The 137,827-nt window shown below is 49.7% G+C and overlaps 10 protein-coding genes across 17 annotated transcripts; 5 read left to right on the plus strand and 5 right to left on the minus strand.

The window, feature by feature from the left end:
* The first annotated feature begins 546 nt into the window (after positions 1-546).
* Positions 547-16,897, plus strand: STX1B (syntaxin 1B). Its single transcript, XM_053919691.2, has 10 exons — positions 547-840; positions 9,325-9,399; positions 9,584-9,683; positions 9,773-9,847; positions 12,511-12,584; positions 12,938-13,046; positions 13,236-13,309; positions 15,650-15,787; positions 15,886-15,996; positions 16,292-16,897. The coding sequence occupies exons 1-10, from the start codon at positions 811-813 to the stop codon at positions 16,370-16,372; spliced, it is 867 nt and encodes a 288-aa protein (XP_053775666.1). The 5' UTR covers positions 547-810; the 3' UTR covers positions 16,373-16,897.
* Positions 16,898-19,811: 2,914 nt separating this feature from the next.
* Positions 19,812-23,139, minus strand: HSD3B7 (hydroxy-delta-5-steroid dehydrogenase, 3 beta- and steroid delta-isomerase 7). 2 transcript variants are annotated; one of them, XM_024560573.2, is made up of 7 exons: positions 23,011-23,139; positions 22,449-22,620; positions 22,085-22,240; positions 21,717-21,825; positions 21,540-21,639; positions 21,225-21,387; positions 19,812-20,846 (listed from the first exon to the last, which is right to left on the minus strand). In XM_024560573.2, exons 1-7 carry the CDS (start codon positions 23,125-23,127, stop codon positions 20,431-20,433), a joined length of 1,233 nt encoding a protein of 410 aa, XP_024416341.2. In that variant the 5' UTR covers positions 23,128-23,139; the 3' UTR covers positions 19,812-20,430. The 2 variants fall into 2 exon arrangements, with proteins under 2 accessions (XP_024416341.2, XP_024416342.3); XM_024560574.3 differs by having other exon boundaries at positions 22,449-22,617; positions 23,011-23,111.
* Positions 23,140-23,636: 497 nt separating this feature from the next.
* On the minus strand, positions 23,637-46,440 carry SETD1A (SET domain containing 1A, histone lysine methyltransferase). Of its 5 annotated transcripts, none has more exons than XM_024560491.3 (20): positions 46,355-46,440; positions 45,784-46,249; positions 44,877-45,041; positions 44,561-44,656; positions 42,570-42,840; positions 41,161-41,282; positions 40,700-40,929; positions 39,567-40,416; positions 38,629-39,414; positions 37,652-37,828; positions 37,432-37,519; positions 36,525-36,682; positions 36,286-36,373; positions 33,908-34,240; positions 27,213-28,250; positions 26,632-26,804; positions 26,431-26,541; positions 26,136-26,255; positions 24,535-24,672; positions 23,637-24,456 (listed from the first exon to the last, which is right to left on the minus strand). In XM_024560491.3, the coding sequence occupies exons 3-20, from the start codon at positions 45,024-45,026 to the stop codon at positions 24,283-24,285; spliced, it is 5,103 nt and encodes a 1,700-aa protein (XP_024416259.2). In that variant the 5' UTR covers positions 45,027-45,041; positions 45,784-46,249; positions 46,355-46,440; the 3' UTR covers positions 23,637-24,282. The 5 variants fall into 5 exon arrangements, with proteins under 5 accessions (XP_024416259.2, XP_053782547.1, XP_053782556.1 ...); XM_053926572.2 differs by having other exon boundaries at positions 45,784-46,245; positions 46,355-46,430; XM_053926581.2 differs by lacking the exons at positions 45,784-46,249; positions 46,355-46,440 and adding an exon at positions 45,615-45,775 and having other exon boundaries at positions 33,908-34,186.
* A 2,058-nt stretch (positions 46,441-48,498) lies between these two features.
* ORAI3 (ORAI calcium release-activated calcium modulator 3) lies at positions 48,499-53,517 on the minus strand. The gene is made up of 2 exons (XM_024560458.3): positions 52,772-53,517; positions 48,499-49,951 (listed from the first exon to the last, which is right to left on the minus strand). The coding sequence occupies exons 1-2, from the start codon at positions 52,997-52,999 to the stop codon at positions 49,289-49,291; spliced, it is 891 nt and encodes a 296-aa protein (XP_024416226.1). The 5' UTR covers positions 53,000-53,517; the 3' UTR covers positions 48,499-49,288.
* Positions 53,518-53,664: 147 nt separating this feature from the next.
* On the minus strand, positions 53,665-75,307 carry FBXL19 (F-box and leucine rich repeat protein 19). 3 transcript variants are annotated; one of them, XM_053926592.1, is made up of 13 exons: positions 75,103-75,307; positions 74,519-74,568; positions 72,707-74,040; positions 71,238-71,438; positions 69,464-69,607; positions 69,261-69,347; positions 68,949-69,167; positions 68,282-68,443; positions 66,654-67,165; positions 60,019-60,182; positions 59,767-59,928; positions 55,474-55,692; positions 53,665-55,376 (listed from the first exon to the last, which is right to left on the minus strand). In XM_053926592.1, exons 4-13 carry the CDS (start codon positions 71,412-71,414, stop codon positions 55,198-55,200), a joined length of 2,025 nt encoding a protein of 674 aa, XP_053782567.1. In that variant the 5' UTR covers positions 71,415-71,438; positions 72,707-74,040; positions 74,519-74,568; positions 75,103-75,307; the 3' UTR covers positions 53,665-55,197. The 3 variants fall into 3 exon arrangements, with proteins under 3 accessions (XP_053782567.1, XP_053782572.1, XP_053782559.1); XM_053926597.1 differs by having other exon boundaries at positions 68,411-68,443; positions 72,707-74,568; XM_053926584.2 differs by lacking the exon at positions 75,103-75,307 and adding an exon at positions 74,680-74,764 and having other exon boundaries at positions 72,707-74,568.
* Positions 75,308-83,230: 7,923 nt separating this feature from the next.
* Positions 83,231-83,389, plus strand: LOC112304732 (small ribosomal subunit protein eS27-like). The gene has a single exon (XM_071221956.1). The coding sequence runs from the start codon at positions 83,231-83,233 to the stop codon at positions 83,387-83,389; it is 159 nt and encodes a 52-aa protein (XP_071078057.1).
* Positions 83,390-96,125: 12,736 nt separating this feature from the next.
* TRMT112 (tRNA methyltransferase activator subunit 11-2) lies at positions 96,126-96,410 on the plus strand. The gene has a single exon (XM_053919713.1). It carries the CDS (start codon positions 96,126-96,128, stop codon positions 96,408-96,410), a length of 285 nt encoding a protein of 94 aa, XP_053775688.1.
* A 3,648-nt stretch (positions 96,411-100,058) lies between these two features.
* On the plus strand, positions 100,059-104,076 carry LOC112304733 (cardiotrophin-2). The gene is made up of 3 exons (XM_024560358.1): positions 100,059-100,074; positions 101,937-102,073; positions 103,618-104,076. The coding sequence occupies exons 1-3, from the start codon at positions 100,059-100,061 to the stop codon at positions 104,074-104,076; spliced, it is 612 nt and encodes a 203-aa protein (XP_024416126.1).
* A 795-nt stretch (positions 104,077-104,871) lies between these two features.
* LOC112304858 (cardiotrophin-1) lies at positions 104,872-108,816 on the minus strand. Its single transcript, XM_045195457.2, has 3 exons — positions 108,740-108,816; positions 107,435-107,553; positions 104,872-105,945 (listed from the first exon to the last, which is right to left on the minus strand). Exons 1-3 carry the CDS (start codon positions 108,762-108,764, stop codon positions 105,487-105,489), a joined length of 603 nt encoding a protein of 200 aa, XP_045051392.1. The 5' UTR covers positions 108,765-108,816; the 3' UTR covers positions 104,872-105,486.
* Positions 108,817-110,943: 2,127 nt separating this feature from the next.
* BCL7C (BAF chromatin remodeling complex subunit BCL7C) lies at positions 110,944-114,924 on the plus strand. The gene is made up of 6 exons (XM_024560499.3): positions 110,944-111,354; positions 111,897-111,975; positions 112,288-112,396; positions 112,494-112,655; positions 114,101-114,186; positions 114,729-114,924. Exons 1-6 carry the CDS (start codon positions 111,263-111,265, stop codon positions 114,852-114,854), a joined length of 654 nt encoding a protein of 217 aa, XP_024416267.1. The 5' UTR covers positions 110,944-111,262; the 3' UTR covers positions 114,855-114,924.
* Positions 114,925-137,827: the final 22,903 nt, after the last annotated feature.

Consider the following 137,827-nt stretch of genomic DNA (forward strand, 5'->3'; position numbering starts at 1 on the left):
TGGGAAGGCTGTTGGAAAAACATGCCCCTTGTCCTTCTCAGCTAAGCGTGGCTGATTCCTCTCATCACAAAAGCCACCTAGAGGGTCAGTCTTGCTATTTCTAGTGTCCAAAGAACCTCCTGCAGGGACACACACACACACACACACACACAGAGGTGGTCGTGCACAGGCTCACACAGAGACTCCTAGAGACAAAACAAAATTTATCTGTATCTCCTGGTGTCAAAGGATTCACAGCACCTCTCCCAGGATATTCATTCTCTTACCCGCTCTTGCTGCTATTCCACCTCCCCACTCCCCACCCCCAGCATCTCTGTGCCTCCCCGACGCATCTCCTCTGTCTCTCTCCACGTCTCTCCCCGTCTCTGGCTCGGCCCTTACCCACCCCCTCTAGGACTCTCCAGTTCTCCTCTGCCTGGGTCCCCATCCCCCGGACTACAACCCCCAGGCGCCCCCAGACCCGGGTGCTGCGCATGCCCCCTGCTCCCCGCCCCCTCCCGGTTCCCCCCTCCCTCCCTTCCTCCTTACCTCCCTCCACCCCCCTCCCCCGCGCCTCGGCTCCCGCATCCCTCCATCCAAGCCTGTGCCGCAGCCGCATCGCCACCGCAGCCCCAGCAGAGCCGAGCCTGGTCCAGGCCGGTGCCCCTGCTCGGCTCTCTGCCCGCAGCCCCCGGCCCCGCCCCCGACCGCGGCGCCTCCCTCAGCGGCTCTGCCCCCCAGCGCCCCCAGACCCCGGCCTCCAGCACCGAGGCAGGAGGTAGGAGCAGCAGCAGGGACAGTAGGACGAGGCGGAGGAGGAGCCGTCGCAGGATGAAGGATCGGACTCAGGAGCTGCGGAGTGTAAGCTTGGGGGTGGGAAAATGGGGGGAGGGACCCCATTATTTCGGGAGCGCGTGGGGGTGGAGTGGGGCAGGTGCTGGGATGTGGGGGCAGATGATGATGACTGGAGGTTGCTGGCTGCAGGGGCACCACAGTATCTGGAGGCACATAATGTGCTCCAATGAACCTGCAATTTGGGGACAGTGGCTGCAAGGGGTTGGAAGCTGGTAAGAGATAAGGGGCAGGAGAGGTCTCAGGGGTCTTGGACACCCCACATTCCCAGGAGGCCCTTGGGATCTAATCTGGGGATGGGAAAGAGTAAATGTCAGGAAGGAATTGGAGGGTGCTGTCAGCCCTGGGCTGAGTCCAGCGGGACCAGAAATGGGGGATGATACGGGAAGGACACAGGTTGGCACTGAGATGCCAGCACCTGGCAGTGAATGAGGTGTGTGTGCGCACATGCCTGTGTTGCTCTCCATGGGAAGGGGGCACTTCAGACTCAAGGATGGAAGGGGTTGCCTCAGGAGACAGCCAGAGGACCAGGGCCTGAGATGGGGTGACCCCAGAGGTTGGAGGTGGGGTTGCAGAGAAGAGGGGGAGGTTCCGGGCACAGGGCCATGGAATTGGGTTGTGTGACGTGGATTGTGCTTTGCGAGGGGAACTGGGGTATCCTGAGCAGTCAGGGCTGGCGGACGTGGGCCCTCGGTCTGCAGGCCTGAAGAGGCCAGGCTCCAGGAGTCTGGCCAGGCAGTAAGTTGTGTTTGGGTGACAGGAAGGAGGGCGGCACTGGTGCCTGCAGTGAAGGCTGCCCTTTGGAGGGGCCGGGGAGTGGGACCTTGATGAGAACGTTACTTTGGTGGGGAGGATGCTGGGGCATTTGGAGAAATGACCTGGGGCTCCAAGGAGGCAGAGCTGACAACCTGCTGTGCGCTCAGGTCTTGTGGTGTTATGTTAATAAAGCGCTAGCCCAGCCAATTTACTCCATTTGACAGATCAGGAAACTGGGGTTCAGAGATGGGCAGGAACTTGCCCAAGGTCACCAAGCAAGTGGGTAGGAGAATCAGACTGGAACTTGGGTTTTGTGTTTGCCAAGTTGACATATGTCTTTGCTTTTTTGGCCTTTGAAACAGAAGTCTCAACACGGGGTGGGGGGGTGGCGTGGGGGTAAACGATTCCGTCTTTGGAGAGCTCACTGGATTGTGGAGTGGGCAACGAGGCTACTACTGAAAGACAAGAAGAAGGGGCTTGGAGGCGAGCGATTGCTGTCTCTGGGGAAGATGGGTTGGCAAGTGGGAAGGAAGGAAGGAGGAATTGGTGGTTGAGGGAGGGAATTTTGAAGGTTTATTTCTTTATTAAACTTACTGAATAGGTATCAGGAAAATGGCAATAATAAAAATAGCCAACACTCATGTGCCAGACACTGTTCTGAGTGTTTTATACACATTCACTTATTTTGATTGTCAGAGCAACCCTAGGAGGCTGCAACTAGTCTCACTCCATTTTATAGATAAGGAAACTGAGGTCCAGGGAGGTTAAGTAACTTAACCAAATTCATGTGGCTAATAAAAGGCAGCCAGGCAGACTGGCTCCATCACTGCCCTAACCACCCATCTCTCAAGATGCAGTCTTCATCCAAAGCAGGTTGCCATCTATAATCTTTTAGACCCTCACCCACCTCATGGAAAGGTAGGTAGACTGAGCTACTACCTCTTTTTATAGTTGAGGAAACTAAAGCCCAGTGGTTAAATAACTCACCCAAGGTCACATAGCGAGCAAGTGAGGAATCCAGATTTGAACCCAGATTCCCTGCTGCCAAGACTATCCATGACTCTCAAATCCAGAAACATGGAAAGCGGGTTGGGGTGAGGTGGTGGAATTAGAGAGAGAGGGAAGAAGGGAAAAGGGATGGAGGAGGCAGGGGAAGGGCGTCCTCATCTGAGTGGGTCAGGGGACCCTGCCCAGAGGTGAGGAATCCTGTCTGCTGGGGCTTTGCGGGAGCAGCCAGGCAGAAGAAGTGGGAAGTGGCGTGGAGGGTAGAGGGGGCTGGGTGAATGCTGGTGGCTCTGGTGCTAGTCACAGCGCTGGAGAACTGGAGGTTTGGGAAGGGTGGGTGGGGAGGAAAGAAGCTGCCGGATGCGGGGAGTGCTGAGGGTCTCCCAGCAAGAGTGAAGATCAGAGAGACTGGGAAGCAGGTGGGGGGGACACTGGGTAGGGTGTGGGAGACCTGGGAAAGGGCTGACAGGGATGAGGTGGGGGGCAGTGGTGGGAGGCGATGTCAGCGCAGGGGGCCTGATTGTCTTTCCAACAGTACTTTAGAGTTCCCAAGGGTTTCTCAGATATGTTTATCACATAGCAGGTGAGGGTACAGATTTGGGAGTCAGACTGTCTGGGTTCAAATCTTAGCTTTGCTACTTCCTGTGTGGCCTGGGTAAGTTGCTTAACCTCTCTGATCCTCAGTTTCTTCATGTGTGAATTTAGGATAACACTTTGCCAAGTTATCCCAAGGGCTGAAATGAGTTACTATCTTCCAGGCAAAAGTACCCGGAAGAAGGACTGGTGCCCAGCAATACTATATGCGTGTGTGTCATTCTATAGCGGACCTACTGCTCTTGAACCCCTGAGATGAGCAGGATGTGACCCTAATTTATTTTAGAGTAAATTGAGGGCCACAGAGGTAACCCGACTTGCTCAAGGTCACACATCTGTTACGGCAGACTCAGGGTCAATCCAGGGTTTTCTGTTTCCAGTTCACAAAACACTTTTGGTTGGGAACTGGGAGGTGCTGGGCTGAAGTAGAGCCTGAGTTTGGGGTTAGTCGGCTGGATTGGCATCCCAGGGTCCAAGGAATGGGCCAGGGATGGGGCTCAAGAGGAGAGGAGGGGGAGCAACTGAGGGAGAGAAGGTTGGTGGGAAAGAGAAACACAAGGAGACATGTGTCGGGCTGGAGCCTGTGGGGCAGCTGTGGAGTGGGGAAGCAGGAGACAAAGGACATGGGGAGACTGGGAAGTGGGGAAAGGCGAGGCCTGCGGTGAGAGGGGCTTGACTCGGGCCTGATGGGAAGTGGGGACTGTCACAGGACAACCGGCACCCTGAGGGCAGTCAGATGTGTGGCACACAGGTGTGGCCCGGCACCGTAGGGGCTTTAGAAAGGCAGACTTGAAATAACAAGGAAAGAGTGGCCCAGTTTGCACAAGAGTGGGCAGGGACCAGAGAGCCCTGGATGACAGGTTGGTACCAGCCAGCTGCACTGGGCTTGTGTCTGCTGTCCAAACACAGCAAGTTCACCCCTGCTTTTGAGGACTTTCGCACTTGTTCCCTCTGCCCAGAATGCTGGTCCCTCTGTTTCAAATATTGTCCCCTCTGCCTGGAACACGCTTCCCTCTGTCTTGAATTCTGCGTTCCCCAGACTGTGGCACAGTTGACTCCTTCAGGACTTAACTCAAGTGTCAAGCCCCAGAGAGGGCGTCCCTGGCCATCCTGTGTAAAGCGGCTCCTGTTGCTCGTTTCTATCACTTCTCCTGGTTTATCTCCCTCCTGCTATTTAGCATGATCTGAAATTGTTCATTTTTCACTGTCTGTCTCCCTCCACTGGAATGTCCACTCTGTGGAAGCAGGACCTTCTTCCTGTATTGTTCGCCACTCTCCTCAGCAGCACCTGCAAGGGAACTTGGCACAGATGATACATACTTGTTAGCTGAATGAATGACTCAGTGGGGCAGAGGGAGGATGAGGAAGGGAATAAGTAGTAAGGCAGGGAAGGCAGAGGAGTGAGGTAATGCTGGCTGCTGGAGGAGGAGAGGCCCAGGTCAGGGAGCGGATGGATGGAAGGGGGTTCCAGTGGAGACCAGCTGCTGCCTCTAGGTCAAGCGATGCTCGCACCCCTGAGGAGCACATGTGAGCACATGTGTGTACATGGGCCTGTGTACACACACACACACACACACACACACTCTGTGACTCTTCTGTCACCAAATTCCAGTCTCTTTACGCCTCTGTTTTAGTCACCCTCTCACCATCTGTGTCTTTGATCGCTGACTGGCTGGCGCACACTGTCCCTCTTCTGCTTTCACGGATGTGCCCGTCTGTGTAATCTCCTGCCACCAACACACAGAGGGCCCTTGGTGTCTCAGGTGGGGAAGGAGGCTTGGATGTTATTTCCCCTATTCCTGAGGCAGTTCCAGAAGGTGCCTGGGACCTCCTCTCTTTCATTTAATCCTTGCAAGCACTTGAGGGAGTGTGAGCAGTAAAGAGCAGAGTGCCCGGGTTCGAATCCAGACACCACTCTCTCAGCACCCATCAGCTGTATAATCTTGGGCAAGTTATTTAATCTCACTTTGCCTCAGTTTCCTCATCTGTCAAATGGGAATAAGGACAGTATCTACTTCATGGAATGGCTATAATAAGGATTAAAAAAGAAATTCACAGCACTTAACAGGGCCCAACTCATGGTACTTAGTACGTATGTGTTAGATGTATATAATTCTTATCTTCTCCATTTTGCACGTGAGGAAACAGGCTTGAATTGTTCATAGAGGGGATCAGGCACATTTGATCATCTTCTCCTGGGTCATCTCGTTTGCCCTCAGTTGGCTTTCTTTTCGGCCAACTTCTTCCAGAAATAGAGGCTGTGCTCACTATTAAACACGTATGCCTGAGAGCAGTGAGGACCCTTGATGAGCACATGTACCAGCCCACCCATTTCCTAGCCGTTCTGGGGCCCAGAAGGGGCTGAGAATCCCCTAGACTCACACAGCGAGCCGAGTGGAGGCTGGAATGCCTGCCTTCTGGTGTGAGCACTCCCGGGAGCCAGGTATCTCTTGCTGCGTTTCTGTCCTGGCCACAGGAGTTCAGCAGTAGTGAGGACAGAGCAGAATGGACTCTTTGAGGCCAGGAATAGAAGGATGGAGGGGAAAGAACCTGGGACTTAGCACTGGACAGTTTAAGTCCCACCTCTGTCCTTATTTGCTGTGAAACCTTAGGCCGACAACTTCTCCGAGCCTGTGTCCTCATCTGTGACAGGCGAGGGGCGGGGACAACAGCCAGCCCTCACTGAGTGTTAATTCTCACTCCAGCACCATCAAGCACTTTTCTTCCCCGGGCTCGTTGGCCTCCTGCCCACCATTGGGGGTCAATGTTATTGCCATTCAGTGGGCCGAGACTCAGAGGGGAGAAGGCATATGTGGCTTTCTGGCTGATGACTTGGGCAAGTTCTTTAGCTTCTCTGTGCCTCAGTTTCCCCATCTATAAAAGGGAGCTATAATAATGTCTACCTCGGGGGGTCATGTGTAAGAATTAAATGGATAAAAGCGCATAGAATGGTATCCCTAACTCACTATGTAAATGTTTGCCATAATTATAATTATGTTGGTCAATAGTCCTGATAGAGGTTTTTTTTAAAATTTTATTTATTTATTTTTAGAGAGAGGGAAAGGGAGGGGAAAAGAGAGGGAGAGAAACATCCATGTGCGGGAGCAACATTGATCGGTTGCCTCTCTCGCACGCCCCCAGCTGGGGCCCTGGCCCACCACCCAGGCGTGTGCCCTGGCTGGACGTCAAACCAGTGACTTTTTGGTCTGTGGGACGATGCCCACTAAGCCACACCAGTCAGGGCCCTCACAGAGTTTTAATGAAGATTAAATGAGATAACAAGAAGGTAAGGTCTGTGTGCTATTAAATGATAAAACTTGGCCAGGATTTCAGGCACAGAGCCTCGCCTAGACTGGGCCTTAGCAGGAGCTAACTGAGAGGGAAAACAGCTGGCAGCAGACTTGTTGGAAGGAGGTGGCCTGGTCTCCAGCCTTAGGAGGGGCTGTGGGGAGGTGTGTCTCTGATGCTGTGATCTCCCTGCTCCTTTCAGCCTGAGTGCCCTCTGGAAAGTCACTTTTCTTTTTTTCTTCTGACCTCCTGTTCCCTCATCTGTGAAATGGGACGATGATAATTTGTTTTGCTCCGCCTTTCTCATGAGGGTTATGGTGGTAAGGATCCAAAGGGATTATAGATGCCCTGGCCAGTTGGCTCAGTAGGTTGGAGCATTGTTCCGTGCACCAAAATGGTTGCGGGTTTGATCACTGGTCAGGACACATACCTAGGTTGCAGGTTCAATACCTCGTCGGGGCACATACGGTCAGGGCGCATATGGGAGGCAATAGATAGATGTCTGTCTATCTCTATCTATCTCTATCTCTGTCTCCTTTCCTCTCTCTCTCTCTCAAATCAATGGGCATGTCCTTGGGTGAGGATTGAAAAAAAAGGGCGGTATTATAGATGCAAAAGTGTTTGTGAACTGTAGAGGACTGTTAACACTAAGCTCTGTAATTATTACACCAGATAGGCCTTACTTGGGTCCTCTACCTTTCTTCCTGTCTCAAGGACAGGTGCCTCAGGGCAGAATCTAAGCAACTGGCTCTGGGAACAACAGGAGAGACAGATATTAGACTTCAGGAAGCCTAAAGTCAGAATGGGGAGGGGAAAGACACAGAACAGGAAAGTGAGAGGCTCGTGACCTGTGGGCGAGTCGAGTACTTGAGGCAGAGAAGGCGCAGAGGACTGGCTTTTGGAGCCAGGAGAAGGAGTCCTTATGGGGCAGCATCAGGATAGGCCGCCAGTTCCTGAGAGATGAGTAGAGCATCCCAGAGTCTTTAAAGGCCAAGGTCTATCAGGGTGGTCAGGTGGAGGCTTGAGAAGTCCCATCAGAGTCCCCAAGCCTTACCTGGTGCCACCCTTACTTCTGGGGCAGCTGTGGGGAGAGAGAGAGGAACCTCCCTCTCCCCGTGGATATTTGGGATTGTCTGGAAATTAAATGTAAGTGCCGAACACACTTTCTGATGTGGTGTGGGGCCTGGCGTCCGTGGAGAGAGTTCCTGGAGTTTGGGGGCAGGGCTTGGGCGGGAAGCTAGGGTGGCTTTAAGAGTGTCCTGCTGTGTCTTCTCTGGGCTTTCAGGTTCTTTCCAGTGCTGCCAGGGCTCTGCTGATTCCAAGTCCACTTGGCTGTCTATGTTGCATCTGGGTCCCATCTGGCTCTGTCTAGGTTCGATCTGAGCTGTCTGGGATCTGTTTATGCCGAGTCTGGTTTGGTCTGAGCCTGTCTGGTTTCTGCCAGGTCCTGCCTGCGGTCTGCTTGGACCCTGTTGAGGTTCCATGTGAGCTCTTCTCTTTAGATCCCAGCTGGCCGTACCCTGGGTAGACACTTTTCGAATCCTGTCTTGACTTCATTCAGGTTATGGTACTTAGATTTTCTGAGTTTTAGGTAGGTTCTCTCTGGAAATCAGGGTGAACTGTGTTTAAATTTCCATTGGAGCTGATTGGGCTCCAGATGTAATTAAGCTTGAAGGGCTCAGCTTCTGTCCTCAGACTTCTGTCCCGACCAGGGAAATCTAGAGTCAGGAGTGTGTAGGATTGGGGGGCCCTCCTGCCCCCCTCTCCTTTTTCCCAGCTACAAACGAATGTGCAGAGCTGAGGCTCTGAGAGGCTGGGAGAACTGGCTCAGAGGGCCCTCCTGAATGTCCCTGGGGGACAGGTGACCAGCTGTGTCCACACGCGTCAGCGTGCAGCGTTGCTGGGGTCTGCGTGCAGCGGCATGTCGGCACGTCGGCGTATCTCCGTGTGGGTGTCGGTGGGGCTGTCTCTCTGTGTGCCTTGTGTGCCAGCCCTTCTGTCTGTGTCACTGGTGTGTGTCTTGGTGGAGGTGTGGGTGGGTAAAGCCCTTTGTGTCTCTGAGCCCTGGGGGTGGAGGGCTGAGCCGCTGCAAGTTGCAACTAGGAAATCCAAGAAAGTGAGAGTAGGTGGGTGTGAAGTTGGAAGAGGCTGGATGAAAGCAAGTGAATACACTGAGGAGAGTCAGAGTCAGCGGGGGCAGCGAGGGGCAGAGCAAGCTGAGGGGGTGCAGGTGGGCGGGAGGAGAAAGACATAAGGAGTGAGCAAGATCGGGGTGCTGTTTGTGTTTCCTCCAGCCCTTACTGGGCCTGACTATGCTTGCTCAACCTGACGCAGACCAGAGCTGGCAGTGAATTGACCTTGCATAGGGGACGTGGCTGGAGGGGAAAAGGAGGGGAGCAAAGTGAGGCCTAGGCTGGTGGGGCCAGGGGATGGTGGAGAGGGTCAGGCTCCTGGGACTCCATTCCAGACCTCTTCTCAGAACCCAGGGACAGCTACTGCAAGGCTGACATTTAGCTGGTAGTTACACTATTGAAAGACTCTCATACTAGTTGGTTAATAGCAGCTGTCTCGAGCGCCACCTGCCTCCAGGGTGACTGCATTCACAAGGCCACATCCACGCCCAAAAGGGTGACTTCTGCTAATTCCCTCCACGGTGTCTTTGGGCTGTCAGCTCCCTGGCCTCTGGTACTCTGCTCCACAAGATACCCAGTGTTCATGCTGACTCCCTGGGGTCCTTGCCATGCACCCTACATGCGACCCCTCCCAAGACCCCCGCTCTGAACCTAGAGCTGGGAGCAGCAGGACCAGGGTGGGAGCTGCTTGTGACCTACACCTTTCTTTTCCTCCCAGGCAAAAGACAGCGATGATGAGGAGGAGGTGGTCCATGTGGATCGGGATCACTTCATGGATGAGTTCTTTGAACAGGTAACTGAGACTCCAATACCCAGCCAACAACTCCTCCTCCACCCCCTGCTCTCTATTCCTACACCCCTTGGCCTTTTACCTGTCCCTCTGGGTCTAGCCCACTTCCCTGAACCCTGACTGAGCCCTGTGGATGCCCTTGTCTGGCCTGAGGACTTGGCTGGGTAGAGCCAATTTGCTGCCCCAGGTGGAAGAGATCCGGGGCTGCATTGAGAAGCTGTCAGAGGACGTGGAGCAAGTGAAAAAACAGCATAGCGCCATCCTGGCCGCCCCCAACCCAGACGAGAGTGAGTGCTGCTGTGGGGTAGCTGTGGGCTGGGGGAGAGGAGGTCTGGGGTCTGCCCAGACTTATTACCCACCCTGGCCCTCTCCTCAGAGACCAAACAAGAGCTGGAGGACCTCACTGCAGACATCAAGAAGACGGCCAACAAGGTTCGGTCCAAATTGAAAGGTGAGGACTGCAGTCCCCTGACTAAGGAGAAGAAGAGCTGGGCCTTCCAGTGGACCAAATGAGCCTTTCTATCAGGAATGTCCACAGACTTTTCTAGGAGCCGGATTCTTACACAGTGAGAAAGCCCAAAGCCCCAGTGTTCCTTCTTGCTCCAGATTCTCTGGAGGAAGATACAAGACAGGGACGCGAGGAAGAGGAGGCTGTCTGTCCAGATTACATTTGAGCTCTGCTGGTTCCACCAGTGTGAAGGTCTGTCAGAAAAATATAGTCTCCCAAGTGGCTTCAGTTTCATTAAGGCCTCATTTCTTCAGAATAGGTACCAGGCATAGTGCTAAGCACCCAGTAGGTGGGTTAAGCAAATGCTTCTGAATTGGTGTCCCCAGCTCAGGACAGATTGGACTGTGTGGCTGACATCAGGGGCTGGCAAGCTTTCAGGAGGCACTTGCCAAATGCTCATGTATTCTCTCTAATTTGGGGACTTGGGTGCTGGTTATAACCACCTTCCCCCAAAGCACTGTGGGTTGGGAACCTCTTTCTCTGCTGGTGCCAGGGGAATAGTAGTGTTATCGTGACGCTAATTTTTATGCTCATGGTAATTCAGCAGCAGAAAACATTTACCAAACACCCACTCTGTCGGAGCCACGTTACTGGGCTTTGGGGAAAAGGAAGCAGGCCAGATGCCAGGGCCTGTGTGCTCTGACCTTGGTCCAGGGACATGAGGACAGAGACTCGATGCCCTCCTGGACTCTACAGGAGGCCATGTGTCAGATTCTAGTGCTGATCTGTAAAAATAAACCTTTTGCACTCAGGAGAGTGTGCTGGAAAGGAAATGACCTAACTGGGAGCACATTAAGTGCAAATCCAGGCAGAGGGAGTCCAACTTACATCGCCAGCGCACTCTGGACAAGTACCCTACCCTCAGCTTCCTCATCAGTACAGTAAGAAAAATAGAAGCAATTTCAAAGCTGGGTTTTGGGGCGGGGCGGGGGGGTTGGAGGGTAACAAAATCCTTTTTTTCTCTAGTGAAATCCTACATAGAACTCCACTATACGTAGCACATAAAAGTCAGGCTATTCTGGCTGAACTGAGACTGGGAGGCCCAGGGCCTCCCCTTTGCTCCTGTCAGCAGTTCCTTCTCAGAAGCAGGGTTGCATGGAACACAGTTGTGAAATCCCTGGGCTGTTACTTCTTTGGGCCCATCAAGCTCTGACCTTAGTAGTCTCTCTACTAGACCATGAGGTGGGCTCTGGCAGGGTTGTCCGACCTTTCGGCGTCTCTGGGCCACACTGGACGAACAACAGTTGTCTTAGGCCACATATTAAATAAATTGTGACTTGTAATCACACAAAAAATCTCATGATGTTTTAAGTAAATTTACGATTTTGTATGGGCTCCATTCATAGCCATCCTGGGCTGCATGTGGCCCAAGGGCCGCAGGTTGGACACGCTGAGGGGTTCAGGAATAGATCGAGAAAGAAACTAGGAAAAGTGACAGTGGCTTAGAGAAGCTGACTTCCAGAGCTCGAGAAAGAGGGAAAATTCTCTTCCTCCAGCTCTGTGGTGGTACGAGCTCAGGTTTTTGTGGACTTTGAATTGTTTTACCCGTGTGAAGCTCAGTTTTTAGTCTGAAACATGGACTAATATCGCCAAACTCCCAGGACTGTTGTAAGAAGTCAGTGAGACCATGCAAAGGACGCCTTCCTCCAGGGCTCGGCCCCAGTCACGGGTCTGACAATAAGATCCCAGTCTGGGCCAGAGACTCTGCCATCCCTGGGTGTATGTTCCTGTGCTTTTCCTGCAGCAACTGGGCCAAAGCTGCCACTCAGTCACTGCCCTGCATTGCTGGCAGGGAGCATCGGGTGCCATCCAGCCCCATATCTCCTCTGCTGCCAGCAGAACAGGGAAGTGATGTTCTCAGGAATGGCTGGAGGCCCTTCCAGGTCTGAGAGGACTCGGTGGTGATTCATCCCTGCTGCATTTTCTGCGCACAGTAAATCTTACCACAAGGTCTTTTTTAGAAAACCTGAGTAAGTGTCAGGAGTGCATGATCCAGAAGCAGACACCCCAGTTAATCTGTGCGCTTTCCCAAAACATCCTTTAGAAGTGGGAATTCCCGGGAACAGGGCTCTTCTTGTCGGGCAGGGGCAAGCTATTTTTTCTGTTGGAACGTCCATCCATTCACCTTAGAATTTTCCAAGGAAAGGGCGGTCACTAGAACCTGACCCACCTGGAAGTGCTTGCCTTGCACCAGAAGAAACCCAGGATGGGATCCTGCCCCTTTCCAGAGGATATAGAAAGTGGAGTTCCCTGCATACGAGGGACCATCACAGTGGACTGAGCCCACACTCCCTCGAGGGATTGGGCCGCAGTTACAGCTATGGGACTTTCCAAGACCCAAGCTTCCGAAAGAACAAATAGCCCCCTTCCGTCTGGTTACTCACCGACCCTCAATCTCCTTCCTACCTGCTTCTCTGACCCCCTCAAACGTCTTTCCCTTTACTCTCCGGCCTCCTTCCCCTCACCCTGGATCCTTTACTGTCTGCCCTCGCCACGGGTGCGACAGGCCCGGGGCCTGCCCCGGGGTGTCAGCCCTTCACACCTCCTGGACCCCCGCCCCACACTCCCCGGGTCTCCCTCCGGTCAATGCATCCTCTCTTCCGCAGCGATCGAGCAAAGCATTGAACAGGAGGAGGGGCTAAATCGTTCCTCCGCGGACCTGCGAATCCGAAAGACCCAGGTAGGAGGCAGGACCTGGATGGAGCCGGGGAGGAATATTCCACCGGGTTTGTGATGGGCGGGGAGGAATCCTGCGGGTTTGTGATGGGCGGGCCAGAGCGGAGCTGGAGTGCGGGGCGTGGCCAAGGGGCGGGGTTATAGCGGAGGGCGTGTACGGATCACAACGGTGGTGTCTTCGCCCCCGCCGCTGCAGGTTTGGCAGTAGGGCAGAGATACAGGCGATAGGAGACTGTGCACTCGTGAAGGGGTGGGATCGGGGCGCGATCACCCCTTCTCTCCACTCCATCCCTGCACTAACGACTCACCTGTTTGGTCTCTGCTCCCTCCCTCCTGATGTGTGTACCCCCACCCCAGCACTCCACACTTTCCCGGAAGTTCGTGGAAGTAATGACCGAATATAACGCGACCCAGTCCAAGTACCGGGACCGCTGCAAGGACCGGATCCAGCGGCAGCTGGAGATCAGTGCGTGTGCCTCCCCTCCAAACTTCCCAGGCCTACCCAAGTCCCCTTCCGGGCCCTTCCACTCTGTGGAGGGGGCATCTGGCCTAAGGCTCGGTGGAAGGGTGGTCTTCCGGGGTCCCTGTCCCATCCCACCACCTCAGGCCCCTAGGCTGGCCCAATCCCTGAGAACCGAGTCCTTCCTTCCCACAGCCGGAAGGACCACAACCAACGAAGAACTGGAAGACATGCTGGAGAGTGGGAAGTTGGCCATCTTCACGGATGATGTGAGCCGTGGGTGGGGATGGGCCCTGTTTTTGGAAAGCATTTGCCTCTCCACCCCAAGCTTAGGTTAAACCCAAGGTCCTAAATCCACCCTGGAATAACTGGCATTGGAAAGCCTGGATCTGGAACTGGGGAATTCCATGAGGGCAGAGCAGGAAGCCACCCCCATAAAAATGGCAAAGTCGTGTGCCAGGCACTGTTTTAAGCACTCTACATATTAATATTTACCTGCTAACTTTATTTAATCGTCACCACAACCCTCTGAGGGACCCACTTTCACGGATGAGGTAATTTTGCCCAAAGAGGTTAAATAACGTGCTGAGGTCATACAGCTGGGCCAGAGCTTGAATCTGAATCCACAGTCTAGGTTCAGAGTTAGAACTTTTCAGTACTCAGATAACCTTACTGAAGCAGGTTATTTCACCCAATGACTAATTTCCCTATCTTTTGAAGATTTTTTAGAAAACCTTTTTTAAAAAAAGATTTTATTTACTTGTAGAGAGGGGGGAAGGGAGAGAGAGAGGGAGAAAAACATCAGTGTGCAAGAGATACATCAACCATCAGTTTCCTCTGGCATGCCCCCAGCCACCCCCAACCTGGGACCTGGCCCACAACCAAGGCACGTGCCCTGACCAGGAATTGAACCAGCAACTTTTTGGTTCACAGGCTGGCACTCCATCCACTGAGCCACTCCAGCCAGGGCAAAAAAGCCCCTGTTTTAATTTTGCACTGTGTTCCGCTCTTGTCATTTTACTTGTGAATGGACGGGCTTCCCCTAGCTGTAGTTCTTCTTTCTCTTTGTTCAGTTTTACCCTAGCCTGCCCAGTGCTGCCTCTCTGTTTATGCTTCTGGTGCTGGAATGGCTCTGGTTTAGGTTTCTGGACCAGGATTCAAGTATGTTCAGTGACTGTCTGGCATATTGTTACTTAGATCATTGGTATTTGTTAAACTGGCTTTGAGCAAATTGATTGTGGGCAGTCAGCCTGGAACTATCTAAAATAGCTTTGCCCAGGCTGGCTGTCTGTCTGTCTGAGAATGGAGGGAACCTGGTGAATGGTTCTAAGGAGGCGGAGCTGATCCCTGCCAATTAACCCACCATCACAGTGCAGAGTGGTTGGTACAGTGCTTGAGGGCTGTGCAAGATGCCAACAAACCCTGAGGTAGTGGTTAAAATTAACTTCTAGAGCCCGGGAAGGCTTCCTGGGAAGTAGCATTGAGTTGTGCCTGAAGAGACAAGGAGCATTATTTGACTTGGGGAGATGAGCAAAGGACACTGTAGACCAGGGGTGTCAAACTCATTTTCATGGGGGGCCACATCAGCCTCGAGGTTGCCTTCAAAGGGCCAAATGTAATTTCAACTCCTTAACAGTTAAGGAGTAGTTACATTTGTACAGTCCTAAAAGTATTTTGGCCCTTTGAAGGCAACTACGAGGCTGATGTGGTCCCCAGTGAAAATCAGTTTGACGCCCCTGGTCTAGACAAAGGGAACAGACGGGACAGAGACAAGGAAAGTGGACCAAACAGCCCCTGGATGATTTTGGCGCCTGTGTAGGAGATGAGGGCAAAAAGGGAACCTGGGTCGTGACCGCTAAGGTAAAGGTGTGTGGCCTGTGGGCAGTGGGGAGCCTTGGCCGGTTTTAGAGCAGAGAAGTGGCTTAACGTGGTCTAAACAGTGAGTGCTCTGGGAAGTGAGTGGCCTGGCTCAGGCCAGGCATTTGTGGGGAGCAGCTGCATCTAACTGTGGGCTGAGGTCTCTCTCCCACCGACTCTAAAGGCTGCGGTGCACTCCTTCATTATTTCTCTCCCATTTCGTGTCATGGGGGCTCCAGGGGACTTGTGGGCACCCTGCCTTCTCATCCAGGCCCTTTCTCTGCTTGCTATTCACTCTCTGCTGTGTCTTCCATTTCCCTATCTGCCTTTGACCAGACAGGAGCCCCCATACTAGTGGGGGCCCTGGACCCCTGTCTCCCTTCCCAGGGCTTCCCTGGTATGTGTGATAGAGGCAGCCCTGGGCTGAGGTGGTGAGCTAAGGACAAATTTTACTTCTTGTAATTTAACAAACTTGTCTTTAATGCTTCCTGTGTGCCAGGTACTACTCTGGTCAGTGGATACACATGAACTCATTTAATCTTCACAGCAACCATGGGGTGGACACCATTACTATCCATGTTTTTTAGGTGGGGAGACTAGGACCCAGAGAAGTCAAAAAATTTGCCCACCCTTATAGCCAGTGAATGACAGCCAGATTTGAACCCAGATGCTCTGGCTGCAAACTCTGACCTCTTATGGGAGTGAAGGGTGGTCTTCAGTTCCCCTCACCGCCCCCCCCCCCATCGCCCTAGATCAAAATGGACTCACAGATGACGAAGCAGGCCCTGAATGAGATTGAGACGAGGCACAACGAGATCATCAAACTGGAAACCAGCATCCGCGAGCTGCATGACATGTTTGTGGACATGGCCATGCTCGTGGAAAGCCAGGTACTGCCTCTGCCCTCAGCCACACCTTGTGGAAGCCTCCTCCCCCAGCCCCTCTTCCAGCCCAGCCCCACCCCTGCCCGTGCACTTCCCCTCCACAGGGTGAGATGATTGACCGAATTGAGTACAACGTGGAACATTCCGTGGACTATGTGGAGCGAGCTGTGTCAGACACGAAGAAAGCTGTGAGATATCAGAGCAAGGCCCGGAGGGTGAGCCAGGGGGGGCCGGGGAGGGGGGCGGGATGAGGGGGGGTTGTTGAGGGGGGGCGGGAGGGCTGGAGCTGGGTGGGCGGGGCTGGGTTCAGGCCAGAGCTGAGACAAGTGATAAAACCCCCTGGAAGGCCTTATCTCTGGCTCTGACCTCTTCCTTTCTCTGTTTTCTCTCCCCTTTTCTTTTTCCTCATACCCTCCTCCCCCATCTTCCTGTCTGTTTCTCTCACTCTCTGTCTTAATCTCTGTCTGTCTCCTTCTCCTTCTCCTGTCCCATTGCCCTTTCTGCCTACAGAAGAAAATCATGATCATCATTTGCTGTGTGGTGCTGGGGGTGGTCTTGGCGTCATCCATTGGGGGGACGCTGGGCTTGTAGGCCCCCCCACCCCTGTCTCCCCCAGACCCTTCCCCCACCACATCGGGAGCAATACCCCCACTGCCCCTTTCACTCCATCCCCTGCTCCAGGCCCACCCCCAAGACAGACCCAGGTAGCCCTCCCTTTTACCCCCCCTCCCATCGGACCCTGGAGTCCCTGGACCTCACTGCGCCATGGACCAGCCCCGCCCCCGCACATAAACAGCAGCAGGCGTGATACACATGCACACCAACATGCATGCCGCCGGCACACGCTCGAGACGAGTGGACACCCCAGCGTGTGTGTGTACGTTCATAGACGTGTGTAGAAGCTCCTCGTCACCCTTCCTGTCCCCACTTCGAGTCTGTGTTGTCTGAGCTTGGCCTCCTCACTCGGTTGTTGTGTAGACTGTGGCTGGGTGTAGCACAACAGCCCACCAAGCCCCGCTCTGTCTTCTGTGAATAAGTGTGTGTGTGTCCACATCCCATCTGTGGGCACATAATTTGTGTACATGGAGTTTTGTGTTTGAATCTAATGCAATAGCACTTCTTCCACTGACGCCCCCTCCCCCGTGTCTGCTACAAGTGGGGCAGGTTGTGAGTGTGTGGTTGCTCATTCCCGGAGGCTTCAGGCAGGCCCAAGTGCACAGGCACGGCAGACAGCCAGCGTGGACAGCCAGCGTGATGTAGAGCAAGTCTTCCTGGCATAGTCACCCCAGGCATGTGTCCCGGGGACTGTGACCCTTGGAGGTCGGCCCACATGAGTGGGAGCGTACACATGTATATAACCTAGTTTGGCTTTTATATACATGTACATTTCCCCCAGCAGGCAATGTGAGAAACGTGTGTGTGTGTGTGTCAGGGTTTGCCGGAAGTGCTGGTGGGTCTCCTCCGAAAGCCCTTCGTGTCGTGCACTGGACGCCTGTTCTGGGGGGCACAGCAATCCGCATTCCTGTGCTGTCTGGAATATGTCTGAGAATGGGTGTGTACATGGACAGAGGCTTTCTACATAGTGGTTCTGGTCCCCTGTATACTATATGTGCACCTGTTTCTCTTTAAGGACTCATGCCCCATTCAGGTTTGTTTACGCCGATGGATTTGCCCCTCCCTTTCTCCCCAGAGCCGCTGCCCAGTACCTGGCGCGGCCGCACACTGCTGCATCAACATTGTGCAACTGGCGCTTCCTGCCCTGTCGGGTCTCAGAGCCCCTGAGCACACACGGCTAGATGCTTTTCTTCCTCTGTGTCTCTGCCAGAGGACAGGCCCGCACCCACGAGAGCTGGCCCACACATGCCAAGGCTCAGGAGGCCTCGTGTAGGTGGCCACACCCAGTCGTACACACATGAGCACACGTGTGTGCTGATGTGGACAAGGTGCCCACGCAGGCCCACTCCCATTTGCACATGAATGCCTGCTGGAATGGCTGTGGGAATGTTACCATGTCGAGGGCTATCCCAGACCAAAAACGAGAGCATTCCTGCCTTCCAACACGTACCTCAGAACGGGAGAGGCCAGAATTGGTCCCCACTGGCCCACTGGATGCTCTGGGCTCTGCCTCAGGAACTTTGGGCTTGGGGAACTGTTTATTGCAAGTACCCTGGAATGGCCAGTGTGGCAGCAGCCACTCAGGGTGGGCTAAGTCCCAGAATTCACCCCCAGACCCATTTGCTGAAATGTCCGGAATAGCTGCCTCCCCAGCCAGGGCGAGATTGATGGTGGGACACAGGCCCGGGTTCCTGACGGTGAGGAAGGGGCCAGCTCCTCCCTTATGTAGGCAACATATGCACAGGTGGCTTTGTGCATTTGGTGGCAGACGGGAGGTACATGAGCAAAGGACAACGTTAGAAGGTACCTGCACTCCATGGCTGAGAAACATGGACCCACATACGGAGGACTGAACACACAAACAAGTACAGGCCTGTGTCCTGCCCTGGGGGTGGGTCTACATGTGCACAGGGGCAAGGACTCAGGGTAGTGTGCAGATCGTTTCCCGGGGTCCCAGTGCATGTGAAACGTGTGTGTGTGTGTGTGTGTGTGTGTGTGTGTGAGAGAGAGAGAGAGAGAGAGAGAGAGAGAGAGAGAGAAAGAGAAAGAGAAAGAGAGAGTGCAGAGGTGACCTGGAACACGATAACCCTCCCCATCCTCACCCCAGCCCAGGTAGTCAACCTCTTCCCTTCCTGGCTATTTGGGCCCAACCTGTGTGTCCTGTTTGTGGCCAGTATGTGTAAACCCCAGGGTGGGCTGTCCTGAAGAGGGGCATCTGACTGTTTATTCCCAGAATGTCTTTGTCAAGGACAGAAAGTTTGCCCTCACTGCAGCCTTCCTGCTCCGTCCTCAGACCTCTCCGGGGGTGTCAGAGCAGGCCCAGCACCACCCACCCTTCCCTTTTCCCTTCCTGCTGCCCAGCCAAGACACCCTTTCAGCCCAGGTGTTTCTGGAATTCTCACAGCCTTGGGGGCTGCAGGAGAAGGGTGGAGCCACGGTTCGAGTGATGCTGCTGCCTCCTTCCTTGAGTGGTATTAGGCCCGTAGCTGCCCATCTCTGGGCCTCAGTTAGACCAGAGACCCTAACCAAGGGTCTGCTGTCCCCAAGCTTGCACAGGTCTCACATGTGATACGATGTGTTTGCTTGTTGGCTGCTGTGTCTATGTGTCCTGGAGTGTTGTCTGGGGCTCGTGTCTTTGCACGGTCTTGGAGGAGTGTGTGCTGCCCACCCTTCCTCCCCTCCAACTGTGTGTGCCCATGGGTGGTGCCAGGCCTGGCCAGGGCTCACTGCTTCCCCTTCCCCTTTAACCCTAGCTCTGCCTCTCATGAAGCACACTGCGAGTGTCCATCCCATGTGCCTGTGGGTCAGCGCACGCTCTTGCCATGTCTGGAGCGTGTGTACACGATGTGTTCTATGCATTCACCCTGCCCCCCCCCCCCCCCCCGCCTGCCCTGCAAAGGACAAGATGGTGGCCCCTGGCTCCCTTCTACCTGACCTGCCCCTGCCCGCTGTGCAGCTGTGTGCGTTGGCGTGTTTCTGTGTCGCTGGCGTGTCACGTGATATAGCTGTGTTTGCTGACATGAGTCCCTGCCCCTTCTGTTTCTCCATTGGTTTCTAGAGCTCTTTCCCTCTTGACAGGACTCTCGGGGCCTGGCTGGGGGCCCAGAGCCAGGCCACCCTCTCCTGTTAGCCCTCAGAGACCCATTTTTCTCTATTGGTGACTGAGTTGCAAATGGATAAAACACAGGAAAATTCTGCCCTCTCTCCTCAGCCCTGCATGTCCTGTCCCCAGAGCCCCCACCCCTACCCTGGGCCGGGTTGGGCCCCGTGGGACGGGAGAAATAGCAACCAATCCAACAGCGGGCGTGCTGCGTGCTCACTTCCTTCTGTCCCCGCCTGGGACTGGCGCCGCAGGGAGGGAAGACACGTGGGGGGAGGCGGGCCAGGGAGCTGGGCAGGTGGCTGGACACAGACGTAGATAAGGAGTTTTAATCCAGGGCTTGGGCAGGTACAGAATTACTGGGAATCCTCAGGCAGAGATCTCACAATATTGCAGGAACTAAATTTGGGTACAGGGTGGGAAGAAGTGAAAATATACAGATTTCCTCAGTTTTCATTGAGGAGACTTAAAAGATACAGCATCTAAAGGTGATAAATGTTTTAAAATGATGGGAGTATGGCCCCAAGGAGAGACAAAGGTGGTAGGAAGAGTCAGAAAGCCTCTTCACTCAGAATCCAGGCCTGAGGCTCATGCCTGGACATCAGAAGGCAAACGTGAGGCCTGTGGAACTTGTATCCACTTCCGGCTTGAAAAGCCAATAATGGGATGGCATTTGAGAACATCAGGGAAATCAGACCCTTGCCAACCAGCTATCGGGCCTGGCTTGAGAGTGAAGAAGTTCTTTCCCTAGAACGCAGAGGCGTCGGGACACAGACTTAAGGCCCATAAATTTAACATGTGGAGACCTCTAGGACAGCCAGTCTGGCACCAGACACTGTAGTTCTAGAATGCAGCCTTTCTTCCTTTGCCAGGGTTTGTGGGCTCTGGACCTGGATGGATGTGCTGTGCTGGGCTCCAGGTCCCAGCTCCACCATCACTGGGCCGAACTGTCCTTGGCCTGCATCCAGCGGATGGTGCGGGTCCGGCTCTCCTCCCATGAGAAGAGGGGCTCGTAGCCAAAATGGCGCTGAGCCTTGTTGGTGCTGACAGTGAAGGTGGTGTTGGCCACAGCCAGCGTGTAGGGGTTGAGCAAAGGCGCATAGAGCAGCAGTGGTCGCAGCAGCCACTGCAGCAGGGCATTGAGCACAGCCAGAAGCATCAGTAGCCAGTAGGGCAACAGTGGGCGGGTGCCCACCAACCGCAGTCCACAGGGGCGCAGGAACTCCATGTTGAAGTCCTCATAGCTCTTATAGGGTGACTTGTCATAGCAGAAGTATACCTGGCCACCCATTAGAGCTGCTCGCTGCTCCAGCTCCCGGGCCACCAGCACATGCATCCAGGCCACGTTACCTGCCGGTGAGGGAAGTGGGGTGCATGTGCCCCTGAGTATCCTTGTGACCATGTAGATGCTGCTGTCTCCCAGGCCAGCCCACACACAAGCCACCTCCTCTTTGGGCCTATGTAGATGCTGCCCCCTCCTCTCCTGGGGGTGCTACTTCTGTAAGCGCAATCCCGTCTTCAGCCTGTGACATGTCTTTTATGTCAGCCTTCCCAACTTGCAATGGACACTGTTTCCTCCGTGGCCTTTGTGGACAGTGCCCACATGTAGTCTACCCTGGGCCACATAGAGACTGTGCTTTTCTCTCCAGGGTACACACTGCACACCTCCCAGAACCAGGTAGGTCCTGCCCCATTCTTACGCTCCCCCATGCCTAGCCCAGGCCTCACCTACATAGACCCGTCCATGCTCCACAGAGGCTGGGATAGCCCGGAAGAGCCGGCCTCCTAGGCGCAGGCCCTGGTGGTAGATGTCCCTCATGATCTGGTGGCCTTCACCATAGATGCCGGTGGGACGCAGAGCACATGTCACCAAGGGCAGCCCCCCACGGACCTGGAGACAAAAGGTAGGCACTGCTAAGACCTAAGATCCAGTGCCTGCCCTCTACCCTGGCCTCTTCAAGCTGGAAATGGAAGGGAGACTCCCAGGTCAGGCTGCAAAGAAGCCCAGCTGGCTGTGGCTCTGTGTCGTATCTCTAGTCTCACCTCTCTTCCATTGGCTTCCAGGACCAGCTGCTCAGCTAGGGCCTTGCTGCAAGGATAGGGGTGTCTGTGTACTGCTTCATATGGGGTGTCCTCATTGCCCCTAGTGGGGGAGAGGGAAGATTCTTAATGCTGAGGGAAGATGGAGCTCTTAAAATTTTGGGGGGAAACTCAGCTCACCTGTAGAAGGGGTGGCCTTTGATGTTGGGCCCCACAACTTCCATGCTGCTCGTATAGACCAGAAACCGTGTTCCAGTCTGCACACAAGCCTCAATCACATTCTGCGTGCCTGGGGAGGTGGGGTGTGTGTTCAAACTGAAGCTTCCTCCCTCTATCCCCACCCCCCAATCCCAAATCTGGATGAAGGCACATGGCTTCCCCCCCCAGGTCCAGGGAAAACCACTGCAGGCTGGCACACAGGACAGACTGACACAAGAGAATCACAGAGGTCAGGGTCCAAGGGAGGGGGGCAGGACACAAACAGTCAAGGTCAGGCCGTGTGCCAGAAGCGTTAAGTGCGTTATTAGAACAGTTGGGGAGTATCTCACCCTGCACGTTGACCTCATGGATGGTCTTGGGACTGGCCCTCCCAAACACGTCTACCAGCCCCGCTGTGTGGATCACCACATGAGCTCCAGCCGTAGCCGCTGCCACCTCGTGAGCCTGGGTCACATCCCCCTGGATGGCAGTCACTTGCACTGTCCCTGGTATGGGGTAGGGGCAGCCAGAAGCAATGTCAGAGCTGGGGTCACCAGTCAGCTGCTTGGTTCAGCCTACACCCTTGGGAACCACATGTTCCCAGTGTGACTCATTCACCCCACCCATGTGCAATAGACAACAAAAAGAAGCCTCATCTTTTCCACCACCGTGAAGGGAGTCCACATCCTCCCCCCAACTCCCCACCACAATCACCTGTCTTCAGCTCCTCCAGCCAGGAACCCAGGTGCAGGTCAAAGATCCGCAGCTCATGGAGCCGGGGTTCCCGCTGCAGCAGCATTCGAACCACATGCTCCCCCAGGAAGCCACAGCCACCTGTGACCAGGTATACCAGCTTCTGGGCCTGCACAGAGTCTGCCATGTCCTGCTAGGGAGAGACACTGGTTCACCTGAGTTGCCTGCTGCTACCTGCCTCAGTACCGGGAGCCACCTGTTATTGGGCCTTTAAGCTAGTGGACTGAAGCAGTGACCACTGCTGGGGAGAGAACTGTTCCTGGTGGGTACAACAGCCAGGCTACCTGTCCTCTGACCCTGCCAACTACAGTTACTAAGGTGAGGGCTTGCAGAAAGGCCTGTGTTTGAGGTGGAGGGGGAGGTTCTGGGAGACACACACACACACACACACACACACACACACACACACACACACACACACACACACACACACACACACACGGTGGCGGGGAGCTGGGGAGGAAGGGGAGAGGAAGGTGGGCTGGAGCTGGGGCAAGGGACCGCTGGTATCACCTCTGCCTACCTGCAACCACAGTCCCAGGGTGCCCAAACTAGCCACCAGAGGAGCTGGTCTTTCTGTCTCTATTTCCGGCCAGCGACACACTGTTGTCCCCTTCCGCTTGCTCCTCCTCCTGCCCATTCCAGGAACAGACCAGCCCAACCCCTACCCCTCCTCTCCCACTCTTGCCACAGGGCTCCCCCTGGTGGCCAGTGTGCTCCACTGACATCTGGTTCCAGCAAAGAACTTGGGGGAACAGGGCGGGGGGGGGGGGGGGGGGGGGGGGGACCAAAATCTTCAGGGTGGGCACTGAGGGGCTTGGGTGGGATAGAGATGGAGCAGGCAGGGTGACATCACTCCTACTGCATGATGTCAGTCTTTTCCTCTTGCTGGATTTCCCAGGCGGCCAGCTGTGGTTCTGGGAAGGTAGGCCTGAACTTGGCCAGGTCTGGCTGGGCTCACCGGGGGATTCTAGGTGGCTGTTCCAGCCTGTCAGGTGGCCCAGAGCAATGGTGGCCGAGTCTGTGGGCCTGGGCTCTCACCCCAAAGCCTCTGTACCCACCCAAAACTCCAATCCCCCTCTCCATTTGCCTTACCCTGTGTCCTCAACCCTCATCCCATCCTATTTCCCAAAGATACTGACCAAGCACTTTTGTACAATAAAGTTTAATCACAATTATAAAAATGTGGCATTGGGTTTGTGCTATTAACATATATACAGTCCAGCCCAACAGGAAGGGCCCGCTCCCCCCACCATCCTGGCCTGGCCCAGCTGGAGCTTCCAGACACCAGGGTAGGAGGGTGACCCACAGGGTCTGGCAGGAACAGAAGATGAGGCAGGGTTCCAGGCACAGAGTCCCCAGGAGGGAGGCACAGGGGCCCCCTCCCCAGGGGGAGAACATGGCCACTGCCCCTAGAGACCCCTAAACTGGGGAGGGGTGCACGCAGGGCACAAAAGGGAAGTCCCCATTAACACAAAGCAAGGGGGGTGTGCAGTCCCCAAGAACAGGATCTGTACAGGCTGGCACCCCAGGTTTCCACAGGAAACAGCTGCTGGCAGCTACAAAACATTTACAGCTTCTTCTCCGCAAAGAAAAAAATTAGAGGGTGGGCGGCAGGGGTGACGGGAGGCAGACAATGCCTCAAGGACTGAGGCTCCCTTGCAGGACTCAGGGCCCAACTCCATATTTAGAGATGGGGCATGTGGGCCCTCCTGAGCCCACTAAGGCCGGGGGCACTGGGAGCTCAGGGCACCAAGGGGAATAAATAGGGGTGTGAGCGCCAGTCCTGCCCACCTCAGTTGAGGGAGCCGCGGCAACTCTCAGTGCCGCACAGACATGGGATCTTGTTGTCCTCTAGCGGGAACTTGTAGTCATAGGTGATCTCCTCATCAACGCCAATGGGCTGCTTGGAGTAAATCACAATCTTCTTCTGGGACTCAATGGTGATCACCTTGGCGTAGCAGTTGGGCTGTAGGAGGCAAGGGCAGAGTGAGCTGGGTGGCCACCCGCTCAGACCCCACCCTCCCTGGCCAGGACCCCAGCACACCGTGCAGCAGTGGTTGATGAACCTCGCCAGGTTGCCACACTTGGTAGCATCAATGATGGTGTCGTGGTCCACACGGAACAGGTAGCTGCTGCCAATGCCCTCCTGCACATAGCGCTTCTCCCTCATGTCGGCCACCATCTGGTAGGATGAGGTGCGATTGTCAGGGGGCTGCCCCTCAGTCTCACAGCTACTGGTCCTGGGAGCCACGATGACCTGTCCTATCTGTAGCCCTCTTTCTGGCTCCCACTAACCCAAAGCATGGACACTGGCTTCTAGGAGGCCTCCCTTCATGGCCAGCCCCCTGTGCCTTCACCTGCCCTTCTAAGTCACCCAAAGAAGACCCCACAGAAGTGTGCACTTGGTCACTGGGCCGAAGCAGCCCCTGGCTGCACCTGCAGTGCCTGCCTAGCCCACAGTGGAGCCCCCAGTCTGCTCTGGGGCTGTGGCAGTTCCCAAGATGACAGTGGCCATTTATGGCCTGAACCCTATCTACTCATCACTAAGTCCTCTGCACTCTTCTTCCCTTGGGTGTGCTCTCTTCCAGGGCTCCAGCTGCCAGCTAAGTGTGGGGGAGTCCTTCCAAACTTCCACCGCCAGCCCAAATCCACCTCAGTGGAGCTGCTGGGTGTCACCTTCTAAGTGACCCCTGGGTACTACAACTTCCCGTGTCCTGATTGGAACTCATCTTAATCACCCACCTGCTCCTCCTCCTCCTCACTCCCATCTCCCTGGCAGCCCTACTACTCCCAGCTGCTGAAGGCAGTGCCCTAAGGAATTACCACGCCTACCCCCTTGCCCTCACTCTCCAAAGCTGACTTATTGCCTCTCCGGCCAGCTGCCTTGGACCCACAGACTCCTGTTACCTTGGCTGCCACTGCCTAGTCCAGGCACCCACCTTTGGCCAGGATCTCTGTAACAGCCCCCATCTCACCCTGCTGGTCTGTCTCTCTTCACACTGCAGCCAGAGGGAGTTTATAATCTCCAAAGTCCTCTCTTATTTAACACTTCCCAGCAACTTTCCTCCTCTTACCATCCGTCGCAACTTATTAACGTGGCTCCTAACTTCTGGGGAGTCTGGCCTCCACCTGTCCCTCCATTTATATGTCGCTGCCGCTAGCCCAAGTTTTTCCAAGTAGCCACAGTGCCCTCCTGCCCTCCTGAGACTGTCCTGCCTCCAGGCCTTTGCACATGCTGTCCCACAACCAGGAGCACCTCCCTGCCCCTGAGCCCGGAATTCATCACCCTTCAGCTCCTGGGGGGAAACATCACTGTTTGAACCAGCCCTTCTTCCCTTTTGTAACAACCGAACATCGTCCTTTATTACAGTTGCTTGTTCAAGGCCTGTCTTCCCCACTAAACTGAGGTCCTTAAAGGGACAGATAATATTAATCTTGTTTCCTGCTGAGTCACTAACATCCAGTTTACTACTTTACTAGTACCCATTACTAGGTAGAGAGAAAGGGAGGGAGGAAAGGGATGGTTTCACTGATTGAGCCTTGGAGCCAGGAGGGTTTTTGGGGCTTTATCCACAGGGTTGGATGGGGATCACGTCAGTATCCCGTCCTGACATCAGACAGGGAGCCGGGTACGGGCCTCCTCACCTGGCGGATGTTCTGACCCACATATTCAATGACCATCTCGTCAGCTGCGATGGGTTCCATAGCAAATAGACCCCATTCGTGGATCCGGCTCCGGCCAAATCGAAGTTTCTTCTTCCGGAACTAGAGAGAAGGTAGACTGTGCTGCTAGGTGCCTCAAACTATCTCCTGGCTTTTCCTGCAGAACTCCAGGGCAGGAAAGTATTCTGGCCACTCACCCCTGCCCCCATCCGCACCCCTAGGGGACTCCGCAATGCTGCCCTTCCACTGAGTCTCTCTTCAAGTTCTCACTCCTCACCTTGAGCTGGTTTAGCTTTAGCAGATCACTATCCATGATGGCCGAGGTGCCAATGGCACTCAGCAGCCGCCGCTGCTCAGACCGGCGCTCCGAAAGTATACGGTTAGTCCCCTGGGAGAAGCAGGACAGAGAGGAGGTTAAGTTCCAGAGAAACAATGGGAAGAGGATGCCAGAGACCCGTGTGTCAGGGCAGAGCCTCACCTGAGTGTCCGTCCCTTCCAGCTGTCTGGCTGAGACAGGGCACACATCCAGGTACCTGTCCTTTTCCTTCTTGCTGATGGGGTAATAGCCTTCGCTGCGGGCCGAGCCTGTCTGGTGCTCCCGGGGCCCGTCCTGGGGCCGCCGCTTGCGTTTTGGAGTGCTCAGGTTGGTGAGTGCAGGGTGTGTTAAGGAAGAGAATGGGTTCCTCACTGGCCAGATCCTTGGGGTCCCCCTCTCCTATGTCCCTCCAGTCCCAGCCCAAGGAAAGGGTGACTGACCTTCATTGGAGGTCCTGACCATACTTGGTGTGAGGAGCACAGAAAGAGAGCAGTCAGTCTTAGGCCCCCTTTTCTGCCAGAAAATCTTAGGCAAGAGGCAAAGAGAAAAGGGTAATCTGGTAGCCAGAGGAGAAATACCCAGGTTGAACATGGGTGGGAAAGAGAAATGGCCAGGGAGAGAAACGCAGGCAGTAGCAGTTATCGGGAAAGAACACTGCCCGGCTATGCGACCTCAGGGAAGTCTGCCCCACTCCCTGAGCCTGTCTTTCTATCCTGAGAAGGCCAGCCTTGGGCTCAGGATATTGGTATGATGGACCCAGTGGGTGTCGTTAAGCCAGTCGGCCCCGCTTGTCTGCTGCAGCAGTTGCTCATATGTGAGCCGTAGGTAGCCCATGTCTTCCAAGTCCAGGCCTGAGTTCCAAATGTCATACAGGATGGTCATCTGCTCAAACTCACTGCGGGGTTCAAAGGTGGGAGGCGGTGGGGGTGGGGGTGGGGGTGGTGGCCTCCGTCGCCGGGTGTGGGACCGGAGGCTGCGCCTCCGGATAGCCCCCTCCCCGTTACTGCTGCTGCTGCTGCTGCTCTCAGATGATTCAGACTCCTCCTCTTCCTCTTCCTCCTCACCCTCCTCTTGCTGCTGCTGCTGCTGCTTTGGCTCTTCTGCCTCAGCCACCACCACCTCAGGGGCCTCCAGAACCTCATCCGCAGGGGAGCTGAAGAGGGCTGCAGGGGCAGGAACTGGCTCCAGGGGGCGAGGGGACGGTGTGAAGGGTGGGGGCTTGATGGCCAGGGCATAGTTGTGCTCCAGTAGGATGTGGCTGAGCAGGGGGCCCAGGCGGTCTGCCTCATTCGATGTCTCTGTGGCCTCTGGGTCATCGCCAGCAGGCAAGGCAGCCAACCCGTGCCGGGATGGGGTCAGGGCCAGATTGGCCAGCACTGCCAGGTCCACTTCTGTCCCTGGCTCAGCCTCCTCTTCCTCGGTGGAGCGGCCTCGGCTTACAACCCGGCTCCGACCTCCTCGAGACACTTCCTCCGGCCAACTCTTGACCAGAGATGCATGGTCCAGGGGCAAATTGCGAATGGTCCGCTCCACGCCCCGAGGGACTTTGCGGGAGATGGGGCCAGGAGACTTGACCTGCTGTGGGGCTGCTGGGGAAGGGTCTGGGGTTGGCACCTCCTCCACAGCAGAGAAGGAGACGGTTTTCCGGCGTTTCTTGGGTGGGGGCAGGAGGGGGATAGGAGAGGAGGGTCGCTCACTGGGGCAGGGGGCCGGGGCTGGGGCCCCAGCCGGTGGCTCTGGGGAAGGCTGGGGAACACTGGGAGCTGGCTCCTCAATGGAACCTGGGGAAGAAGCACACAGGAAAGGGAGAGGGTCAGCTTCTTGGCCTAATATCACCAGATTTAGATTCGTTATGGACAGGAGACTGGCCAGCCTCACCAGGAAGTCCACACACCAGCTGCACTCATTGTCTCCTCAGCTTCCAACAGACACTCCTGCTCGCTCAGTAAACACACTGCCTGCCTCTCACGCCTGCAACGTCGGCACTATGGGCCCCCTTGACAGGATAGGGTTTTACACCTGTTCATTCATACATTCCACATTCCTTGAACACCAATTGTGTGTCAGGTATGAAAAAAAACCACGTTGAGCAGACTCTTTCCAAGCCCTCAGAGTTTACAGTCCAACGGAGACAATTACATGAAACGAATGCACAGCCCAGACTGTGAAGAGTGAGGGTAGGGGCACTGAGGAAACACACACTCTGACTCTAGCCCTTTTACCAAGACGTGGTGGTGACAGAACCACATCCAAGAACTGGGCACACAGACCAAGATAATTCTTGCCAGCCACATTTATGAGGATACAGTGAGCCAGACCTGAATTAAAGTACCCATTATTTCGACCACAAACAATATTCTGTTTAGTAAGTGAAGATGATACAATGTAAGAAGCTGAATCTTTGCAGTAAAATATTTTGTAAAATTTGCCTTCTTCCCCGATACCCCCCTAATAGCACTGGAGATTTGCCCAAGTGAGGAGAGTCAAGAAGTCTCCCTTAAAGAAGGTGAAGGTCAGGCTGAGAGCCCAAGGATGCGGGGTGAGTTGGGGAGGGGAAAATACTACCTTTGGGCAGGTCATGCTGCCTCTCCCCAGCTAACCAACCACAGGACAGGTAGCACACCCCTCCCTCTGTTGGGACTCCCGAGCCTGCCGCAGAGTGCAGGAGTCACACGTTGCTCAGCACACGAACAGCCCTTCCCTGGAGCAGACCCCTTCCTGCAAGTCTGACCCATCAAACAATCCCTGCCAGGCCAGTCCACACTCCACCCTCTCATCCTAGGTTTCAGCCACCCAAACAGGCATGGCCTTTCAGACATCTGGCCCTTTGCTGACATGGTTCACTTTGTTTGGAATGCCTCTCCCCCTTGCCCGTCAGGGAAAGCAGACACGCAGTATCTCTCTCTCAGAACCAGCTGGAGGGGTGGGCTTCTCAATCGCTAGCCTTCAGGTGGCTGCAGCAAATTAATAGCTACTATTTTATGTCAAGCACTAATCTAAGCCCTTTATATGTATTAACTTCTCATTTAATTCTCACGACCACCCTAGGAGATGGGTACTGTTATTAACCTCAGCCGACAGATGAGGACACCGAGGCAGAGAGAGGTTAGGAACGTGATGAAGGTCACAGAGCTAGCAAATGACAGAACAAGATATGCACACAGGGTAGCCTGAGTTGAGTTCACAGTTTTCCCTACTGCCCTGCGCTGCTCCAGATGCCCTGCCCTGGCACTCACTCGTTTCCTATCCAGCTCTCCCACGCACAGAGCTGAAGGGCCGCCAGCACCACGCCTGGCCCGAGCAGGCAGTTACCACATGCATCCAATGCGTTCTCCAATCTGGCACCCTGAGCAAGGCCCTCAGCCTGCATTTCCCGAGGCTATGGACACCATCTGGGGGCCACTTTGAAGCTAGCAAGGCCCTGGAACATTTGTCTCAGGTTCTCCAGTTTGAGTCCTCTCACTTCTCTCCAGTATTTTGGGACAGCTTCCGCCTCAGACCCATCCTCCCAACCTGGCCCACTTTGCCCTCTGGAAGCCTGGATCTTGCAGAGAACAAGTTCCCTTCCTGGCTCAGCTTCTTCACACAAATTTCTCTGTCCGAAAGGAAACCTGGTCATGCCTTTCATTTAGGAAGACAACTTTTGGGGTACCTTCCCAGTTTTGCAACTCCCAGAAGCCACCGTTTCTACTGCATGACTGACTCTCATTAACTGATGGCTACCTGATGCAGGCCAGCCCAACCAGAAACCTCCCAGAGAATAAGGATCTAGGGCAGATGGGTCCGTTTTTAGGGGCAAACACTTTCTACTGGAATGGAGAAGCAGAGGAAGCCCATCTGCAGAAGGAGAGAATGAACCAGATCAGAAGGCAGAAGAAAAGCAAGTCCAAAAGGCTTCCAGGTCCCTGTCTTTGGGTTCTACCAGAAAGTTCCGTCCCAGGCTCCTACCATCCGGCCACATCGCTCTCTATCCAGTTGCAACCTTGGTAACTTGGACTTCCCTGTCATTCTCTAAACCAAGGGACCTGCCTTAATTGTCATCTGCTCTTTCACCTCTGCCATCTATCTCAGGGCCTCTGACATCTCCCATCTGTTTACCCAGTTTTACAGCTCCAGTGACCTTCTTCATCTTCTGCTGCCCCCCACAGTCGCACACCTGAGCGCGTCACCGTGTGTTCCACCTTGAACTCTCACACTCTACCCCCACCCTCTGACCACAACTGCCCAGGTCCTTTCAGTTCATCCCCCCACACCTTTTCAACTTACCATCCTTCTCCCTCCCTCCAGTGCCCCCCACCCCCCGCTCCTAAATTAACTTCTTTCTTCCTCGTGTCTAGATGGCAGGGGCCCTCACTTTGTCCCCTGCTTTCACAGAACTTTCCACTTTCTCCTATCACCTCCACCCTGTAGACCCCCCAATCTTGAATCTACCCAACCATCTGCCTCTTGTCCTCCTTGACACCCAGCCCTCAGCATCAGCAGAGCTTCTGAGTTACTGGCAAACTCAAGTCAGCTTTCATCCTCCCCATTCTTTTCTCTTTCCAAGGCTCCTACTCCACCCATCACCCTCAGGCTTAGAAAGTGTCCTACTTTCCTACTGCAAAGTGAAAAAAGGGGCCTTCAGGTATGAACCCCATATCTCCCTACTGCTCCATTCACAGATAGGTCTGCATCAGATCTAGAGTCTACCCCTTCCCCCAGCTAACCCAGCAAGTGCTCCCCCCTCTCCTGGTGTGTTTCCTCTTCCCTTCAGCGTGTGAACATGCTGAAGGCTCACCTACTTTGAAAAGCTAACCCTCCATCAACCCTCCTTCTTGCTGTCTCTCCAGTCCCAGCCGGGTAATCTTGAGTATCTCACTAAATCTTAAAGTCTTCATCTGTAAAATGGAACTAAGTTTGTTGAGAGGACTGAATGAGAAAATAAAATTACAATGAGTTAGGCCCAGAGCCTGGCACACAGGTACTCAATAAATGCTAACATTATTAATTACAACCCCTCAATTCTCCTCTCTTTACAAGAGCAGTCTATCCTTCCACAAGATGGGCTATCTCTACTGCCTGTCCTCACTTTTCAAAACCCTGTAACTTGGCTACAGTCTGATCCACTCTACTGAATTGATAAGGTCACCAGTGACCCAACTGCCAAATCCAACAGACACTTTTCCTATCTTGCAGTATCTCTAGTGGCCTGCTGATACAAACCACTCCCTCCTTTGGAAACTCCAAGATGCTCGCCCTGACTGGTGTGGCTCAGTGGGTTGGGCGTTGTCCTGCAAACTGAAAAGGTCTCCAGTTTGATTCCCGGTCAGGGCACATGCCTGGGTTGTGGGACAGGTGTCCAGCTGGGGGCGTGCAAGAGGCAGCCGATCAATGTTTCTCTCCCTCTCCTTCTCCCTCCCATTCCCTCTCTCTAAAAATAAATAAATAAAATCAAGGAAGGAAGGAAAGAAAAGAAAAAATAAACGAAACTCCAAGCTCCCTGCTCTCTTTGCCACCCATTTGCTCACTCCTTTCAGCCTCAGCCGGCTCCCCTCTGCCCACCATCTTATAAAAGACTGTGAGGCTCTGGCCCCTTCTTTCCTTCCAAATGCCTTTCTAGGGTACACAAATATACCAAACCCATACTGCCACTACTCTGAAATATCTACCTCATTTCCAGCCTGTTGCTCTTTCCAGAGCTTCAGATCTGTTTATCAAACCAGCTGCTGAATATTTCTACCTGGAGATGCCAGCAACACGGCAAACTCAACCCCAACTACACACGTGAACATTCTTCCTAATTCTGGTTCCCCTTGAGTTTCCTTTCCTGGTCAGTAGTTTAACCAAGGGGTTGTACTCTTCTAAGTCTCTCTCAAATCTTCGCCACCACTTCTACTCCCTGCACCTCACTGCAACCACCCCACTTCAGTTCACACCCTTCACTTACAGGCATCTCTTCAAACCTCCTCAGGGGTCCCCCTACAGCTTTCCTCACCTCTTCCAAATCCCTCTCCCTCCTGCCAGAATCATCTTTCTGAAATGCAAATCTAACCATGTCCCACACTTTCCTCCCACCCTGCTGAGAAGGAAAGAGTTCTAGATTCCCTCTGACCGCACTGGCTCTTCTGCTACCAGCAGGCTAAGAAGAGCGTGTACGAGGCACCTGAGGATTAATGATAGCCTCAACTCCTCTCATGGGGTCTGAACTGGAACAAAGGGCACCAGTGTGAGGATGACTTCGTGGGGTCTCTACTTATCTCAGACCACGGAATCTCAATGATGTTCAAGAGAGACCTCTGGAAGGTCACGGGCATCTCTGAAGCACATCTGGAAAACTGAGTTACTAATTCCATCAGAAGAACACTGTACTCCAAAGTTACCAGCATTGCTGCCTTACTCACTTACAACAGTTTCAATCTTCCTGCATAAACTCTGGCCCCTTTCCATGTTTTCTCTGCACTACATCTTTTTAAAACACAAATACAATCATGTCATTCCTCTAATGGCATTCCACTGCCCTGAAGATAAAGAGCGAATTCCTAACATGGCCTATTCACTTTGCATGACCCAGCCCTTGCCCACCTCTCCAGTGTCAACCTTCCAGGTCAGCTTTCTTTTATGTCTTCCAACAGGCTGTTTCCTTCTCCTCAGGGCCTTTGCACATGCTAACCACTCCCTGCAGCCTGCTGTGCTCACTTTTCACAGCCCAAAGATGCTTCAGCAGGAGCTTCTCCACAGATGCGCTCAGGTTCACAGCATTGCCTGCACTTTTGTTTCACAGCGCTTATCACAGCTGGTCATCAGATTCCTGCGTATTTGTCACTCAACTGAACTGTCTCCCTATAGACCATAAGCTTCATGAGGGCGAGAACAGCGCCTCTTGTGCAGATACCATCGTACCCTTTGCACCTACGTAAGTATTCAATAAATAAACATCGATGACCTGCACAAATAATTCATTCAGCACAATAAATTATGTGTATGTGCTATAAAATAACAAATGAATGTACAAATCCACAAAGAAAGGCAAAAAAAAGAACTAAGTTCTGAGTTAATGTTTTTAATGGTTGTTGGCTACCTATTTGTCTACTTAATCACATGCAAGTATACATTACACGTTGAGAAGTCAGCTTAAGAAACACTCTATGAGGAATTTGTTAAATTCGGAATTTTCTTAACTAACTTGGGAAGAGACCACCCTGTTTCACTTTAGCAGCCACGCCCCTAGGCCAGCTTGGTGCACCGCTCTGGGCAGTGCACCTTGAGAAGATTAAGCCAGGAACAGCTTCAGGAAGAGTGACAGACAATAGTGACTTTTGTCCCACCTTGTATGTTTTCTAACAAAGTCACACACTGTACACACCAAATACATGACAACCTCACTGTCATCATGGGAAACACACACACACACACACACACACACACACGAGGACCAGATCAACAGTTCCACAGCACCTACCTGCGGGTCTCACTGGAGACTTCTCCTCTTCAGGGAGCGGCGTGACCGGCGAGCCTGCATTCCTCTCTGGCTTGGGCTCCTCCACAGGTGCTGGCAGGGGCACAGGGACATCTCTGGGGGGTGGTGATACCGAGGGAATGGTTGCTGGCTGCTCTTCTTCCTCTTCTTCTTCAGAGGACTCAGATGATGATGACGACGATGAGGAGGAGGAAGATGAGGAAGATGAGGAGCTGGATGAGCTGCCACTCTCGGAGTCCGAAGTGCTATCATTTTCACCATCTGAGTCAGCATACAGAGAACATTTGGAGGACGAATCGCTTCCCTCGTCCTCGCCTGGAAATCCAGAAGGGGCAATCAGGCGAGGTGCGAGGTGGGAAGATCCCTCACTTGGTCAAGCTGTGGGTTCATTCACTGACTCACTACTGAGGACATGCAAGGCTCTGTGCTAGGTGCTGGGAAGCCCCAGCCTCAAGGAGTTGGGTACGCGCACAATTTGTTCACAGTGTGAACCTCAGTGTGAAGGGCTGGGGGAACATGGCAAAGGGAAGCCTGGAGGGTGAAGTCAAGGATGGCATTCCTGTGAAGGAGATGTTGAAGTCGAAAAAGACACAGAGAAGTTTACCAAGCAGACACAGGGCTAAGTGAGGGTACCAATGGTTAAGAGAAGATGGGGCATGCAGAGCCTGCAAAGCAGTCCTCTCTAACTACCAAAGCTTTCCCCATGATGGGTGTTCAGGACACTGGCTGAACAAGACTCTGAAAATGGATTCCAGGCTAAAAGAAGCTTAGGAAATGTTACATGCTCTGTGCCTCTAGAACACAGGTGGCAACACAAGGCCCACGGGCCCCTCCGCCTTGTTTTATCCGGCCTAGGACCTTGTTTCTACCTGGCAGCAGCACCAAGCTCTCGCTTAACTGTTAAGGAGTAGTTACATTTATACCGTCCTAAAATTACATTCAGCCTTTTGAAGGCAACCGCAAGGCTGATGTGGCCCCCGGTAAAAATGAGCTTGACACCCCTGCTCTAGAAGATGATAAAATATAGAAAGGGCTCTAAGAAATTAAGAATTTTGCGGTTTTTCAAGAACCTGATTGGGTACACCTGACTAGAAGGCAGTGGTGGCAAGGGAGGGTCTCGAAAATGACAAGATGAACCAGCACAGGTACACAAGAGCTGGATTATAAGTGGCCTAATGTATCAGGCTGAGGGGTCACCTTATGGAAAACAGGGAGCCAGGAAAAGACTTTCCAGGGGGTTCTAGTGTACATTCTAGGAAAGCTAATTCCATCAGCAGGCTGGAAAATGGATGGAAATGGAGAGGGAGAATGGAAGCAGAGAAAAGAAAATCAGCCCAAACTGCTGCAGCTTCTAAGCGAGAAAGGCAAGACAGCAGGACCAAAGGTGACAGTTCCAGCACCACGGAGGCAGGGAAACAGAGGAGTTGGTGACCAAGTGGAGGTGTAGGGTCTGCACACACCCATCCTCAGCAGATGGCTCTGGCCTCTTACTCTCCACCTCATTAACCTATTTTATCTTCTTCAAAGCACATATCCGTATTTCAAGTGCTACTGTTTGTTCACCTGTTCGTCAAGACGACCTCCTCCCCACCAACCGGCCACAGCCTCTGCAAAGGCAGGAAGCACATCTGTCTTGGTCACTGATGTGCCCCCATACTTGGAATAGTGCTGGGCGGAGGTTGGGGTTCAATGTACAGGGTGGGGCAAATGTAGGTTTACAGTTGTGAGTATGCGAAAGTTTATTCTTGCATTATTTGTTATTAAATAATTATTATTTATTGCTTACTTATTATTTTTGTATTGTCTTCCATATGAACTGGAAACCTACTTTTGCCCTACCGTGCATATTTCTGAACAAAGGAACGAAAAGAAAGACTCAACTGGAGCCTCAGTGAACACGGAGGAACAAGCAGGTATTCAGCTGAAGAACAGAAGTGTGTCTGGTAATGGCAGCTACAGGGAGGGGAGCGGGCAGGCACAGCTCAGCGGCCGGGCCTCAAAGGGAAGGGCAGCGCTCAAAGATGGAGGCACAGCCTGACAGCATCAAGAGGCAAAGAGAATGCAACCCCTTATCTCAAGGGCCTGGGAAAATAAACAGACTCTTTTGGGGTGTCTTCAGGGGACAGCTGTGTTTCAGCAGAAGTAAGCAGGAGGGAACATCCTGGGTATTGGGGTTATTGTTTACAATGGGCCAAGGACTCCAAACGACAGGACTAAAAAAGTCACTTCTGGGGAGGGCAAAGGTGGCAGAAATGTCCACAAACCCAGCAAATCCAGCAGAAATGTTCAGGAAAGGGCTAGACAAGTGGCCAAATCCCTTCTTCCCCAAGCCAGAGCTCTACTGTACTGTCTGTGCTTACCATCTGATGCCTCTGTCTCCTTCTTTGCAGTATCCATGGCTTCCTCACGATCCTCATCTTCCTCATCTTCCTCATCCTCCTCCTCATCCTTAAGGAAAAGGACAAAAGGACAAATAAGGACTAATAGGACAAGGACCACTGGTCCTCTAGAAGGGTCTAGCCCAAAGGGAAGTTGGCCACAGGGACAGAAACTCGGAAAGGTAGGCTCCTGATGGGGACCTGGTACTCTGGCTCCTCACCTTCTCTGAGGAAGACTCCTGGGATGCCTCCTCCCCCTCACTGTCCAGAGCAAAGGACTTCCGGTGCTTGCCCTGGGTCTTGCTTCGCTCTTCATCTCGCTTTGGGGGCTTGGTCCCCGGACGTCCTGACTCTCCAGCCTCCTTCTCTCGCTCAGGATCTAGGCCCGGGTGAGTGGTAGTTAGGACAATTTACCATCAGCAGTAAGTTACCATTTCTCAACTCTGTGAAAGGAGCTGTGCATACACTGTCGCTGATCCTCCCCACAGTCTCATAAGACAGACCTCGTTTTATAGACAAGAAGATGAAGCTCAGCAGAGAAACACAAAAACCTCAATATCTAACACAGTTACAGTTTTAAACATATCTTGCTCAATTTTATCTTTCATTTTCTGGGCTGAGTGAAAGAAACAGTTGACTTGTTATGCCTTGTTGACTTGTTAGGCCCCAAAAAACACTTCCAAGGCCAATGGGTTTCACTTCCACGGAAGATGATCAGACTCAATGAGGAAGCTTCCCAGACACAAACTGCCAACCAATAGCTTAGATGTAGACAAACTGATAAGAAGGTATAAGTGAGCTTAAGCACGGGATGGTTAACTGGATGGATGACCTATTTAACCTTAAAATTCTGTGACTTTTACATGTGGAAGTTATTATTTCTATTCTATAGGAGAAAACTGAAATACAGAAAACTTAAGTCAGCATGCTGAAGTAAGCACTGTACTTCGGGGCAACCCTATCTGAAGCTTCTCATATCTCAGAACTGCTTTATTTTAACCCTGTAAAAATCTCCACCTGACTCCTTGCCTTTAAGACACCTTCATCCCTTTGTCCCTGCCTCTTACTTTCCTATCAGAATCTAAGCAGCCTTTCCCCTTTTTCCTTCTACCTGACCTTCCCACTCACCATCTTCATCTTCCTCAGCTGGAGTAGAAGGCCGGGGCCTCTTTTCCTCACTGGCCTCTGAAATTTCTGAGGGCTCTTTTCGTTTTACCTGGGTGATGGGAAAAGCCAGAGCCTATTTAGAACTCAAACACTCAAAGTTCCCAACCACTGCTACCCCATGTAAGGGGTGGGGGTCCCTTCACCCCTTACCCTATTAGGCAAGACCACAGGTTCTGGGTACCTTGAAAGAAGGCAGCCTCAGGGCCCCTCGCAGCCCTGACCCAAAGGCGAAGGCCTCGATGCCTGTGGTACCGCCACTCTTCGCCCAGTCTACAAGGGACAGCAGGCCTGGCTCCTTGAGCTTTGTCTTCTCTTTATCTTCCTCCTTGGCTTGCTGTTTGGCTGCATTCTGGAACGGCTGCAGACAGTAGGGGGACTGAGCCACAGAAGCCAGGTGCTCCCTCTTGCCTGGGAACCACTCCCAGGCCCCAGGAACATAGAATTGCATCTACTCACTCCTCCATTTGATGCACATCATAAAAAATAAATAAAAATTAAAAAAAAGAAGAAATAATCAACCAATGGCCTTGGCTAGTGTGGCTCAGTGGATTGACTGCCGGTCCACAAACTGAAAGGTTGCTGGTTCTATTCCTGGTCAGGGCACATGCCTTGGTTGTGGGCTAGGTCCCAAGTCAGGGGCATGTGAGAGGCAACCAACTGATGTTTCTCTCCCTTTCTCCCTTCCTTCCCCTCTCTAAAAATAAATAAATAAAATCTTTTAAAAAAAAATCAACCAATGAGTGAAACAACAAATCGATGGTTTCTTTCTCTCCTTGTCTCTAAAACCAATAAATAATTGTTTAACAAAAGGGCTGCTCATTTATAGTCCCACCAACCTTAATATGCAGCTACTATTCTTCCCACTCTACAAATGAAAACTTTTGAAGACTGAAGCCTGGAGACAGTTAAGGGCCTTATCCACTGCAAGCAAGCAGAGGGGCCAGGACAAAGCCTTCAGACTCTCAGGCTCATACTTCTTTACTGTTCCATGTGCCCCAACTCCCCTGCCCAACCAGTGTCCCTTTAAGTGCCCAGTCTCTCTCCACTTGCCTTGATTATCCCTCCTCTGTATTTTGAGCTGTGTAGCCTGGAGAAACAAGAGGTCTATTTCCTCCAATGGAGCCCCAGGTTTCCCCAGTCCCAGACATTGGCCCTCACCTTGGCCTTCTCTTCTTTGCTCTCCCACCACTGGTCAAAGGCTCCAAAGGCCACATTTTCCACCATCTTGCGGTTGAGGTCTCGCTGCATGATGCTCTTCATCTCTTGGACGAGGGTGGCCAGCACACGGCCCACAGTGCCTGCTGACGGTAGGGCCTTGCCCTCTGCCAGCTCTGCTTCCTCCCTTGGAGGCAGCCGGGCCTCGTCTCCTGAGACTGAAGAGGAGGGCAGGGGCTCGGCCGCCAGGGGCAAAGGCAGGTGGTAAGCCTCACGGGAGTATGCCCCTCGGCCTTCTTGCCCTTGTGTGTACAGAGCATAGGGTAAGCCATAGGCTGCCTCTTGCGGGGGTGGGAATGGGAGGAAGGCCTCCCCAAAGGCCCCACCATGGGGACCAGCGGAGGCAGCAGTCAATCCCTTGCCTTGCCGCAGCTGGTGGAGCCGAGTTAACATCTGGGTCTGCATCTGGAAGGACATGGGCATTCCTCCCCACTGAGCCCCAAGTCGATCCATGAGCTCTAGCGAATTCACAAAGTCATAGATGTGGGGGGGAGGTGGAGGAGGTGGGGGGTACTCAGGGGGCGGTGGCCCATCAGGTCGGGGTGGGAGGAGGTAGGCAGGCTGGTGGGGAGGATAAGCAAGGGGAAGGGAAGCCAGGTAGGGAGGTGGAGGAGGGGGTGGAGGAGGAGGGGGTGGAGGCTGTTGGGGGGGCGTTGGGGCCGGAGGGGGTGAGCCGCCCCTGTCGTCGTCGGAGATCTCCATGTCCTCTCCAGAAGAGCATGGAGAAGCCTGTAGGAATGCAGAGGAGGATCACGAAAGGCCTCTGCTTGTTCCCTGGGCTTTTCCTCAAATCTCTGTTGTCTCATTCCCTTCCCTCTCCCCGTGAGCCCAACCCTGCCTCTCTGACCCCAAGTACCTCCATTGGTTGACCCCAACCTCACCTGGTTCTGTCCGTTGGCCTTGGGAGACTCCCGGGTAGCCCCTGGTTCCCCACTCCCTGTAGGTGCCACATCCTCAAAATTAGCTGGGGCTGGAGGGGGTGTGCAGGGCCCATGACCTGAACCAGAAGGCACGTCAATCCCTGTGTCTCTAGCCCCAGGGCCTGTGGTGCTATTGTCTTCCTCCTCCTCTGTGTCAGAGGCCAGGAAAGAAAACTTGGAGCGCTGCTCTTTCAGCAGCATCTCAATGCGGGAATCCAGGCTGCTGTGTTGAGCAAAGGGCACACTCTCATTGGTGGTCTCTGGGGCTGGGGAACCTGAACGAGCAGGTGAGGCTGGGCGGGGGGAGGTCTGAGCTTCTTCTCTCTCAGGGCTGGGTCCCCCAGCACCACCACCTCCACCAGGTTCTGGGGGCTCCGGGGGTGGAGCCTCTGAGGCAGGAGGCCGGTAGTCCTGGTCAGTGGGCCGGCTGGGCTCAGGGGGCAAGTAGGAGGTGTAGGAAGGTGGGAAGCGCTCAGTTGTATTTTCAGCAAATGGAGCCCCGGGGGGATCCTCCCGAGTTGCCCGGTGAGGTGGGTAGGAAGAATGGCGTTGATAGCGATTCCAGCTTTCATAATATGGTGGGTAGTTTGAGTCCGAACCACGAAAATGAGAAGATGAAGAAGAAGAGGAGGACGAGGAAGACGAAGACAATGAGGAGGAAGAGGTGGAAGATGTGGCGGTGGCTGCAGTGGTGGCAGAGATGGCTGCAGAGGTGGTTGTGGGGGCCGAAGATGCAGAGAAATGGCGACGGGAAAAGGAATCTTGGAAGCTGTTCTCTGACCGCCGGGGCTTGAAGGAGGTTGAAGTGGTGCTGGAGAAAAAATACAGGAGTTAGCTGGGTTCAGCTCTTTATCTCCAAACCCTAGGGTCCCAGTTCTCAGCCCCCAAAGTCCCTTTATGCTACCCCCAAAGGAAGATCTAAATGCAGCTGGGTTCTAGCTAGAGAGAGTTCCCTAAGAATAGGGATTTGTTGGCTGAATCCACAGAGAAACTAGGACAAATTATTATAACTTCCTCTTAGAGAGACTTGGGGTTTCTTCTTCCCAGGGGTACCTCCCACAATCTGAGGGTCCCAAAGGGCATTCACTCTGTACCTGCTAGAGTAGGCAGAGTCCTGAGAGTAGGGGGTGCTGCCCCGAGATGTGTAGGGGGTTCCTTGGGAGGACTGAGGGGTGAATTGGCCAAAGGAAGATGGGGTGTCTTGTCGGTTGCTGGAGAAGCTTGTGTCCTGGGAGCAGGGGGTGCCATTGCCAGGAGTGCCCACCACAGCAGTGCCTGGTGGGTAGGCAGCCGTGTCAGAGGAGGGGCGGCGGCGGGATTCAGTCTGGAGGGAGAGAGTGGAGCAGGGAGAAAGGAAAAAAGATCAAGTACCATTTAACAACTTGCCCTTCCCCAAATGAAGAATCCTAGTTCCCTATCTTTTGAAAGTATCTAAGGACCTTTTCTTGGTTCTTCCTATACTTAACAGTGAAGTTCAGAACCTCCCAAAGACTGGCCCTGTCACTCAAGGACCATGCCCACATGGCTAGGGCTATGGCAACCACAAGCTTCTCACCGTCTCAGTGGCTGCACCAGAGCCCTGGAACTTCTCACTCAGGGCCTTGCCCCCAGTGGGCACCGTCTGAGGGGTATAGGAGCCATTGACTATCAGTTCATAGTACTTCATTCGTTGCTGTCCTGGAGAGAGAAAAACGAGAACCAACAGAGTCAGGTTGAGAAACCAACTCCTTCCTAATACGCTATTCCCACTTATGCCTCAGGCCTCAAGTTGAGTCTTGGATTTGGGGATTTCAACTCTTCTACCATATTTCTATCTTGAGGACCTTCCACTTCATCTCCACCTAACTCCACCAATATAGAGTACAACACTTGAGTTCCTTCTACGTGTGTTAATACATTGAATGACCAACAGAAGGGAAAAGCATCAGTACCCCCTACTTTATAAGCTTAAAGAAAGTTGACCTACACATAGTCACAAAGTTGGTTAGTGGCAGAACTGGAATTCAAACCCAAGTCGTCTGATGCTAGATCCCATCCTGCTCTTCATCCTATAAACTTAGGGTTGCAAAATGGTAGTCTGAGGACTATATTCAACCTAAGATTGTGTTTTATTTGCCTTAAACAATCACTTAAAACAATTTTTTTGGGGGGGAGGAGAGAATGCAACATTTTAAAACCATGAGATTTGACACTAAAACCTAGTTTTCTGGCTTAAAAAAACATGTTTTGGCAATTTTAGTCTTCATTTCCACTTGCAAAATGGCTAATGCCAACTAACAGTTGCCTCATTTAGATGGCACCATATCACAGTATGCCACAATCCCCACCCCTCCCTAATACTCCTAACGCTGAAGCCCACCCAGCCTGCTTCCTTTACTCACCTATATAGGCCTCTAATCCCTATTTATTTATTTATTTTTAGAGAAAGGAGGGAGAAAGAGGACAGAAACATTCATGTGTGGTTGCCTCTCACACGCCCCCTACTGGAAACCAGTCCCACAACCCAGGCATGGAACCGGTGACCCTCTGGTTCACAGGCTGGTACTCAATCCACTGAGCCACACCAGCCATGGCAGGTCTCTAATTCTTGATCCAAAATTTCAAACCCCCCAAACACTCAAAACCCAGTGTTTTGGGGGATTCAATGTCAAAAGCTAACCTAAGCTGAGGCTATTTACTACAATTTTTATTCATCCAACCTAGCATGACCCTTCACATACTTTCTTACAAAAATAGTCATATGCTAGACTATAGGGTGATGCCCTAACCCTGCTGAAGATAACACACAAAAAACCACATATGTACCATAATCCCTCTGTAAAACAGTGATTTCAGAAAGCCCTCCGGCTCCAAGAATTTCAGATAAGGAATCCCGAACCCAATCACATGCCTGGCTCCAGCAGGCATTTGCATGTATAATCCCTGCTGGAGCCCAACTTCGGCGGCAGGCATGGCAACCCTCACCTTTGATGTCGAGCTGGGCATGGATGATGTTGCCCATGACAGAGGTAAGGTGGAGGTTTTTTACTGTTTCCTTGGCTCCTCGAGTGCTGGTGAAGAGCACACGGGCCAGGCCCAGGTGCTTGCGAGTACGGGGGTGAAGAAGGATCTCTACCTCCTCCACCTCGCCATACTTTCGGCACATATCCTTCAGGAAGGTCTCCCGCACGTTGTCATTTAGTCTTGCAAAAGTCACTTCCTTCAGTGGGATCTGTCCAATATAGAACTCATCCAGCTGCAGAGAGGACAAAAGTTCAGTCTGGGGTCTTAATACTTTTTCCTTTGGGAAACTTTAGAGAGATCCATGAGATCAAGAGAGACAGGACTGGGAAACTGAGGGGCAAGGGAAGGGAGCCCCAACAAGAGATATACCAGTCTTGACCCTTTTCTTCCCTGAATTCTTCCCACCACAGAGTAATGGCAAGAACCAGGAAAAGGTGCAAAATGAGAAGTACACACACGGAAGGAACTAGCTATAGAGAAATAACTCACTAACTCAGCTTTTATTAAGTGATTACCGTGGACTGGGTACTAGGAATACAAACTTTTTTTTTTTAAAAAAGGAGATTCCTGTTCAGCAAAGTAGACAACACAGGACACATACATGACAACGTGACACAGTAAGTGTCAGCAGAGGTGTAGAGAGGGTGTTTGGAGGCCCACAGAAAGAAACCTTTGTTCACAGTGGAGGCAAGGAAGCATGCATACAGATTGTGTTATTTGTTCTGGGCTTTTTGGATAAACAAGAGTTCACCAAAATGACAAGGACTTGAAAGGCATAAAACTATGTAACAGCTTAGCATTTCCTAGAAATAGCAAATTGTATAGCAGAATGGAACACAGGTGTGCAGTATGAAGGCAGGAGGTAAGGCTCGTTCAGATCAATAATCGCGCACGTCAACGCACAAAAACATGGACTTGGCAACAAAAGTAAAATCAGAGAACAGTGAAATCAAAAAGACAATGACAGCAAGATGGAACATGAAATGGAGAAGAAATGGAAGCAAGGCAACCAGGTGAAATGATTACAAGAGTCTGCATTAAAGAAATGGCAATGAAAACAGAATAATTAAGACAAAAAGGGCCAGCAAAACTTTGTGGCAGACTATGGCAAAGAAGAAGAGAATCATAGGATGACTCCTGGTTTCCAGCTTATGCAGCTGAGCAGATGGAAGGGAGAGCAGGATAAAGGGTTAGTTTGTTTTAGATCTCTGGAGTCTGAGATGTCCGTGGGGCCTCCAGATGGAGCTGTCCCACTATCAGGCATATAAGTTTGGAGTTCGAGATTGATCTTGGCCAGAAACAGGTATTCGGAAGTCATGAACATTTTGGTAATAGTCAAAATTATGCCTGTGAAAGAAATTGTCCAAGGAAAGTGTACAAAATGAAAAAAGGGGTGGGGGAACCCCACAAGTGATTTATTTAAAAACAAAGAATAAAGAATTAGTAAGGGAAACTAAGAACCACCAGTTTTCTTGGCCCAGCCCAAGTCCTAATGAGTATCCTGCCTCGATAGGAAAATGGGAACCCTCCAAGGAAACAAGATGGAGGATCAAATGGCCAAAAGAGAGGTAAGGAGCACAGGACTCCAGGGACAGAGTCCCTGGCCTTGTCACTCCCCTTAATTGTTGAGAAATTGGAATATCACACCAGGGAACTGTCAAGCTATGCACTGTCTAGGAATGTATAGTGATAGATATAACAGCTAAACCTGTCTTTATGTTATCCTTCAAAAAGTCAACCCTTCTGCTTGGGGCATCTCACCTGTACCTTTCAAGAAGATAAACATACCTCCTGTCCAGAACAACTCAGTCTCACAGCCTCAGAAACTGTTAAATCTGGCTGTGATCCTCTCATTGGAAAACTTTTACTGAGCTAAATTAAGACTAGACTGCCAGGATGGATCCTCCACACCCTCCAAGGGCCACCACACCAGGAGACTAGTAGACACATACCTTAAACTTAGGGACTGGGAGGGAAAAGTCTCTGTTTTTGGACCTGACATGGCAACGGGGGTCTTGGAGGTCTTCGACTGGTATATACTTTGAGTCCTAGGAAGGAATGCAGGAAAATAAAGATAGCTCAAGGTGAAACCACATTGTTGATCTCTGAGAAGCCCATTTGGACCCATATGCAAAAGAGTTAGGTTCTGGTTAGCCATTTTTTAAAAAGGCAGGCCATGGGTATGGATGTTCTAGATGCTGAACAGAGCCAACAGGAGAACGGGGCCCAGAGCTTCCTAGATGGCAAGCAGAGGCCTGGGACACTCACGTTGACACTGAAGTGGACTCCATCGTAGCGATACACCTTTTGAGAAGGCCTGCGCAAGGCAGGGTCCAGGGCAGGATCCACGATGAGCTTGTAGTTCCGCCACTGGAAGCTCGGGGCCTTCTGCCCATCTCCCCCACCTTCCTGATCCATCTTTGCTCATTTACACTGTTATGAGAAAGAAATACGCAAGGGGGTTCAGGTCTTAGGCCTCACTGACTCTCCTGCTTGCCCCCACCGACTAGCCCAGACTCTAGGTTCTCTCATCACCCCAGTTTCCACACCTGACCAAGACCCGTGGCTCCCCCAGATTTTCCCCCAAGTACACTCTTTCACCGTAACAACCCATTCTCTCTCCACCTCCCAACTCTTCGCTCAGACCACCAGGCCCATCTCGTGCCCTGGCTCTACCTACTGCGCGCCCCACTTGCCTTCGGAGCAAGACCCCTCCCCCGCCCCCTGGCAGGCCCCGCCCCCTCCCGCCTCCTCACCGGCCAGCGGCCCGGGCCAAGCCCGGCTCCCGCTCCCACACACCCGCTCGCGTCCCCGCGCCCCGATCCTCCGGCCAAGAGGTAGCACCTATTCGGGGCGTTGGAAACACCGCGAGACCGAGCCCGAGACCCGGCTTCGGCCCCGAATCCGGGCGGGGGAGTAGGGGGAACGCGCGCCGCTGCCCTCTCCTCCCGCCCCGGCGCGTTCTGCCCCCCCATCTCCGCGCACGCGCGGCGCGACCCCACTCACCCGCTCTGGTCGAGCGGCTCCCCCTCCCCCCACCCCGCGCGGCACCTTAGTGGCGCGAGGCGGCGGCGGCGGCGGCGGCGGCAGCGCGAGACCCGGCCCCGCAGCGGTGGCGGCGGCGGCGCCCCCCCACCACCACCTCCCCGGCGCGCGCACCAAACACCACCGCCACCTGCGCGAGGCCCAGCAGGCACAGCGTCGACATTCGCACTTTCGCCACGGGCGCCACCGGGAGACCAACGGGGCCGAGGATAGCGGTTTCGCCTCGGCCGGCGCCCTATATGGCTCGAGAGTTGCGGCGTAGAGAGCCTGGAGATTGGCCGCATCCCCCGGAGAGTGGGCTTCACCACGATTATCCAGCTGCTCTGGGCTGGGGTCGTTGACGAATCGACGGCGACGAAAGCAGCGACTAATTCCTGAGGAAAAAGGGGCGGGGCGGAGGGGAGGAGGCCAGCCAGAACTAGGGAGATTTGAGTGGCGCGTAGAACTGGCGCAGATTCGTCAGGCGGGCGGGGCGAATGGGTGGACGGGACGCGCGCTCCTTTGCTCCTCTTTCCTGCCCCTTGCGCGGCCGAACGCCCAAGAGGTTGCAGATTCGTCACAGGTCCTGGTCCCAGCTGTTGCTTCCCTTTACCTGCCTTGGTGAAGACAAGAAAATAATGCCTGGTTATCCCTGTTGGCAGAGTCGACCACTTTTCTGGATTTTCCTATTAGTACAACTCAGGGGACTGCTCAATTCTAACCCGGGAAAAATGGCTGTGGCTCAACGCTCCTCTCAGAGTCCGATGAGAATTTTCGGCGGAGCACTGAGGCCTGGGTAATTCTAAAGGCTCAGCATAGCGAATCTGCGAATTCTTTTATGGGCGGAGCCAAGGCGCCGTGCGCAGAGGGCGTGGTCAGAGCGTGCGGAGTCTGGCGTAGTGGGGGCGCTTCCTGTAGGACCCACCGAAACCGGGGCGGGCTGGGAGGGGCGCCTGTGAGATGGAAAAATACAACCAACAATGGTGACTCAGGGCGTTTGCTTGGCGCCGCACATTACGCAGGGAGCATTTAACTTCCGTTATCCTCCTTGGGCCTTTAGCTGCTAAAGATGCCCACTTGACAGATGGGGAGACTGAGGCCCGCAGAGGGTTCGCATTTTGCTCGTAGTTGGCCACCATTAGTGATTAAATCTGAAGACTATCTTAAAGTTTTGAGATAAGCGTGGTTTAAAGACCCTTGATTGGGTCTTGTAAAAAGATAAACTAGGTTTTACAGGAACCAGGGTGGGATGGTCGATTGTCCAGGCATCGTGGTGCCAGTGCCCGCGTATTTCACAGGGGGGGGGCGTAGAAGGCGGGGGCGGTTGTTATACCTTCGCAGTCCCGCTGGAGGGCAGCACCAGCCCAGGCCTACACCTGGAACTCTGGGACTAGGGTTGCCTGATGCTGGGCTCCTTTTATCTCCGTCTTGGACACAGGGTACTCTGGTCTCTAGGTAATGACAGTCCAGGGAGGCCGCTCTGCCTGAGCTGAGAATGTCCTAGGTTCCAGACGTCTCTATCTACATCTCTTGCTGTGTGACCTTGGGCAAGTAATTGACCTCTCAAAGCTTCAGAGTCTTACTCTAAAATGGATATTATTAATTCCTGTCATGCAAGATATCATTGTAGGCTTCAGAAAAGCATGGGGAAAGGCCCTTGAAGCCTGGTTCATGCAAATTTAGTATTTTAAATAATAGGAAGAGAGAAAAGGGGGACATTTCCAAAATCTCATACCGTAAGAATAGAAGAGAGAGAACTGAGATCCTTTAAATTTAAGGAAAATGAGGATGAAAAAAATGAATTTACCCAAAAGCATGGGTGATGAGATCATATTCCCTTCTCTTGTCCCATTTGAAAGGTATTGGCTCCTGCCCTGGCTGGGTAGGCCCATTAGAGCATCCTCCCAATATACCAAGGTTGCAGGTTTGATCCCCAGTCAGGGAACATACAAGAATCAACCAACAAATGCATAAATAAATGGAACAACAAATCGATGGTTCTTTCTCCTCCTTCCTCTCTCTCTAAAAGTCAATAAATAAAAAATTTCAAAAAGCACAAGAATACCAAGAAAACAAATAATCCAAGAGGTTTTTTTTTTTTTTTTTTTTTTTTAATGATATTGGCTCCTTTTCTCAAGTCAAACAGAAGAATTCCCCAAGTGATGGTAAAGGTAGTCCAAGTTTTGCCTGACTAGCTGTGTGGCTCTATGCAAGATCCTCAGCTTTCTTCAGCCTCAGGTCCCTTACCTCTGAAATGGAAATGAAGACCTGTCTCCTGGAGGTGGTCTGAGGGTTAAATGAAAAGCCCAGAGTATGTAGTAGTCACTCAAAAACAGCATAAAAGAAACTTATGCTAAATCCTCAATGGAAGAGATAGAGACCCTGGGCTCAGAACAAGGGTGCAAAAGTCTTCTGCCTTGAATAACTTAGTGTCTACATTCAGAAACTACTGGCTCCTGTCAGGACCAGAAGGGGGTCACACCTGGAACCTACTCTTGCACCCGCTTGCCCAGGACCCAGGTACACTTGCCTCTACTGGTCTGCTGGTCTCTTAGGAACAAGTCACCTGATCCCAAGGAGGCCCTCCCCTTCACCCCATTTACAGCCACAGGGGCATCTGTGAAACACAATTTATTATACAAAACAAGGTGCATCAAAAATTCAGTGGCAGAATAGCTCTGTATTCCAAGGGTTAGGGACTGGACCTTTTCCCTTAAAACCTCCTGACCCCAACCCTTGCTAGGTAGTCAAGCTGGGCACACAGGCCCTCAGTCTCCAAAGACCCCCAAACCCTGGCACAGAACAGTAAGAATCATATATAGAAGTATTAAGTGTGGGTCTAGGGAAATTGGACTGGCACTTGAACCTCCAAAAATAGGGAGGTTCCTTCTAGGAAAGGCTGGACCTATGCCTGGGGCAGAAACACCCAAATTTCTATAGCAACTAAAGCAAGCGTGTGAAACCCATTGAAATCTTGGGATGGGGAAAAGCTTCCCAACAAATGCCAACCATAAAATAAATTCTACAAGCCCTGGCTGGGTGGCTCATTTGGTTGGAGTGTTGTCCGTACAGCAAAGGGCTGCAGGTCAGGGTTCAATCCCTAGTCAGGGCACATACCTAGGTTGTGAGTTTTATCCCCATTCGTGGCATGTACAGGAGGGAGGCGGCTGATCGATATTTCTCTCTCACATTGATATATCTTTCTCTCCCTCTCTCAAGTCAATTTTTAAAAATTCTACAAAAATAAAGCAAGGGTTGGCTGCCTTCTGGAGCAATTGGGTGGGTGTATAACCTGACCTCCACATCCTGTATAGGGGGAAGTGGCTAAGGGGCAGCACCAAAGGTCTGACCAGGGTCTCCCTGCCTCCCTTCCACCAACTGTATGAACCTTGGACTAAGAATCTTCCACTTCCTCCCTTGCTCCTCCCAGCCCAGGTGTAGAGTAGAATTTATAAAACCTTTAGGAAAGGCTGACAGGGAAAATCCCTGGGAACATGGGAACTGCCCTAAGGCCCAGCCCAAAGGACCCTGAGGCCAGGAATCTGGTCTCTACCTAAGTACCACCAGGCAGGGTCAGGGAGCAGTGTCCAGTAGACCTGGGGTCTCTGGCTGACCCCTGAGGAAGGCAGTGCTTTTGAGGGTGGCTAACACCAACCTCACACAGCCTGCAGCTCCCCCTGCAGGCGACTCAGCTCCTCTAGCTCCTGCTTGTGGCGGTCTGTCTTGTGTGCCACCAAGGAACGGTAGAAATGCAGGGCAAACGCCACAAACACAAGCCCTACAGGTACCATGATTGCTGTGGAGGCCATGGCCGCTTGCCAGCCTGGTCCATGGATCCCACCACCACCACCACATGCTTGCTGTGGTGGGCAGGCCTCAGATGGCTCAGTCTCTGGTGGGGCTACAGAAGCAGAGGGTGGCTTAGAAGCTGGACTAAGTGAGGTGGCCACTGATGGCAGAGTCCCAGATACCTGGGAGGCAGGTACCACAGGGGCTGCCGTGCCCAAGGGAGCCCCAATGGGTACAAACTTGACCCAGCCAACCAGAACAACTTCAGCGAGGAAGAGGAAGGTACCCAAGGCAGTTGAGAAGCCCCAGGCCAGCTCCACATAGCGGTGGAGTCGTTGGTGTGGAGACTGGTGGACAGAGTTGAGGTTGTGGATGTTGCTAACTGCTTCAATGTGGGGTAGCAGACACGTGGAGACCATGAGTGCAAAGAGGTGTACAGCTACTAGTACGGTGGTGCAGGCACTAAAGGCCACCAGCAGGCCTGGCGGGTATTCATGGTTGCTCTCCAGTTGTACCTCCACCATGGCCACCTGTGGGGACAAGAGGGGGTGGATTGAGTGCCCATAACCTCCTGAACAGTAGCAGAGTGTCTGCCTGTTGGCATACATCAGTGATGTATCCTTAGTACCTATTGTTTGCCTGGCAGAAGATAGACCCTCAGTCTTTGCTGAGTGCATGAATGGGCAGCCTTGGGAAAGCTCTTGCCTGTTCTGGTCCTTAGTTTTCCCACCTAGCTATCAAAATGGCTGGATGACATGTTTCTGACAATCTTACCTTCTAATATAACGGTTAAAAAGAACAGATTCTGGAGCTGGTCTGCCTGGGTTCATTCTCAGGTCTATAAGCTGTATGGTCTTGAGTGAGTGCCTTAGTCTTTCTGTGCCTCAATTTCCTCAAGCTGGAAAATGGGGATTGATAATAACACCTACCTGTCTTATAAAGTTATTGTGAAAATTGAATGCGATAATATACATGAAGTATTAAGAATAATGCAAGACACATAGTAAGTACGAGTGTTTGCTGTTATTAGTTAACATCAAATTCCAAGGCCAGAGTTTGCAAATTGGCACACTATGAACCGAAGCCAGCTTGCAAACATGTTTTGCTTGGCTCAAACAGTGTATTTCTTAAAGAATGGAATTACAAACTTTTAAAATTCAAGAGATTTCATATAAATATATCAATTTCCAGATGCTGTTGAAAATTCAGAAGATCTGGTTATTCCAGGTCCACATTCTTGCATGGCAACTATCAGCTAGAGTTGAAGGCAGCTGCTGCCTTTGAACAGCTCCTGGGATCTCTTTATAGCCACAGTCCCCACAAAACAACTTGGCTTCCGTATTACCTGCTTGCCTTTGCAAACATTTGAGTTGATGATCCTGTTCTAGGCTTGTATAAATTTGAACTCTAGAACCAGACTGGCTAAGTTCAAAGCCTGCCACTTACTGTGGGACCCTGGGAAGGTGTCTCAACATCTCTGATCCTCAGTTTTCTCAGCTGTAAAGTGGCCATACCAGTGGTACCTACTTCATAGGGTAATAGGTGATGCACATAAAAGCCCTAAGCAGAGTGACAATTCAATACAATTTGTATGTTATTCTAACCTAGGCCACTAGAATTCAAAAATCTCTCTCTCTCCCCAGTAGTTCTTGCAGGACCCATTAGATTGCTCTGGGGCTGAGGGAAGGGAGAAGGTGCGGAGTCTGGAAAGAGGAGGCGGAAAAACAAAGATGAATATTTTGGGAAACTGGACAATGAAGGGTGTTAGCAAGTGTTTTCCACAACAGGTATCTGGGCTGGGCCTACTCCTGGTTTCTGCTACAGGATGACCCAGCCTTGCTCTCCCTGGCAAGACTGGAGCCAGTCCTGCTCCCAGAACCTACTCATCTGGCCTCTTGATCCTGCAGAGAAGATCCTGGCCCTTAGCTCTCACCCCAGCAACATGCAAGCCCAGAAGCAGACCAGATTGGACCATGGGGTGGGGAACCTCCCTCAGATAGGTCCATGGGACTGCCTCCTTCCCTCTGCAGTCTGTACAGTTGAAGGAGAGCCAACTCCCTGTCCCTACATAACTCCCATCAGGAAGGGTGGGCTGGCCTGTGGATCTTGAACCTTCATATAAAAAAACTATAGACCTGGGATGAACTTTAGAGATACCTTTCCTCTCCGCATCTCAAATACAGAGGCTGTGGCACTGAGAAAGGTAGGGACTAATCCAAAACACCTAGTGCTCTGACCCTTTCATTCCCATTTCAATTTGCTGTCAACAGAAACAGGTCCTACAAAGATTCCCACCCCACCCCTTCTGCCAGATGTGTTTCCCTTCCTGTCATGATGGTGGGGAAACCATGGACTAACAGGCCAGTGACTCTGCACCCTAGTCTTTTCTATATCCTCCATCTGCTGAATGCTCTTGGCAGAGCCACTGCCCCATTCTGGGCCCTGGTTTCCCAGACTGACTGTAACAGGTAGTCTGAGCCATCTTTGATGTGTGTCTTGCTCTAACATGCTTGGATCTAGGGTTTGAGGACAAGAATCAGCTCATTCTTGGGCAAATACTTGGCAGGCTACAGAGGACGCACCCTCCATGACCTCACAATTTCCCACTGACCTGCAAAGTGGTGGGTGCCTGCCCAGGGTCACACAACTGGCCACAAGCAGGAAAGAGTCAGGAATTGTGTCTGCTGACTCCTTACTCTCCGACCTCCCTGGGTCCCACTTCCTGTGAGGCTTCAGCTGGCACCGTTAGTTGATATCATCTTTCCACACCCCCAGTGTATCAGCTCAGGAATCATGAATCAGCTTCCTAATCAGCTTCTTCCCCACCCCTCCCCCAGGCTTTCTCACCAGCATCCTGTCTTCTCAAAGCTTCCTGGGCTAAACTAAGTACCCTTTGACCTGCTGGGTGCTAGCCATCTCCTTGGGATGGGCCCACCTTCAGTTGGTGAGGGCTCCATCCAGTTTCTTTTCTTTGATCCTGCCCCCCACTCCCCCGGTCTGATTTGCCCTTGGCTAATAATCACTCCTGCCTGGAGTTGCTTTTGGACCTCTTTGCCTCATCTTTGCATATGTATTCCCCTTGGTGATTTGTCTATTCCCTTAACATCCTTTGTGTCCCCCCATGACATTTTTAGCACTTATCCTTCCTGTGGCCCAGTTTATGCCAGGGGTCTGTTTACAGACACACCCATTAAAGGGATTCGTGTCCTCTCTTGGGACCTTGTTTGTTGTTCCCCTTTTACCCTTTAAAACCCAGCCTTTCCCTTTCCTTTCACCCTGCCTCCCTTGGGTTTACTTTGCCCACGACCCCGTACCTCCCCCCATCCTGTGCACCCCCACCCTCCCCTCACCATGGCGAAGCCCGAGAGCAGGGCAGACGTGCGGCTGGAGGCTTTGAGCTTGGCCCGGCTGAGGTAGAGGCGGCGCCAGCTGAGTGCCCGCAGCGAGTGCTCACTGGCCCCCATGAGGTCCAAGTAGCCGCGGTGCACGAATTCTCGGTATGTGGCTGAGCCCGCGGGGCACTCGGCCTCCGGGTTCAGTGGGGCCTGTTCGCCAGCGTCCCCCTGGCCACCCTTCATCCTGAGGGGGCTGCAGCACCAGGTGGATTGGGCAGTCAAGGTGGGACCAAGTAGCCGCGGGGAGTCCAGGAAGACCAGCTCAGTCGAGGGGGAGACCCCATCCCCCTGCGGGGTGAGCAGAGATGTAGGCGGCAGGCGCCCAGGAAGAGGCAGTCCAAACCGAGAAGGAAGAGCTGGAGTCTGCGGGGAACCCTAGGGGCCGAAGCGGGACACCAGAAGCTGAAACAGGAACTGGGGCAGAGGCGGAGCCGAGGTGGCCACATGATGGGGTGGAGCCCGAGGGCGTCTGATAAAGTTCTCAAGGGACTCAGTGACACTAGTCCACCTAAAATGTCATGCAGGTGCCCTAGCTCCGCTGAGGATAGCAACCAGCCGCAGCCTGTGACTGGGAGTTCCAGGGCCCTGGACCATTCCAAGTACACACGGACACATCCAGATGTTCAGACCTCTAACCCTCTACCTAAATTGCAATCTCGGTAAAGGCGAGCCCATCAGTCTGTAGGGACTACAGGGGTCCTGTAAAATCAGTTCCGGAAAAACAGAGGAGGTCCAAGATTCCCAGATCCATCCAAACACCCGGCCTACGAGAGCCCCAAAGGGCAGGCACTCAAGGCCGCCCCCACCCCCTCTCCCAACACCGCAGACACACACATGAACTCTGTGACCCCAGCTGGAAGATTTTGAGTTTTTATAGCAAACCGTATTGTACAGACCCGGGGCCCAGCCCGGCTGGGTCCCCAACTCGTCCCCCGCCGGGCTGCCTCCTCCTCCCCCCTCCCCCCAAGCGGCCCCAACCTCAAGCTTTTCACAATCCCCTCGACCCCCTCCCGTCGACCTTTGGTCTGCCCATTCCCTCCCCCCACCCGTGCACCGCCCTGATACCTGAGGTATGTGGATAAATTCTCCCCTCCCCTACTCGATACAACCCAGCTCCCCAGGAGGCCCGGGCTGAAGGGCGTGCACTGGCTCCCCTAACCCCGCCCTGCCACTGGAGGAAGGGGCAAGGGCGGGCCAAGTGTTACTAAGTTCCCATGGCAACCAAGAGGGGCTATTACCAGCCTTAGCCCTGGCTTTGGGACATGTCCATTGGCTATTTCCATGGCAACCAGGAGTGGCAGTTCCCTAGGCAAATGGGATACAAGCTTCCATGACGAAGGGGGGGGGAAAGAGTCAAACTGGAGGAGTTCCATCTTCCCCATCGTTGGGCTGGCACCCCACCCCACTTCAGGTCGGCAGGGGTGGAGCTGCTCAATACAGTAAAGCAAGAGAGAGCCTGCTGGTGGCGCAGTCCAAATTGGGTGCCCACCGGTCCAGTCTCAGTCCAAGCGGTCACGGGCCCCTCACACTCCGGCTCCCCTAGGTCCGAGGTTCCCCAGGTTCAAGTAACACTTAAGTACAGATGAATGTTCAAGTATTGAGTGGGAAGGCAGGTAGGGGCTGGGGTACCCCTCACCACTCCCCTGGGCCACGGTGAACAGCAGGTAGGCCAGCTGGCCCCCACTCCTCGCAATAGCTGCCATTGTCAGTGACTTTCAAAGAGTCAGGGTTGGGGGAAGAACTGAAACTGGGGAGGGAGTAAGGGGAGGAGTGACCCCCTGAGGGAGTACTTACGACCCCCACACCTGCTGGACTAAGTACCCAACCCCTGGACTCCTCTTAGTCCTGGCTTTCCCTGGTTGCCCGAGTCCCCCCTCCCCCAACACCTAATTGCTCCTCTGGTTTCCCTTTTTGCCCCTCCCCCCAACTCCAAGTGTCTGGTCTGTTCCCTGCACCCTTGGTGGTCTGCTTTCTGTGCCCCCCCACCCCAGCCCATCCTCCACCTCCCCCAGCCCCTGGCTCCCAGTATCTTGTGTGCAGATACATTTCCCCCATTCTCCCCCCCTCAAACTTGCATCTTACCCCCCTCCCACCATCCCTTTGGCTCAGCAACCCCCAGTACCTCTGACCCACTCCCCCCAGGGGATGGACAATGAAGCAGGTGGAAAGGGGAGGAGATGGAAGGGAGAGACCCCCAGAAATATCAGTGCAGGGGGTAAAGAGTAGGGAGGCTGGCTCAAGTCCCTGGGCAGGAATCCCAAGTCAGAAAACTCAGGAATCCCAAGTTATGAGGTGGGTAACCTGGCCTCCTGGCAGGAGTGAAATGAAGGCCTGAGGTCCAGGCTCCTGATGAGTCCTGGGGGAGAGTGGGGGGCACCCAACTAGCTGTCCTTGAGAAGCAGCTTTTCTTCTGGGCAGCGGAAGGGGCCAGGGGGCCCAGCAGCTGCCAGCCGGGCACAAGCTTCTGGCGAGAGCTGGCGGCAGGAGCGCAGGTCTAGACGGCGTAGACGAGGGCAGCGGCGGAACAGCGGAAGGCAATGGTCAGTGAGGCGGTGGCAACCTGGGGACGGGGTAATGGTAGCCAACACCAAGAAAGTAAGTAGAGGTAGGCACTGGCCATGGGGACCAATAGCCTAGCAAGATGGGACCATGCTTACCAGCAAGATTGAGGTGTACCAGGGTCTCTCGGAGTGGGGAGGTGGGGGCTGTGAGGAGATGGACGCTGGGGTCCCCGACATGGGCGCAGTGGCTCAGGTCCAGGGCACTCAGCTGGGGTGCATGGCGCAGCAGGAGCCGCAGGGAGGCATCTGTCAGCTCCAGGCCTGCCAAGCGGAGCTCTGCTACCCCCTGCAGCCGCCCACGGCTCTCCGTTTGCCCTGGGGAGGCAGATAAGAGGTCAGTACTTCCCTGCTTCCATACCTACAACTAGGCAACCAGACCAGCTATGTTTCCACACTCATATTCCTCACCGCCCCCTAAATCTGCTCCAACCATATGTGAGCCTCACTGGCATTCTGCATGGCTTGCTCTTCTCTCCCGAACACCCACAAGCCTGACCTCATCTCATCTGTTCATCGCTCATACTGCCTCCTCAGTGATGCCTGTCATAACTACTCCATTTGAAAATACCATATTCCACAAAGTCCTATCCCTTCCCTGTATTATTTTTGTCTGTCTGGTTCTTGCTTTATCCCCAAAATTGGCACATAGATACTCAATCTATAGTCACTCATGCAACAAATAACACCCCAATAGGACTGACATTCCAGGCTCCTCTTCCACTTCCCTCTGCTTCTATGATTAGTGAAGTCACCAACCGGATTCCTTTCTCTCCTCTCCCCATTTCACCATTCTGAGTCAACGCCATTCTTGCCTCAATTTCTGCCCCAACCTCCTTACTCACTCTAGTCTCTCCTATTCTTCCTGGAATCCAAAGAGAGCTATTCTCAAACACTAGTTTGGACAATATCACTTCTCTGAGAGCACCTGTAAGAGCTAAAACTCTTAAAAACTTGTTAAGAGCTAAAAAACTCTGAGAGCACCTCAAAGAAGTCTAATCTCCTTGGTGAAACATTCCAGTTCCTATAAGGTCTTATCCCTTTCTCAGCTCTTAACTCCTCTCCCTTGCCCCCAAATACCTGGGACAAAACCCACAGCTGATCCTGCCCTGAGACACTCTCCCTTTGGCCACCTGTGCTCAGTCCTCTGCCTGGCCAGTGTAGTGTCTCCGGCTCTCAGGTCTGGGCTCAGGGTCCTCCTCTTCATCTGTCTCTGGGGTTAAAAGAGCTTACACTGCTCATCTCTGAACCAAAAGCACAGGGTCTGCTTCCCTTTTATTGTGTTTACCAGTCCTGGCATTACAGTGTCTGGTACACCTACGGTGCACCAGCAGTCACTAACTGAGCATTCACTGTGCGCCAAACACAGGCTAAGTGGCTATCTGCTCCTAGGCCAGTGGCTCTCAAACTATGTCTCCTGGTAGCATGGTTAAAATGGATTGCTGGTCCTGACCCCAGAGTTCAGGCACTCTAAGTTAGGGCCTCAGCGTTTCTTTTTCTAGCAAGTTCTCCAGTGATGTTGAAGCTACAGGTCTGAAGACCAAGGTATAAGAACCACAGCCTCAGGAGGCAAGTCCTCTGATTATCATTCCTGTTAACACATGAGAAAATGGGAGGCTCAAATTCTTAAGCAATCGGTCCAGGGTCACATGACTATGAAGTAACAAAGCCAAGTACAGCAGGCCAGGTGACTCCAAGTCCAAACTCTTATCACAACACTATTTACCTCCCAGGCACCAGCCTAGCCTTTAGATAAACTAGATCAGACACACAAATGTTATGGAATCTGCATAATGCTAAAAATTTTCTAAGTAATTAAGCCTACAAAAAGGACATTTTTATAAAGAAGTTTAGATATTGACCTTTTCTTTAAGAATCGTAACATCTGGCACCCTGGGTTGCTAGGTGTTCCTTCTTAATGTCCTGCACCAAACCCACCACTTGTTACCTGTCACGCCCCTCTGTGGGTACTTGACTTTGCAAGCTGACTTCCACTCCCTCGTTTTTTTCATTTGAGGAGCTGAGAGCCTGGAGAGGGAATACATCTACAGATGCCCTCAACCTTGGGCCATAGCCAAAGCCATTAGAGGGAAGCAGAGGAAAGAGGGCACTCTGGCTTGGATGGGGAAAAGGGGGCATCAGCGAGGGTTTCACTGAGGTGGTAGCATTTAAGCGGGGCCTTCAAGGACTGACCCTGTGGAGAGATGGGAGAAGAGTACACAGGGCAGAAAATAGCAGGGGGTGAAAGCAAGAAGCAGAATTTTAAGTTGTGCTCTAGGAACGCTGTTAGAACCAGGGAGCCAAGATCAGAAAGGTAAGTATAGAGTTCCAACAGGCACAATAGGTCTCAAAGGCCCAGAAAACTCATCTTTGCAAACTCCTGATAAAGGGGCTTAAACTGAAGTGAATTCAGGAAGAAGAAGGGGGTCAGCCTGCCAGCCAACCAGCACTTCCTCACCTCATGGAATGTACTCTTCCCAATGCCCACCCTTACCCGTGCTCAAATCTGCCTGGCTCAGTCCATTTCCAGTAGAGGGGGCAATGGGTGAGCTCTGGTTTGGCTTGGCCTGTGTGACTTGCAGCAGTCACTCAACCCCTCCGGGCCTCTGGAGCCTTGTACAGAAAATGCAAAGAATCCTAGCTGCTTCTCTACTCCTCTTTCAAGGCTGCTGTGAAGGGGTAGGGTAGGGGAGGGTGGGAGAAAGGGAGCCTTGAGAGAGTTGTGAATGCAAGGTGCTGGGGCAAGCAGATAGTGTTTGCCCTCACAGAGCTTAAGAACCTAGTGAGAGGAAACAATCAAACCATTTCATAACTACACTGATCTGCTAGGAAGGGACTGCTCTCAAAGCTGAAGAGGAGCTCTGATCTCAAGGGGGGACAGAATCATCAAGGGCTTCTGGGAGTAAGTGGCATTTACACTGCAGCCTGAGGGGTGATTAGGTGTTAATTACATGAAGGAAGATAGAGCATCCTGGGCCAGGACGAGTGGGAAAGGCCTTGGAGCTGGAAGAAACTTGGCAAAGAGGTTGAGGTGGCTAAAATGCAGGAATCACATAGGTCAGCAGAAACCAGACCATACCAGGCCTTAGCAACTACAGTAAAGTATTGGTCTTTATCCAAAGAACACGGGGAATCAATGAAAAACAGTTTATAGCACAGGAGTGAAATGGTTACATTTGTCTTTCTGGACGGTTCTCCTGTCTTGGGTGTAGAGAACAGACTGGTGCGGACCAAGGAGGATGCTACTGTAAACATCTCATCTCTACGAGACAAGGAGCCCCCAGGCCTCAGTGTCCCCCACTCTCATACCTCCAAATGACCCCCAAGGTGACCAGGCCTCTGATCACCTGACCAGCCTCAGCTCCCAGCATTCCCCTCAGTTAATATGGGCCTCCTGCCCCACAAAACTACTTATTCTGCCTCACATTCCCCAGAAAAACCTTGTCCCTTACAGGACTCAGTTCAAATAGCTCCTTTCAAAGAGGGCTTCTTTCATTTCTCCCCCTCTCCTGACCACAGACCTTACCGTACCACATCACGCCATACAACCTTCTCTTTCTGAGTCTCTCTCTCCTGCATGACTGGGGTTCCACTAGGGTGGAGAATAGGGCTGGTTCAGTTTGAGGTCTCCAGGGTCCTACACAGGACCAGCCCAGAATATGTGTTCAACAATAAAAGGTGACTTTACTCGGCAGGGTGCCTGGGCCTGACTCATGGTGAAGAGGTGGCTGCTTTGACTAGAGAGATGATAGCACCACCTCCATACAACCTTCCAAGTCAATTGGCTTCCTCTTTCTGCTCTTTTCCCTCAGGAAAATCTGTATCTTTTTACTGTAGGGCAAGGGAATCTAGGGACCAAATCCATTGCTCAGCCATATTTTTACTGGCCCACACATGAATTTTAAAAGAATCTGAATTGATTTCCATCATTTAAAAATGAGGATACATCTCAGAAATATACAAATTTCTGGTTCATCTTAAGAAACAGAACTGACTAGACACATGGGGACCACATTCTTCCATGGCCACTGCCACTGCTCCCTTTGGAGGATGCTCTTCAGTAGAGCCCACAATACCCAGTGACTTCACTCACATGCCCTGGGTCCTCTCAGAGTTCAGTGTCCTGTATTTGCTTCATCCCATATTGTGCTTAATCCCATAATTGTCTCCCCCTGAAGGGCAGGGATGTCCCTCCACTCCTATCACAAAGCCCAGCACACAGTAGGTGAGTGAATGAATGAAAAATGGTCAAGCAGGGTCTTCCTCTCCAAACTCAAGTGTTCTATCCTTTCTTCAAACCCTTTAACACCTAGCATGAGTCACGAGAGACCCTGGAGGCCTCATACCCTCACCTTGCCCAACCCGCTCTACAAGAGACAACTGAGGCTGCACCTGGTTTGGTGTCAGGTGGAGGCAGCAGCAGCTCACGGAGCTGGGAGTCTTTAACATCCTCGATCCAGCGCAGGTCCAGGAGCCGCAGGGCTGGCAGTGGGGCTGAGCCCAGGGCAGAGACAGACAGCCAGGAGCAGCCAGACAGCACCAGTTCCTGCAGGCCTGGAGGAAGTTAGGAAGCTGGTGCTAAGAGAGCTCTCTGCCAGGTCTATCCCCCAACTCACCCTATTCTACCTCACCACTATGCCATACCTTGCAGTCGGTTCAGAAGCCACATGAGCTGCTTCTTGGAGACACCTGTCCAGCTGAGGTCCAGGGCTCGGGGCTGGCGACGAACCACACCACTAAGCATCGGTGGAGTCAGTGACTTCCGCCGACTCAGATCCATTCGAGGCCACAGACGCTTGTCATAGCACCTGCCGGCCACAAGGGGGTAGACAGAGCCCTCAGTTCTCAGGGAGCCCACAAGCCTCACCACACTCACCAGTTCACCCGTTTTCTCCTGGATCCATATACAGAAGGTGGGGGCCGGGTGCAGGAAGCTCCAGGACCCAGGACAAGAGCACTGAATTTGGGGCTCAAGAACATCACTAACTGGATGCGAGACCCTGGGAAAATCCATTCTTCTTGAGCCTCAGAGGCCTAGTTTAGAAAATGAAGATAATCATCCTTACTTGGCCTGCCCCACAGGGCTGCTGTAAGATCAAATAAGGTCATTCTGGTTTTTGTACAACTCCTAATACATTCTGGCAAAGACACACACAAACACCCTATATGCAGTATTTGCTGTAACACCAATGGGATCTACCAGCAACCCCAACCTCCCCCTCACCCCCCGCCCCCGCCCTACGACTGCTCTCTAAGTTATGTCCTTGGCTTGCGGGCATTTTTCATAACCTCTACTAATTTCTGCCCTGGATTCCCATCTACCCCATCCTGATGGCAAGGTGCCCAAGGCTTGACTTACGGCCCTATTTGCTCTCTTTACTCAATTACTGTGTACCGCCAACTACAACGTAGGCTTTACAAGGGCAGATCCGGCTTTTCCCTTTGGTTTCCCAAATACCCAGCACTGTGCCAGGTGCACAGTAGGTTATCTGTTGCGCTTTAGTTGAATGAACAAATAGTGCCAAGTTTCCACTGAGCACCCCCCACACAACATACTTCATCTATAGCTTTTCATTTATTCACTTAGTCAATGTTTATGGAAGACCTGGCAGGTCCAAAGTATTGAATAAGCTACAAAGATGAATGAAGCCTGAACAAAGTTAAAACTGGTTTCCTGATCCCAGCATTTCTGAGAGCCTTGACTAAGTCCAACATGAAATGGACTGGAAAAGGGCTTCCCAAACTTACTTTACCAGGGAACATTCCCCTACCTCTCCCAAGCTTATCTATTAATACTTTGTGGTACGCTGAAGTTCCTTGAGCCTCCTTTTGAAAACTCATCTTAATGCAGAAGTTCTTGAAGGCATGTCAGGAATTTCCCCCTGGGCTAGATGAACTGCGTCAGAAGCAGCAGGGGTGGGGAGGGGTCCAGGAAGCTCCGTGTCCTCCCCACTACCCCAATTCTGAAGGGCTTTTTCTTTAAGAAGCCCTGAGCTGGAGCAGTGATCCTCAAACCCCAGTCATTTGTTACCCATGTATCTGCAAAACATGAATTGATCTCCTCTATGTACTTAAAACCAGCACTGTTTCACATAAATGTGTTAACCATAGAAATAAATACAATAAAAACAGACCAGGGTTATTAAATTCTAGCTGAGTGTTGCTGTGGTGTTAGGCTACCGCATAGAGACTATTTTTGTTAAACAGGGAGATAAATATAAGAAAGGTGTTAAAGATACAATAGCACACAATGGAGAGACTTCCTTCTCAAAATTAACAAAAATAATTATGTTTTTGTACCACTTAAAACTGCTGGGCATACTCCAGAGCCCCTGCTTGACATGTTAGGGAACGCTGGAGGCACAGACATTAAGGCTTCAATCCCAACAACTCCACCTCTCTGTCTCAACTATCGCCTCCTCCCATTTCCACCCTCTTCTGGCATGCTAGCCTCTCCCTCTCCTGGTACCATCCACTCAACCAATAATATTTGCAAATCTCTCCAATTTTAAAAAGCAAAACCAAAACAAAACCCCACCTACAACCCAGCTTCGGTCCCTAAGTCCTGCCCCTTTTCCTCTTTCTCCTTAGTTAAACCCCCTGCTCCACCCAAAACCTCTCTCTGCCCATTCTGACCCAATCTTGAGGCCCAGCTCAACTGTGACCACCACCTTGAAGCTCCTCCTGGATCTTCCATGGCTTGAAGGGAACTGTTCTCCCTGGAGGCACACACACGCCTCCAATTGTTTCTGCATCATATTCCTAAGAGCCAGGCCAAACCATCTGCCAGCCTATCAACACACAAGGCTGTCTGGTGCCAACACATTTTGGCCCATGTTGTGCTGGAAATGCCAACCAACCCAGATTCTTCAATTCCAATGCCTCTGCTTCCAGTAAGTCTCCCCTGACTCTTCTTGGCTGGACCCAATCGGACCCTTAAACCTCAGAGTGGCAACCAACAGTCACTGAGGGCCCTACTGATAGTAAATGTCCAGCCTCCAGTGGGCACAAAGCAGTCAGAAAATGGGGACACACAGTCAGCCCACAGAAGCGAAGCAACAAAAGACATGATAAGAGTCAATGAAGACTGGGACAGCGTGCGCCCCAGGGAGACAGCGCGTGATGAGACTTTAAGGACAGCAGCCACTACTCTAGTGAGGGAAGAGGAGAAAGCGGGTGTACATTTCAGATGGGGATGAACTAGTATCCAGGCCCAGGACACAGAGAAAACAGAGAGCTCTGAGAACCGCAGGTAGCAGGAACAATTCATCACCTCTTAATAATGAGAATGATGATGACGACTATGGCGCTAACAACTAGTGTTTATCAAGGTTTACCATGTGCCAGGTACTCTTCTATGAATTAAGCATTTAACCTCACAACAGCCCAAGGAGGTAAATACTGTTACCGTCTTCTTTTTAAAGTAAAGGAAGACAAGGCTCAGAGAGGTCAAGAAACATGTTCAAGGTGCTACAGCTACTAAGTGAGAGCAGAGCCAGGGCTTAAACCAAGCTGGCCTGGACTGAGAGCCTGAACTCTGGTAAGTGGGGAGGAGGCAGAGGTGAGGCTACAGAGGAGGCCTAGGTAGGGGTGACATGTCAAGAAGGGCTAGAATGCCAGGCTGGATTGTTACGGCCACAGAGCCCAGAGGTGAGGGTATAAGCACTATGAGCATCTAAATCCCAGCTCTGCCACTTCTGTACTTTGAATGACCTTAGGCAAGTGACTTGTCCTCTCTAGGCCATTCTCTAAACCATAAAAGGGAGTAAATGCAGCACTTAGTTCAAAGGTTTGCTGCAAAGATGAAGGGAGATGGCACAGGGGAAGTGTTTAGTGCAGTCACTGGGGCACTGTTCATGATTAGTGGTCCAAGAAGACTGTGGGAGTTCATTGTGAGGGCAACAGGGAGCCATGGATGGATTCTTTCTAAGCTAGGGAACAACAATAAAGCAAAAAGCAGGAAGAACTCTTAAGAGGCCAAGGCATGCCATCACCCAGGGGGTCAGGGCTTGATGTTCAAGTCCTGCAAGTAAGTCATCCCCCTACTAAGCTCATCTCCAAAATCCTAAGTTCTAGTCCTCAAAAGAGCCCTCTCCCACCCCCACAGAGGCCCTCTGGGGACAGAGATGGAGCAGCCCAAACTGCTACCTATAAAGAGCTCAACAGCCTCCTAGGCCTCAGCCAAAGCCAGTTCTTCCCTTTCAGCTCTCTGGGATCCCTGATGCCACCAATGTCCTCCAATCTGTCCATCTCTAAGTCTTTACACACAACTCCAACTGGCCTTGACCCTATGTTCAGTCCCTTCCTTGCCACACTTCTCTGCCCACATCCTCCAAAGTCCCAAACCTCTTTCCTGCAACTCAACAACTCCTCCACACTTCTTCTGCCTGCCTTCTCTCCCCCCACTCTTGGTAGATCAACTTCAGCTCACAGTTCCAAGAGAAGACAGAAGTCACCAGAGAGGAAAGACTGAAACTTCTTGCTCTCCCACCTACAAATTTCTCTCCAGTTCCACCCTCACTACCTCTTTATACTCCATCTTGATTTCCTCACTGTCATTCATTCAACAAGTTTTTTTTTGTGTGCCTACTGTATGCCGGGTGCCATCTTAGAAACCAGGGATAGCAGCAAACAAACAGATAAAGTCCCTGCCTTGAAGCTGATATCCTTGACCCCATGTGACCTGGCTTTGGTCCTCCACCCCCATGTGGAACAGCCAAGGATACCAAGGCCTCCTTGTAACAAAATCTCACCGCTACTCTGGTCCTTGATCTCCCACGACCTTTTGCCAACATTCATCATTCGCTCCCTCCTCAAACTGTCTCCCTCAGAACACACCTCACCCATGATCTCCCCCAAGTGTCTGGATGCTGTTTCTCTGACTCACAAACACTGACATTCTGTCTTCTGCCCCCTTCCTTGAAGCTTATACCTATTGGTTAAAAACTCCCAAACCTGGATCTTTCTCTTGGTAGATCACTTCACCTCTAGTTCCAAGAGGACAAAAGCCACCAGAAAGGAAGACCTGCAACTGCCTGCTGGCCCACCTGTTTATTCACTGCTGTGCCCCAAGTTTCTAAATTCAGATCTTTCTCTTGAGCAGACTTGTACATAAGCTGTTTCCCTACTAGCTCCCGACTGGTCCACAAACCTTTTAGACCACACATGTCTAATCTATGCATTCACTTTTCCCTAGAACTTGCTTCTCTTCCTTTGGTGAGGAATAGTACTGATGCCCACTCAGGCTTGTGGGACAGAAACTCAGTTGAGAGCCACCCTGTTGCCCAACAGACACTTAAATCACCAAATCCAAGCTATTCTGCTTCTTAAAAATTTCTCAACCTGAGTCCTTCCTCTTCATCACCACAACCCCTGCTTCTGCTCCCCAGTTCTGACAGAGCTCCTATTCCCACTGTGCCCTACCCCACAGGCCCCTGCTCCACCCTACCCTCATTCTTGAGTGTTCAGTACCCTTCAGGAACTATGCTAAGTACTTTGCAAGAACCATCTCATTTAATCCCCACAAGGTAGTAATATGAACCCCAAATAATAGATGAGAAAACTGAGGCCTTGACAGGTATAGCTGTCTGACCACGGCCACACATCTAAGAAGTGCCAGGGTCAGGGATGATGAAACTCATAAGGACCAGATCCAAGGCCCAAGCTAGAAACCACTGTGCAGTCCAGTCTCTCTACTTCGGGTCACAAGTCTCTTCATGAGGCAGAAATCAAGTCCTCTTCACTTCTGGATCCCATGTATCAAGCACAGGGCTGGCCTTAATGAAGAGGCTTCAGCAAACATTTCACTAAGTACTACATGAGGCAGGGGTGGTAATCCCCAGCAACTGCTGTAACTATTTGCTAGGTTGACCGGGAGCTCTTCCAGGACATAAATCTACGTTTTAAGGATGTAAAAGTCTGTGCTTTCAGTACTTACTTATAACTGAGTGAACAATAATAATTACAGTTAAAGCACTGAGTAGTTTCTATTTCCCAGGTGCTGTCCTCAGTTCTTTGGCTATATTAGCTTACAAAAACACTATGAAGTACACAGATGCTGTATTATAAAATTGCTATTATGAAGAGCAATTATGAAGAACAAATCAGCTACATTTGCGAAGTGGCCAACAGGATGCCTGTTCCACAGTAAGTGCCTGAGAAAGAGCCTGAATTTACTCATTTAATAAAATATTTCCTGCCCTGGCTGGTGTGGCTTGGTGGATTGCATGCTGGCCTGCAAACAAAAGGGTCGCTGGTTTGATTCCCAGTCTAGGGCACATGCCTGGGTTGCAGGCCAGGTCCCCAGTTGGGGGCGCATGACAGGCAACCACACATTGATGTTTCTCCCCCTCTCTTTCTCCCTCCCTTCCCCTCTCTCTAAAAATAAATAAATAAAATTTAAAAATATATATTTCTCAAGCATCTACACTGCCCCTTGTCCTGTGCTAGGAACGTGGAGATAAAACAGACACAGTAACTGCAGCATCCCAGCACCTGACTGGAACATGGAAATGAATAAATGAATGAAGGCTCATCAACGTGCAGAAGGCCTCTACAGTGCTGAGTGGAACAGAGTGCCGTGAGAGTTTGATTGGGGGAAGGAAGACCAAAGGTTTGGGAGGATGAAGGACATTTCTGAATAAACAAGGTTCAGGAAGCAGCAGAGAGATGGAGGATAGAGAGAGGGAGTTGGTGGTGGCTCTGGTTTTAGATGTGTGGCCGAAGACAGCACAATTGGTGGTGGCTCTGGAACATGAAGAGGTTATTTGGGGTCAGGAGGCCCAAGTATGGCTGAGGGCAGGGGCCACCTCAGCAAAGAGCTTTCTCGTATGTAAATGGAACACTTAAGATTGTCCTCAGAAGAGGAAAGGTGAAAAGGAAATGAGATGATGCATGTACAGCAGTAGGTACTGTGCTTGGCACATACTAAACACTCATAAGTGATATTGTTAAGAAGATTTGGGAGCAAGAGGGCCTGGGTTCAAATTCCTGGTTTTATTGCTTCCTCTCCACATGACCTTGACACCTCAACTTCATCTATAAAAGGGAATAATAGTACCTAACTCACAAAGTTCTTACGAAGGTTAAATGAGCTCAAAAATGGAAAGCAGCCTGGGCACAGTAAATACATAAGTATCACCCTATATAGTATGCACATACTATAGAAGTGTCAACACAAGAACAGGGACCAGGGAGGAATAACCAGGAACCCTTTGCAACTCACACTGAAAGTGCAAAGGGTGTAAGCACCAGAACTCAGGCCTATGCAGGCCACTCACCAGCGGCTCCAAGTCCGGCAGACTCGCATGCAAACGCACAGCTCTCGGGGCCCAAGGTGCTGGAAGACACGAAGCCAGGCGGCACGAGGCAGAGGGTGGTCGGATCCAGCAGCCAAAGGCAGTGTGTCGGGCTCAGGACTTCGAGGTGGGGGCCGTACCACATGCCGTTCCAGCTGTGGGGGCCGAGGTGGTGGGGCAGGGCCCAACGGCCAACTGAGGAGGGGCCCCCCACTGCCAGGGCGTACAGCCCGTCGTCCCCCACGGTTCTCCTTCTCGCCTGAGCTGCCCCGGGCTGGCCGTCGCCCATTCCGGGCCTCACCGGGGGCCTCATCCTCACTCAGCGATGTGCCTGATGAGTCGGAGTCTGAGTCTGAGTCTGAGGAGGACGAGGAGGTGTCAGGCACCCGCTCCAGCAGCTGGCACATCCGTTTGAAACGCTCTAGCTTCTCCCTCTGTGGTGATGGGGATGGCGCTGCTGGGCCCTCAGCAGAGGCTAAAGGTGGTTTTGGTTTCTGCAGGGAGACAGAAGAAAGCTGTTCTAGGGTCTGACACACAATTTCCCACCCCAGCCTATGAAGAGTCACCAGGGATGAACAGCCCAAGAGACAGTCCTGAGTACCAGCACTGGCTCTGAACAATGTAAGACATCAGCCAAGCCATGTCCCTCTGAATTTCACTTTCCTTATCTGTCACGTGGAGACACTGCTTCAAAGAATTGAAAGCCTTACGGGTTCCAATAGCTCATCAATTTCCACAAGCAGTATGGTATGGAAAACGGATCCAGATTTGAGTACTGGCCTAGCTCTCAACTCTCTGGGTGACCTTGGGAAGCCCCTGCCTCATCATCTGCAACATGGGATGTTAGAGTAGACAATTCCAAGTGTCTAATCAACAGTATAAGAATAACAAAGATCTGGTCCCAGGCAGAGAATCCCATACTCGCTGACTCGTCATAAACTCACAGTTTTTGAATGGAGTGGCAACTTGGGTCACTCCTTTTAGGCATGAGGAAAACAGGCTCAGAGAGATTAAATGCCAAAGTGACAAATGGCAGAGGCAGGATTTGGATGCAACCAGGCAGACCCCTGCATTTAGTGCACCCATGCAAAGTGACATTTGATATCCAGCCTTGCTGTGTGATATTAGGCAAATCTTTTAACCTCTCTGGGCCTCATTTTCCTTGAATCCAGATAAGTTTTAAAATTTACAAAGCCCATCATTTACTTTCAGTAGATTTAAACAGTTCTATGAGAGAGGTGGATAAGGAGGTGGTATCATCTTCATTTCCCAGGTAAGAAAACTGAGGCTCAGAGCAGCTGACAATTTGCCAAGACCTCACAGGGAATCGGCGGGCAGGGACTTGGACTCAGTTCTTCCTCCGTTAAGGTTTGGCAAGATGATACAAAAGGGTCAGATAATACTCCAAGGGTTCTTGGAAAGTCAGGGACTCATATGGCCTGGCCCAAACCCGTCCTCTCCCTCTACTCTTCCCAGGGGTCTAGATGCTCATCATGGTCAAGGCGGGCAGGGGCAGGGCCCGGTAAGCAGGAACAGACAGATCTTGGTCTCCAGGGTGGAGGGTAGGGCAAGGAAAGATGGGAGAGGGAGGGAGAAGATCCCCGGCACACCTCCCAGTTCTCGGGAGGGAGCCCGGGGTGGCAGGATGAGAAAGCCTGGCTTGGATTCAGAACCCTGGGGGGCAGAAGGCCTGGGCCGCCTGGGTCCGATCCTTGGAGGAGGCAGGCGTCTCCACCCACCTTCTTCAGGTGCCTCTCACGGCCTCCTTTCACCTACCAGGGAAAGAGGGAGACATGGGGAAAGGGAGAGACCCATTAGCCCCTCATTGTCCACAAAACTAAGATCCATGCTCTCTTCTTAGACTACAATTCCCAGAAGTCCCTACCTCAAGGAGAGCTTTGAGCATGCTCACCTTCCAACCAGTGTCTTGGCTCAGTAAGCATGCTCTCCTCTTCCCTTCCCCACCCCCTCCAGCCCTTTCCAGCCTGTCTCCTTCTTCCTGTGTAGCAGCTTTGAGTTTGCTCTTTCCCAGATACTTCAAGTACTCAGGGCTCCCAAAGCTTCCCTGCCCAATGCCAGCTGCCCCTCACCTGTACCTCTCCTCGACACTGAGCATGCCCCATCCTCCCCCCAACACCCCCTGAACTACATCTCTCAATAACCCCTGAGGGATCCCATTGAGCACTGCCTCCCAGGCCCGCCCTCCTCAAAAAGTAGTAAGACTACCGCTCCCAGATTCCCTTGGGCTGAACCTACTGAGCATGCTCCCTGGCTCACCTTTTTCCTTGGGGTGGGGGGCTCATTCCCTGCCTCCCTCTCCTTTCTTTTGGGGGGCCCAGGCACATCCTCTGGGGGGTGCCCAGCAGGCAGGGGACCCTTGCGCCTGGGTGGGGGTGGTGGAAGTGGGGGCTCCTCTGTCAGCTTCCATCCACTCCCCAGGCTGGCGCCCTCCTCGCCATTGTCGGCCCTGCGGCGGCCTGGACCCTCACCTGAATCCTGAGGAGACAGATGTTGGGGGTGAGATTCTGCACAGCTCCCCAACCCACTGCCTACTGAGAGGACAGCACCCATCCCAGTCCCTGTCCCTACCTTGCTAGTCCGGCCTTCCTGGGTACAGCGAGGGCACTCCCAGCAGTTAGGAATTTCTGCATTGATGACACCCTCAGCCTTCCCCATCTGTGGGCAGAGGGCAGGGAAGTAGATATAGGTATCAGTAAACCCAAAGGCAGTGTTCCCCACTTCCTTGCTCCCTGACAATCTGCCCCATCCCAGACTCCAGTTCCCCCCATCACCTTCAGGCAGCCAGGGTGGACGATCTCATTGCAGATTGTACACTCCATGAGGCTCAAACCAAATTTCTCTTCCTCTCCCTCCACTGTGTCCTCCTTCCCAGCCTCCCCACACAAGAGGCACACAGCTGTGTGTGGGAGCACGGGCTGTTGGGGGAGAAGGGGCATCAGAAACCCCGAAGGCAAGCAACAAGGGAAAGACCCTTCTTTTTGGGAACCTTGGCCAGCTGTTGGATGAGGTTCAGAACCTATGGGCCAGGTTGGATCAAATCTTGAATTTCTTTTTTCAATCCTCACCTGAGGACATTTTTTCCATTGTTTTTTGAGAGAGAGGAATGGAGAGAGAGAAACATCGATGCAAGAGAGATGCACCGATTGGTTGCCTTCCCATACATGCCTGGACCAGGGTGAACCCACAACCCAGGCATGTACCCTGACCGGGAATTGAACCTGCAACCTTTTGGTTATGGGACAATGCTCCAACCAAATGAACCACACCAGCCAGGGCTTGAATTTCTTATTTCTTCTTTCTTGGCGGCATGACCTTGAGGGACTCATTTCCTTATTTGTTTCTCCATTTGTAAAATGGGGCTAGGAACTTTCCTGTGCAAGACTGTTTTAAGAATGAGATAATGCAAGAGGACCAGTGAATAATACATTGTTTGTTCTCACTGTTGTGAATGTTCAGCTGGATCCAGGGCCTGTATGGCCCTGGAATTGTAGCTGGTTTTGGGAGGAAGACAGACCATAGATAAGTATGACAATAATACTCAGGGAGGGCTGGAGAAGATACAATAGCAGCCTAGGATGATTCTGAGTTTGCTCAGTGGGCAGCCTAGGGTTGCTCTGTACCTCACAACAAACCTCGTTTGGGCAACACTCCTGGGAACACTAAAGGCCATTCCTAGGGAAAAAGAGAGCAGCCTTCAGAGAATGTGACTCTGAGAAGGACAGTGGTAATACTGTCTTATTAGGGATGCTGAAGGTTATGAGACAGACTCAAGGAAGAAGCAGGTAGGGGGAAGAAGGAACAGAAAAATGGGCTAGAACTGGGGGACAGAGGAGAAAGGGGCTCTGGGGTGAGGAGACCAAGCAGTGAAGAGTGGCTAGAGGGGGAAAAGGAGGTGGTGGTGTGGGGAGAGGGAAACAGGATGCTGCGGCTGCTCATGGTTGCTAGGGAAGGGCCACTCTTTGAAGGTCTGGGAAGCTCAACGGGTGGAGACAGCTGAGAAGAAACTTACGTTCCTTAGATACCTGCTGTGTGCTGGACCTTGTAGTAGGCACTTTTTATATCTGTGCTACTGTAATAACTCAGCAAAAGAAACGTTCTGCAGACTGGTACCTTGAGATTCCAAGTGATTTGTTCAAGGTCACACAAAGGGTAAGCTTGGCCTCAAATCTCAGACCACTCTGGCAAGTGAGGAAGAGGGCTAAGACCTATTCATAGGCACTAGCTCTGGGGTTGGGCTCCTGTGCACAGACACCTCTAGGGAGTGGGACGAGAAGGGCCAGGATTTCTAGAGGTCTGTGCCTCTGAAAAGTTGGGAAAAGTGTGACAGTGGAGACTGGTTTGGATTCTTCTCTGTATCCTAACATTGCCCTACACTGGGAACTGAGGGGAAAATAACGGGCCTGTTGGACACCTGAACAAACCAGTGTATGAATGAGTGAACAAAAAGCAACTCTACCCTAGGAAGCAACCACCAGCCACCCCAGAAAGGCACTTAGGCTGGCTGAGGAAGGGCACCCAGAGTCCCAAAGTGGGGGCAGAACTCACGGCAGTGCACTGCCGGAGCAGGCACGACTGCTTCATGCGTCCAGGCCCCCCGAACTTCTTCATGTCTCGGCAGAAGTGGCAGTCCCCGCACTCAGTTCGCACACAGGCCCGGCAGCGGCGGCAGCGGGTTCGGCGTCGGCGCGCTCCGGCCCCCGGCCCCCGGCTGCTCGACGACATTGGGGGCGTCAGCAACGCCGAGGGCTGTGGGTGAATGGGGACAGGGTCAGCTGGGCCTCCTGCGGCCCTGACCAGAGAAACTCCTGACAGCTCCCCCCACTTCTAGGCAGCCAGAGCTCATCCTCCTACCCAGGGAGATAAGTAACACGGAGGTCACTCCTCCTACAGGGGGTGGGGGGAACCACTCCCTCAAGTCCTCTCTCTCCCAAGCAGTTCACCTGGCTCCTCTGGGAGTCTGAGAACTTGGCTTCCTAACCTCACTCCTCCTCTAACACTTCCTCAAGTGGCCCCCTGACTAACCCAAGGAAGATGAAGGGGCATGGGTCTCTCCACTGATATCCCACATCAAAGTTGCTTGGAAAGCAGGGGCTCCTTGTCTGTGGAGTTACGTTAGGAAGTCCCAACTCTTTCCCTGTTATCCAAATGTACTATGGCTCACTCATGCTCTCCCCAAACTAAAATTCCCCAGATTTACCTCCAAGACAACCAGATCCTTGGGTGGAAGCTCCAGACCTTTTTCACACAATTTATCTTCCCCCCAAACCTAGATATCGTCACCAGATCCAATGGGATCCCTGCCCCACCCTACCCCCATCCCTAAAAATTCACTCTGCTACCCAATTTCCAGGTTCTGAGACACCCTCTGAAATGCTGCTTCACAGTCCCTGCTCAGCCCAAGATCTCAATTCCTCTGCTCTTCATAGAGTTTCCTCTGCTCTAAGACACCCTCCTTTCCTGTATCTTAGGTGAACCTGGGCAACCTCCCAGATTCCCTGGGATTCTAGAACCCAGCCTGACATTTTCACACAACTCAGAATGGGCTGGTACATGTGTCCCCCATCCCCAGCTTCCCAGTCTGCTTTCCATCCCTAATTGTCTAGAATCCCTTGGGCTCCCCTTCCCATGGAAACCAAATCCTCCAAGATCCCAGCAGGCCTGGAGGGTCTCTCTCTTCATGGCCTGAGTCTTGCCCCAATTTCCCCCTTTCCAGGGGCTTCCAGACCCATCTATGGGGGTAGGGAAGGGGCCCTCCAGGGCTCCAAGGGAGGGGCCTGGAGGGCGGCAACTGTTGGCTGGCGGGGATAGGGGTCTGCAAGGGGAAGCCGGGTCTAGGAAGGAAGGTCAGTTTCCCCGGGGTAGAAAGGTAACAGGATGAAGGACTGGAGATGAGGAGTTTGGAGCAGAGAAAGGGTGAGGCTAGGGGCGGGGAAGGTAGAGAGAGGCTGGGCTGAGGATGAATGGGAGTGGGAGCTGCCTAGGTCTGGGGGTGAGGAGGAGCCGCATGAACCCACCTCACACGTGTCCCGGGAGCCATCTCTCCCTTCTCGGCAGCTCCCGGCGGGTCGGCGGCCATCGGCGGCGGGGGGGCCGGGCGGCGCGGGGCGCGGAACGCTCAGAACGCCGGGGTCCACGGCCCCCCGAGGGCGCTCGGCCCCTCCCTCCGGCGGAGGCCGGGACGGCAGCGAGTGGAGATGGGGGGCGCCGGGGGCGAGGCCCTCCCACGGGCTGCGGCGCGGCCCTTCCAGGGGGAGGTCCTGCTCTGGGGGGCTCAGTCCCTCAGCCCCCCCAGGCCAACGGGGGCTCCTCGGACGCAGGGTGCTCAGCTTCTGCCCGGGCCCCACTCAGTCCCGGGTCCGAGTCCCAGCTCCCCTCCCCCAACCCCGCCCTACCTCTCGCCAGCGCCCCGGACCCTTTAACTGGCCCCTTTCCAGCCCCCACTGCCCAGGGGTCCAGGTCCAGGCCTGCGCCCCCCCACCGTTTCCGGGGTTCAAGCCCCGCCCACCGCCGGTTCCCGGGGAGGGGGGGGTCCCTGTAACCTGCCCCCCTCCCCTGGGCCCGCCCCTGGACTGCGGCCCCTTGCCCTACAACTATCTGGCGAACCGAGGGGGGTGAAGGAAGCTGCTTCGGCCCCGCCCCCCCAGCCTGCTTATGCCCCTGCCCTCTCCCCCTCCCCCCAGCGCGCGACCCTCCAGAGATAGGGATTTAAATAAAATTTGAATAAATTCCCTTCTTCAAGCAGGAGAGTGGAAGGAAGGGATGGAAAGAGGTAGGGAAAGGGGGAGGGAACAATCGGGGTGCCTCAGCCACCCTGGTCCCCCGGCCCGGTGCTGCTTCGGCCCGGGGCCCTGGCCGCCTCTCTCATCCCTCCTGAGCTCCTTCCTCCTTCCTCCTCTCTTCCCCCTCCTGTCCCTCCTCCTTCCCTCCTCCTCCACCTCTTTACTCCCTCCTTCTCCCAGAGGAACCCCGCCCCCTGCCTCCTCCTTGCCCCACCACTCCACTTGCCAGGATGAACACGCGCAGGGAACGACGGAAGTCGTAGTCCTGCGGCCACAGATGCTACCGTGGGAACAATGGGGCGCTGGGGTTAGTGGTTACTACAAAGAAGATGGCGGAGGGCGTGCCAAGCAGGGGGCCGAGGATGCCGGGAGTTATAGTCCGGTTGACCCAAGGCTCCCCGTTGCAGAGCATAACAGAAGGAGCGGGAACGGTGACTACAAACAAGATGGCCTTCTCCCCCAACCCGACCTCCTTCCCAGGGACTCACACGCCCTTCTGTCCACAACCCTCCGCGTGAGTGGTACCTGACGGGAGTCGCAGTTCATCTGCTGCCTTCCCGCTGCCATTTCTACTCGTCAGGAACAATGGAAAGGTGAAATGGAACGAGGACTACAAACAAGATGGCTGAAGAGGGGCGTACAACCTGACTAGTAGTCGATCTTATGGGGTGCGATGGGAATAGTAGTTTTTTTAGCCTGCTAGTGTTCCTTAAGAATGACGAAACCGGGAGGTTAAGGAGACTACCGTAAAGATGGCAGGCTACCGAGCCTCTCCCCGTCGCCTCATTCTACCCACCTTGGGCACTCGTCCGCCTGTTAATACCAAAATACCCCTCCCGGTGGCGCAGAGCCTGACGGGAGTTGCAGTCTTCCAGTCTCCTCTCTATTATCTTCAGTCGAGACAATGGAAATAAAAAGGGGCGGGGACTATCGACAAAGATGGGGGCTAAAGAAAGTGGGGATGATGAACTGGGATTTGTAGTCCACGGCCTAGGGCTACTCCCTGTAGAAACCAGGAAAAGGACTACAGTAAAGATGGCGGCCTACCTCCATTCCTCTGCGGCAACGCTTGCTGGGGGACGTAGTTCTTCTAGCTTCTGTAGAGAAAGAATGTGGGCTGTAGAAATGTGTATTACGGGGGACAAGCCAAACTGCGAGCATGCAGAAACCTACAGTCGCCCTCTCCCAGCTACCCCCTTCTCAGTGACCTGCCGGGAAATGTAGTCCCACGCCTCCACTCGCTAGTGGAGTGGGAGAATTTATGTCATTAGTGGGCTTCAGAGAGGGCGAAAGAGAAAGAAGTCTGGGCGATCCAGGATTATATAACGCCCGCCTCCCCGTGTGGCGAGGACTTCATATTTCAGGGGAGGCTCTTAAAGGAAAGCAACACTAACCAGTATTGTGACAAGGGAGGCGTGGTTGTGGGCAAAAGCACCATCACGCTGTTGTCCTTGGAAAGCTTGTACACCTCACACCCGAGACTTGTTCCCCCAGACCTCGGGGAATAAGTATCTTTCAGGTCTTGAGGGTACCAGGGAAAAGGCGCTGATGTCATGCAAAATCCCCGCCCCTCCCTGGGAAGTCGCCAAACCTCGGTTTCACATCTGAAAAATAGGGATAATGATACCTACCTCGAAGCAAAGTTACGTGTGTTAAGACAAAGGTCACGAAAGTGCTCAGCTTAGGGCCTGACACGGGACGCACATTCGTAGTTCCTTTTGCGAGGTCCCTTCTAGCCCAGTTATTCTGGGATCCCAAGATCCATCATGCTGGAAAAAGTTAGCTCGTGGGAGAAGAAAACTGCGGGGCAGGCTATCCCCATTTGAGCCCCGCTCTTCCGCCCCTAGAACTCCTCAGCTTGGTCCTCCAGAGTCCACTACCCAGCACTGCTACCAGGGGGCGCCCATTCTCTACTTGACTGAGAGGTCCTACTTCAATCTGAAGTTGTAGTGTCCAAAGCTTTGGCGTCTCTGGGCCACACATTAAATACATTGTGACACGTGATCACACACACACACATAAATATCATAATGTTTTAAGCAAATTTATGATTTTGTGTTGGGCCGCATTCACAGACATCCTGGGCGATATGTAGCCCATGGGCTGCAGGTTGGACACCCCTGGGTGCTACATACTGCCAGCCCCCTCTCCAGCCAGCTTTGGAGGCATAAGCCTAAACCAGCGCCCCCGACCTATTTGGCATCAGAGACCGGTTGGTGGAAGACAATTTTTCCACGGACCAGGGTGGGGGGTAGGCGGGGCACAGGTGATAATGTGAGTGCTCAGGGGTTGGGGACCCTTGCCCTAAACACCTCAGCTGCCAAAGCAAATGTAACTGCTTCCCACCTCTGTACCTTCTTACCTGTCTTCTTGATCTTTCTCTGCCTGGAAAACTACTTATTTTGGACCCCAACGCTTCCCTGTCTCTTCTGTGCTTAGAGGAGAGGGTTAGAGGTATGGTTTTTCTGTCAGAGGAACTTAACTATTAGTCAGTATGGTGTGAAATCCTAAATTTGTAAGGACTTACAGTCTCCGTGTAGCTCATATTTATCTGTTAGAAAATCCTTGGCTGCCAAGGATTGTCTCCTCCATGTCCTCACTGTTTTAGCTTTGACTTGCATGATTACTTCAGGTCTTTCTTTTCTTTTTCTTTTTCTTTTTTAAAAAATATTTTATTAATTTATTTGTAGAGAGAGGGGAAAGGAGGGAGAGAGACAGAGGGAAACATCGACGTGTGGTTGCCTCTCACATGCCCCCAAATGGGGATCTGGCCTGCAACCCAGGCATGTGCCTTGACTGGGAGTCCAACCAGTGACCCTTTGGTCAACAGGCTAGCACTCAATCCACTGAGCCACCCAGCCAGGGCTACTTCAGGTCTTTCTCGAGTTCTGTTCCTTCTGCCTGTTATGCCCTTCCCCTCCTCCTATTCCACTTCTCTACCCAATTAATTTATTCATCCTTCACGTCTCTCTGTTTAAGTGCCACTGTCCCAGTGACACCTGTAATTCCCAGATGAGATTCATTTATTGACTCTTTCATTAGATTGTAGGTTTTATGAGGAGTCCACCTCACATGCTAAGTGCTTTCAGCATTTCATTTGATCATAAGAATTCTATGAGGAAAAGGAAGGAAAAAACACACAACAAAAGAAGAATCCTATGAGGTAGAATCCCATTTTATAGATAAGAAAACTGGGACTTAGAATGGACGAGTCAGGAATCAAACCCAAGACTCCAGAGCCCATCCTCATAACTACTGGAACATCCACAAACAGATCAAATCCAGCCCATGTGTGTGTTAATTTGACATAGCAGCAGCAAATTTCTCATGCAAAAGTGGATTTTCACTTGCATTTGAAGTCCTGTAATCTAGCAACACTGAGTCTGTATTCTCTGAACAAGAAACAGCTGGAGCTGAGCAGTGGCTGCCCCTTTTGGATAGGATGTACTCACCAATTCAACACAGTCCCCACTAGCTTGTTTCAGTTCTAATGTAAGCATTATTGACTCCATTGCATTAACTGAGACAACCAGAATAAGCCTGTTGAGAGTCCAGACCATTTCTTACACTGTGTATTGAACACCACAGCGCCAGGCACTGTGCCTGGGTCCACAGCTGGGTGTGTAGGGAGAATGACAGGGTGAGACTGCATATAAAAACATAGGAAAACTTTTGCTTTTCACTTTATAAATTACTCTACAGTTTGAGATTTTTGCCATCAGGCGATATTATATACTGAAAACATGAATTGAAAATACTATAATCCATCCATGTTGACATTAAAATATAAAGACATTAGTCAAGGGGTTTGAGGAGATGAATGAAAAGGTGAAGGGACTAAGAAGTACAAATTGGGCCCTGGACAGGGTAGGTCAGTTGGTTAGAGCATCGTCCAGATATGTCAAGGTTGTGGGTTTGAGCCCCAGTCAGGGCACATACAAGAATCAACCAATGAATGCATAAATAAGTGGAAGAACAAATCGATTTTTCTCTCCCTTCTCTCTAAAATAGATTTTTTAAAAATGTTTTAAAGTACAAATTGGTTGTTACTAGTGGGGAGGTAAAGTACAGCATAGGGAATATAGTCCATAATACTATGCCCTGGCTGGTGTGGCTCAGTGGATTTAGCACTGGACTGTGAACCAAAGGGTTGCTGGTTTGATTCCCAGTCAGGGCACATGCCTGGGTTGTGGGCCAGGTCCCCAGTTGGGGACACTTGAGAGGCAACTACACATTGATGTTTCTCTCCCTCTCTTTCTCCCTCCATTCCCTTCTTTCTAAAAATAAATAAATAAAATCTTTTTTAAACATAGGACATGCAGTGTGAACTGATTGCTATAATTTTTTCCTGTTTCTTCATTTACCTATGAGATGATTAGAATGATGTTCACCAAATGTTACTATAGTAACGACTATTTCTGGGTGGTAAAATAGAGCCACTGGTTTTTCCTTTGTTTGTAATGAATGGGTATCATTTTAACAAAAACAATAAAGTCATTAGTGTTTTAAATGTACATTTTTAAGAATTCAATTGCATAAATCCAGAAGCTGGTTCTTTGAAAAGATAAACAAAATTGACAAGCCTTTAAGCAGACTCATCAAGAAAAAGAGAGAGAGGACCCAAATAAACACAATCAGAAGTGAAAGAGGAGAGATTACAACTGATACCACAGAAATACAAAGGATTGTAAGAAGTTACTACAAAGAGCTATATGCCAAGAAATTTGAAAACCTAGGTGAAATGGACACATTTCTAAAAAGTATATAATCTTCCAAAACTGAATGAAGAAGAAGCAGAAAACCTGAACAAACCAATAACAGCAGACAAAATTGAAGCAGTCATCAAAAAACTCCCAACACACAAAAGCCTTGGACTGGACGGTTTCACAGGAGAATTCTACAAAGCATTTAAGGAAGAGCTAACCCCTATCCTTCACAGACTATTCCAAAAAATCCAAGAAGATGGAAGACTCCCAAACTCTTTTTATGAAGCCAGTATCATCCTAATCCTCAAACCAGATAAAAACACAACAAAGAAAACAAACTTCAGGCCAATATCACTGATAAACATAGACGCTAAAATCCTCAACAAAATATTGGCAAACTGCATCCAGCAATACATTAAAAAGATCAAACACCATGATCAAGTGGGATTCATCCCAGGGATGCAAGGATGGTACAATACTCGCAAATCAATAAACGTAATACATCACATAAACAAAAGCAAAGACAAAAATCACGTGATCATCTCAATAGATGCGGAAAAAAGCATTTGATAAGGTACAACACCTATTTATGATAAAAACACTCAGCAAAGTGGGAACAGAGGGAACATTCTTCAACATGATAAAGGCCATATATGAGAGGCCTACAGCCAACGTCATACTCAATGGGCAAAAACTAAAAGCTTTCCCACTAAGATCAGGAACAAGACAAGGGTGACCACTTTCACCACTCCTATTCAAGATAGAATTGGAAGTCGGTCACAGCAGCTGACAAGAAAAAGAAATAAAAGGCATCCAAATTGGAAAAGAGGAGATAAAACTGTCATGGTTTGCAGATGACATGATAGTGTACATAGAAAATCCTATAGACTTCACCAAAAAATTGCTTGACCTAATAAATGAATTTGGCCAAACAATAGGATACAAAGCCAATATTCAGAAATAAAAAGGCATTTTTGTACACCAACAATGAAATATCAGAAACAGAAATCAGGAAAAAAATCCCATTTGATATAGCTACAAGAAAAATAAAGTACCTAGGAATAAACCTAACCAAGGAGGTAAAAGACCTGTACTCAGAAAACTACACAACACTGAAGAAAGAAATTAAGGAAGACACAAACAAATAGAAGCATATACTGTGTTCATAGATCAGAAGAATTCACATCATCAAAATGTCCATATTACCCAAAGCAATTTATAGATTCAATGCAATCCCTATTAAAGTACCAATGGCATATTTCACAGATATAGAACAAACACTTCAAAAATTTATATGGAACCATAAATATGACCCCGAATAGCTGCAACAGTTTTGAGAAAGAAGAACAAAGTAGGAAGGATCACAATAACTGATATCAAACTGTATTACAAGGCCACTGTAATCAAAACAGCCTGGTACTGACATAAGAACAGATACACGGACCAATGGAACAGAATAGACAGGCCAGAAATAAACTCAAATCTCTTCGGTCAATATTTGACAAAGGGGGCAGCAGCATAAAATGGAGTAAAAATAGCCTCTTCAACAAATGGTGTTGGGAGAGCTGGACAGCTACACACACAAAAAATGAAACATTTTTTCACCAACTTACACCACACATAAAAATAAATTCAAGGTGGATAAAAGACTTAAATATAAGTCATGGCACCACAAAAGTCCTTCAGGAGAACATAGGCAGGAAAATCTCAGACATTCCATGCAGCAATATTTTCACTGATATGTCCCCTAGAGCAAGGGACATAAAGTAAAGAATAAACAAGTGGGATCTCATCAAAATAAAAAGCTTTTACATGGCTAAAGAAAACAGCATTAAAATGAAAAAAGAACAAACCGTGTGGGAAAACATAGTTGTCAATGATACCTCAGACAAGGGTTTGATCTCCAAAATATATAAAGAACTCACATGACTCCACTCTAGGAAGACAAACAACACAAATAAAAAATGGGCAGAGGACTTGAACAGACACTTCTCCAAGGAGGACATACAGAGGGTCCAGAGACGTATGAAAAGATGCTCAGTATTGCTAGCCAATAGAGTGATGCAAATTAAAACCACAATGAGATACCAGTTCACACAGGTGAGAATGGCCATCAAAAACAAAGCAACAAACAACAAGTGTTGGAGAGGATGCGGAGAAAAGGGAACCCTAGTGCACTGTTGGAAGGATTGCAGACTGGTGCAGTCACTGTGGAAAACAGTAGCTGGAATTTCCTGAGAAGACTAAAAATGGAACTGCCTTTTGACCCAGCAATTCCACTGCTAGGATTATATCCTAAGAACACTGAAACACCAATCCAAAAGAACTTATGCACCCCAATGTTCACAGCAACACAATTTACAATAGTCAAGTGCTGGAAGCAACCTAAGTGCCCATCTGCGAATGAGTGGATCAAAAAACTATGGTACATTTACACAATGGAATACTACATAGCAGAAAGAAAGAAGGAGCTCCTACCCGTTGTGACAGCATGGATGGAACTGGAGAGCATTATGCTAAGTGAAATAAGCCAGGCGGTGAGGGACAAATACCATATGATCTCACCTTTAAGTGGAACCTAATTAACAAAACAAACAAGCAAGCAAAATAAAACCAGAGACATTGAAATTAAGAACCATGTGACAGTAACCAGAGGGGACGTAGGAGGGGTTAATGGATGGAAAAAGGGTGAAGGGTTTTCAGGGACAACTATAAAGGACACATGGACAAAACCAAGGCAGGGTGGAATTAGGGGAGGGAGGTGGGGATGGCTGGGGTGAGGGGGAGGGGAGGGAAAAAAGGCAGAAAACTGAACTTGAACAACAATAAAATTTTTAAAAGAATTTAATTGCAGACTTGAATAGACATTTCTCCAAAAAAGATATACAAATGGCCAATAAGCACATGAAAAGTTATTAGGGAAATGCAAATCAAAACCAGATGATATACCACTTCACACACCTTAAGATGGCTATTATTTAAAAACAAACAAAGAAACAAACAGAAAATAACAAGTGTTAGTGTGAATGTGGAGAAACTGGAATCCTTGTGCATTGCTGATGGGAATGTAAAATAGTGCAGTATGGTAGGTCCTTAATAAACTAAACATCAATTTTATGTGTCATTAGTCAATTAATCAAACAGAATTAAACATGGAATTACTATATGATCTAGCAATCCCCTTTCTGGATATGTAACAAAAACAATTGTAAGCAGGAGCTTGAACAGATATTTGTACACTCACATTCATTCCAGCATTATTCACAATAGCCAAAAGGTGGAAGCAAACTGAGTGTCCATTGATGGATGAATGATACATAAAATATGGTGCATACATGCAGTAGGATACTATTTAACCTTAAAAAGGAATGACATTCTGATACATGCTACGGCATGGATGAACCTTGAAAACAGTGTGCTAAGCAAAATGAGCCAGACACAAAATGACAAATACTGTATGACTCCACTGATATGTGGTACAAATTCATAGTAGTCAAATTCATAGAGACAGAAAGTAGAATGGTGGTTAACAGGGCTGGGGGAGGTGGAATGGGGAATTTTATTTATTTATTTATTTATTTATTTATTTATTTATTTATTTATTTTTATATTTAGACAGAGGGAAAGGGAGGGAGAAAGAGAGGCAGAGAAACATCAATGTGTGGTTGCCTCTCATGTGTCCCCTACTGGGGACTTGGCCCGCAACCCAGGCATGCACCCTGACTGGGAATTGAACCAGCCACGCTTTGGTTTGCAGCCTGTGCTCAATCCACTGAGCCACACCAGCCATGGGGAGTTATTATTTAATAGATTCAGAGTTTCAATTTGGGATGATGAAAAGTCTGGAGATAATGGTAATTATTGCATAACAATAAATGTACTTAATGCCACTGAACTGTACATTTAAAATGACTAAAATAATAAATTTTATGTTATGTATTTTTACCACACTAAACAACAAACCATTATACTGTTATAACAGGGGGAAAAGGATGTAATTGCAACAAGTATCTAGTTTAGAATGGATGTAAAAGATGTGGGTTTAAATTATGTAATGAACTTAGAATATTACCTGGAAAATTTTCAAACTTATATTTCAGTCACTTTCACTTGTTTTAAAAGTGGATAACTAAATGTAATTGTGTAAAATCAAACAACTAGTAGGCAATGATTTTGAGCTACATTGGTAAGTGAAAAAAACGAGGTACACAACACTGTGTGTGGTTTGCCACTACTTGTTTTAAAAAGGCAAAAACCACCCTGGCTGGGTAGCTGAGTTGGTTAGAGCATCATCTCCATACCCAAGATTGTGGGTTCAATCCCCAGTCAGGGCAGATACAAGAATCAACCAATGAATACATATGTAAGTGAAACAGCAAATCGATGTTTCTCCCTCTTTCTCTAAAAATCAATAAATTAAAAAAAATTTAAAGGCAAAAACCAAGGATTCATATTTGATAACATATACATAAATGTACTTGAAAGTATTCAGAAGAAAAAAGTAGGCATGGTTGCCTCCAGGGAGGGGAACTGAGTCTCTGGGGAACAGAGGTGGGAGAAAACCCTTTCACTGAACAGAAGCCTTTTGGGCCCATTTGAATATTGAGCTAGGCAAATGAATTACCTGTCCAAAAATGACTGCATTATCTTTGTAAAGAATCATACGCAATTATGGCCTGGTGTGGCTCAGTTGGCTGGGCATTGTCCCTCAAACCAAAGAATGGATTCCCAGTCAGGGCACTTGCCTGGGTTGCAGGTTCCATCCCTGGTTGGGGTTCATAAGGAAAGCAGCCAGTTGATGTTTCTCTCTCACATCGATGTTTCTCTCCCTTTCTTTCTCTCTCCCTTCCCCTCCCTCTAAAATAAAAAATAAAAAATAAAATTAAAGTAAAGAATCATACACAATTATAAAAAATCAAATGATGTTAAAAGATTTCTGGCCCTTTCCCATGATGACAGTCTCTCACAAAGGATCTCCTTCACCCCTCTCCAGAAGAGGAGAAGAGAAAACACGAGAAGAAGGTATCTGGTGCAGAGCCTCAACTCTGACTTCATGGACGTGAAATGCCCAGGATGCTATACAATCACCACCATCTTTAGCCATGCACAAATGATAGTTTTGTGTGTTGGCTGCTTCACTGTCCTCTGTCAGCCTACAGGAAGAAAAACCAGGCTTACAGAAGGATGCTCCTTCAGAAGGAAGCAGCACTAAAGGCAACCCAAATCAAGATAAGTAGGGAACCATCCTAATAAAAACATTTTGGATTAAAAAAAAAAAAGCTCTCTGGAAAATTCTAATAGGCATAAATGGTTGATTGGGGGCCAGTACCACTAGATTGGATAAATGGATATTAAGCACCTCTTGTATGCCAAGCCCCATGCTAAGCACCTATGATGTAAAATTCCTGCCCAATCCAGAATGAGGAGGGAGCCTCAGGCCTCTGTCCAGAGATTAGGAGTTAGGATTTATTCACCCCATAATCTAGGATCTGTAAGACTATGGCATCCTGCACAATATTATATCCTTCCAAAGCATGATGGAGAGCCCTGAACACCTGTGTAATAACTCCACCAGCTGCCACTACATCACCTGCCTCCATCCCCATTCCAAAACGGGCCCAGCTGCTCCATCCCTCTAGGCCCAAGACAGCCCCTAAAATCCAGCTACTCTTTCACAGGTACTAGGAAACCCAAGGGCATAGATTTGCTGGTGCCCAAAGTTCCCTCTTTCACTAGAATGACATGAATCTCCCTTGCTTTCTTTGCCTCTCGTGCTGGCTGCCTCCCAAGCCTAATTCCTTCATTCTTCCTCCCATATTTCCTTCTTTCCTTCCTTCTTCCCCTCTTTTTTTTTTTTTGCTTTTTTATATTTCCTTTTACCTATCCCTATCTGAAATATTTCTCATTATTGTTTTCCCTAATTAAAATACAGTTAATATGCAACAGCTTTGGAATTTGTGTTATTTCAACTTCAGTGTACAGTTTTTATATTTTTTATTTTTTGTTTCCATGATTCTGTTTTTTAAAAAAGACATTATTTATTTATTTTTAGAGAGAAGGAAAGAGAGGGAGAGAAACATCAATGTGTGAGAGAAACATTGATCAGTTGCCTCTTGCACACCCCTAACTGGGGACCTGATCTGCAACCCAGGCACGTGCCCTGACTGGGAATAGAACTGGTGACCCTTTGGTTCACAGGGCAGTGCTCAGTCCACTGAGCCACACCAGCCAGGGCCAGTGTACAACTTTTAGTTTCAATTCACTTTGATTTTTAACTATTATGGAAAATTTTGAAAACATATAAAAGTAGAACAGTATAATGAAACCCCAAGCATGTAAGATTACCCGCTTCAACATTTATCAACATATGACTAATCCAGCTTCACATATACCCTGAGTCATCCCCCTTCCCTCCCCCTATTGTTTTATTTTAAAGCAAATCCCAGACGTCATAACATTTCACTTTTAATATTCTTTCTTCTTCTTTTTTAATATATTTATTGATTATGCTATTACAGTTGTCCCATTCCCCCCCCCTCACTCCACTCCATCCTGCCCACCCCTCCCTCCCACATTCCCCCCCTATAATTCATGTCCATGGGTCATACTTATAAGTTCTTTGGCTTCTACATTTCCTACACTATTCTTACCCTCCCCCTGTCTATTTTTCACCTATCATCTATGCTACTTATTCTCTGTACCTTTCCCCCCCTCTCCCCCTCCCACTCCCCTGTTGACAACCCTCCATGTGATCTCCATCTCTATGGTTCTGTTCCTGTTCTAGTTGTTTGCCTAGTTTGCTCTGGTTTTTGTTTTAGGTGTGGTTGTTAATAACTGTGAGTTTGCTGTCATTTTTACTGTTCATATTTTTTATCTTCTTTTTCTTAGGTAAGTCCCTTTAACATTTCATATAAGAAGGGCTTGGTGATGATGAACTCCTTTAACTTGACCTTATCTGAGAAGCCCTTTATCTTCCCTTCCATTCTAAATGATAGGTTTGCTGGATAGAACAATCTTGGATGTAGGTCCTTGCCTTTCATGACTTGGAATACTTCTTGCCAGCCCCTTCTGGCCTGTAAGGTCTCTTTGGAGAAATCAGCTGACAGTCTTATGGGAACCCCTTTGTAGGTAACTGTGCCCTTTTCTGTTGCTGCTTCTAAGATTCTTTCCTTCTGCTTAATCTTAGGTAATGTAATTATGATGTGCCTTGGTGTGTTCCTCCTTGGGTCCAGCTTCTTTGGGACTCTCTGAGCTTTCTGAACTTCCTGGAAGTCTATTTCCTTTGCCAGATTGGGGAAGTTCTCCTTCATTATTTGTTCAAATAAGTTTTCAATTTTTTGTTCTTCCTCTTCTCCTTCTGGCACCCCTATAATTAGGATGTTGGAACGTTTCAAGATGTCCTGGAGGTTCCTAAGCCTCTCCTCATTTTTCCAAATTCTTGTTTCTTCATTCTTTTCTGGTTGGATGTTTCTTTCTTCCTTCTGGTCCACACCATTAATTTGAGTCCCAGTTTCCTTCACATCACTATTAGTTCCCTGTACATTTTCCTTTGTTTCTCTTAGCATAGGCTTCATTTTTTCATCTGGTTTTCGAACAGATTTAACCAATTCTGTGAGCGTCTTGATAACCAGTGTTTTGAACTGTGCATCCGATAGGTTGGCTATCTCTTCCTCGCTTAGTTGTATTTTTTCTGGAGCCTTGAAGTGTTCTGTCATTTGGGCCATTTTTTTTTTTTTTTTTTTTTGTCTTGGCGCGTCTGTTACTTAAAGGGGTGGAGCCTTAGGTGTTCGCCGGGTCGGGATAACACTGGTTGCTGCGCTGTGAAGCTGTACGTGGGGGAGGGGCTGAGAGGGAGCAATGGCCCCGGCTCCACTCTCCACTGGATCTCAATCTTTCACTCCGCTACCCACAATCAAACTGTGCCTCTCTGGTGCTGGCTCCGGAGTGGGTGGGCTTGGGCACACTCTGGGCCCCTGTGGGTCTCTCCAACGACCTCTCCTGTGAGGCTGGGAATCTCTCCTGCTGCTGCCCAACCCCCACAGGCGCTTTCAATCAGAGGTTTGAGGCTTTATTTCCCCGCGCTGGAGCCCTGGGTTGCATGGTCTGCTTTGCTCCCCGCCGTTCATCCTGGTTTATCTGTGTGCAAATGTGGGGCCGCAGGGTGCTACCCGCCGCTCTGCCTGCCCCTTTCTCCGCCACTCTGAGTCTGGCCCTCTCGGGTTATCTGTGTGGAATGTGGGGCTGCAGGGGCTGCTAGTGGTAGGACTGCCTGCACCATTCGTCCCACACTCCGCCAGTCTCGGTCCCACCACAGCAACTCGAGCCCTCTCTGCCCCGGCTGCCCATCTCCGCCCCTCCCACCGGTCTGGATGAATGTTTATTTTTTATTTCCTTGTTGTCGGACTTCCTTGCCATTCGATTTTCCCTCAGTTCTGGTTGTGCAAGGAGGCGCAGTGTGTCTACCTACGCCGCCATCTTGGTTCTCTAATATTCTTTTTTTTTTAAGATTTTATTTATCTACTTTAGAGAGAAGGAAAGTGAGGGAGAAAGAGAGGAAGAGAAACAACAATGTGTGAGACATACAGTGATTGGTTGCCTCTCACATGCCCCCTACTGGGGACCTGGCCTGCAACCCAGGCGTGTGCCCCGACTGGGAATCAAACGGGCAACCTTTCGGTTTGCAGGCCAGCACTCAATCCACTGGGCCATACCAGCCAGGGCTCACTTGTAATATTCTCCAGATATGAGAAATCTTTTAAAAAACATAACGACAGATGTTTGTCATTTCTAAATAAATAATGGGCCCTGGCTGGTGTGGCTCAGTGGATTGGAGCGCTGTCCCACAAAATGAAGGGTCACTGGTTCAATTTCTGGTCAGGGCCCCTGCCTGGGTTACAGGTTCTGTTCCCAGTTGGGGCGCATACAAAAGGCAACCACACATTGATGTTTCTCTCCCTCTCTTTCTCCATCCCTTCCCCTCTGTCTATAAATAAATAAATAAATATTTAAAAATAAATAAATAAAGGTAATTCCTTAATATAATCTAATACATAGTCCGTGTTCAAATTTTCAGGATTATCTCATAAATCTCTCTTTACAGTTGGTTCAGTGAAACCAGACCCCAAACCAGGTCCACACATTGCATTTGGTTGTTGAAGTAGGCACCTTCTGAGACAGCTCCAAATGATCCTTGCCTCTTGGTATTCCCTTCCCTCTGATGTAGGCTAGACCTAGTAACTCACTTCTGCAATGAAGAGAGTGGGCAAAAGTGATGAGATGTCACTTCTAGGATAAGGTTATAGAAGACTGTGGATTCCATCGTCTTAGCACTCTCTGGCTCTTCTTGTCCTCTCTAATGAAGCAAGATGTCATGCTGTGAGAGGTACACATAAAAAGGAACTGAGAGCAGCCTCCAGCTAACTGCCAGGCAAGGACTAAAGCCCTCAGACAAACAACCTTGGGGAACTGAGTCCTGCCAATGCCCCACGAATGGACTTAAGCAGATTCTTCTGTCGCTTGAGATGACTGTAGCCTTTTGAAAGCCTCTCAGCCCAGATTCTTGACCCACAAAAATGGAAATAATAAATGTTATTTTAAACCATTGGGTTTGGGATGACTTGTTACATAGCAACAGATAACTAATCCTGTTGTCCTATCTTTATAATATATAACAGATCCCCAACTTTTTTTTTTGGCCAGGCCTGGTTCTATATGGAAGATAGGGTTGTGTGTATTCTTTAGTGGCACTGAAAGTTGGACCCAGAATCCCCTGGGAGCTGGCCCCTATTAAAAATTCAGACAAATAATAGCTTCTGGCCAAGATGGAGGTGTAGGTAGATAAGCTTCACTTCCTCACACAACCAAAAGAAGGATAACAACCAATTTAAAAACAAAAACAACCAGAACTACCAGAAACTCAAACTGTAAGGAAGTCAAACAACCAAGGAGTTAAAGAAGAAACATTCATCCAGACTGGTAGGAGGGGTGGAGATGGGCAACCAGAGTGGAGAAGACACGGGGCAATGTGGTGGCTGGTGGACTGGGTGGTCCATATTTGTGTGCAGATAAATGGGGAAGAACAACTGGGGAGGGAGACAGACCAGGGAACCCAGGGTTCCAGCACGTGCAAAATAAAGCCTCAGAACCTCTGAGGGTTGTGGCAGTGGGAGAAACTGCCAGTCTCACAGTGGAGTCAGGAGCCCATGGGGTCCTAGAATGTACACAAGCCCACCCACCCAAGAATCAGCAGCAGAAGGGCCCAGTTTGCTTGTTGGTCATGGGGGAAGTGACTGAAAGTGGGGCAAGAGCCTAGCAAAAGGCATTGTTCCCTCTCCAACCTCCCACCCCAGATACAGCACCACAACAGAAAGTCAAGTGGGTTGCCCCGCCCTGGTGAATACCTAAGGCTCCACCCCTTACTATGAAACAGGTATGCTGAGGCAAAGAAATATGGCCCAAATGAAAGAACAGATCAAAACTCCAGAAAAAGAAGTAAGCAATGAGGAGATAGCCAACCTATGAGATGCAGAGTTCAAAACACTGGTAATCAGCATGCTCAGAGAAATGATTGAGCACGGAAGCAAAATAAAGGAAAAAGTGAAGGCTATGCTAAGTGAAATAAAGCAAAATATACAGGGAACCAACAGTGAAGGGAAGGAAACCAGGACTCAAATCAACGATTTGGAACAAAAGGAAGAAATAAACATTCAACTGGAACAGAATGAAGAAACAAGAATTCAAAAAAATGAGGAGAGGCTTAGGAACCTGCGGGACAACTTTAAACGTTCCAACATCTGAATCATAGGGGTGCCAGAAGGAGAAGAGGAAGAGCAAGATATTGAAAACTTATTTGAAAAAATAATGAAGGAGAACTTCCCCAATATGGTGAAGGAGATAGACTACCACGAAGTCCAGGAGGCTCAGAGAGCCCCAAACAAGTTTGACCAAAAGAGGAACATGCCAAGGCACATCATAATTAAATTACCCAAGATTAAAGATAAGGGGAGAATCTTTAAAGCAGCAAGAGAAAAGGAGAGAGTTACCTACAAAGGAGTTCCCATAAGACTATCAGCTGCTTTCTTAAAAGAAACCTTACAGGCAAGAAGAGGCTGAAAAGAAGTATTCAAAGTCATGAAAAGCAAGGAACTATATCCAAGATTACTCTATCCACCAAAGCTATCACTTAGAATGCAAGGGCAGATGAAGTGCTTCCCAGAGAAGGTCAAGTTAAAGGAGTTTATCATCACCAAGCCCTTATTATATGAAATGTTAAAGGGACTTATGTAAGAAAAAGAAGATCAAAACTATGAACAGTAAAATGACAACAAACTCACAACTGTCAACAACTGAACCTAAAAACAACAAAAACAACAAAAACAGCGCTGGCTGGTGTGGCTCAGTGGATTGAGCGCCAGCCTGCGAACCAAAGTGTTGCTGGTTTGATTCCCAGCCAGGGCATATACCTGGGTTGCGGGCCAGGTCGGAACCGTCCCCCACCCCCGCCAAGTAGGGGGTGTGCAAGAGGCAACCACACACTGATGTTTCTCTCTCTCTCTTCCTCCTTCCCTTCCCCTCTCTCTAAAAATAAATAAAGTCAAAAAAAACCTCAGCAAACAACTAGAACAGGAACAGAATCACAGAAATGGAGATTACATGGAGGGTTATCAGTGAGGAGGGGGAGGGGTAAGAACAGGGGAAAAAGCACAGGGAATAAGAAGCATAATAGACAGGGGGAGGTTAAGAATAGTATAGGAAATGGAGAAGCCAAAGTACTTATATGTACAACCCATGGACATGAACCAAGGAGGGGAGGAATGCCAGAGGGAAGGGAAATACAGGGCAGAGGAGGATAAAGGCGAGAAAAAAATGGGACAACTGTAATAGCATAATAAATAAAATATACTTAAAAAAATTCAGATGCCTGGGCTCTTTGGGGCCTAATGAGTCTCTGGATCGGGTCCAGGATGCTGTATTTATAAGATCATCCCAGGGATTCTTTCATCCACTGAAGTCTGGAATCAAATATACTTGATTTGGAGACCTGGCTTTACCACTAGCTGTGGGGTATTGTGTGACCTCACCTATTTGAACCCCAATTTTGTCATCTTTAAGAGATGATTCTCATAGTGCTGCTCTATTTCTATCTCTTGATCCATGGATTTGATCTCTCTTTTGTGAGAGAAAAAGAGATTGGGTTGTAGGTCGAGTGAGGGGTGATTGGGCCTAAAATGGTTTCACACATATCGTTGCACATTCACTGTTATGTATGCATGTACGAACTCAAGTCCTTGCAAGGGAGAGCTAACCTGGGTTTTCAGTTTGCCAAAGAGAAGTTTCTGCATGCTAATTTTCATATATCTAAGAAACAAACTACATTTATGGGAAATTCAGCTCAATTGCATATAAAATGTTGAAGAGTCTAGAAATTTTAGGAAATCTGAAATATTAAACCCCCTTGGGTTCTGAACTGTCCAGATTCTTTCTGCAAATTGCTATTGAGTCTATGTAATTTAATTGCTCTTCATTTTTGTGGCATGTATTTCACATAGTCCCTGTTTTATATATTTTCCCTAAATTTAGTGCTTAAAACGACAACAGTTGTTTATGATTTCTCATGGTTTCTGTGGTTAGGAATTCAGTCAGGCCACAGTAGAGGTGGCTTGTCTCTGTTCCATCATGTTTGAGGTCTCAGCTAGAAGACTTGAAAACTGGGGGCTGGAATCTAAAGCTTTATTCACTGATGTATGTGGCTATTAATGCTGGCTGTTAGGCTGAGGGCCTAGTCTGAGGCTTTTAAGCCAGACACCCACTCATGGCCTCTTATGTGGCCTGCCTTCCTTATAACATGAAATCTGGGTTCCAAGGGCAAATGGCCAGAGAGCCACTGCTAATGACCTAGCCTCAGAAGTCACACATCACTTCTGCCACATTCTGGCTGCTACTGTTGACAGTATCAGTAGAAGCATAACCCATTAGTGTTCTGTGTTGCAAGAGAGTGCATGCTAATAGTAATCACAAGCAATATCTGGGTGTACTTATAATAAAAAAAGAGGGACAGATGTATTTAAATATATCAAATTTTAACTTTTTATTTTTATAGGTGTTATGTTTTGTGACTTGTTTTTTTACTTTATTAATTTTTAAAATTATATTTTATTGATTATGCTATTACAGTTGTCCCAATTTTTCCCCCTCTGTCCTCCTCCACGCAACATCCCCCACTCCCTCAGGCAATCTCTACACCATTGTTGTTTGGCTGCTCAGTTTCCTGTACTATACTTTACCTCCCCATGACTACTTTGTAACAATTTGTACCTCTTTAAAAGTTTTTTTATTTATTTATCTATTTTTAGAGAAGGGAAGGGAGGGAGAAAGAGAGGGAGAGAAACATCAATGTGTGGTTGCCTCTCCTGCACTCCCTACTGGGAACCTGCCCTGGAACCCAGGCATGTGCCCTAGACTGGGAATTGAACCAGCAACCCTGTGGTTCGCAGGCCACTGCTCAATCCACTGAGCCACACCAGCCAGGGCCCAATTTGTCCTTCTTAATCCTCTCACCCCTTCACCCATTCCCCCAAACTCTGATCTGGCAACCATCAAAACACTCTCCATATCCATTATTCTGTCCCTGTTCTTCTTCTTTGCTTAATTTGTTTTTTAGATTCAATTGTTGATAGGTATGTATTTATTGACATTTTATTGTTCGTAGTTTTGATCTTTTCTTTCTTAAAAGATCAGTCCTTTTAACATTTCATATAACAATGGCTTGGTGATGATGAACTCCTTTAGCGTTTTCTTGTCTGGGAAGCTCTTTAACTGTCCTTTGATTCTAAACGATAGCTTTGCTGGGTAGAGCAGCTTTGGCTATAGGTCCCTGCTTTCCATGACTTTGAATATTTCTTGCCAATCCCTTCTAGCCTGCGAAGTTTCTTTTGAGAAATCAGCTGACAGTCTTATGGGAACTCCCCTGTAGGTAACTAACTGTTTTTCTCTTGCTACTTTTAAGATTCTTTATCTTTAACCTTTGGGATTTTAATTACGATGTGTCTTGGAGTGGGCCTCTTTGCATACATTTTGTTTGGGACTCTGTGCTTCCTGGACTTACATATCTACTTCTTTCAGCAGATAAGGAAGTTTTTTTCTCAGTATTTTTTTCAAATAGATTTCCATTTCTTTTTTTAAAAAGGATTTTATTTATTTATTTTTAGAGAGAGGGGGAGGGAAGGAGAGAGAGGGAGAGAAGCATCAATGTGTGGTTGCCTCTTACGTGCTTCCTCTTGGGGACCTGGCCCGAAACCTAAGCATGTGCCCTGACTGGAGACTGAACCAGCGAGCCTTTGGTTCACAGCCTGAACTCAATCTACTGAGCCATACCAGCCAGGGCAGATTTCCAGTTTCTTGTTCTTTTCTCTTCTCCTTCTGTCACCACTATGATGAGGATGTTGGAATGCTTGAAGTTGTCCCAGAGGCTGCTTACACTATTCTCATTTTTTTAGATTCTTTTTTCCTCTTGTTGTTCTGATTGTTGTTTTTGTTGTTGTTGTTGTTGTTTGGTGTTTTTTTTTTGTTGTTGTTGTTCCAAATCATCGATTTGATTCTTGGCTTCATCCACTGTACTGTTATTTCCCTGTAAATTGTTCTTTATTTCAATTAGTGTATCCTTCATTTCTGACTGGATCTTTTTTATGTTGTTGAAGACTTCACTAAGTTCCTTGAACATCCATGACTTGTTTTTGAAGGCTCTCTCTTAGCCTTTTTTTTTACACACTTAAAAGGCTTTATTTATATTTAAAAATTCATTTGCTTTAAAAGCATTAACAGGAGAGAAAGAAAAACAAAAAAGGTATGGAGCAGAAGACCTGCCCCTTAGTAGTGTTCAGTGGGAAGGTACAATTTTTGGTTTTCTGGAACTGAATGTTTAGTGTTTCTATAAACAACAACAAAAAGAAAGTTAAAGGTTCCCAAAAGCCCATGGCTGTTCTATTACCCATATCCCACCAAGAAAATGAGCACCAGCAAAAAAGCAGAGAGGACAAGAGACACAAGAGTGGGGACAGGTCTAGACAGGGGCAGTTTTCCCTGTGCAGTATTTTAAAATACCCTTTGAAGTATTTTTCTGTTTTTGTTTAGTAATCTTAGAGATCTCTTTTGTATTTAACACATTTTTAAAAAATGGTGTTAGAAAGGGATCTTCCAGAAAAGGCATACAACTGTAATTGAATAACAATAAAAATTTAAAAAAAAAGAAAGAAAGAAAGAAAGGGATCTTCCTTATTTTAGGTCCCCAAGAATCAGCCCAAAATGAAGATTCTTGACCAAGTGACTGAGGAAATGTTCTCAGAAGAAGGAGAATGAGGTCATCAGGATAGGGTGGTGATGAAAAGCTGAGCAAAATGTGCTCTCAGCTGGTGATCACCAAGTTAGTTCTTCCTGGAGGCAAGATATCTGCCATTTATATATCTATGCCATTCAGTCACTGGCCAAGGTCTGCCATGAAGAATGCTGGGTAGTTCTCCAGGGGTGGGGGAAGCTGGTGGATGGGTGTACTGTTAGTAAAGGGGCCTGGGGTGGTGCCAACAGTTGTGCTACAGTTCACCTTTGCACCACTCTGATCTACTTGTTTTTCCCATGAAGTTCACTCTATCTAAGTACAGCTTCTGCAGGACTCTGATTGGTCACAATTTCTGGGTAAACTTAGGGGAATTAGTTCTGGAGCTTTAACTGATGTTCCTCTGCTGCTCACTCATCTAGCCCCCCTCCTGGCCTTATAAACTGACTTTTCTCGGCTGGCCTCCATATCTTGCCTTGTAGGTTGACCCTGGCCCTCATCCCTGAAGGGATGAGTCCCTCTAGTCATCATATCCTATCAGGCCATGGTCATAGTACTTGCCCACTTACAAACAGAACTCAGCATGAGTATCTGGAAATGTCCTAATGGATAACCTGGGTGCTAAATGTGTTCCTGCCTTCCCCATTACATACCAGCAGTTCTACCTCCTGGTGATGACCAGGGTTTATTACTTCTGGCTGTATGGCAAGTCCTTTCTTTGTCTGCTGGTCTATTGACATGAGGAGATCAAAGTGACCAGGGGGCAAGTGTGGCTCAAAAGTCACTGGGACTCTAGCCATGTCCCCAGTGGAAATATCCACCCCCCCATGGGAATTAGGATCTCTAGACCCTCAGGGTCTGAAGATTGGGGGGCTGGAATTATAGGTTCCCTGAGGAGGTCACTGGCAGTGATGGTAAGCAGAGCCACTCCTGCTTCTACTCCTTTGCTCCCAGACTCATGTCCCTATGTCTGGGGCACAGCACTGTAAAACAGCCATTGGTTTAAGGCGCGTGCCTCATCCTGAAGGATGGTGCTGCATCCTTTCCATGCTCTTTTGTCAGCTGTGCTTCCAGAGACTGATCCATCGCCACAAGTGCCAGCAGGTTCTTGATGGTGCAGCAAATGGTAGTGTGTCCACCACCACATTTCCTTTGCCACAAAGTGGGTTCCTTGGTCTGAGGGAGAGGGAGGCAGTTGTGAGTCAGCAGCCAACACCCATACCAGTGTGGGGATAGGTACACTGAGAGCAGAGGGGGTCTGGGTGGGACAGCAGCACATGCATCACAGCATCTAACTTAAAATTTTCCATATAATTTTACAGCCATCCCCAAACCTTTCATTTTCATATTTTATCCTCATCCTCCCTCATTTTAAATGTCCCTTTTGTCACACCTTAAATCCCTGTGTATACATGGGTCTATTCCTGGTCTTCTGTTCTGTTCCATTGACCTACTTGCCTGGTTCTGCACCTCCATCACTCAGTGTTTAATTCAGTACAGGTTTGGGGAGTTTGGGTTATTTGGTAGGACCCAGTTATCTGATTAGACTCTTCATGTGTCAATTCTTTGGGAAATTCAGGTTACACAATGGAAATGCAGTATGTAGTTGCTGAATGGAAGACAGCCCTGATGGCTCTAACTATACTTTCTCCCAATTTTAAAACCAATGCTCCCAACCTGCTTCCCATCAGACTCTGTTTCTGGTACAGGGCTCATTATACCTTTTCCTCTGGCCCTTCTCATTAAGGCTATGGCTGCTCAGCCACAGAAGTGAAGCTGGGTTGGATTCCAGAGAGATTGCCAAGGGCCAAGTTGGGACTAGGTTAGGACACCAGTGGGGGTATAGGTGCACTGGGCAGCACACTGGCTGATCTGTGTTTCCCACTTGGTCCTCATGGTGTCCAACTATGTGCCCCAAGCATGAGGACAGATGGTGGTGCAGATATTGGGACGGCAAAGGAGCTACATCTGGGGATGACAGGGAACAGCTTGGACACTGGAGCCGGTTCTGAGTTCAAGGCCTCTAAAATTCATTTTCTGTATGATCTTTTGGCAAGTCACTGAACCTCTGAACTTCACCTGTAAAAGTGGAGATAATAACCATACACATACTTGCCAGTGTTGTTACAAGGGTTAAACAAGATGTCTATGTATAAAGTGACTGGTAACATATGCATCTCGTCTGTGAAATGGGGGTGATAGCCTCTCGTCAGATAACCCTGAAGGGAATCCAGGGTGATAAGGATGGTGGAGAGGACTTCTAGACCAGAAAGTATCAAGTCCTAGAGACTAGAGATGGTTATAATGGTAAAGAGTCCCAGCTCTGGAGCCGGCATTCAAACCCTAGCAGTACTTGCTCCCTACTAGCTGTGTGACCCTGCTTAACCTTGCTGTGCCTCAGTTTCCTCATCTATACAATGGGAAAACAGTGCTCTCCACTCTGTGGGGTTTTGTAAAGGAAACATGAGTTTTACCAAAACAGCTTTGAACAATGCCAGGCCCCTAGTATGCACTCAAGAAATGTTAGTGATGCTGGTTCCAGCCTCTTGAGAGCTTTGTTGAGACATGAGGCTGCTTACCCACAATTTCCTGAGCTCGAACGTGAAAAGGATGGGACCCCATGGATTTCCCCCTGAGCGTGCAGGCCTCCGAGGTCCGCATCATTCCTGTGGAGTTCAAACCTGACTTCATGGCATGTATGATACCCAAGGTGGAGTGGGCGGTGCTTCAGGAGGCGGCCAATGCCTTGCGTCTGGGCAAGGTGCCCATAGAGCAGATTCAGGGGTATGAGCAAGACGAGACATTTCTGAGGAAGATGCACCACATACTGCTGGAGGGCACCCTGCAGTGCCCAGAGTCTGGACGAGTGTTCCCCATCGCCGCAGGATCCCAAACATGCTGCTGAGTGATGAGGAAACTGAGACTTAATCGTGCCGGGCATCAGTTTTTCAAACTGTGACCATGTGTGTCTTTGTTTATGTATATTCCTGTTTGTTAATTTTGTAAAGTGTATCCCCAACTTTTACCCAGTGACACGCCACAGTGTTCTTGAGCTCGATATACATTTTTTTCATGAAAGGTTCAAAGCAAACAAACAAAAAAGAAATGTTAGTGATGATGACAACGAGGAAGGCTGTGTACTCCCAGAGGGCAGGAGTCCTTTCACACCCCAGCCTCTGGAACAGTGTTGTGAAGGGTCATGGGCTAAGTGAATGCAGCAGGCTGTGCTCCTCACCCTGAGGTTCCCTGCACTGGGCACCTCTTCCACGTACTCTTGCTATGCCTTCAGCTTGTCACCCCACCAAGAAGAGGCAGTAACATAGATGTGCATCTGAGATCAGGTACTCTTTTTCAGCACAACAGACTCCTGGGCTTGGCTTTGCACAGCCCCCATGCTCCTGCTTTCCTTCCTTCATCCAACAGTCACAGAAGTGTCTCCTTTGTGCATGGTCTGGCACTTGGGATGTGAAGGTGACAAGGCTCTGCCTCTTGTCACATGCAGAAGAGAGAGACTAGAAGACTGATAATTACAGTGCGAGGTGATCCATAAATGGACAAGGGGAACAGGGGGTGCTGAGGGAGCCCAGAGGGGGCAGAGGAGGGAGGGAAAACTTCCCAGAAGAGGTAAAGCCTGAGTTGAAGTTTAAAACGTGAGAAGGATTGTGTCAGGTAAGGGAGAAGCAGGGAAGCTTTCTATGCAGGAAGAATTCCATGAGAAAGGCCTGGTGTTGAGCAGGCAGGTATTATAAGCAGGTTATGTAGCTGAGGCAGAAATTGGGGGAAAGCAAGGGACTCAGGGGTTGAAGGCCTCGAAGGCCAGGCTACAGAGTGAGAGCTTTCTCCTGAGGGCACTGGGGAGTGAGGAAATGTATGGGGGTGGCAGGAGAGGACGAGACCATGTTTGCTCTTCCCTATCCTGTCATATCTCACCAAGCATAAATCTCTGCTCTCCAGTATTCTGAAAACTGCTGAGCATGCTCCCACCTCAGGTCATTTGCACGCACTATTCTCTGCCTGGAGAAGGAGAGTGAAGATTTACAGTTAAGGACGGGGAGGAAGCTGAACTTAATATTGAGGCCTGGGCCTCACTCTGTGACCTGCCTGGGTCATGCTTGAGTGTCCTGGGAGATGTGTGACTAATGGAGACTGGACTCCAAGCATGGCATCGTGGGACATTGAGAAAGCATTATGTACTATTGGGGAAACCCTTCAGGGGCCCGAGAGGGGCCTCATAGCAGGGGTCAAGGCACTTGGAGGGTGGAGTCAGTGAAAGCCTGGGAGGTGGGTATTATCCCAGTTTCCAGATGATGAAACAGACTTAGGATCATAGAGGGTTAAGTAACTTGCCAAAACTAGTGATGAACAAAGGCAGGATTTGAATCCAAGTCTGTTGACTCATAAGTTGCTAGGATTCTTCAGGCATCAGCTTTTGGTGAGACCAAAATAGAGATGGAGAGAGGTGGGCTGGGAGGTGGGGCTGGACAGGGTGGAAGAGCCAATGACCTCTGCCAAGACAGACATCTCGGACAAATAGAGCTGGGCCTGGAATGGGGTCCTATTCCACCAGCTGTGAAGGTGCACCTAGGGGTTCAGAGAGAGAGAGAGAAAGTGAAGGTCTTGAGAGAAGCGGGAGGGGGTGGGTTGGATGAGGGTGAGTCTGCCCTTTTGGATGAGGCCCAGCCCCACGTACACCATCCACCTGTGAATAGCACCAGATCAAGTATCTGCCTCCCTCTTCCCCTCCTCCCCTCCTGCCCGCCTTCTCCACCTCCACTACCTGGCCTGGCCTATGCCTCAGTGCACCCTGTCAACGGGTCTCATCTAATCTCCTGACATTACCGCCTGACCAGTTTGGAGACTCAATTTAGAATCCCTCACCTCAGAACCCATCTTTCTCTCAATCTCTTTTCTCCTTCAGCTCACAGTTCAGGTGAGGGACTCCGTAGATCCAGTCCCACACTAGGGACAGGAGTCTAAGATCTGTCCTGGACTTGCTATGCCACTCAGGAAAGTAGCGATTACTTTCTGGGCCTTAGGCTCCTTATCTAAGTCTCCTTGACCCCCCAGCTAATCACATCAACCTTTTGGCTTCTTCTCAGCATCTTGTTGCTTTAGGAAATTTTTTTTATCAGTTCATTTGTTTGTTGTTTGCCTAAACCACTGGACTGGGTGCCCAGAAGGGGCCTGGCCTGCCTGACTATGCCCCTCCAGTGCCAGCACACAGTAGGGGCTCCATCGAAATCTGCTGATGGCAAGTATACGTGGGTGGATGAGTGAATGTATGTATCTCCTGCCTAAGCAGGAAGGGTATAGGCTTTCTTCCTCCACACCAGTCACAAAGAGTGAGGGAAGGTAGAGTAATATTCCAGCCCCCACAAGATGGAAGCAGGGTGGGGTTCTGACTGACCACTCTCTGACTCAGTAGGTAGGCAGGGGCTGAGAATTGAACAATGATTCCTTATGAAGAGATTGGAAAGCTCTGGAGAGGGACCAGACCTAATACCTGTCTCCCTACCCCTCTGCCGTAAGGCCTAGACAGGGGAGGGCTTTAGATGCATGTCTGTGTGTTGGTGTGTGCTGTGCCTGGCAAAGGGCATCCATTGGCCCAAGATCTCCCAGGATAGCAAAGACTGGGATGTGTTTAGATTTCAGGACTCCTGTCACAGGCTGCAGGTGTGTCTGTGTACACACACTCAGCCATGGTGTGCATACACCCACATATGTATATGTCTGCTGCGTGAATGCACCTCTGGCAGGGCCTCCTGTTGTGGCTATGCATTCACATATCTGTGCATTTGGGTGGACACCTGTGTACTCATCTGTACATGGGCTCTCCCTGTGTGATGTGTGCAGGGCTGGCTGAGGGTATGTGTTACAACATGTGTGTAGGTGTGGAGTGTCAGTGCCACGAGGGCAAGGACTTTTGCCTGACTTGTTCTCTGCTCTATTCCAGCACTTCAAACAGGGGCCAGCACCCAGTAGTTGTCAATAGATACTTGAATGAATGAATAAATGAATGGATGCATAAAAGTGTGTGCACATATCTGGTGTGTGCTCAAGTGCCAATGAATCTGTAGATGTGAGCACATCTAAGGGTACACCTGGGTGTGGGTGATATTGCTCACAGGCCACCCCTCCTGTGCTTTTTCCAAACTCCTCTGAAGCCAGGGCCCAATGCCTGGGTCCCTGTGGGGCGGAGCAGGCAGCCGCCTCTTCATGAGAAACTGGATCCCAGGACGTGCAGAGCTGCAGGGAGCAGGGCGTCCCCTTTGTCTCCCATAATCCCTCCCTGCCTTTGCCCCCACCCTCCCAGCATCCAGGGTTTAAGGTTGAGTTTGGGGGCTCTAGGGGACTAGTGTGTTACCTCAGTGTCCCCTTCCCTGCCTGTTCCCTGCCTCAGGAGCTTCTTCATCTTCCCTTCTCCCCCATGTGACTCCTTCCCTCCTCCTTGGGCAGCCCCAGGGCTCACACCAGGTATAAAGCCATCTGAGGGACAGGACAGACGCCCAGGATGACCCAGAGACTGCAGAGAGGAAGGAGCCAAGGAGAGAGCATGAGCTGTTTGCTGGGTGAGTGAGGGGGATGGGGCACTAGGGCCCCAAAGACCAGGAGGTTTCAAAGTGGGCAATGCCTGGGCCTTCTGGCCCAACTGTGCCTGGCTGTTTTTGCATCTGCTGGGAATCACAAAATTCTTACACACAGAAGGCTTCATTCATCATTAATTCATTCATTCATCCATTCATTCAAAAAGTAGGTTTTGAGTGCTTATTTTGTGCTAGGTAATAACCTAAGCATTTGGCCCTGGCTGGTGTGACTCAGTAGATTGAGTACTGACCTGTGAACCAAAGGGTCACCCTTTTGATTACCAGTTAGGGCACATGCCTGGGTTTCGGGCCAGGTTCCCAGTAGGGGGTGCATGAGAGGCAACCACGCATTGATGTTTCCCTCCCTCTCTTTCTCCCTTCCTTCCCTTCTCTCTAAAAATAAATAAATAAAATCTAAAAAAAAACCCAAAACCTAAGATTTGGTGATAGAGCAGTGAACAAATAGACAAAAATCTATGGTCTCATGGAGATTTCATTCTGCACACAGACAATACTCGTACATGTAATAAATAAGTAAATTAGAATGCCATGATAGACGGTAAGTGCAATGATCCAAGTTTGTTGAATGGATGGATGGATGAATGAATGAATGAACCTTCACTTTCAGCCCTCCCTTAAGTTCTGAACATCCGGGAACACAGGAATCTAGAAAGGAGAATAAAGGAGGCCATCCTGGTTTGCCTCTCATCTCCATTGCTTTCTGCTAGCAACCTTTAGTAACTCCCCTGCCTCTGAGCCTTACACCGTTGGTGGGAACATAAACTGGGTTTGACCTTTGAGAGGACAATTCGGCAGCATTTACTCAAATTGAAAAGAACATAGCCTCCAATCCAGATATTTCCACTTTTAAAAGTGCCCAAAGAGGCTGGGATAAGGATGTTCATGGCAGCCCTTCATTCATCTGACAAATACTAAGCTCTGTGCGAGGTGCTGGGAAACCAGGTGTGGTTTCCTCTTTCCTGGAGCCAACATTCTAGGGGCAGAGACAGCAACAAGCATGTAGACAAACAAATAAATGAGGTAGTTGCAAATAGCACGAGTCTGTGAAGAGTATAAATTTGGGAGAAGTCGAGGCTTTTGATATATGAGTTGAAGCCTAAAGTACAAGAAGGAGCCAGCCTTGGGAAGATTTGGGGGTGGTCCTGGCAGGCCTAAGGGGGAATGCTGCAGAACAGAAAGGAGGCCAGTGAAGAGGGGCCAGGCCTTCTGGGCCACACCGAGGACTCTGGCTTTCAATCTGTGTGAGGTGGGAGCCATGGGAGGGTTTTGGCAGGGGAGGGATCTAGTTGGACTTGAGGGGTTACAACTGGGAGGGTGGAGGCAAGAGTGGAAGCAGAGACTAACGGGGAGGCCCCTGTAATGGTCAGGTGAGAGGTGCTGGCAGCTGGGATTCAGGGAGTAGCCAGCTACCTTTTAAGGACAGAGCCGACAGGATTTACTGTGGGACTGAATGTGGAGAGGAAAGAAGGCCTCAAAGAGGACTCCGTGTCTTTGACCTGAGCAACTGGAGGAATGGAAGTGCTCTTAACCAGAGATGGGGGAAGACTGCGGGAGGGGACTCTGGAGCTGAGTAGTGGATATTTTGAGTTTGAGATGCATGTTAATATATAAGGGAAAACGTTAAGAAGGAAGTTGAATACATGGGTCTGGAATTGAAGGGAATCTTCTGGATTGGAAATCTACTTTCAGGATGATTCTGCCCTGACTTGTATGTACAAGGTTGTTGTAGGCTGCAAGGGCTGTACCCATTTGAGTTGTTGTGAGGAATAAATGAATCAGTAGGCAGGGTCAGGGGCTTGGGTCTGACCTCTGATTTCTTCTGCCAGCTCCTCTCTGCCTGCTGACCCTGCTGCTGCCACCCCTCAGTCCAGGGGCCCCCACTTCCCCAGCTGAGCCCATCAGTCAAGCATATAGGCTGGCCCTCTACATGCAGAAGAACACATCGGTGCTGCTGCAGACTTATGTGAGTGATACTGGGCATGAAAGGGAATGAGGGGAGAGGAACACTGCCTTCCTGGTCCAGTCCTGGATAGGGGAAACAGAGCAAGGCCAGGAGAAGTCTCCTCCATGGGTCCGGGGGCTCAGGGGGTCTGTCAACTAGAGACACGCCCACAGGAACACTGTCAGTGTTGGCTGGTGACCCTGGGTAAGTCATTCTTTCTCAGTGTCAGCTTCCTCATCTGCAAAATGGGATGGTGATCCCCCCTTTGCTGACCTCTCAGGACTATTAGGAGATTCAAAGGAAGCACACAGAGGGAAGGGCTTTACCGGGTCACAATTATTTCCACAAGTATTTGATCCTTCTGCCGTGCTGGGCACTCTCCCTCATTATCCTACTGACTCCCCAGCAAGGTCTGAGACATAGAGTTTTAATCCACTTTACAGATAAGAAAACTGAGTCTGAGAGAGAGTGAATAGTTTGCCAGAAGTCATATGGCTAATAACTGACAGTGCCAGGATCTTAAACCAGGTCTGTGACATTAGATGCCAATTCCCGCCAATTCTCCCCACGTCCCCCAACTGTCTAAGAAGTTCTAACTGGCAGCCTGTTGGCTGGGTCTGACCAACAGATGTTTTCTGTTTGAGCCATGGAGTGCGTGTTCACTTTTGAATATGAATGTCTGTCTAAAACAGACACGGGGATCCCATTGATCAAAGCTCCTGTGCCCCCACCCCCTGTCCATCTTAGTCTTCCTTTCTTCCCTGAGTTACACCATCTGCAGGGCCCCTGGACCTCTGGAGTTTGTGACTCTTCCACTGCCCTATATTCCAGGCCCCTGTGAGGTTACTTAATCTAGTTTCTAGTTCCATACCTACCACCATTCCATGTGTCGTTTGGGGCACCCTAAGCCTGCTTCTCCACCTGTAAAATGGGGATGTGAGACTAGGTGACCTATCTGTGAGGGAATTTATCAGTGTGCAGTAAGATTCTGTGGGTCTAGGTCTGTGGAGGTAAGGACTTTAATGAAAAAGGCACTCAACTAAATTTAATAATATTAACAATTACTTCTCAATGATTATAGTAAAATCAACCAACATAAACAACCAAATGCTATAAATAAAAAAGAAATATACAGGGCTGTAACTATTTTGTCAATAATATATGGAGATTGAAAATATTATAATAAATAATTACTATAATTTGTGCTCATGATATTAACATAAATATATTATCCATTAATGGTGGCTTATCATGCTCTTATTGTATATCAGGTGCTGTGCTAAGACCTTTATATATATTACTTCTTATCATCTCACGATAATACTGCCACATGGGAATTACTGAAGCTGTGATTCAAAGTTGTACAACTTGTACATGGAGGAAATTAAATTGGAACCCAACAGAGCCCAGGCTCTGTGCTAGGACATCCCACCAACTCTCTGAAGGGTAGAGGATAGCAACTCCCCCTGGGAAGATACTGGTCTCATAAAAGGCAAATGTGAAATCACAGGGAGTATCAGGGTACCCCTTTGGTCCCCTCACTCCTGTCTCTGTCCCTCATGCAGCTCCAGTACCAGGGCAGCCCTTTTAGTGACCCTGGCTTCTCAGCCCCTGAGCTCCAGCTGAGCAGCCTGCCACCTGCCACCGTCTCCTTCAAGACTTGGCATGCCTTGGATGATGGGGAGCGGCTGGGCCGTGTCCAGGGGGCCTTCCTGGCTTTGACCCAGCACCTCCAGCTCGTGGGGGATGACCAGAGCAGCCTGAACCCTGGCAGTCCTATCCTGCTGGCTCAGCTCAGGGCTGCAAGACTCAGGGCCCAAGGCCTGTTGGGCAACATGGCTGCCATCATGACTGCCCTGGGCCTGCCCATCCCCCCTGAAGAGGACACTCTTGGGCTTGTCTCCTTTGGGGCCTCAGCCTTCGAGAGGAAATGTCGAGGCTATGTAGTGACCCGGGAATATGGCTACTGGACAGACCGAGCTGTGAGAGACTTGGCTCTGCTCAAGGCTAAATACCCTGGATAGAGGAGGTAGGACTTCCTGTCAAAGGCTGCAGTACTTCTCCTGTCACAATAGATTCTTTTCTGCCTTGCTTCTTTGCTAGAAAGGAAACACATCTTGTCTAGCAGACAGGGTTTGTGTGCCATGTTTGGGGAACATTTCCTGGGAAACAGGCCTCAATTCCCTATTGCCTTGGCCTTCCTGCCTAAGTCCTAAGGCCTCCCTTCCAGATCTGGGTGGGATTCCATGGATGTCATTTCATGAGTTACCAATCCAGTGGTACTGGTTGCCTGCTTCCTGGGTGGAGAGAAATACCTCTTTGAAGAGGCTTCACTTCCACTCTATGGGGAATAGACAGTTGGTCTCCTTCCTGGGCTCTCCTTGAGACCGTCCCCTTCCTGTAATTTTGGGAAGGTCCAGGGGTTACCTTCATGTCTCTGTCTACCTCACTTCCTGTCCGAAGATATGGACTTTGTGGAGTAGGGGGGGCCTCTCTTCTTGCTGGAGTTCATTTCCTCCCCTAATATCCTTTTCTGACTATACCACTGTTAGGACTTCCCATCTTAAGGGGCTTTACTTCCTGATCAATGGAAGTTCAATTCTTAAAAAACTAAGGATTCATGCCATATCTGTTTCCTGCTCAGGACACATTCATTCCTGTTCTGGGCTGACAGATGGCATCCCTGGCCCAGGTCTCTCAGGAATCTCCTATTTATACTGTGGCTTTTGGGTATGTCTCAGGGGCCAGGCTATACCCCAAGGGTCCTATTCTCCTCAAATGTGTCTCCCCACTTTCAACAAGTATATATACCGGTAACTTTTGTGTTCTTTTAATTTTTTAAAACATTTTATTTACAAAAAAAATTGATTTATCATCAGAAATGAAACTCTTTTAAGGTGTAAATTGTTTCTCTTCACAGACCTGGCTTGGGGGAAGAGGAGATGCAAGAATAGGGCAGAGGGAAGTGAAGGAGGGGAAGGGCATGGAAGGGAGAGGGGGCAGGGATGGGATGGGGAAGGGAGAGGGCAGCAAGCGATATGACTCTGGGGAGAGGGAGAGGGACAGAAGGAAACAGAGTGACAAGATGCCCCCTTCTTGAGATGAGGCTGAGCTGTACATGTGCTTATATGGGGCCAAAAGGAGATAAGAGAAAGGAAAAAGGGGCACAAAGTGCCCCCCAGAAACGGGTAAAGGGGGAAACCAAGAGAGACTTAGGCAGACCCAAGCGATGGAGAGAAGAGGGAGAAAGCAAGAATATGATGCACGTGGAAAGTCACATATGGAGACAAGAAGGTCCCTAGAGAAAAATGAGACAGAGAGCATACAACGCAGAGAGAAACAACAGACAGAGACAGAGAGATGGAGACACTGAGAGAGATGGAGAGATGAAGACAGGTGAGAAGGTGCCAGAGAACTGAGGACCGCGCCCGCGCTCAGGCCGGGCCCCCGGGCACCAGCTGGCCCAGGTCGGCTTCCGTGCGGCTCACCCACTCGCGATAGAGGCCGCACACGCGGAGCCCCAGAACCTTGGCAGGAAAGACGCCAGCCGCGGTAGCAGTGGCTGTGGTGGCGGCGGGCTCGGGCCAGGGCCCGCTGGGTTCAGCGCCCAGCGCAGCCAGAACAGCCTCTACCGCGGCGCTCAGGGCCCGGGCCTGGCGCGCCGCGTCCTCCAGGCGCCGCAGCAAGCGCGGCGCGCGCGGGTTCAGCTCGGCCTGCAGGCGGCGCACCAGGTCGAGCAGCGGTGGCAATGCGGCCAGCGCCCGGGCGTCCAGCTGCAGCCGCTCCGGCGCCGGCAGGCCCGCGTGGCCGGGGGCCGGAGCGCTCAAGCCCACCACAGGCATCCGCGGAGGAGAGAAGCCCGGTAGTCCGAAGGGGTCGCCCTGGTGCTGCACCTGTGGAGACAGGGCTGTCAGTGGGACTCCCGGAACTCCTTCCGTCTCCTAGGGCCTCAGTATCTCCATCTGGCAAAGGATAAATTCCTCCTAACAGAGCTGCCGTGTTTGAGGTAATACAAAACAACAAAAAAGTGCCTTTGTTTCCTTATCTCTAAAGTGAAGATAGTAACACTATCAACTTCATAACGGAGTTCATGAGCATGTTAAAAAGCTTAAGGCAGGTGCTGGCCCAGGGGAAAGACACAATAAATGATAGCTCTTTTATTAATGCTATGTTACACACTAGGTAGCAATCCTGTTTCCACTACCTGCTCAGTTTCTTACAAAGCCATTTTCCTTTTCTGAGCCTCAGTCTCCTATAAAATGGGGGCGGGAGGGGGGCAGGGAACAGCTCCCTGTCTTGTCTTCCAACCAGAGATCTCCATAAGATAGTGCATGAACGAGTCTGTTTCACTCTCTCCCCTCATCCTTGCTCACCTCTGCATCTGCCTGGCACACAGCAGGGGCTCCATGAATAACTGCCATATGAATAAACAAACAAAAGCTACAGGTGATTTATAATTTGTAAAACTGCTAGAACAAAGTCATTTATCCTTTGCTAACATCTTGCTTCTGGTTCAGGCATTGTGCTTACTGGTTTAAACACACTACTCCTAATTTTCCCAATAATGGGTGTGGTGATAATGATGATGATTTTGAAAATGAGCACGTTGGGGCTGAAGAGGTAGAGTGACTTGACCTAGGTCACCCATCTAGGAAGGGACAGAGCTGGAATTTGAACCAAAGTTGGTAGGACTACACAGCTAGCTCGATTATCCCTCTACATACTGTCATAGTTCTTACATCACTATTTTAATGTTATCACTCCTGCCCAAAGTCACAGCAATGTGTCAGGCCCACCATCTGCCTGATTCAAAACCATAATGTTCCTCCACCACACCAGAGTAATTTGGGAAAATTCCTTCTTTCCTTGGGCAGGGCCCTCTACCCAACCAAAGATGTTGGCAGATCCCCTTCCTTTGTAAAAGTCCCCTCTTGGGATGTAATTTTTGTCACAGATTGAAACCCTTTCTTGGCCTCTCTGCACAGCACTGGTAGAAGAGTTCGCAGCTCATTTTGTTCAACTTCCTCCTTTTACAGCTGGGGAGACCAAGGCCCATGGAGGTGAGGTGACAAAACCACACAGAGCCTAGAAGCTCGGTTTCTTATCTCTCAGACCAGAGATCTCTTCATTCTCAGGTTGCCTCTGTCCTAAAGCACCAAGGAGGGAGCCTCCCAGCAGAGGTGGACAGAGGGGCATTTGGGGCACAAAGATGGTCCTCCTCCAATTTGCTCTGTGGCCAGAGCCAAGTTACTGATTCATCTCTGAGCCCCGATTTCTGCAGCTGGAAAATGAGGTTGAGTAAAACTGGTGGTCAGGAAACCCTGTGATCTGTACTTCCCTGTGCCCCAGGCCTCTGGCACCCCCATATGCATCCACACTCACATATTCCTGGAGCAGCTGCTCAGCATATTTGGTGAGGAGGCGGGCAAGGCTGTGTGTCTGATGGATCTTGGCCTCCAAGAGGGGAAGGGATGAGACTGAGGAGTCAGCCTGGGGGTTTTCTGGTGGGAAAAGGAGGGGAGGAATGAGGGCAACCCAAACCCCTACTCCTGACCACTTTCTTCCTGAACCCAGAAGCTCAGCTTTGAATTCCCCAACTTTTAAGCCAGGCAGGCTCTGTCTCATTCCAGCTGAGGGAAAATGAGACACCAGACACTTGCCAAATGGTTGTTCTACCTGAAATATGTTTCCTGTCCTCAATTCACTATTGAAATATTATTAAAGCCAAATTCAAATACTGCCTCCTCAGTGCAGCCTCAGATTCACCCCCTCTCTTAAATTAACTTCTTCTTTCTACTTGAGGCCCTTTCTTCATACTTCCAAGGTAGTTATTTTAATGGCTCTTTTATCTGTGTGAATTGGTTTCAGCCTGGAAGCCCTTTGATGGTAAGGCTCACATATCTCTGTACCTCTGTGATTGTTGGTGGAATTCAACATCACGAAAGCACAGAACTTCAAATCGGAATGCGCTGCGCCTTTCAGCTCATTTTACACACTAGGAGACAGAAGTACCATTCCCTCTCCGATAGTTTTTTTTGCGCAAGGCCCGGAGCTGGGCACCGGGCAGCATTAATGAATGAGTGATCAGTTTTCTTAGCACAAGCTGTAGGGTGGTGCCCTAGGAGGACTACATTTCCCGAGGCGCCCGGCGCACGCGCCCAGGGCATGCTGGGGGATGTAGTCATGGCTCCGCAACTCCCGCCCCGCACCACCTCCACCGGGTCTGAGTTTCCCACCGCCTATTCCCATCCTCATTAGCCTTGACTTTCGTCTCCTGTTGTCATACACTGTCTCCTGTGTATGACTTCCTCTCCTAACTCTACCCCTCCCTCTGGCCCCCAGTTCTGATTCTTTCCCAAAACTTAAAAGAGGATCCAGGCGTATAGCCTCAGCCACGACCCCAGCCCTCCCCCAGGGTGTACTCGAACAGGTGATCTAACCCCAGAAACCATGTACCTGAGGCACTGCCCCAGGCCTCCTCTGAACTCTGGCGCTAGCACCTTCCCACAGCTCACCAACAGCTCACCGCTTGTTACCTGACACCCGGGCCCTGCTCTCCCCCGCCCCCACCCCCCCTCAGGCCGCTCCCTTCGCGGACCCGGAGGTAGCGGGGCCCAGACCCCAGCTTCCAGCCCTTCTGACCACTGCTCCCCTTGGGCACTCGGCATCTATCCTTCAGCCCCTTACCCAGACTTCCCTCCCTCCGGCTCATGCTGGCCCCAGGCTGATCCCGGTTGCCTCCACGCCCCCCTTCCAAGGGGGGAAGAAGGGGGAAAGGGGTAGGGGCGGGCCCGGGCGCAGCCAATCAGGGCTCAACCCCCCCCCCCAAATTCCCCCGCCCCAGGCAAGTTTCCTTGTCCCTGAGTTTAGTTCACTGCTTGCGCTGCTAGTCGAGAAAGGGGCCTGAGAGGGGCGGCAGGTTGTCTGTATGTTGGACTTGGGACCTCACTGCTGGGGGTGCCTAGGCCTGGGAGGCAGCCCTGCATCACGTCAGGAGTAGGAGGCTCAGGCTCTGATCTGGGGCAAGGCTTGGCTCCTGGGCTGCTTTTCGGAGAAAACTGGGGAGATAGGAGAGGGTGGAGCTGGCAGGACAGGAAGGTTCGGGCACTCTTTCTTGGCTGAGAAGGAGGGGGAGAGGGAGTTCGAGAGAGGCGAGAAGGGGCCCTAAGGCTTGGGCTGCACCTGCCCAGACATACACCTCCTGACCTATCTTAGATACTTTTTTGCTCTCTATCTCCTCCCACTTACTAGGAGGGGGACCGATACACCAGCTCATCTCATCCTACCAGGCTCAGTAAGAGAACCCTTCTGACACCCACTTCTACTGCATACAGACTAATTCGCACACAGGAACAAGCTTCAGAGACAGGTACCTAGTGGGGTATCTTACCCACGTCACCACCACTAACCTAGTGCAGACAAATGCCTACTCTGCCCTGGGCTCTGGGACTCAGAGGTGATCCATACTTGCTCTTGGATTCCTTGAGGAGCTCACAGTCTGATGGGGGAGACTACAGACAACAGCAGGTAATGTGAGTGAAGGGACTGGGAAGGAGGCCTGTGTGTCTGTGAAGGTATTGCCAGAATAAAGGAAGAAAGGGATTACTGGCAGAGGGCACAGCAGTTAAAATTCATGAAGCCAGATTGTTGGTAGGGGCCACAATCACATACTTATTAACAGCAAACATTCATTGGGTATTTGCTATGTGCAAGGCAGTGTTCAAAGAGCTGTACTTTTATTAACTCATTTCCATGTTATAGTTGAGGAATTAGAAACAAGTGACTTATCCAGGGTCACTAGACAAGCAGAGGTGGGATTTTACCCCAGCAGTTTGGCTCCAAAAATGCAGTCATAACCATCTTCCTATACCTTAACCCCTGTGGACATAGTCACATCAAAATACACACACACACAGCAACACAAGTTAATACATGTCGTATCTGCTGGCAAATAACTTCAAATCAACTAAGACATGCTCATTTAAAATAAAGTTTTACTTGAAGTATAATATACATAGGGAAAAGTGCAAACATCCATGAATTTTTAAGAGTAAATATGCCCAGGGAAACAGCACCAGATTAAGACACAGAACACGACCAGTTCCCAGAGCCCCCTCTTAGCCCCTCCCAGTCCCAGCTGACCACTATCCTGATTTCTCACACCATAAATTAATTTCGTCTGTTTGGAAGTTCATATAAACAGAATCATACAGTGTGTACAGTTGTATCTGACTTCTTTCGTGAGACTTGTCCCCCTTGTTGGATATAGCGGGACATCATCTCCTTTCTGTGTCCAAGGTGTGAATAGGCTATAGCTCCTTTTCCACTTTCCTTTGATGGGTTGTTTCCAGTTTGAGGCTATTATAAATAGTAATATGAACGTCCCAGTACATCTCACTCGGCGCTCATAACTGCATTTCTGTTGGGTGTTGATGATGTAGGAGTGGAATTGCTGGATCATAACGTTGGAGTGTATTTTGGGCTTCAATAAAAAACTGCGCTTCCCAGAAATATGAGCGGTACAGTCGCTCTACTTCTTCGCCTACCCTTGGTGCAGTCTGTCATTCTCATTTAAGCCATTCTGGTGGGTGGAGACCCAGTGTCTTGCACGTACTTGGCACTCAGTTAATAGATTGTTAAATGAATGGGTGAAGGAATAGTTGGACAGTGTAGACCTAGACAGCCTGGCGAGGGTGGACACACACACACACACACACACACACACACACACACACACACACACACAGGCGTGCGCGAGTTTCACGGACGCCCACGCGCAGCGGACGCACACCCGGACAAAGTCTCTCTCGCTCTCCGATTGCCCACGTGGTCTTGAACGCTCCTCCAGCCCTGCCGCACGCGTCCAGTCGCGTAGATACCCCCAAGCTCCCTTTGGGCCGCGGGCAGGGGGCGCTGCGTGTCTGGGTGCCCCGAGGGGGCGGGCCGGGGAGGGGCGGGGCTGGCGGGCTTCCAGGCTTGGTTCTGGCGGTCCGCGCTGTGGGGCAGCTCGGAGGACGGAGCGGGGCGGGGCGAGGAGGCAGGAAGCGGGGCGGGGACTCGAGGAGGCGCTGGTGAGCGAGGGAGGGCGCGGCCAACTCCCAAAGGGACGTCTGGCCGAGAGAACGGCTACCCGGCCTGGCGCCGAGCCTCAGCCCGCCGGACGGGAGGCGGCCCAGCCGCGGGCTCGGCCTCGGCCCCAGCCCCGCCAGCATGGCCGGCCGGACCGTGCGGGCTGAGACCCGGAGCCGGGCCAAGGATGACATCAAGAAGGTGATGGCGACCATCGAGAAGGTCCGGAGATGGTGAGCGCAGTCCCGGGGCCAGGGACGGGACGTGGCGGGGCCACTCCCCCTCTAAAGGCGTCTATCCTCCTTTCACCATCTGTGGCCCCAGGTGTTAGATGTGCCCCCAGCTGCGCCCTGGTTCTACAGGGCTCTGTCCCTTTTCTGGCTACACCCTGGGGTCTACAAAGCTTGCTCCCCAGCGGTGCCCTCCCAGAGCAGGAGCCCGCTCCCCCCCCCCCATTTATTCCCCACCTCCTAAAGCTGTGACACTTCTCCGGAAAGTATGCCCGCATTTCAAGTCAGGCCGGTAGCCGTGTGCCCCATGTATACCCCAGGGGTTTGCGAGCCATGGCCCCAAGCCTCTTTCTCACTAGAGACGCCCCCATGTATGCCCTGGGGTCTGCAGAGCTCTCTTCCTCCCTCTAACTATGCCCCATTAGCAAAACTGCTCCTTCCCTATGGACCACCCCCACCTCTGCAGGTATCCCCAGGTGTGTCTAGCTGCTGAGGGGGGCTCTCAACTCAGGCCTTTCTGACCTAGTCCCCCCACTCTCCCACAGGGAGAAGCGCTGGGTGACTGTGGGCGACACTTCCCTTCGTATCTTCAAGTGGGTGCCAGTGGTGGACCCCCAGGAGGAGGTGAGCAAGCTCCCCCACACCAAACCCTGCATCTGTGCAATCCCAGACAAGCTCCTCCCCATCCTGGCCTCCACCTCCAGCTCCCACTCTGAGACCTCAAATACAGCAGCCCAGGCACATGTTAACAATTATTGGCAACTCCACCCCTTCTCCTTTTTTCCTCCTCCAGACCCCAGAATTCAAGACCTAACCCAGTGTGCACCACCTCTATCACCTCATGCAGGGCCTTTTGCTTCTTTGTGCCTCGGTTTACTTATTTGTAGAGTGGGGTTTCTGCAAACACAAACTGATCCTTGCCCCTCTAATCCCCAGGAGCGAAGGAGGGCAGGTGGCGGGGCAGAGAGATCCCGAGGCCGGGATCGCCGGGGCAGGGGCACCAGCCCCCGAGGGGGTGGCCCTCTCATCCTGCTTGATCTCAATGGTATGTAGGGATCCTGGGACTTGGGGAGGGGTGCTATGGGATTGAAGGAGGGGACTGGGGACCTCAGGCCCAACCCTTTCAACTTTTGCTCTCACAGATGAGAATAGTAACCAGAGTTTCCATTCGGAAGGCTCCCTGCAGAAGGGTGCTGAGCCCAGCCCTGGTGGTAGCCCCCAGCCCAGCCGCCCTGCATCACCTTCTGGACCACCAGAAGGGGTCCCGGAGGAAGCTCAGCCTCCACGGCTAGGCCAGGAGAGAGGTAGGACCAGGTGCCTCCCAGGAGCCCTCCCCTCTGAGTCTTGTCCTCTCCCAAGTTGAAGCTACCAGCTTTTATCTCCGTACCCGTTCCCCCTCCTGTGTTGCCTCCTCAGGAGGCCTTCAGTGACTCCTGTGGAAGGTCACTGCCCTACTTTTAGTGACTGTCTCCTTCCTCTTGACTTCTTCTGGTCTGTTGATAACTTATCACTGTCTAGGATTTTCATGTAAATTTAATTTTTACTACCTGAGTATCTTTTCCACCTACTCCCACCTCCTGGTAGCTTCCTGAATGTTGGGTCCATATTGATCTTGTTTGCTACTATATTTCCAGAACACCATTCAGCACATAGTAGGTGCTCAGTAAATATTTGCTGAGAAATAAATAACAGTGATAATTCTAAGAGTCATTAATAATAAGTGAAAATAACAGCTAATACTTACTGAGCTTCTACCGTGTGCCTGGCACTCTTCTAAGCATTTTATGTGTTTTATTTTATCTCATTTAATCCCCACTACAATCCTGCCAGGGTTGTTATCACCATTTATAGATGAGAAACTGAAACCCAGAGCAGCTAAGTAAGTTGCCCCACCTCACACAGCCTGAGCCAGCATGTTGGGCATGAGTGTCCCTTAGCTTCTCTTTCTCCCACACAGTCAATCCCCTACTTGGTCAGTACCATCTCCCAACATTGCCTACCTTCCTTTCCCTCCTCAGGCTCTGTCATCTCTCACCTTCACCTGGTTCCAGCCTCCTCATAGGTCTCCTTTCCCCCAGTCACTTCCACACAACTGACCGTCATTTTCCTGCTCAAAGCCTTCAGTGGCTCCCCTTGGCCTTTATCGCCGCAACAGCACTCTGGGTCCTTTGTGAACCACCCCCTCCTGACCTTACTGCTCCCTTCAGGAACACCGTGACTTGGGCCTATGGCTGTGTCTGGATTGTGCCATGCGCTTCTGTACCTTTACTAATGTAAAAACAGTAACTGGCATTTACTGAGCACTTAACTCTGCGCCAGACACTTTGCTACGGGCTTTACCTGTATTATCTCATTTAATCCTCTCAACAGTTTTATGTGGTAATTACTATAATTATCCACATTTTACAGACAGGGAAACTGAGGCCCAGGGGAATTAAGTCCCTTGCCCAAGGTTAGGATTTGAACCCAGGGAGTACAACTCCAGAATCTATGTTCCCTAAGTGTATTTTCCCTCTGCCTCAAATGTGCTCCACTTCCCAATCTGTCCACCTGATCAAATCCTACTCACCTGTCAAGATCCCACCTAAATGTCCTTCCCGTGTCTTTCCTGGGTTGCAGCCAGGTGCTCATCTGCCTCCTCAGTGCTCCCACAGCCCCGGGGCTCACGGGACTGGTGTGTGTTTCCCCCTGGTCTGTGCTATGGCACGGAGCAGCTGCTCAGGGAATGTCTGTTACCTTGACGTTCCAGATCCTGGGGGTATAACTGCAGGCAGCACCGATGAACCCCCAATGCTGACCAAGGAGGAGCCTGTTCCAGAATTGCTGGAGGCTGAGGTGAGAGACGCCAGAAGGCTGAACTCCTGGGTCTTGGAGGGAATGGGGCTCTGGGGCAGCCAGAGGCTTGGGGATGCACTCTTGAGGTCCAGGTGGGAAATGTAGACTTCAGATTCTGCTGAAGCTTAGAGCTGGGTTCTTGGGACTAAAAAGGAAAGGGTCTTTCAGAAACGAAATCCTGCGGGCTGGATCAGGGCTGTTTTAAGACCATTAAAAGCCCAAAAGATCATGGTGCTCCTCCAAGTGTTATTTGTTTAAATGCTAAACTATACAATTAGCTTAACAAAGTCCCCCATAAACTTCTGACTTTTCCCACAAGGACTGCTTTGATGCATTTCCTAGAAATGTCAAATATCAACTCCTTTCCCCAAAACAGTATTGTTTCTGGTGCCCTACTTAATCTGCATCCTGGGCCCCTGGCTCTAGGCTAGACTCCTGGGTCCGGGAGGGGAGTGGAGTGGAAGCTTTGGAGAAGGCAGAGGCTAGGAGGCTGCCCTCCTGGGTTTGGGTGGAGCTCACGCCTGTCCACCCTTCCTCTCCAGGCCCCCGAAGCTTACCCTGTCTTTGAGCCAGTGCCACCTGTCCCCGAGGCAGCCCAGGGTGACACAGAGGACTTGGAGGGCGCCCCCCCACTCAAGCGCATCTGCCCAAATGCCCCCGACCCCTGAGAAGCCTGTCTGCCTTTCCTGTTGCCCCAGGGGCCCCTTTGACTTTTTACAAATAAAGACCCTTTTGTAATTTTGTGTCATGTCATTTCCCCGTCAGGGGCTGGGGAGGGTCTTTGGAGACAGTTTTGTCTCAGGCTCCATTTCTCAGATGGTGTCACTGAAGCTCTAAGAGGATCTTCTCTAGTCACACCATGAATCAGATATAGAATGGGGACTTGAGCCAGGACCCCTACTCACCCGTACTCCTTCCGCCTTGCCCTGTATCCCTTACCTTTGACCATTCCTGACCTTCAGCCCTCCTCTGGGAATCCAGGGACCTGGGCTCAGCAATGACCACAGCTCTGGGCAATTCTCATTCATACACAGGAACATGGAGGCCCTTTGGGGCCTGGGACAACTCAACCCCTTTGGTGCCCTCAGGAAGCTACGATATCATGCCTCCTTGCCTCTGTTTAGTCATTCTTCCACTGGAACCCCTTCCAACACTTTCAGTTGAGTCTTAACTTGTCCCTAGCCTGATCACCACCTCCTCCAAGAAGCCTTCCCTGACCCTAGGCACAGTCAGTTTCCCGTCTTTTGGTCTCTTGAACCCTCTGTGCTTCCTTCTCTTAATCTCAGCATTTATCAGGCTGTTTGGAATGGTTGGTTTGTGTGTCTGCCTTGTTCACTATGCTGTGGGTTCCTGAGGCAAGACTTGGTCCCCAGTGGTACTTAGGCACTGGGCACAGAGCCGTCACAGCAACTGCTTGGCGAATGAATGAATGAATGGGCTGAGGCTATCCAGAAAGGCTTCTCTGAGGAGGTGGCACATAAGCTGAGCTCTGAGAGATGAACCTCAGTGTTTTTGTTTGTTTGTTTTTTTGAGATTTTATTTATTTTTAGAGAGAGGGGGAGGGAGGGAGAAAGAGAGGGAGAGAAACATTGATCGGTTGCCTCCTGCATGTGCCCCACAACAAGGACCTGGCTTGCCACCCAGGTACACACCCTGACTGAGAATCAAACCAATGACCTTTCAGTTCGCAGGCTGGCATTCAATCCACCAAGCCAGGGCCAGTGTGGTAGATTTGAAGTCAGAAGTCCTATTGCAAGTCCTGGCTGTCTTACTCACTCACCGTGTGGCTCTGCATGGATCATTTCCCTTCTCTGAGCCTTAGTTGGTTCATCTCAGCAGTGGGGAAAATAACTAGGCCTCATCTGTCCCAGTGTTTTATGGGAACCTTCAAATAATATAAAGCACTTTCATTCACTCTGTGCCTGCAAGAGTCAGGGTCAGGTGTATTAGCCCTATTTTTATTTTTAATAAAGGAAGAGATTGAGGTGCGGAGAGGACCAAAGCGGAACCTTAAAGAACTATTAAGAAAATGTGAGGGTGTTTCATGACAGCAGCTGCAGCAGTAGTAGCTGAGCCAGGGCTGGCCAGGGGAGCCAGGTGTGCAATGATGTGTATTTTCTGTTGCTGCTGTAACAAATTAGCACAAAGCTAGTGGCTCAAATCAACACAAAATTATTATCTTAATGTCTGGAGGTCAGAAGTCCAAAATTAGTCTTAATGGGCTATATGTCAATGTGTCTGCAAGGCTGGTTCCTTCCAGCAGCTTGTAGGGGATCATCTGTTTTCCTGCCTTTTCCAGTTTCTGCACACACCACCTGATTTTTTGGCTTGTGGCCCCTCCCTCCATCTTTGAACCCAATAGTGTAGCATCTTCCAAACTCTCCTGCTCTCTGCTTCCATGGTCAGGTCTCCTTCTCTGTGTCTCCCGCCTCCCTTTATTGTATAAGGACCCTTGTGATTACATTGGGCCCACCTGAATGATCCAGGATAATCTTCCCATCTCAAGGTCCTTAACTTAATCACATCTGCAAAATCACACTTGCCCAACAAAGTAACATAGGCACGGGTTCTGGAATTAGGGTGTGGACATCTTTGGAGGGCCGTTATCCAGCCTCACTGTTTGTGGTGATAATTTCAGCCATTTTCTGGGTGTGTGGGTCATCTCATTATTCCCTTCGACCAGCCCATGGGGTGATGAGAGTGCTCTGCAAACTGTAAAGCACCGTGTATAGGTCAGTAGTACAGTATTATAGCCCAGGATTCAGGCTTTGGGTTTGAATATCAGCGTCTCCAGTCATTCACTATGATGGCTTGGACAAGTGACATAGCATCTCTGTGCCTCAGTTTTCTCATCTGTAAAATGAGAATAATAGTAACATCCACTCGGTGAGACCATTGTGAGGATTAAATACATAGACAGAATACTTGGCGTGGCACATAGTATGTGTTTAATAAATGACAGCTGTTTTTCCTGTTACCCCATTTTACAGATGAGGATACTAGGGTGTACGGGACAGAGGCCAGAGACTTTCCTGTCAGTGAGACTGGGGAGGAGAAGTCCATTTCTGAGCAGCCCTGAAAGGCTAACGCTTGAGTCTCCCCAATCTTTCTCCTTCTCCTGGTCCCAGTCCCCAGGCATTTATCCGTTTCTTAGTCCTGGCTACACAACCCCCACTCCCCTACTTGTAACTGGGTTTGTTTGGTTGTTTGTTTATGTATTTAGTAAGGATTTTATTTATTTATTTTTAGAGAGAGAGGAAGGAAAGGGGAGAGGGAGAGGAACATCAATGTACAGTTGCCTCTCACACGCCCCCTACTAGGGATCTGGCCCACAATCCAGGCATGTGCCCTGACTGGGAATCAAACCAGCGACCCTTTGGTTCGCAGGCCTGCACACAATCCACTGAGCCACATCAGCCAGGGCTGACCAGATTTAAAAGCTACCTTTTCTATAGCCAAACTCCTCGATCATCACCTTAACCATGCCCACCCCATGTCCATATTTTTCCTTTTCGAAATTGTTCTACCCTTGGCTCTGGGGTCCTGGCCCAGTGCTACTCTTCCCCTCTTCCACTCTCTCCTCTCCCTGATACCTTAAATATTTCTTGCCCTGGGCTAGCTCTTTTCTTCATGCCACTCTTCATGCTAGGTCCCACCTATTCCTTGACTCAATGGTTCCCAAGTCTCTGCCTCCAAGTTCTGCCTCCTACCTCCAGACTCAAAAGAGCACATGCCTTCAAGACTTCTCCACTGGGATGTCCCGTAGAACCTCAGCCTCATCCTCCTCCCAAACTGCTTCCACCATCCTGTGCCAAGAAATGGCTCCACAATACCAGAAATTGGCTAAGATGGGAGCACCCAGAAGTCAGAGTCAAAATCCCATGTGCTATCATGACGTGTTAAGTCTCTGACCTAAGTAACTCTACCCTCTGCCCCTTCCCACTCTTTTCTGGGGCCTCCCTGCAGGTTTTTCTGCTTCACTCTTGCCCACCCCCAATCCATTCTCTGCCTAGCATCTGGGTGATCTCAGAAACCCAGATCTGTTCACAATGCTGCCCTGGGTTAGAACCCTCCAATTTTCATTACCCGCAGGACCAAGCCCACACTGACACTTCCACCCTGCACAGCCACCCTTGGAATGCTTATAATAGCCTTCAAATACACTCCACTGATTTTCCACCTCTAAGGCTTTGCTCATGCTATTTGCTCTGCCGGGATGCCCCTCTCATCCCCTCTAAATCTGGCATATGCCTTGTTTTTCAAACCTCTGCTTCCTGGTGGGGTTTTCTCTCCTTTCACGCCCCCTGCACCCTCCTCTGTTGTTTCGTGGAGCGCTGGTTATTACCCTGTGATGGTCTGTGTTTGCTGTGGCACCAGACTGTGAGCGCCACCATGGTGGGGAATTCCTTTATTCACAGCAACATGTATTGTGCGCTTACTGTTTGCTGGGTACTTCCCTAGGCCCTGGGGATACAGCATAAACAAAACAGAAAAAACCCCAGCCTTCATGGAGCTTACTTTCAGTAAATTATATCATATATAGGAAGTTAAAACTCCTTTTTAAAAAATAGAGCAAGGAAGATGGGAAAAGAGTAGATTGCAGTTTCAAATAGGAAGCTCAGGGGAGGCCTTACTGAGAGACATTTGATGAACAACTTGAAGGAGGTAAGGGAGAGAGCCATGCAGATATCTGAGGGAAGAGCATTCTGGGCAGATGGAACAGCCAGATGGAACAGACAAAGGTCCTGAGGGGCAGCGTGCCCGGAAAGAGATCAGTTGGTGTGGCTGGAGCGGGAGGGAGGGATGAAGGATGGTGGAAAATGAGGTCAGGTCAGGAAGGGCCTCATAGGCAAGGCAGGCACATAATCTGTTATTCAAACTTATCTGTTGTTCAAACTTTGAGAATAAAAGAGGACGGTGTATTATAATTATGCCCAGATAACAGGTGAAACCTGAGATAACCAAAATGTATTGTCATCCTGTTGGAGGCCGTTGTCAGGACTTTGGCATTTACTCTGGGACAGATGAAGAGCTACTGGAGGAGTCTGAGCAGAGGAGTGACATGATCAGACTTAGTTTTTTTCCCTAATATTTTATTATAAAAAGTGCTAAACATACATCAAAGTTGCAAGAATTTGACAGGTAGCACCCATATACTCACCGCCTGGATTCTATAACATTTTACTGTATTTGCTTTATCCCATATCCATTTCAAAATAAGGTGCAATGGTACACTTCCCTCTAAACACTTCAGCATGCACACCATTAACCAGTATTTATTTACAAGTTTGTTTTTCTTTTCTCTTGAGGCAAAATATCCATGTAATGAAATGCCCAGGTGTTAACAGTGAATTTCAACAAATACATACAGCTGCATAACATGAGCCCTTATCAAACATGTCACTACCTTCCCCCAGTTCCTGTTGCCCCTTCCCCTCTCAACTTCCCAGAGGCAACCATTGTTCTGATTTTCATTTTGATTAGGTTAGCCTGTTCTAGAACTTCGTGTGCACGGAATTATACAGTATGAACTCATTTGCGTCTGTTCTCTTTCACTCAGCATAATGTTTTTGAGAGTCATCCATACTATGCTTGGGTCAGTAGTTTGTTCCTTTCTATTGCTTGGTGGTATTCCACAGACTTGGGTTTGACTAGGGTTGCTCTGCCCCGTGGAGGACAGATGGATCTAAGTCCCCTCCCTCTTTCTAGCTACCTGCACAAGCCTGTCAAGCCTGGGATTCAGCCCCAGGTGAGTGCACCCCAAGGAAATAGATGACCCTTTTCCCAGGGACCTTTCCAGAATGTAGAGTCAGTAGCATCAGTCCCCCAGAAATCTGGGGAGAGAGAACAATATCAGGAGGCAGGATCTAGCATGACAAAGCATCCTGGTTTGCCCACTTCTTTCAGTACCTAAGTTCCACGTTCCAAGAAATTACTGAGTCGTGATGGTTGGTCACCCTAGCCAGATCCCACCACTACCCCCTCACCCCAGACTGCACTACCTTCCTCCTAAGGACGGATTTTCCTCAAACTCTAAACTGGCCTGCTCCTCCCCTGCTCTCAAACTTCCCAAGGCTTTTGCCTGGAAACCCAAAGGATATACAGGTGTACCTCAGATTTTGCGAGTTCCATTCAAGGCCTCCATAATAAAGCAAGTAGCACAATAAAGTGAGTCATAATTTTTTTTTGCTGGAGGGGCTTGCCTCCCTTTTGTAAAACAAACACAACACCTGTGGCGCACAATGTGAGGTATGCCTGTACTCAGCCTACAGCAGTGATTCTCAAACTTTTCTGCACGTTGGAACTACCTGGGATCGTAATACCTGGTTTGTACCCGCAGACATTTTCAATGGTATGGGAGGCAGCTCGGGCATTGGGCTTTTTAAAAACTTCACAGGTGATGCTAATATGTTGCAAAGTTTGGGAACCATTGGCCTGTGGATATAACTTGCTTGGCTTACATAGTGTTGAATATGTTGCAAACACTTAAAATGAAGTGATTTTGTATAAAAAAATCTGAACTCCTTGCTACCTTTGACAAAACAGACTGTCTGAGACATTGGGGCTGCCTCCAAGCTGGTAATCACCTGGCCGTGTGGAGCACTGACTGCCCCCAGAGGCGGAGCCCATGGGCTCCCCTGTTGTACCCCCACCACTCCTTAGTGTCTTATTCTTCTCATTTATGTTCATTTGTATGGCCTGAAGGCTAATGTCTGAGCTCTGCAGCCAGGCATTCTGAGGCCTTGCAGGTCCAGGTCTCTGCTCACCTCCTCAGTCAGCCTCTTCACTTCCTGCCCTCCAGCCACATGGGCCTCGTGGTTCCCTTTCACACCTGCCTTTGCCCATGCAGTTGCCCCACCAAACTCCTTATCATGGCAGAAGAGACCCTGCCCGCTCAGCCTGGCCCCCATGCATCTCTCCCACTCCTTCTCTCTCCCATAAAACACACAGAACTTTGAACACACTGAAGTCTTCCCCATCACAGCATCTGCTGTCCCTCGTCTGGGTAACTCTTCCCTTCCTCTTTCTTCCTGGCTGATGCCTACTTATTCAGCCTTGGCTTAGATCTCACCTCCTTCAGGAAGGTTCCCTGACTCTTAAACTAGGTCAGGTACCCTGTTAGTCACTATAGTTCCTCTTTTGCTTGACATCTCATTTGCCCTGCTAGAGTTAGGTCACGTTGTTCATCTGTCCTCCTAGGGCCTAGTGTATTGCCTGGTAAATAATAGGTGTTCATTAATGAAAGAACAAGTAAGCACATGTCCCTTTCTCCACTGGAAAAATTCTACTCTTCTTCTGCTTACATTTTTATTATGGCATTCAAAATTCTGTTCTCCTGGAGACCCAAAACCTCCTTGAGCTCAGGTCCATCTCACAGTGGGCCCAGTGGGTCCCCAAACCCGTCCGGTTTCAGACTGAGTAACTGAACAGGCGCACTCAGCGGTGGGCAGAATCCCCACATCGGTGACTGGGTCTCTGCGCTGTCGTGTGCGCGCGGCTGTCTGATTGGTGACGCAGGGCCCTACACAGGGCACAGCACAATTCCTTGCTTTCCATTCCCTTACATTTGCTTATCGGTTTTCAGTTGGCAATGGCTTTTCCACCGGTCCCCTCTGTTTTTCCTCCAGTCATGTCTGGGAGGTAGCTGTGGTGTAGAGGAGGGTCAAGCAGCGGGATAGGAGTGGGCTTTTCCAGGTTCAGCTGATTTGTACTGAGTGACCTCGGGCACATCACTATACTCTCTAGACCTTAGTTGCCTCATCTGAAACATGGAGCCAATAATCTTTTCCTCATCTTTGGGCCGTCCATCCGTGAACCATGTCAGGAACAACCAGCCTCTGAGAAGCTGTATGTAAACCAAAATTTTGTAAAGTAAAACCTTTAATTTTTAGACTCATCCGTAGGATCACTGGCAGGCTAGGACATTTAGGAAATGCAATGCCAAAGAAACGAAAGTAAACTGCGTGTAACATGCAGTGATCCCAGTTGAGGTTTTAATGTTCGTACTTTAAAATATTATGAAGCGGTTGGGATAAAAGAAAACAGCCCCCCACATGGGGTGCCTGTGCTAGGTTCAGCGGCTGTGCTACTTCAATCGCCTTGTCTGTAGTGGACCCTGTTCTCACAGCCTTTGGGAAGCTACCGGCAAACAAAGGAGGGCGGCGCGCTCGCAAAGGGCCGGGCGCGAGCAGAGCGCCCGCGGCGCGGAGACGGTTAAGGGCACCGAGCGCCGCGCCCGGCGTCCTAGAGCGGCCGCGGGCGGACTTCCGGCGCCGGGCGCGCGGGGTTGAGGAAGGGCCGGCGACGGAGGGGGGTGCCGGGCGCCACCGAGGAGGGCTGCCTGGCCCAGCCCTGCCTTCTCTGTGGTGGCATGCTGGGGGCCGCTTCCCCTGAGCTCCGGACTAGCAGTTTTGACTTTGGGCAGCACTGGAGCCCCCTGCTCCTTGGTTTCCCAGGCTGTGATGCAGGCGCGAGGATCCCAGGGCTAGCCGGGTTTCTTTCACCCCACCCTGGAATCCGTGGTATCCCCACCATACAGTCAAGGAAACAGGCCCAGAGAGAAGTTACTCTGGAATAGAATAGGCGTGCTCTCCCACTAGCTTATGTAGCCCAGGCAGGGGCATGGTTCGCAGCCACATCCCCTGAGTTCTAGCGCTGCTTCTCCTGGAGTCTAAGGATATTTCTCAAAAGAGCCACTGTCACCAGAAGGGGACCTGACCGGGAGCGGGTCTGCCTGTAGTGTGTGGGTTCTTGACTTCGGAAAGATGTCACTGTACAAGTCCAGGTGATTTTGAGAGTACACTAAAAGCTGGTGATAGTGAAACAATGTAGGGCTTAGGGTAGAAGAAGCAATAGGAGAGAGTCTAAGCGGTCTCTGCTTTGGCTCCCTAGAAACCTTTTAGGAAAGAAGTGAGCCAAGGCTGGTTGCTTTTAGCTCAACTGGAGAGTCAGAGAATAAGGGGTTCTTCTCTGGAGAAGGTTCAGGGGGTTAGCCCAGGATGAGCAGCTGCTGCCCACTGCTCTCCTGGTTGCAAGTCTCGTGAGAACCCTTAGAGTTTAGGAGAAAGAAAGTTAAAAGTCCATGCCCTAGAAAAGGCATGGCTGTGCTCTAGAGCCAGCCCATTGTATCCTTTATCTTGAGGGTTTTTAATCTCTCTTCTGTGGGCAGAATTAGGGGAGGTATTAGGGAGGATTTCAGCGGACTATTCATTAGTTTTCCAGGTCCTTCAATAAGCTGATTCACCAAAATGAGCCCATACGGGAGTTTGGGATCATTCTGGGTCAGTGTCACTGCTTTATTTTTATTGGGGGTCTGTCTGGCTGTAATGGGGTTTTTGTTATCTGTTCCTCTGACTTCATCTGTCCTTGGGGTTGGCTGGCACAAATGGCATTACTTGGGTCTCTGTTACCTATCTCCCTGACCAGGGCTGATTTAAGCTGTGTGTTCTCCGATTAGGGAAGAGAGAGGTGTAAACCATTTGCTCTCAAGTGCCCTTGATTAGGGAAGATAAGGTTTTACAATTTACTAGCTGGCTGTAAGTTGGTCAAGTTGTTTGGCCTTTTCTAATTAATCATATTTCGGTTTCCCCATTCCACTTGCCAATGAGTTTGCCGAGGTGCTTTTGTCCTGCCTCAGCGCTACAGAGAGCTGTGTGTCAGGGACTGCAGCTACATATCCCCCGTCACCCTTATTACAGCCTCTTAAGGCAGGTGCTATTCACATTTTACAGGTAAGAAAAAATGGGCTCCGGGCAATTTTCTCCAGAGTTGCTAGTAGGCAGGAATATGAACTCAGGTTTGACTCAACTGGCAGGTCTGTTTTGGGGAATATTAACTAACACTGAGTGTTTACAGCGAAACCCTTTCACAAAGGGGCAAAAGCTTACCACTAGGGGATGATGGGAAGGGGGGTGTCACAGACCTAGTGGTCCTGGTTCAGGTATTTTTGCAACCCTTCATTTACTTCAAGGAGCAAGAAACATTTAACATCTTTCTTTTTATGAAAAGCTTGATTGAGATATGACTCACTATACAATTAATTCATTTAAAGTGTACAGTTCAATGGTTCTTTGTACACTCACAGAGTTGTGCAACCATCACCATTCAATTTCAGAACATTTTCATCACCCTCGAAGGAAACTAAACTCATTAGCAGTAACTCCCATCCAAACATCCCACCCCCAGCCCTAGACTATCACTAATCTAATTTCTGTCTCTCTAGATTTGCCTATTCTGGACATTTCTGGGAAGGCCATTATGTAACCTTTTGTGACCAAGATAATCTATTTTTAATAAAGTCCAGGCTTTGAGCTCAGAACTTTGGCTTATATATAACCATAGCCAGCTAGAATTGAATAGCATTGTTTTGATTTTGTTGTATTTACACTACGTTAGGGTAAGCGTAAGTATTTCCAATTTATGGAAGTGATACTGTTTTCTTTTTTAACAAATTCATTTCCATAAAAAGTGAGCTAATACTTTTAAAGAACAAGATTAAGTGAATAACAATAGAGGTGGTGCACAAATATGCCTGAAGGTATGTGAATGAAGTTTGGAAAACTCTAGATTGGTTTTGAGATTCTCCAGGACACAGTTTGAAAACCACCCTGTTCCATTTCACTCTCCTCTAACAGCTGTGATGAAGCACATCATTTTACTGATGAAAGAAACAGGTGCAGAAAAGTTAAGTACAGTAACTTGTCCAGGGTCACCCAGCTAGTGGCAGACCCCAGACTTAACCTAAGTCTGTCTAATTCCAAAGACCACATATTTTTCAAGTCTGGAAGTAAAATGGGGTGAGGAATGGACTAGCAAACTCGAGAAAGGACAGTAACCACTAGACAAAAACATGGGGACCAGGCTAGTTAAATTGTTTTGAGTACAAACAATATTCAAATAATTCAAACAAATATTCAAATATTTCTATAAAACAATTTGCGACTCTTAACAGAAATGTTATCTCAGTCACTGTTGGGGCTTTCTTCCTCAAAGGCATACCAGCCTCCAGGCTGTGTGTTGGGGTGGGGCGGTGCGGATGCATGTGCTTTCTCATGTGGCGTTGGTGCCAGGGAAAGTCTAGTTCATCTTGGTTGCTGTTGGCATCACTGTCCAAGCCCACAGCGGTTCCTTAAATTCCATGCCTTCTGCCCTGTACCACGTGGGGCACCAGAATCTCTGGGCTGGCTGAGACTCCTTGTACCTAGGGTCCCATGATGTCTCCTGGGATATCAGGCAGCCACCTGCTCTCAGGACTGGCTGGTTTGTGGAGCAAGGCCACAAATGTACCCAGCCTTCCTCTTCCCCACTTCCAGGCCAGGGGAGTTTTCCACTGTCTACAAGACATGCCTGTCCCCTCAAGCCCTTCTCATTCCACTGAAAGAATAAGTGGAATAAGCACGTGAAACTCAGAGCCCACTTCCAACACAACTAGTTTCCTTTCCCTTGAGTGAAGAGAGAGCTTAATTTTTATTATTTTTTTAATCCTCACCCAGGATACCTTTAGATTTTAGAGAGAGAGGAAGGGAGGGAGGGAGGGAGAGAGAGAGAGAGAGAGGAAGAGAAAGACACATCAATCCGTTGCTTCCCGGTCATGCCCTGATAGGATCAAACCGGCAGCCTAGGTATGTGCCCTGGCCAGTAATTGAACCCGAGACCTTTTGGTGCATGCGACGTCGATCCAACCATCTTGGGCCACACTGCCAGGGCAAAAGAGAGCTTAATTTTTAAACTCAAAAAAAAAAAAAAGCAGGTAGAAGACAAAACAACCAAATTCTGCCATACTTTTGTCAACACACTTTAATTAACTCAGTCCTATTCTCATAGAGCTATGCAGTTCAGCTTGGACCCGGACTTGAAGTTAATCACATCTGTCCTTCTCAGGAAGCAGTTAGGTTCTGTCTGTTGTTACTCGAGTGGGAGTCTCAACCCTAACTCCAACCAACTTACATCTAAGAGTAATTTTGGGTCTAATAAAAACAAAATAGCTAATATTGAGCCAGGTAATATTCTAAGAGCTCTACCTGCATAATTTCACAAAATCATTTCAGCAACTCTGTGAGGTAAGTACATGTTACACATGAGGAAACTGAGGCATGGAGAAGTTACCTCACTTGTCCAAGGTCCCACAGTAAATAGTAGAGGCAGATTTGAATCCACATAGTCTGACTTGAGTGTGTGCTATGGACTACTTCCTTCAGCGTTTACAGTAGATTTTAGCGTTCCCTAAACATTGTCACCCTCCTGGAGCAGTTTGTAGCTACTTGGGAAGCAGAATTGGGGACTCTGCTTCTCAAAGAGGCATCTGAGCATCCTGAGACATGGATCTCCCACTCAGGACGCCTTTCTCCTTCCCCAGCTCCCGCCTCTTAGGGCATGAGTTAACTAACAGCTGCTTGTTCCCTTGATCCAGAACCGCCACTCTGAGTTACTGCTGTGGGTCTACATCAGGCTAGAAACATTTACAATTTCTCTGTTCTTTGCTACCACCCAGCAAGATTAATTCCCATTTTGTAGACAAGTGAACAGGTTTAGGAAGGTGAAGTGACTTGCCCAGGATCACACAGCTAGTAAATAGAGCAACAGTGACTGAAACCCAGATGCCCATCCCCAAGTCCTCTGCTCTCTTAACTACTTAGTGTCTTCCAAGGTGAGAACCACGTAAGTGAGTCTGGGGTATGATGACTGGCTGTGGTACCCAAGCAACCCTCTCTGGCTCCATCTCCTTAACTGCAAAATCTTTTTTCTCCTCAACATTTTTGTTTTCAATTTCAAAATTAAACTCAAACACCACTATGAAGCCTGTTCTTATAAAGAAAGAAGTTCTTTGGGGGGATTGGGGTGATTACATGGTTTACTCTTAGGAGACCTGCCTAGGCTTCTGGAGCAGCAGCTGGGCTGAGGGGCTTGGAGCTTGAATCAAAGAACATGGGGCTCCTTGAGCCTGCGTGGGGAACAAGGACATGATGGTAACAATGATTCTTATTTACTGGGTCTTCATAACTTGCCAGGGTCAGGCCAAGGGCTGTGTATACATGGGTGTTACAATGTAATACATACATATGCTAGAAATCATGCTTTTACCCACTGCCCTACTTCTCTGGAGTTTTATAGGAGCGTCTTCTTAGAGATCACCTTATCCTACCTCCTAATATAGAGGTGAGGAGTCTTTTCTATTCAGTCCTCAACAGTCGTGGAGGTTCTATTCCAAGCCGGGCCACATGCTGAGCTCTTACAAAGACCAACTCAAGATATTAGCGGTAGGAATCTCTAGTGTTAGGAATGTAGTGTTGTTTTTATTTTTGCTTATCTGTGTTCCTTAACTTTCTACAGTGAACATATACTGCTTTTATAATAAAATTAAAATCCTCTCCCTTCCCTCACAATATGAATTGTACAGTACTCCTTCTCTAATTTAAATGATTACATACCTCAAAACCCCCTGGTGGGAGAAATTCCAGTGAAGGAATTCAAGACCTTTTGCTAGAGAGATTTTCTCCTAATTCAAGTGGCAGACCTCCTGAGTAAAGGGACCAAACATGACACCCCACCTTCCTCCTCTTAAATCCGCAATTAACCCAGGGATTGGCACCTGAACTCAATTTTCCATCTCAGTGATTGTCAGCCAGGCAGTCCTGAGCCTGACAGGCATGGGGCAGATTCCTTTGTCACAATTTCTGAGGGTGCTGCCAGCACAGTTAGCAGGGCCGGAGTTGCTGATCATCCTGCAATTCACCAGGCAGCCCATGCAACAAATGCCCTGCTCAGAATGTCAGTGGACTCCTATAGGCTGGCCTGGTGGCCTCTGAGGTATTTGGACCTGGAAATACTTCCTAATTAATTGCATCTTGCCTACCCAGCTGATCAGATCTGATCTCTTAGGAAGTTTGAAAGCCAGACCCAGAAGAAGTAAAGTGAAACAGCAGGGACCACAAGAGCCCATTTCAGAAGCCTGGTGGGGTCACTGCTGGGAGTGAATGTGCTGCTTTTAGGGAACAAGGATATTTCAGGGACTCCCTTGACTTCCATGGGTATCAAAAGTATGACCGATGTCCCAGGTGTCTGTGAGGCTTCATCATGACCACTCAGCAACTAGATAAGATATATAAACCTATGAAAGGTCCTGTGAATGTTTTTCCTTTTACTGATACTGAAAGTCATTGAATAGTCAGTAAGTGATATTTTAAATAATTTAAAACTACTTCCTCTAGTAATGGGTATTCTACAGACCCTTCCTTATTTTCCTGAAGTGTTTAGGATTTATTTGTTCCATTGGTTATTTTGGGACAGGCTATGTGCCCTCTCAGAGGGAGATTTTTCTATGGGGTGTTTGTTGCCTTTTTTAAAAAATATATTTATTGATTATGCTATTATAGTTGTCCCATTTCCCCCCTCACTCCACTCCATCCTGCCCACCCCCTCCCTCCCACATTCCCCCGCTATAGTTCATGTCCATGGGTCATACTTATAAGTTCTTTGGCTTCTACATTTCCTACACTATTCTTACCCTCCCCCTGTCTATTTTCCACCTATCATCTATGCTACTTATTCTCTGTACCTTTCCACCCCCCCCACTCCCCCTCCCCTGTTGATAACCCTCCATGTGAGCTCCATTTCTGTGGTTCCGTTCCTGTTCTAGTTGTTTGCTTAGTTTGCTTTTGTTTTTGTTTTAGGTGTGGTTCTTAATAACTGTGAGTTTGCTGTCATTTTTACTGTTCATATTTTTTATCTTCTTTTTCTTAGGTAAGTCCCTTTAACATTTCATATAAGAAGGGCTTGGTGATGATGAACTCCTTTAACTTGACCTTATCTGAGAAGCACTTTATCTGTCCTTTCATTCTAAATGATAGGTTTGCTGGATAGAGCAATCTTGGATGTAGGTCCTTGCCTTTCATGACTTGGAATACTTCTTGCCAGCCCCTTCTTGCCTGTAAGGTCTCTGGAGAAATCAGCTGACAGTCTTATGGGAACTCCTTTGTAGGTAACTGTTTCCTTTTCTGTTGCTGCTTCTAAGATTCTCTCCTTATCTTTAATCTTGGCTAATGTAATTATGATGTGCCCTGGTGTGTTCCTCCTTGGGTCCAGCTTCTTTGGGACTCTCTGAGCTTCCTGGACTTCCTGGAAGTCTATTTCCTTTGCCAGACTGGGGAAGTTCTCCTTCATTATTTGTTCAAATAAGTTTTCAATTTTTTGTTCTTCCTCTTCTCCTTCTGGCACTCCTATAATTTGGACGTTGGAACGTTTCAAGATGTCCTGGAGGTTCCTAAGCCTCTCCTCATTTTTCTGAATTCTTGTTTCTTCATTCTTTTCTGGTTGGATGTTTCTTTCTTCCTTCTGGTCCACACCATTGATTTGAGTCCCAGTTTCCTTCGCCTCACTATTGGTTCCCTGTACATTTTCCTTTGTCTCTCTTAGCACAGCCTTCATTTTTTCATTTGGTTTTCGAACAGATTCAACCAATTCTGTGAGCATCTTGATAACCAGTGTTTTGAACTGTGCATCCGATAGGTTGGCTATCTCTTCCTCGCTTAGTTGTATTTTTTCTGGAGCCTTGAAGTGTTCTGTCATTTGGGCCATTTTTTTTTTTTTTGTCTTGGCGCATCTGTTACTTAAAGGGGTGGAGCCTTAGGTGTTCACCTGGTCGGGGTAACACTGGTTGCTGCGCTGTGAAGCTGTACGTGGGGGAGGGGCCGAGAGGGAGCAATGGCACCTGCTCCACTCTCCTCCGGATTTCAATCTTTCACTCCGCTACCCACAATCAAACTGGGCCCCTCTGGTGCTGGTTCCTGAGTTGGTGGGCCTGTGCACACTCTAGGCCCCTGTGGGTCTCTCCAACGACCTCTCCTGTGAGGCTGGGAGTCTCTCCTGCTGCCGCCCCAACCCCCATGGGTGTTTTCACTCAGAGGTTTGAGGCTTTATTTCCCTGCGCTGGAGCCCTGGGTTTCGCGGTCTGCTTTGCTCCCCGCCGTTCGTCCGGTTTATCTATTCGTGAATGTGGGGCCGTGGGGTGCTACCCACTGCTCTGCCTGTCCTGTTCTCTGCCACTCTGAGTCTGGCCCTCTTGGTTTATCTGCGGGAATGTGGGGCTGCAGGGGCTGCTAGTGCTCGGACTGCCTTTGCCATTTGTCCCACACTCCACCAGTCTCGGTCCGCCATAGCCACGTGAGTCCTCTCCACCCCGGTGCCTGTCTCCGCCCCTCCTACCGGTCCGGATGAATGTTTATTTTGTATTTCCTTGGTGTCGGACCCCCTTGCCGTTCGATTCTCTGTCAGTTCTGGTTGTGCGAGGAGGTGCAGTGTGTCCACCTACGCCGCCATCTTGGTTCTCCCACTTTTTTATTTTTAAAAAGACTTTATTTATTTTTAAAAGATTTAAAAAATTTATTTTTAGAGAGGAGAAGGGAGGAGGAAAGAGAGGGAGAGAAACATCGATGTGTGAAAGAGTCATAGAACGGTTGCCTCTCACACGCCCCCAACTGGGGATCTGGCCCACAACCCAAACATGTGCCCTGACCGGGAATCAAACTGACAACCTTTCGGTTCACAGGCTGGCACTCAGTGCACTGAGCCACACCAGCCAGGACTAAATATTCATGTTTAAATATTCATGTAAAAATTTGTATAAGTAGATTTTGTGATTGGAGAAGGATTACACCCTAAACAATACCTAGCTAAATATTTTGTTCAATTTATAGTTGTCAATTAAAATAATTAAAGTTATAGGTTCCAGGAGGGAATACAGTATCTTCAGAGCCACATAGCGAATTGGTTTAAATCTTATACGTATGACCCATGGACATGAACTAAAGGGGGGAATGTGGGTGGGAGGGCGTGTGCAGGGCAGAGGGGAATAAAGGGGGGAAATGGGACAATTGTAATAGCATAATCAATAAAATATATTTAATAAAAGAGTTAAACAAATACTAAAAAAATAAAGAAAGAAAATCTTCAAAAAATATATAGAACTACAACTTTGGCCCCTTATTTTAAAGCTTCATTTTCATTGCACTTATTCTCTCCCAGTGATAAGACGATGTCAATTATTTTAACAGTGAAGCTGAGAAGGAAGGTGAAGCAGAGGTCATAAGGAAAATTTTAAAAATCTTTTTGTTGTATTAGTATTCTTTTAAAATTTTTTTGAAAGATTTTATTTATTTAATTTGAGAGAGAGAGAGAAAAAGAGAGGTAGAGGAGAGAAACATCAATGTGTGGATGCCTCTCACGCGCCCCCTACTGGGGACCTGGCCTGCAACCCAGGCATATGCCCTGACTGGGAATCAAACCAGCAACCCTTTGGTTCTCAGGCTGGCACTCAATCCACTGAGCCACACCAGCCAGGGCTGTTATGTTAGTATTCTATTATTGCAACAAATTACCATAAATTTAGTGGCTTACAACAATACAGATTTATCATTTTACAATTTTATAGGTCAGAAATTTCACATGGGTCTTACTGGACTAAAATCAAGGTGTGGACAGGCTGTGTTCCATCTGAGTCTCTAGGGGAGAATCTATTTCCTTGTCTTTACCTGCTCTCTAGATTCCCTCTCCCCTAAACTCAGAGCTGTAATGTCTGTCTCTCTGACCAGTCCTCCACAGTTACATCTTCCTCTGACCATAATCAGAAAAGGTTCTCCAATTTTAAGAACTCTGTGACTGCATCAGACTACCTGGATAAGCCAGGATAATCTTCCCATCTCAAGATCTTTAACATAATCACACCTGCAAAATCCCTTCTGCCACGTGAAGTAACACATTCACTGATTCTGTTACCAAGGGTTTTGCCGCTTGGGGTGTTCTATTCAAGAATGAGAGTGGTTGTCATTAGGTTTATTTACTTGCAGCAAGTAAAGGAAATGGGATTCACATCCAAAGCTGTCTCCCCAAAGGGAAGGCTTAGCTATTGCTTATATATACTATTTGATTAATTACATATGGATTCCTTCTTTGCATCTGGTTGGGTTAGGGGTGGTTCAGGTCAAGGTCATCTGGTTACAGCTGCATCTGCAAAACATTGTGCTACATTTTAGCATGTGGCAAGAATAGCATTTAGTAAGAACAGTCCAGAAGGTCTGGACTGTAAGTCAAGGTCTGTAAGAACAGACCTTGAGACCCTTGTCCTATCTAACAATTCCCCCTGGAGTTTTTTCCATCCTTATTCTTGAGGGAATGGAGATGAGGGTCATACTTCTGTAATTGCTTTCTGCTTAACTTGGACAGAGCACATCTTTGAGTTAGAGGGGTGAAATTCTCTGGCTTCCTAATTTATGAAAGTCTTGGGGTCCCCTAGGCTCTGGGATTCCTGAGAATAGGAGTGCATAAAGAGACAGAATATAGGGGGAAAAAGTCAGGGGTAAGAGTAGACTTACTGAACATTACTTGTCTTTTGAAGAGCAACTTGAGGTCAGATGGGTTCACAGGAGTACTACAGGTCTGGATCCTTGTTCTCACTAGGTGGTATAGCTGGCTTCACGGAGAGTAAGCTGTATCCAGGTAGGTTTCTTGTTGTTTAAGAGAATGAGTTGTTACTAACACCAAATGAGGACCTGTCCATATTGGGCTCAGCTAATCTTGCAAGGACCCCGATTCCAGGTTTTTAAATATACCCAGTTCTCTGCATCATATGGGTGTAGCTTGGTATCTTTTGGTATGGGTAAAATCAGATTAGCATATTTATTTAAGTTTTCAGTTACTTTTCCTAATTGGATAATATGCTTAACAGCCTGTTCTATAAATGGGTTCAGGCATCCTAAAATTTGGGGGGAGTCCAAAAAGGGTCTACCATAAATAAGTTCAAAAGGACATATGCATTCCCTTAGGCACTGCCCCAGTCCAGGTCTGGACAGTTGGTAGGCACTGCCCTGATCTGGGCCAGGTCTCACTGGTTCCCCAGCACAGTTTGGTCAGGGTCTTTTTGAGCATTTGGTTCCATCGTTCTGTTTTTGCTGTGGACTGTGGTTTCCACGAAAAATGTACGGCCCAGCTAACTTGTAGAGCTGTGCTCCTACTGCCATTATTACAGCTGCTGTGAAAGCCGGCCCATTGTCACTTTGAAAGGTCCTGGGGAGTCCAGACATACATATTATTTCCCTAAGCAGGCCTTTACAACTTCTTTGCTTCTTCCAGTTCTGCGTGGGAATGCTTCAACTCATCCAGTAAGGTATCTACTGAAACTAGTAAGTATTTGCATCCTCCAGGAGCAGGGGGCATTACTGTAAAGTCTACCTGCCAGCCATGAGGCAAAATTCCCTGGCCTGGACTGCCTGGCTTAAAAGTGGTACTGGAGGTCTAGTACATGCATGCAGCTAGCTGTGACACTACTAATGATTCTTCTCCTGATTCTTCTATTACCCTAACTAACCATTCACGTACTGTTTACTTTCCATAATGTGTGGAGTCATGAGCTTCTTTTACTATTTTCCAACCCAGCCCAGGAAGAACAATATCTTTTTGTGTTCATTTATCACCCGCCCCTTAGATGTAGGAGTCTACTTAGAGCTTCATTTCTGGGCAATATTTAGATACTAAAATTTTAAAATTTAAAATATTAAAATATTAGGTATACACAGAAGTGTACTGACTTAGATTTAAGCTGGGAAGGAGGGCCAGCTGCATTACTCTTTTGTTTAAAGATGCTATTTTTGGCTGTGGCATCGCAAGTCTGTTCTCTTTTTTACCACTTCTGAGTCTTCTCTTGGGCAACCCCTGTGGTGTACCACTGCAATCTCTTTAGGTTTTGCAATGGTTTCTAATAATCCTAGGATCAAGGGTCTACATTTATCTCCTTATTTCTAGCCATCAGCAATCCCCATTCCTTCTGGATAGTCCCATGGACATGGAGTATAGAGTATGCATATTTAGAATCAGTATATGTAGTCAGAGTTTAATTTTCTCCTAATTCCAGGGCTCAGGTCAGTGCTATGAGTTCAGCTTTTTGAGAAGTCCCAGGGGGAAGAGCTCCTGCTTCAATGGCATTGAACAAGGATACCGCTGCACACCCTGTCCTCCTGACTCCACTGTTTGTAATAAGTTACTCCTATTGGTGAACCATATTTCTTCTGAGTTAACTAACAGCTCACTCTTAAGGTCTTTCCTACTAGAAAACACATGTTCAATTATTTCAACACAGTTATGATCTGGGGCCCTAAGGAGGTAGACAATAGAGTAGCAGGTTTGAGGGTGTGACAACTTTTTGTAGTGAGATGCTAGGATTATCCAACAACTTGACCTAGCATTGAATTATCCCATTAGCCAATTATTTCTCTTGGTTTCAAGGACAGTGACTACTTGGTGGGAGGTCCATGTAGTTAGAGACTATCTCATTGCTAATTTTTATGCTTCTAACATTAACATGCCAATGTCAAGTTGCTTAGAAAAATAGGCAGTCACCTGTCTTAGAGGCCTCAGCATTTAGATTAAAACTCCTAGGGCAATTCCTTGAGTCTTATTCATATACAATTCAAAAAGCTTTTTCAAATCAGATAAACACAGGGCAGGAGCTTCCTGTAGGTTTAGCTTTAGTTTTTCAGAAACATTCTGGCATTCTTTGTCCCATTCCAAGGGGGTATTCTCTTCAATTTATCTTGAAAGTAGGGATTGTCATGAATAAGGGAGCGTCTCTGAAAGGAGTCACCCACACACATTTGTGTCTGCCCACAAAGCCAGGTTTGTTAGGGGAGACCTCCCTAATAAGCCGATATAGTCACACTCAGGTTACACACAGAGGGGGGAGCTTATGTGAAAGAAGCGAGTGGAGTAAGCTTCCGACGTGAAGTCCCCATCACTGGTGGTGTCTGCAGATGGAGAGGTGGGCATTGGTTTCAAGCACAGAGTGGCAGCACGCCTCCGAACGTGACCCATGGTATCACCAAGCTCCAGAGTTGAATGGTCGGAGTTCTTTTTTATAGTCCACAATAGGCAGAGGTCCTGCTCGGATTGCTGTTGAGGTGGAGTCCTTATACAGGTGTTCAGACTTGTGGTTTTGGGCATTCTGGACTTCTCCTAAGTGCATTCCTGTTACACCCCATTATCTTAGTCTTGACGTAGCACTTGACAGAAGTGTCATGGCTGACAGCGACTCCATATTGGATTTTCAAAAGTGTTCAAAAAGTCTGTTCTGCTTTTGCTCTATACAGGGATTCAGATCCCGCCATTCCGAGATCTGGTTCTATGGCAGAACTAGACTGGTTATTACTGCACTCTGCCCATAAGCTTCTTGGTCCTTGGGAAATAAGAAGACCCAGGTACTTAACTTCTAGTTTGGATATTATCAGGGCCTTTTTCTGGGATATTTTGTATCCCTTTTTTGCTAGATTGTTTAAGGTCAGAAGAGTATTTCTGTCTGAAGTTTCTTTATCAGGGCTGGTAATTAAAATGTCATCTACATATTATAGAACAGCCCCATTTTTCAAGCTGGAGGTCTGGGTGTCAGGATCTTCCCATTCAAAGGCAAAAATTTCCTGGGAGTCATGGTCCAAGGGAATGCAAAAGAAAACATCCTTTAAATCTAGAATTGTGGAATATTTGCTAGATCCTGGGAGATCGGCCAACAGGGTATAGGGGTTAGGAACACTAGGGTGTACACCCTGTACTACTTCACTGATGGCCGTTAAGTCTTGTACAAATCTACTTTCTCCTGTCCCCGGATTCTTAACCAGAAGGATGGGAGTGTTACAGGATGACTGACAAGGCCAATGAGTCCCTGTTTGAGAAGTGCTTTTATGATGGGTGCCAACCCCATTTCTGCCTCAGGTTTCAAGGGGTATCATTAACCCTGGGCCAGTGGTCTGCTTGTTTGAGTACCAGTTTAACAGATAGGGCATACTTTGCCCTTCTGACTTTTCCTTCTGCCTAGACAGCCAGATCAACCTAGTTGAGAATCTCTGTGGGTACAGGTCCCTGATCTTTCAGGACCTCATGGAGTAGGGCCATGGAATCTGTTCCTTTATCCTTGGGAATCAGTGCTTTAACTTTTTCTTGATTTAAATATATAGTAGCTCCCCAATATACTTAATAAATCCCTTCCTAAGAGGGGAACTCAGGTACATAGAAGAAGAAAGAGTATGACCTGTATTTTGATCCCATTTCACATATCAGAGGCTCAAAGAATTTCTTTGTGTCTGGCCTTCTTGACACCCCTTCAATATTATGTTACCTCTTAGAGAGGGAGCCCTTCTGGGTAGTTAGAACAGAGTAAGTGGCTCCAGTGTCTAACAGAAATTTAATTTTCTTTCCTTTTATGTTCAGAGTAACCTGGGGCTCCTCATGGGAGTTTGAAATGTTATTTTTTGGCCTCTTCTTCTACCTGGGGTAACTACAAAGAATTAGGAGCTTCCCTTTCATTCCTTCTCTGAGGATGATTGTGGTACTTTCTCTTCCAGTGTCCCGCTTATCTACAATATGAGCATTGGTTAGGTTCCAGCTTTGCTGGATGCCATTAGTTGGTCCCGTGGTGGGAGCCCATGTTACTCACCCAAGGTGGTCTTTGTCCTCTCATCTCCAGATTACCGGAAGCCTGGAGGACAACAGACAGAAAAACAGCTTGCTTTTTTTATCTCTCCTTCTTTTCTTCTGCCACACGTCTGTTGTTAAAGACCCTAGAGGCCAATTCTACCAGTTGGGAGGTGGGGGTGGTAAATCTCACTGCTATCTTTTGTAACATCCTGTGGTTATCCAGAGACTTGGGAATATGATGTAGGTATTCAGGATGGCTTCATTCTCTGGGTCCTCAGGGCCTAGGTGGTCTATATTGTCTTAAGCATTCTTTCAATCTTTTTAAGAAGGCTAAAGCATTGGCCTCTTGTTGAATGTTTCTAACTTTTCCCAAATTTGCAGGGCAGCAACTCATACCCTTCAGCAGTATGCCCTTACAATACCCAAACCAAGCCCAATCTACTTGGTTATTGGGGTCCCACTGAGGGGTCAGTGTTGGGAACTGATTAATCTGTCAGCTATCAGATCCTATTATTAGGCTGAGTAGTATGTTTTTTAACAGCCTCTTCCTTGGATTTTAACAGCATGGTACTTTTTTCCTCGGCAGTGAGAAAGGTAGTAAGGAAGGATTGAATTGCTTCCCAAGTGGGATTATGGGTCATTAATATACCACTAATCAAACTAATAAACCCCTCTGGATCAGCCTGAACTCCCTTAGTATTTTCCTTCCAACTATAAAGATCTAACGCGGAGAAACAAACACCTACAGTGCCCATTCCCCCTTCCCTGTCCAGACCCGTCTGAGGTGACACAATTAAGCCTCTAGGTGAAAACTGTACCTTGATGGGTAATGGACCCAGGGGAGCTATTACTTATAATTCTCCTACAGGGTGGGATTATTAGTTCCCTGTAATAGGGAATTTTTCAAAGGTGTCCCTAACAGACTGGGGGAGACCAAAAGAATCGCAAGGCTGACATTTGGGATGGGGAGCTAAAGGGAGCTTAGAAGAAACAGGCAGATAGAGGGCAGGGTCCCCCCAGTTTGGGGAACCTGAGGACAAGAAATCAAGAAAATCTTCTGAGGGGCCCTCAAAGACTGGCAAGGTCTTGGCTGATAGCTCAGTTTACAACCCTTGGATCCTCTTTAATTCACATTGCTTTTGTAAGCTGGTATTTTGATATAATGCCCTAAAATTTTGAATGTATGGGATTT

The sequence above is a fragment of the Desmodus rotundus genome, chromosome 1 (genome assembly GCF_022682495.2).
Source record: "Desmodus rotundus isolate HL8 chromosome 1, HLdesRot8A.1, whole genome shotgun sequence".
NCBI lineage: Eukaryota > Metazoa > Chordata > Mammalia > Chiroptera > Phyllostomidae > Desmodus > Desmodus rotundus.

What these genes read in the sequence shown, in the direction of transcription:
- STX1B (XM_053919691.2), top strand. Translation starts at nt 811, where the DNA reads ATGAAGGATCGGACTCAGGAGCTGCGGAGT. An exon ending in CCATGCTCGTGGAAAGCCAG is followed by an intron (nt 15,788 to 15,885) that starts GTACTGCCTCTG and finishes TCCCCTCCACAG; the next exon opens with GGTGAGATGATTGACCGAAT. An exon ending in ATCAGAGCAAGGCCCGGAGG is followed by an intron (nt 15,997 to 16,291) that starts GTGAGCCAGGGG and finishes TTCTGCCTACAG; the next exon opens with AAGAAAATCATGATCATCAT.
- HSD3B7 (XM_024560573.2), bottom strand. Translation starts at nt 23,127, where the DNA reads ATGGGCAGGAGGAGGAGCAAGCGGAAGGGGACAACAGTGTGTCGCTGG. An exon ending in CCCTGGGACTGTGGTTGCAG is followed by an intron (nt 22,621 to 23,010) that starts GTAGGCAGAGGT and finishes GTCTCTCCCTAG; the next exon opens with CAGGACATGGCAGACTCTGT. An exon ending in TGGAAGCCAATGGAAGAGAG is followed by an intron (nt 21,388 to 21,539) that starts GTGAGACTAGAG and finishes TTTTGTCTCCAG; the next exon opens with GTCCGTGGGGGGCTGCCCTT.
- SETD1A (XM_024560491.3), bottom strand. Translation starts at nt 45,026, where the DNA reads ATGGATCAGGAAGGTGGGGGAGATGGGCAGAAGGCCCCGAGCTTCCAG. An exon ending in CTGGTGCAGCCACTGAGACG is followed by an intron (nt 40,930 to 41,160) that starts GTGAGAAGCTTG and finishes CTCTCCCTCCAG; the next exon opens with ACTGAATCCCGCCGCCGCCC. An exon ending in GCAAAGAAGAGAAGGCCAAG is followed by an intron (nt 37,829 to 38,628) that starts GTGAGGGCCAAT and finishes TACTGTCTGCAG; the next exon opens with CCGTTCCAGAATGCAGCCAA.
- ORAI3 (XM_024560458.3), bottom strand. Translation starts at nt 52,999, where the DNA reads ATGAAGGGTGGCCAGGGGGACGCTGGCGAACAGGCCCCACTGAACCCG. An exon ending in TGCTCTCGGGCTTCGCCATG is followed by an intron (nt 49,952 to 52,771) that starts GTGAGGGGAGGG and finishes TTGTCCCCACAG; the next exon opens with GTGGCCATGGTGGAGGTACA.
- FBXL19 (XM_053926592.1), bottom strand. Translation starts at nt 71,414, where the DNA reads ATGTCGTCGAGCAGCCGGGGGCCGGGGGCCGGAGCGCGCCGACGCCGA. An exon ending in TGCTCCGGCAGTGCACTGCC is followed by an intron (nt 69,608 to 71,237) that starts GTGAGTTCTGCC and finishes CTCCCCCAACAG; the next exon opens with CCCGTGCTCCCACACACAGC. An exon ending in TCCACCTGACACCAAACCAG is followed by an intron (nt 55,693 to 59,766) that starts GTGCAGCCTCAG and finishes CTGCCTCCCCAG; the next exon opens with GGCAAACGGAGAGCCGTGGG.
- LOC112304732 (XM_071221956.1), top strand. Translation starts at nt 83,231, where the DNA reads ATGGACGTGAAATGCCCAGGATGCTATACAATCACCACCATCTTTAGC.
- TRMT112 (XM_053919713.1), top strand. Translation starts at nt 96,126, where the DNA reads ATGGATTTCCCCCTGAGCGTGCAGGCCTCCGAGGTCCGCATCATTCCT.
- LOC112304733 (XM_024560358.1), top strand. An exon ending in CGGTGCTGCTGCAGACTTAT is followed by an intron (nt 102,074 to 103,617) that starts GTGAGTGATACT and finishes TCCCTCATGCAG; the next exon opens with CTCCAGTACCAGGGCAGCCC.
- LOC112304858 (XM_045195457.2), bottom strand. Translation starts at nt 108,764, where the DNA reads ATGAGCCGGAGGGAGGGAAGTCTGG. An exon ending in CCGGAGGGAGGGAAGTCTGG is followed by an intron (nt 107,554 to 108,739) that starts GTAAGGGGCTGA and finishes TTTTCCCACCAG; the next exon opens with AAAACCCCCAGGCTGACTCC. An exon ending in AGCAGCTGCTCCAGGAATAT is followed by an intron (nt 105,946 to 107,434) that starts GTGAGTGTGGAT and finishes CTGTCTCCACAG; the next exon opens with GTGCAGCACCAGGGCGACCC.
- BCL7C (XM_024560499.3), top strand. Translation starts at nt 111,263, where the DNA reads ATGGCCGGCCGGACCGTGCGGGCTGAGACCCGGAGCCGGGCCAAGGAT. An exon ending in ATCGAGAAGGTCCGGAGATG is followed by an intron (nt 111,355 to 111,896) that starts GTGAGCGCAGTC and finishes ACTCTCCCACAG; the next exon opens with GGAGAAGCGCTGGGTGACTG. An exon ending in ACGGCTAGGCCAGGAGAGAG is followed by an intron (nt 112,656 to 114,100) that starts GTAGGACCAGGT and finishes TTGACGTTCCAG; the next exon opens with ATCCTGGGGGTATAACTGCA.